The sequence below is a fragment of the Thunnus thynnus genome, chromosome 11 (assembly GCF_963924715.1).
Source record: "Thunnus thynnus chromosome 11, fThuThy2.1, whole genome shotgun sequence".
NCBI lineage: Eukaryota > Metazoa > Chordata > Actinopteri > Scombriformes > Scombridae > Thunnus > Thunnus thynnus.
Genome location: NC_089527.1, coordinates 6323559 through 6467737, shown reverse-complemented (window position 1 = coordinate 6467737; position 144179 = coordinate 6323559). Strand labels below are relative to the sequence as shown.

Here is a 144179-nt window from a genome sequence, read left to right as displayed (position 1 = left end):
TCATCATGTCGGTTTATATTTTGTACAAGACAGATTCCTGTTTATGTATTGATCCTGGCTATTAAAAGCAAGTTATTTATTATGTACAGTACTGTGCAAAAGTTTTAGGCACTTTAGACTCTTGCAGCAGCATCACGGAGGCGTCTGATCGTCCCGAATGTATTCTGCAGCACGACGACGACCCCGAACATCCAGCCGGAGTCATAAAGAACTATCTGCAGCAACTAGAGGAAGAAGGAGTCCTGCAACAGATGGTCTGATCCCCACAGACTCCTGATCTCAACATCACGGTCTCAGTCAGTCTGGGATTAACACGGAAGAGACAGAAGCAGCCGAGACGCCGAAATCCACAGAAGAAGAACCGACCCACCGAGTACCTGAAGCGCTGTGAGCGGGTGAACCGAGGAGAACTGCTGCTGATTTAAAGACGAAGCTGCTCGCAGCAAATATTGATTTCATTTAGGTTTCTGCTGTTTACTCAACTTTGTGTCAAGGTAACTGATCAATAAAAAATATTCTTTGCTTTATTTTTGAAAGCATCAATCACACTTTTAGTGCCTAAAAGCTTTTGCATACTACTGTATATATATATATATATATATATATATAATTGGTATATTCATTTTGATGTTTCATTTAAATATTTTAATGTTGTTTTATCAGACTTTTAATTTCAGAGGGTGTTGCTCAGATTATTATTTTTTTGCTCTTGTGGACAGAATTGTTCGATTTTCTCTGGAAAAAAAGAGAAACTGTTGCAATGAAGGCTGTAGATTTAAACCAGAATCAACTGCTAATGTAATAGAGTGACAGAACATATCATTTACTAACTCAAAAAAGGGAGGTTTAGTGTTAAGTTACTCCTTCAGCTTTTCATATCTGAAATTAAAAACCTCAGATTTAATTCGGTTTGATCTTTAACTGTTAATGTTGAATCCAGGTGTTGTCAGATATCACATCTGATACGCTTCATCTTTTAACCACCAAATGCCTTTTTTTTTTTTTTAATCAAGAGGCAGTGTAAGAAGAGAGAGGCTGAGCTGGATTACCCACGCTGTAAACACAAACACAGAGGTATCACATGGATGAGAAGAGAAACAGAATACCAGATAAGAGTCGATTCAAAAGACAGATTATCTTATTGGCCGGGAGTTCAAGATTCCCGTGGTGCTCGGCTTTATGTGGCTTTCAACAAGTCATTTTAACAAGTTAAAAGGCCAATAAGTTAAATTTTTTACTGGCCTAGAGCATGAAGTGACAGAACACACAGTTGACCTGTGGCTGCATTGATGTCTGTAGAAACGGAGCAGCTGTCAGTATCACATTACGTTTCAGCTCAGGCTGCTAAAAAGCTTCGTTTTGAAGCCGTATCGTTACTACGACGACACACAGGCCGAACATCTTTTACCTGCACGAACCAATGACAGTGCTTTTATCTTGAGAACAAACACACCGACAACCGTGGGATGTTTTTTGCTCACTACTGTCCTTAAAGGAGGAACACACTTGTCCCTTTGGAAGGAAAAAGTTAATGAACTAACAGGCCAAACAACAAAGAAAGTTTTATTGTTGTCCATCACTCACATGTCTAACTGAATAAATAGATACGCATTTATTTAATTAAATGTATCATTGAATTCAAGAGGGATCCCTGCTGTTTTTTATCCTCCGAGTCTATTTTTTTTCTCCTCTGTCATATTTAGTGAAGCGTAATCTGCACAGACAGCTGTTTAAATCACACAAATCTCCCGTTATATATATATATATATATATGTTTTGAACTTATTAACCGTATTTATATTGATTGATCTGCCTGTGAGCTTGTAACTTACAGTGTTGCTCTTGCAGCATCACTGCTAGTTTCAGTTACTTCAATTCAGTTTTTGGGAAATGACGTTTTGTCCGTCATTTTGCGGACGGTTAAGTATACTACAACACCCATGAGCCTCGGCCACCGTTGCTATGGAGAAGAAGCTAGTTAATGGTATGAATTTGGTCTGACTGTTGTTTATGGTGCCTCTTTCTGATTTGTAATCACCATCATTGAATTTGTGCTTCCAGTAAAAACCTCAAAGGCGACCCGCTGTCTTTGACCTTTTAGTGGAGGTTTAGCTCGCCTCATCGCTGTGCACCTACACGTATAGTGAGGGCAGAAGAGAAAGAGAGAACTTGAGCATACAAATAAGCCTTTTTGGGTGTACATTGAGAGAAAGAGAGAGAGAGAGAACAATGGGGTAAAGGTTCCCGTCACGGAAGGCTTGAAGGGGAGGAAAAAAGGCCGGCCGGTCGGGTCAGGTCGGCTCTGTTATCATAACAGCAGCTAAAGCAGCCGCTAATGTGGGAAACAAAGCAGAGATGTGACTGGAAACAGCTCAATACTCAGACAGCAGCTGGAAGAGAGTACAGCAGCAGCAAAATGACTGGGATTGTTGCTCCCAGCAGGCTCCATTGCTCATTTTAAATGTGCTGTTTTCTATTTTAGTACTTCAGTGCAGATGTTTTGTTTTTTTGTTACAGGTTTTTTTACTCATCGTCTCTGTGAACGTCTCCTTTAAACCTATTTGTTAGTAACCTTAAAGCTATGTTTGGGCCAATAACCCTTCCACCTGAACCCAGCCCGTACCTGCATCTTCTAGAGCCAACAGGGCTGAACGTAACAGGTAGCTTGTGCAAAAATTTAACACCCAAGGCTAAATTTTTGCTCTCTCATGAGGCAACTGGCATAGTCGCAGAACCCTAATTTATCTGAGTAATTCTGTTGATGTTATGTTTTGTTGAATAAAATCAAACAAAGATAAATAATAATTTTCATCAGCTAAACTAGTATGAGAGGATGATGATTAATAAACAAAAGGATTGTATAAAGGTGTTTTTTACAAGAACAAAATGTATACATCCCAGTATTGCTCAGTACTAACATACATAGATAGTAAAAGCTCCTATTGATGCTGAAATCATCATTTTTTCACGTATCTTTTGTAATAAATTAAATGCATTTTTGTTATCCTTATCTACTGTATACCCATTAACAACTGTGTGTACATCTGTCTTTTGTCCATTCTGTTGTTTAAAGTGACACACCAGTGATTTAGTGAACTTCCATACTGTTTGGTGAAGTGTGATTGAGAATTTTACCTAAGAATAATCAAAGTTGGAGCAGTAGAGACGACATTAGTCTACTGCTGTATCTTACATTTCCCTTTACAATTTTAAAAAATCTTTCAAACTCCATACCCCCAGTTTGTACAGCAGGCTTTCTGTTTAAAATGTGTAAATGTGTGTCTACACTGATGACATAACTATGACATCATCACAGTTATTTGTTGAGTTAACCTTTAAAAATGAGAAAGAATAATTTAAAAAAACACAATCCAAGGAAGACTGTATCTTGTGTCCACTTATTAATGTAGATGATTCAAATAAAATAAAACAATGATTACACCTGCTGTTGGCCGTATCTCAAAACGAATAACACTCATGTATCAGGTTTCCGAACCAGTTAGCCATTTCTCATTTGTCAGCTGATGTGAAACTCAGTGAAATACTCTAAGACCAATTGACAACAGGCGTTATTAGCTCTTATTGAAAGGCTGCATCACAGTGGCAAATGTTAATCCCTCTAACTAATGCTACTACATGCACACCAGCTATCCTTCACTGCTGCATTATCATTATATCAATAACTGCACCAGCTGCATGGTATGGGCCTTGTGGGGGAATAATTCATGATCACTAAACTTAAATTGATGTCGGCTACAGCAACAACAACAGCAGAGAATGGTCTCTGACTGTCTATATTCAGATTATGACGCTGATAACGATGGTAATTCCTGTTGAATCCATGGTTATAGCGTTTAGTTATGCAACAATGAAAATGTAAAGATGGATGTAGTGAGGTGTGATGTCACCCGTTGGCTTCATTGGAGCCGATTAGAAGCTCAGAGTTTATCATTTCTGTTTGGAGCCAGAAGCTTCCAAATAAGGAACCGCTACCTCGGACCCAAGCTAACGCTAGCTTACTGGGAACACCGAGCCCTGCAGACGTAGGCTAACGTTAGCTACTTTAGCTGAACTGTGCTAACAGGGCGGGTATCATAATCAATTAACATTTAACTTAGTGAAATATTGTGACGGTACTCCAACACAGTGTGAGTCCAGGAGTCGTGGAGAGCAGCAGGTGAGCCAACTGTCAATCAACACCCACACAGCAGACATCAAAGCTCCTCAGATCTTATTAACGGAGCAATAATTTCCAAAATAACCACCAGCACACTTATTAGAGGGTCTGAATTTAGCGACTGAGACCATAATGACTCATTGGAAAAAATGATTGACTCGTTATTTCTAGAGAGATATTGAGGCTTTTTGAATGGAAGTCAGTTGGAGGCAGGGTTTTTTGGACCCAGCATCTAACAGCAGTCGGTGGCGTGGCACTTTAGGAGACTTCAGCACTGGTTTCAGCCTCAATCAGTGGTAGTTGCCACTTGAGTAAAACCCGTACCGTGTGATCGGATGTTCTGACTGGTGATTATAGAGATTGAGCTTACAGTGGCTTCGTAACATTAATGACAACACATAAAACAGATGTTTATCCCAGCTGTAAATAAAAATATATGTCCATATGGATGACAAGGGTCAATATGCAAGTGAACACATTAACATTTCTGGAAGCCACAGAGTAGGCTGTAGTTACTGAGGTGGACGAAATCCAGGGAGAAACGCAGGAGGCTCTGAACACGGTAACAAAAGAGGATTACAGGAAATGTTTCCAGGAATGAGAGAAGCGCTGGGAGAAGTGTGTATCGCATCTCAGGGAGAGTACTTTGAAAGGTATTTGAAAGGTACGACTGAAGGATTTATAATGACAGTTTTTTTTTTTAACAATCCAGGGAATTTTTTTGGGTACCCATCAGAGGCATGAAAGTGGCTTAGGGTGCCAAACTTAAGGCTTATTATAACCAAGTCAAGTCAAATTGTGTTTATACAGCCCAATATAGAGAGGAAAAAAACTAATTTGGCTGAAGGGGCTTTACAATCTGTACAACATACAACACCCTATGTGTACAAAATAAAAATACAATAGAACACAAAATGATGGAAAATAGATGCATTGATAACAAATATGAAGAACATGACTGGGAAACCAAAACAGCGCTCAGCAGTTTATAAAAAGCATTTATGTTAACTGTGTTTGTGACTGTAGAATAAATGCACACATTTCATTGGTCAATGCAGTGTGTTGACAGATTACTTCCTGCCCCCTGTATGTTTTTTATGTGAGCCCTACTGTACCAATGCAGTGGTCTCATTGAAATGAATGAGGAGGCTGTGTGGTTTTTTTGGGGAAATGTTGGTGTTAATGTCGATCTGGTAGCGTGTAGGGTAAAACTTCTCACTGGGAGGTAAAAAGAAGTGGCAGCTTTGTGTGTAACAGAGGAGAACTTGTCCGAAACAGATAAGACAAGTTGGATATAAAATAGTGTTTTAGCAGTTAATGAAGGCTGTCTAAGGTAAGTTTTGACTCTGCAAACAGTAATATTTTACTTATATCTGGTGTGTTAATTTGTAGGCAGCAGCCACCCAGATCAACACACACACACACACACAGAGTTGATAGAAAAGAAAGAAAAAACAAATGTTAATCACAAAGTTAAAAACAATGAAAGGCAAAAAACTTCTTTGGAACTGTTAATAAGTGCAATAAAAGGCTTAAAGCTTTAAAACAGTAAAAGCTTAAAAGGGTTTAGACACCGACCACAAACCGAAACATCTCTAATATTTCTCTCCTCTCATTTCCTGTCATCTTGCTACTGCAGCTATCCAATAAAGATATAAAAAATACCTAAAAAATACACAAAAAAGAGGCTCGTTTGTACTCTCTGTATAGAAGATCACATGTGTAATATGTGTGTCTGTCTGCTTCATGCACCAACGTATGTCCTTCTCATCTGTCTGCCACACTGTAACCACATCATCACTCCGTCAGTGAACAAAATGGTTAAAAAGTGTATTTGTTGAGTGTTTGTGTGCGGTTGCCTGGGACCACAGTGCTCTCATTACTCGGGTCATGTGGATCAGTGTGTATACATGTGGGCGCAGAAGGAGAAACCTTTCTAATTGATCGACCTCACACAGAGCAGCTTGTGAAAATACATTTATTGATTCAGAGAGTGTATACTTCAGTGTCTCGCCATGTTGTCTCTGTTTTTCTTTGACAAGCTGAACCACACTTTTCCTTTTTCCTCTCTGCTCAATCACCCCTCTCTACCTTTTTCCTCCAAATCTGTCTTTCCATTAGCCTCTCTTGTTACTGGTGCACTTCCCTTTCTAATTCCCTTCTCTCTGTTTCAATCTGGCAAGCTTTAACCATAAAAAAAAAAAAAAAAAGAAAAAGTTATGATTAACCTTGAGAGAGGTTGAGATTGAGCGGGGTGGAGTGTGAAGTGTAAATGGGGGGCTGAGACGGAGCATTTAGTGCCGATCCTGGCTGAGAACTGGAACAGATGTTCTGATGCAATAGTTAGAATTTTATGGAGGCGAGAAAAAGTGTGAGGAATAAATAATATAAAAGAGCTTTAACAGAAGGATTCTTGACAGCAATTCAAATCAAACGAAAGAGGGAAAAATGGAAGGTTTTAGTCTGTTGGATTTAGTTGAAATAAAGTTTCACACTCAAGGTTTTGATGAGATATTACCCTCTAAAAAAAAGAGTGTAATATTATTCCACATCATTTCACTTCTACCAGTCATCGAGGAATTCAGAATTCCTCAAAAACCTCCTGAAATTAATGCTCCTTTCTGAAATAAATACTATCTTTCAGCTCAAATAGCTCTCTCTCTGTGTGTGGGTAAAAACTATTATTCAAAGTATTTTTCTTAATCCTTTATGAGTGCAGTATTGCTTCTAACAATGAACAGCGTGTACTGAGGGAAATAACGATGGAAAGCAAAAAAAGGGGGCCGAATATTGGCAAGAGTATCAGTTGGCTGGTGTTGCTGTGCATGACCAGGCATGAGAGAACGAGCTCAGAATGAGACTGAGAGGATTAGTGGCTGCGATGAACGTCCAACGTCAGGGTCAAAGTTCATGTCACAGATACAGGACAGGCAGAGGACAACGGAGGACAGTGGTGTTTAATATGCGTCTGTTTTAGACGTTTGTGTTGTCTAAAGACACTGATGTACTCACTTTGGGCTATGCGTGCACGTCCTCAGCGATTAACACTGTGCGTCCATGAGATGCAGTCCAGCATCGATGGGGCAGCATCACAAAACGAGGTCAGAAGCAGTGAGCGGTCACAACAACAACGATGGAAAGTTATGAAGAGTATTTATAGAAATCTGCTTGGAAAAAACACAAATTATTATTCAAGAAGATGGTTAAACTTTTCCCCCCTTAAGACCTAAACTAGACCATTTGCATAAATAAGCATACAGTGGCCTTAAATTTGAGACTAAATCTATGTTAAGCCGGCTAAAAAACAACATGCGTCCATAGAAGGAGGAAAAAACCTCCATCCACATTAACACGCCAAAACAGGTGATTCTCCCTCCTACATGTGCGGAGGACAGACGAGCAAGTCACCCTCAGAAAACCAGCGAAGAAGAAACGGTATAATATCTCTGTTTCCACAGCGGTTTCCTGAGATTTAGTTTATTGCGAGCAGATGACTTAACTACTTAGTTAACTCTAAACTAGCTGTCAAACTAGACAATAAAGAGAACAACACTCGCCGTCGATGGCATCGTTGTGTGTCTTCTTCTTCCTCGTCCAGTGAAACACCGCGCTGCTGCTGCCCCACCATCTGACATTACAGCGCCAAGCTGGTGTTTTCACATTTACACACTTGGAAAAGCTCAGGTTTTCAGGGAGGAGAAAAAAAAACACCATTTTAGTCTGGACGGAGGGCCAAAAAGAAAAAGATGCATTTACAAAATTTATCTGGCTTAGTGTGGACGTGGTCTGAGCTGCAGATAGAAAGAAGTGGCTCTGAAGTGCGGCAACACATATGATTTCGGTCAAGGCTGGAAAAAGGCGGGTGTCCTATTAAGCAGGTGTATGAAGGACTTTTGAGGGCTTGAATTCATCTAATCAAATTCCAGACATTTGAGGACTCTCTCGAGGACGTGCAGACAACCTGGCATGCACATGACGTCTACAGCAGGCGTTCTGAAGGAGGCAATCATATGTTTCCTTCTCATCTCTTTTAAGCGTCTGAGCGAAGCCGTACATCAGACAAAACTGTTACTTCCCCTTCCATCTTTACAGTCGTGACCGTGTCCTCCCTGTGATGCTCTTCCAGAAGTCTGATGGCTCCACATGACGTTATAATCACGTCGTCCAAATCGAAGCCCCGTTTTTTTTTTAATGAGCTATGCGTGACATCGTGAAACGCTTAACCGCAGCGCTCGACAAGAAAATCCACTTCGCCTATCATCAGCTATCTGGACATCAGATTTGTCTCTCTAATCAACATTCAAGGGCCTAATGGACATTCCTCGGTTTCTGCAAGACTATCAAATGAGAAAAGGAGGAGGTTTTAATCTCCTCAATTACTCTGTATCTCCTGGTAATACAATCAACCCGCGAAGGCACAATGGCAAGCCTTCAATGACTGCAAATCAAAAACAAATGCATGAGAATCGTGTATTGTCTGCTGTTCTGCACTCTCAGCTCTTTGTTAAAAACACTGAGGGGAGAGAGAGAGGGTGAGAGAGGGTGAGAGAGGAAGACGGAGAGTAGAAAAGAGAGAGATAGATTAGAGAAAAAAAAATCCCTCAGCGAGGCCGATGAGGGAGCCGATAAAAAGTTTTTTTGGAGCGGAATTCCACACCACCATGAAATAGGATTTTCTGCCCCGAATCAAGAAAACGCCGGGGCTCCGATCACCATTTTTTTCTCTCTCCACCTCCTCCTCCTCCTCCTCCTCCTTCTTTCCTTTAATCTAATTTGAAGGTTTCAATGGGAGTAAGGAAACAATTTGGGGTTGCTGGATCTCGCTCATCTCTCGCTGCCTCACTGCTCATAGATGTAACTGCGATCCTGCATTTATGAAAAGTGCTCTCTTAGCTGGCTCCTCGGTTGGTGAAACAGTGGTTTTGGATGCGGGCCTCTCCTGGCGCTATCCTGTACAGACCAAACCCTTCGCCCTTTACACCCCATCGACTGACTCACCTCACACCAGAGCCAGAACCACAGAGGCGATTAGAAGAGTGCAATGTGAACGCGAGGGTGTAGAAAGATGGAAAGGAGATGAAAATGGTAAGAGAAGAGGGAAAAACAGACTGGCGGGGAGTCAGATTATAGCTTGAGTTGCTCTCTCTGCCTTTCCAAGTGTTGCTCTCCTTTCCTGGAAATCAGATCCTCTCTGTATCACCCTCTCAATGCTGCAGCTTTCGCCTCTGGATTCAGTTGGATCCAGTCTGCAAGGCCAGCAAATAAATCAAGCCATCTCCCTTTCTTTTCTTTCCCCTCCTCCCTCGCTTCCTTTCATCTCTCCATCTTTACACCACTGTCCCTGTAACCTCTCTCTGGCTCTACTTCAAACTCAAGAGTGGCAACATAAACCAAGATTATGGGCAGACAGATCTGACGGAGGCGGCCGCAACGACCTGGAGAGAATAGGAGATGAGGTGAGAAAAGGAGGTGGAGGAAGAGCGAGAGAGAGTCGGGAGTAGAGAGAGAAAAACTGGTAGCATTAGAGCAGAAGAAAAAAGAAGGAAAAATCAATCTACTGAGAGAAAAAGGCAAAGAGAGACAAGTAGGGTGACCTTTTGGGCAAAAAGGAAAGTTGCTGACAACAGACACACCTCACCGCTTTCCTCTATTCCTAATTTTGGATTTGATGATCAGGCAGTAAAAAAAAAAAAAAAAAAAGTGTCACCTTTAAGCCGAGGTATTCTTGAAACTAACTAGTTTGCACACAGTCTCCCTCAAGACTCTCCCTCTCAGAGGTTGCACACATGCTAGTATGTAGCATTCAGTGTGTTGGTTTAGCGTGTTAGCATGCAAACATTTGCTAAATTCGCACAACACAGAAAGTGCAAAAACCAAAGTATCAGACAAACTGATGGTGGCGCTACAGGAAAAGCCAGAGGGATTACCGACATCATTAGAAAACATCATCTGGGAGCCGTGAATGTCTGCACCAGATTTTGCGCTAATCCGTCATGTAGATGTTGAGATATATATCGCAGCGCAGTGAAAACTTCGAGCTGCTGGAAAAGTCAAGAGGATCACCGAAGTCTTTGAATCGAATATCAGTTGTAAATTTTCATGACGGTCCATCAAACAGTTGTTGAGATACTTCAGTTTGGAGCAAAGTGGTGAACTGACATCTGTATATTCATATGTTTCTATTCATATGTTTTGTAAAAATTTAGTAACTACAGATGTCAAATAAATGTAGCGTAGTAAAAAGGACAATATTTCCCTCTGACCTGTAGAGGAGTAGAAGTATAAAATACCAGAAAATGGAAATAAAAGAACCTCAAAATCTTACAGTACAGTAATGTACTGTAGAAAATGGAAATAAAAGAACCTCAAAATCTTACAGTACAGTAATGTACTTAGTCTCGTTCCACCTCTGTCACAGGGAGAATAAAAGATAGTTGCAGCTGCAAACTAAACTGAGAAAAAAGCTGTGAAGAAGAGTGAAACAAGGAGGTGAGTTATCAGGAAAAAGAAGAATCTGCAATACAAGAGAGAGGCAGAAAAAAAATCACAAGACGTTCTGGTAGATTAGTCTAAAAGACAGCAGAAAATATAAAAAATAGTAAAAGTACAAAAGAAAAAAGATCAAAAAGAGATGAACAGTGATGGTTAGGAAGACAAATGAAACTGTTAAAAAAAGAGAGAAAAGATGAAGGAAAAGATAAATAAAACTATGAATGTTTCAATCAATAAAAGAAAAATACACCAGAGGAGTAAACTGACAGAAAGTGATTAAAAATCTAAAAACTCAGGAAAACTCAGGTCAAGTCAGAGAATATGACATTAAATATAAAGAAGAAAAAAAAGGATACAAACCTGAAGAGTAAAGGATATAAAGGCAGGCAGTGAGAGGAAGCGAACAGAGTAAACTTTGAGAAAAGTTGAGAAAAGGATGATGGAGAGGAGTAGGTGAGAGATACTGGTTGTACATGTCTGCCAATGGCGGGGATAATTCACTGGTAACCGTGGCGACAGTGGCAGAGCTCTAGGTGATGCTAATCACTCCCATCCGTCTTCTTTAGCTCTACCGCTAAAGCACGTTAGCGAAGGCCTTGGAGCAAATCACACAGAGTACAGCTAGATAAATAAATAAATGCTCGATTCAGAGGATAAATCTTCCTCTTCTTCCTCTTCTTCTTCTTCTTCTGAGCAGCGAGGTGGCAACGCTGAAACTCCAGCTCTGCTTTACAGCTGTGTGAAGCCACTACTTTTATATGTGTTTCCTCAGTAATGCATGAATTAGCACAAATTAATGCATAATTTAGAGCTGCAGAAGGCAATATTTTTGTGTAAAAATATATATATTTTAACAGGCTGAATCACAAAGTAGGCTGCATCCCCACTAACTGAGATTTACACACAGGAAGTGATGGATTACAAAACAAAGGCTTTCTCCAAAAGCAGCAGAGAGTGAGTGCTCCGTCCACAGAGACTCACAAATGCAAATGTTTTTCATCTCTCGTCGCTTTGGCTTCCTCGAGTGTAAAACAGCACCGACTGGTCGGGTTAGTAAATAGATTGTATTGCTTTGTGTAGTTTGCTGACGTCGCTTTACAGGATTTCTTAAATTAGTTAGCGGTGAGTTTTCACTTTCATAAACTTGTTGGACTTGTGAGAGACACGTACAGTATAAAGAGGATGATTGATGATCCCTATAGTATGAGTCAAACACTGGATCCTACACTTCCCATGATGCAACTTGATGAGTTTTTCCTGCATGATGTATTATCCTCAATATTCCTGAACAAACACAGGACTCTCCCAGATGATGTCATGGTGCGTTCACACATACAGATACAAAGCAGTTGTCAGTTTCTCTGGCCTCTTATGCATCTGTAGTTCTCTAGTCATACATACTCCGCTCTGATTGGACAGTTGTTTTCTGTCGTAGCCGCTACATGTCATTCTTTTAATGGTCCTTGTAGCTTGTTAAATACATGTTGTGAAACCGGAGACTGCAACTTCTTTTCCTCTGCTTTTGTTTAAAGGGGCCATTTGATGCTTTTTGTGATTTTACTGTTATTTATATCCTGTTGTGATGTCGGATATCTATGCTAAACATGGTCAAAGTTCCCAAACTTGAGGTGAACGTATGTAGAAATGCATAGTTTTTTTCTACTTTGTCGACAAGCTAACATCAACTCGTCATGCATGCCCTTCTCATAGCTTTGGTTGCTAAGGTTGTTACTAAGGTTTTTCCATGTTTTCTTTGCATTGTCCACTCATATTTCAGATCAGATTTCGTCTCGAACGTGTACGTATGTAAAGAAACAGGAGCTAAGCTGAACTGAGGGGCTGCATAAAGGACCAGTATAAGATAAATAAGGAGTTTTTAACTGGAAATCATGCAAAGATATTCCAGTAAAGCCCCAGAATATAAATATAGAGCTTGAAATGTGCAGAATACTTCCCCTTTAAAGTTATTCCATGTTGCAGAGTGGAGAAGTAAACAACTCTGTGCTTCAGTTTCTACAGGAATCAAAAGGAAAATGATTGGCTCTCGCTGGTTGTTGTTTGCACTGCATCACAGGACATCAAGCCTTTCTCAACTTTCCCCCTGTAGTGTAGCCTGGAACTGTTTGAATCTGGTGCATTCACAATGAACTGGGACTCCCCATCACCTGTTGTTCCCCTTCTCCTTTCCACAAAGTTAGGTTGTAAAAAAATAGGCAATAAATGAAAAGTGCAAAGCAATAATCACCTTTGAAGTTCTTCTACATGTTACATGACATTACATTCAATTATTTCAACTTTGTTTCTGAGAAATCACGTTTAGTCTGTCATTTTAACCGACAGCTAAAAAATACTGCAATACCCATGAGCCTCAGTCGCTTCTGAAAGTTACATTTTTGACACACTTGTTGTTTTAACCCACAAACACTCGTTGCATTTTCAGGCTCCGCATCCAAAAAACACATTCCGCTACATCCCGTCAGGTGTTCCACGTTATATTGATATATATATATATATATATATATATATATATATATATATATCCACCAACACATTAACTCTCATTACTGCTCTAGTGAACCGCCTGGCATTTACAATGACAAATTCCTCTCCAGCACAGACCCACCACGACCTGAAATAGATCTCAGTGCCCCTACACACATACATCAACAACCCCCCCTGAGCAACCTGCAGATATTACAGGGACTTTAATACAGTATTTCCATTTTTTGAAACGCGGGGAAAAAAAAAAAAAAAACATTTCTCAAATGTCACTAATTTGCAAAACCAGGAAATTGCTTAAAACTCCTGATGCCGTCGCTGGAATCTGTAAATGGTATTTTCTAGCCAGCAATCAGGTTATTAGACTGGATGTTCAATTTGTCAAATGGTTAATAGCCTAGATCACATTTGGAATGATCATTCAACCTTTAATAGAATAGTGCTGTTACGTAATGTTAAGGTGTTTTATATTGCCAGAATGTGCTGTGAGGATTACAGTTTGATTAATGTTTCCAAGTAATAATGGGGAGTGGGATCTGGAAATGAAAGAATTTTTTTTTTTTTTTTTTGTTATGCTTCCCTTTTGTGTTTTCAAGTCCCTACTTCAGACTGTCTGTGGACAAATTGAATTGTCTTCTCACAGAAAAAGCTCCAGAATCCACTTCATGCTGATTGATGTCGCTCAAGTATGTGAAGGAGGAAGAGCTCTATTAATGTGTGTGTGTGTGTATGTGTGTGTGTGTGTGTAGGAGGGGGGGGGGGTGGGGGGGGGGTGGGGGGGGGGGTGAAGAGTGTAATTGAGTTAAAGTCTCCCCAGGCCAGAACTGAATTAAGAGCAGATTAGAGGCCAAGTGCTGAGTGTGTGCGAGTTCCCTCTGCACCTTCGTATATGTGGATGTGAATTGCTCCCCTGTGTGTGAGCATTATAGTATTGAAAGATGATATTAAATGTGGTTTGAATTTAAAGGTTTTAGTGGCTGTTTTATTTTTTTTATTTATTTTTTATTGCTATTCGCAAGTACCCACGGAAAAATGGTATTTGTGGAAGTGTGAAATAACAAATGGATATTTAAGATATGAGAAGATGAAACTTTAAAGGATCCAGAGGAGATATTTGATCAATGCATTAGCACAAAATAGGATACACTAGTTAAACACATACAAATATAGTAGAAATAGTATAATTACTTAACCCTTTTATGCATGAATTATGATAACCTCAGTCAGAAGTGTTTTTATTCCTCTTTAAGCACCAAAAAAAAAAAAATTTGAACATCTTTTTTTCAAACACACATTTTTCAACTTAGTGGTCAGATGATTAATTGTCATTTTCTCCCAACATAAAATCAATACTTGGAAATTTTGACAGTTGTATTACTTTTTAGTTGTTACTTGATATTTACCTGCAAGGGTCTGTTACTATAGAAGGATCGGCAAGATGTTCCCGAGCTGTGGAGCATTTCCGGCCGGCAGGCAGCCATCTTGGTTTTGAGAAATTTGTATTGCACTAACAAAGGCTGGCCAATGAATGGCAGCGTATGGGATGATACACTAGAGTCCACAGTGTTGGCTGATGTGCAACTATACCATTAAAACCCCATGCATATATAAGAAAACGGCTTTTGAATAAGCTGTCTGCTGTAGTGACCACTATGCATGAAAGGGTTAAGTAAAAGTATCAATACAATAATGTAAAACTGCACCATTACAAGTTAAAGTCTTGGATTCAAAATATGACTTAAACCTACAATAACTATCTTTTAATAAAGGTTGAAGACAGTTGGTTGCCTTTTTTTAACTGGAAGCAACAGTGAAACGGTGAAAACAGTATTGGACAACAACCAATCAGACAAAACCGATAACATAAACAAGAGTCAGACCAAAGTTATTGTAAAAGTGCAACAGTTGAGAACAGCTGTGATAAAAAAAAGAGAAGAACACTTACAGATAACGCTCCAACGAGAGCGTTTGGGGAGCAGATAAAAGATGTCGGTCAATATTTGCTGAGTCATAGATCTGATAAAACGGTGGATGTAACGATGTCAGTTAAACAGCAGCTTAAGGATGTAGAGATGTGTCTGTGGTGGTTGCTACTAGCAACAGAAGCATCAACTGAAACCAACTGAAACCTGCTGCTGGAGGAACAAACTGACATCTTTTAAGATGATATGTTGAACTTGTTAGCAAACAGTTGTTTATTTCCACATCCAGCAGTTACGGAGCAACATTATCATTCATGTGGAGTCGTGTTTCTGTCCACCTGGTGAATGTAAGTCCAATATTCACTCTCTTTTAGCTCTGTTTTTGTTCTCTACCAACTCCTGAGGGAAATATCTGGCTCTTTAGCTGCTAAATGCTCCACTATGTTCACCAGCTAGTCTACAGCTAACTGTGTCTGTTTGCTGTTTAGTGCTGAGTGTACAGTGAGTTTTTAGAGCTTTTTTTTTCCTGAAAAGTGAGCGTAGCAGCGAACTAGACGGTTTTCTATTACTCATTTTTTCTGTTTAAGTCACATGAAGTGAAGCAAAATTGACCTACTTTATATACAGCTGTCCAGTTTAATGTTGTTTTATTTATTTATTGAATGGGACAGTGTGCAGTTTGAAACATTAAAGATGCACTGCACCAGAGTTAGCTTGAAGCTAATTTGCATCTGTAGTCCCAGACAAAAAAACATACAACAGCACAACAACAAACAGTAAAAAGCAAAAAACAAAACAAAACAAAAAAAAACCCCCACACAGAACACACCAGACAAAATACAAAGCTACACACAACAGCACATCACATACACACACAATGTCTATTAGAAATAATGTAAACTAAACTCAGCTGTGTGACTCAATGGTCATGAATGCCACATAAAGACCTCACATCACTGAAATATTAAGTCAATCAATCAGTTTATCAAAAACACCCGCCTCAATAAATGGATAATCAAAGCAACACTAATGAAATAAAATCAGTGCAAAGTCACCTAAAATAGGCCGCTGTGACTTACACGCTTGTCCGCCGCATCGCTACATTAGAGGCAATTTAAACAAGTGACGTAATGTAATGGACCATAAAGCACATTTGATCCAAACAGGATCATTAATCACATGTGTCGACTAACCGGGTGTCGCTGATGTCACTCGACTGGTAAACCAACTGTGTCCTTTTTTTTTTTTTTTTACATCTTATTAAAAAAACCTGTCAGTTTTTCAAAAAGGTCAGGTTGTGTTATCGTTAACTCACTTTGCAAAGGACTTGAATTAATGTGCACTTGTTTAAAGTGAATTCTCCGAGACCCAATTATGAGTCAGACAGGTTAATGTTTTATGCTGTTTTTTCTTTTTTTTTTATTGCTTTAATGCATTATGTGAAGCACCTTGAATTACCCTTGTGTATGAAATGGGCTACACAAATAAAATGGCATCGCCTTGTCTTGTATAATGACACTTTTGATCACTGTATGAAATGACTGAGTGGTAAAAACCTACAGGGTGCTGTTGGACAGCACCGGGAAAGTTTAATATATGAATGGGCACATTTTTAGCTCACCGTTACAGTAAAACTCACTGCTTTGACACCAGGTTCACCTCTCCTGAGCTCCCACTGAATGTATGCCTATATAACTACTGACTATAGCTGTTAAAATACATTTAGTTGAGTAAAACTGTAAAATAGTGCTGAATAAATACTGATTTAAGTACCTCGTTCTAGTTCTTAGTTACATTCCACCACTGCTTAACTTAGTTGTTGTAAAGACTTGCGTCTGTGCATCTCTGGGTGTGTGTGTGTGTTTGACTGAATACCTTCTTTGAAGTATGACCCAGCTGTCCCATTCATGTCTTAAGTGCCCCGCCAGGTGCCTCGGATGAAAAAAAAAAAAACACTCTTTTTCAGAGAGGACTGCTGCCTCACAAAAGCTTTACATTCACGTCAGAAATCTCCCAGCAACCACAAGTCTACTGCTGCGATCAAGGAGGTCAAGTGGAGAATTATGTGTGTAAATAAAGGCTAAAAGTCTGAACAACTGAGGGGAGATGTAGGACCTGAATTGTTGTTGTTTGTAAAATCACTAATTTCAACGTAATTCAAATTGTCTGACAAGGAAAAAGTGTCTCCTTGTAGGTGAGTGACCTGGTTTAACCCTGTTTATTCTAAAAAAAATCACCCATAGCAACACAAACAGCCTGACTGGCCAGCAGCCTGCAGGATAAAACTGCAAAACAACTAATTTTATACTGCAGCCACTAGTGATGTTGACCTCTTACTGGAGAGAAGACAGCAATAAACTGTTCAGATTGTTGTGTGAGGTTGACAACAAGCTACATATAAAACCGTAGTTGATCAGAGACATTGCAGTGAACACATCAATTTAAAAGTCTCGTACAATAACTACGCAACTCGTTCCTGAGGCAACTTGTCAAATACTCATCACAGCTATAGAGATGCAAAGTGGGACTGCTTACAGAAGAATGTTCTACTGCTGTTAATTATATCCTCAGTGATCCTCAACACAGAAACAGAAGCCTCCTGAATGGATGGAAAACAAAAACAAAATTCCAGTTGCAATGTTTTAAAGTGATGATGGTTTTAGTACAAAACTGTCAGTGCTGGTCACATGACTGGATCTGTCTTCTAGGTAAACTATTTACAATAAGTACAAAATACTGTAAAATATATATATATATATGATTAGCAAATGAATTAAAAGGAAAAACATGAGATAAATAAATCAACCTGAGAGGTAAATGTGCAGATTTACAAAAACTGTGGCTAATATGGATTGTGCAGATAAGATCTATGTATAAGTATTATAATAACAATAATTATTATTATTATTAATTGCACACTGCATATACTTTTGACTCCATTTCATCTCATTCTCTTCAATTTAAAATTTAAACCTGTTGCAGCTCTTCTCACTTAGAATATATTTTACATATTTTTATTGCAAATTCTTTCTTTCTTTTTCATATTATTTAGGGTCACTTAATTTTGTGTATATTTTTGACTATTATGCATCACAACACCAAGGAAAATTTCTTGTATGTGCATAGAATATATAGACAGAAGAACGAAATTCAACAGATTTAACAGAAATTCACAGAGCGCAATACTAAAGGTTTGTGTTATGATCGACACTTTTAATTATTTAAACTTTGTCTCTCAGATTTCTAGTTTTTTACACCAGGTCGGGATGTTTAATGACACTTAAGGCGTCAGTATACTTCAGCCAGAGTGCTTGTCAGACAGCCGAATAGCGTCTGAACACCCTCCCACCCCCCCATACCTTTCTGAAATCAACATTTTAACAATTTTATGACTTCCTCAAACTGACAATCGTGACAAGTGAGACTATTTCACACAGTGAACGACCATAGTTTAGCCTTCAGATGATGTCAGATGATCTGTTGAACAAACCCATGAGCCTCAGCTGTCTTTGCCTTTGAGAGGAAGTCAAAACAGAGCTGTAGCTAATTCACAACGCTGTTATGTCGGGAACAAAACATTCTGCCATAGTTGTCGAATTCATTGACCCGGAATCTGATATTGAGTTTATTTAAACTGCAGAATGTTTTCTTGGGAGCTCCAACTGTCAGTCACCAAACATTATCTATGCAAAAAAAAAAAAAAACTCAGTGAACCCTGGACGTCTGAAGCAACTACTCCTACTTTGCAAACTCCATATTTGCTCATAAGCTAAAGATATAAATATGGCTGCCAGAGGTTGGGTTGCATCACCTGAAAACACAGTTTTTCCGCAGCGATGAAGTAATTCAGTGACTCACAGTTACTGCATGTTGTGGGCGTTTGCAGCCTCGCTGGGTTTCTTGGTTTTTTACTTGTGTCAGTCATACATATAATATCATGAGAGGACTGTCTGTCATCGTCCATCAAGTGACAGTTCAATCATAAACGATTAATTCATAAATCAAGTTAAAGTTGAGATCCTTTTGCATTTGATCCATGCAGGCTGTTTAGAAGCTGTGGGAATCTGACCCTGCAGTTCCTGGAGACCAACACCATTACTGAGATCTTTGCCTTGATTAGGGGCATTGTATTAGTATTCCTAAACCCCACATGCTAGGGGGCTAACCCATGAATATTGGGGGGTGTAAACCTCATAGAGAAAGGTGCACCCTCTCTGAAACCACTCACATATGTTAAAAACATTTTTAAAAACAACCTCTTCTGACTTCCTGCTCTGACGTACCGTCTACAATGCTGAAAATATGGATGTCGCACAAGTACAAATAAGGCGTCAGGCATGGCTGCTTTGCATTAATGATGTCATTGTCCCACCCTGTATTTTTGGCAGAATCTGGGCCAGATTAGAAGTATTATGAATTCACCAGTCACTAAAATCTGTTAGTCTCATTCGCTTTGTTCAGGCCAGTACTGTGAGTCGGTGCCTAGCTTGTTGCTGAATAGACTCACACACATGTTCTTCCTCTCTTTGTCTCTGTGCTGTGTGACTGACGGTGTACCACGTCCACATCACCTGGCATGTGTGTGCCTGAATGCGACTGTAAAAATGTCCGACACTGAATCGACAAGGGAGCCTGTGCGTTAACTGTGTGTGGGTGCGTTTGATTTGTTGTGCGTCAGCAGCATGTGTCACTGAAAAGAGTGCGGTGGGAAGGCTGCTTTGGGGTCATTGTCCCCTCCAGATGTTTCCCTGAGCCACCCAAAGTGCTGCAGCCAGAGAGGAGAAAGAGGCCAAAACCACTATACGCCGTAAAGCCAGGCTGTAAATTTGCTGCATGCCACGGCCTCTATTTGCACCTGAATGGGGCCAGGCGGTTAGGCTCAAGTAGGGGGAGGGAACTGTTGAGGCCTACCACACACACACACACACACATGTATGTTCACATACAATGCAACACAGGCCTTGAGTGAGTGAAAATGCATGCAACCTCCCCCTCACTTGTTGACAAGACTGTGCGAAAGAAAGTGCTTTTAAATGGTAATGAAAAACAATTGTCAGTGTGCAATTCCTCAACGAGATGAGCCAAGGATGAGCTAACGGGGGGGCAGCACCGGTGTGAGGAGAACTATTATCTTCATGTAATGACTGATTCGGCCAGCTGCTCACTGAAGCACATAAGTGTGGAGATCAAGATGGCGGCGCGTGCACAACACGAGGTTCTGCGTCTCCCCAGTCTTTGCAACCTAATAGTAATCTGTTTAATAGTTTTTTTCTCCTCAGTACAGTCGTGTGAATACGTGCAGCCGACAAGAACTTGCATTGCATCAGACAGCTTTAAACTACCGCTGGTGATAGCCACAACACCACGGTCTAGTGAACTAGCTCCCCCGACAGGAAGAGCCCGGTGGCAAGACCGTAAACAAAGGCGGGGCTAGGCTAAAGCTAACACACCAACAGCTATCTCAGCCTAGCATTTTCCCTGCCAACATTCAGTCTCTGGTGAACAAATTGGACGTAGTACGACTTCAGATGACCTCACACAAACAGATGACACTGTTATATCATGATTTTCACAGAAAACATGGCTGAATAACAGCATCCTGGACAACCTCACCGCCTCCCCCACCTGTTTTGTTATTTATTAACAAAAACAATTGCCTGCACTTATTCCCATATATTCCTTTTATTTCATCTGTATGTAACTCATATATGCCTTATCCCTTCACCCTATCTGTAAATATTGCTTTGTCAGCACCTTATTTGTATTATCTGTATATATTTCATGTTTATATAACCATTTATCACATATACACCTGTAAATATTGCCTCATCAGCACCTTATTCTACTATTTGCACTTTGTGGTTGGGATGCAAAACTGCATTTTTGTTGTATTTGTACTATGAACAATAAAGTTTAATCTAATCTGTCTGAGTGTCCTTGTTGATGAAGTTGGATTTAAAGCAGATGAACAGTTTTACGTCATAATTAAAGTTTAGTTAGTTATTTTGTTTGTTTGTTTTAAAGGGACAGTTAATCCAAATTACAAATATATATTTATTTTCTCACTGAAGTTTCTCAGCATGTAGATAAATTATCTTTAATCTGCTGAGGTTTTGAGATACTTGTCTTGTAGATTTGTTCTGCCGCCCCGACACAACGGAGGTTAATGGAATTATGTTTGTTGTGGTGTAGAGGATTAAAAAAAAGCCTGATTTAGGCATTTAGCAAACCGGGGGAGATTTTCTCATTCTACAATTAAAAATGTACACATGGTGGGTATTTTATAAGATGATATTTCTGACTACTTGTAAGCCAACAAAATAATAAATATACAAGAGCTTCGGCATTTCCTCCTGCAGACTTTTATACCAGGCAATATGAGGGAAGGCTTTGAAACAGCACAACATTTACAGAAAATATAATTGAACTGTGCATGACAAAGACGTCGGACAGAGAAAGTATCATGACAGAAAGGTGGCAGAATGAAATGAGAGTGACCAAAAACTGGCACCATGTAGCTTCTATAAATCTACATCAGTTAGTTTCTGCAGCTGAACATCTGACAATTTGTAAACTTCAGTAAAGATTACTGACCTGCTGTATGTGTACAGTACCTGGATTTACAATAACCAGGTCACAGAGCACATGAACATGTTGTCCAAGTAGCAGCATAACCTGATTTGTAATCTGGTTTCTTAATTTAGTGAAATATTGCGCCAATAGTTCGACTCAGCGTGAGTCCCGGTGCCGAGGAGAGCAGCAGGTGAGCCAACTGTCAATCACAGCTGTCAATCAACGTCCACGCAGCAGACATCAAAGCTACTATAAGTCTTCAAATCTTATTAAAATGACTTATCAGAGGGTCTAAATTTAGAGATTGAGACCAGAATGATGCTCAGTGAGATGGTCGAGGAGATTCTTTGGAAGTCAAATCGGTGTTTTCTTTTAATCAGACTCTGTAGTGTTTTCATCTCCTCCCTTTCTCTGCCCCATATTTCCTCCACCACTTTGTTTTTGGCTCACACACACACACACAGCCCCACACACATCTGCACGTACATATGTTTACTTTGCGAGTCGTGCACCCTGAACGCCACATTAACTCCCTTTTGTCACTCCTCAGCGAGTAGTGTTAACGTTGTGACCTTTCAGCGCGCAGACTGACTGTATCATTACCGATACCCTGCCAGAGCCTGGGACTCCACACACCATGGCTCCCGGCTACAGCCCATTAGAAAGTCCTCTAATGGCCTTCACGTAATGACCAAATCACTCCCTGACAGTGTAATACAGGCAGTTAATGGAACTGATTCACATCAACTGAGTGCAAAAGTCTGATCTAAGTTTACATCAGTTGACATAAGATCTGAGGAATGCCATGTGTACACGCCACAATACACGAGGAAGGGAATGTTTTTAGTAGATTAGGGGGCTTGTGCTCGTGTCAAACGGGATGAACGATGAGCTCATTTCATCAGACGACTCAAGGTGGTTTTATGATCGCAGGCTCGGTCGTGTGTATTGACAGTATAGCACTAAATCCATTATATTTGAGTTTAATCAGCTTGAACGCTGGACTTTGACTGATGTGAGGCATCTATATGTGTTTGTATCATCAGGCATTTGTCACTGCTGTTGTAGAGATTCAGGAAACATGGACTAGCAGCTACCCACATGGGTCTCTACTTCTGGAGTGACCTTTTTATTTAACCAGGAAAACTTTATTGACACTAAAAAACCTATTTTTCAGCAGTTTCCTGGCCAAGATTTGCAGCCACAACAACGAATGCAAACAACAGAAACATGGATTGAATTTTCATACAGTCATACAAAATACAGCATCCTGAAGACGACGTGAGATTCCTTTAAAAAAAACAATAACTATGTGGATGCAAGAAAAAGTTTAATAATCTAAAGCAGTGACTCAATGAGACGAACACATCAGGTCCTTAAATTACCCCTAAAAACATCCACAGCTGGTTAAGAAAACAGGCAGATTATACAACAGTGATGTCAATTTCTGAAGAAAAACCAACTTTTGTTATTTTAAATCAAGTTGCAGAAGGTGCAGCACAAATAAAAGCTCTTTTATCTAAATCAAAGCAAACTTTGGGAACCACAAGGGAGTGAATACCATCTATTTACACAGTTTTGTTCTTATGTACTTACATAAATAAAGTGTCTGTAACGCAGGATTGGCTTTATAGATGAATATAATCCAGTGCTTTAATCTATGGGAGGTTAATTTGTTGATTTGTTGGAGAATTATTAGCAAACGAGAGAAGTTTGTTTATGTTACTGTAGTCTAACGTGCAGATCCGAGGCTGAAAAATACCATCGTTCTCATTTTAAGCGCCAATTTGGATTCATCTGAGCCTTCATAAAAAATGTTTCCCAGTCCTAATTACAACTTGGATGGTGACATGAACAGTGTTTACAAGTCAGAAAGTTGTAATTATAGTAACATGAACATTGCATAAAGTCAACAAAAATGACTTGTCATCTCGGACTGAAACGAGAGCGCGCACGGTCTGCAGGAAATTAAAATCCTAATGTTTACTTGACTCAAAAGAAAAGAAAACTGCTATTATCATCCTTTTTTTTTTACTCTCTCTCTCTCTCTAAGAGAAGTTGATTTTAGAGGGATAATTTAAGGGATAAAAAGGGCCAGAAATTATTTCACGGAGGAAATGGAGAGACCCATTAGACCTTCCTTAAGAAAATGTCGAGACAGAGCAGTAAGTAAGTCATTTTTCTTAAACCCTTACATCTGGGCGGACTGAGCGCAAACTGGACGAAAAAGGACAACAGTTTTTTAAGGCCTTTGAGGAGCTAAAGATGAGGTCGACCCTTGAGATGTTCTCTCTGGTCCAGAGCTGCCTAAGCCTGGTTTTATTATGGGTAGCACACACTTAAAGAATGGGAGTGGATTTACAGAGGTGGCGTGTACTGCTCAGTGAGGCAGAGGTTTGTGAATCTTAGCTCCCATTTTTGAGGACATGCAAGGCTGAGCACGTACATGCTCGCTAATTAATGTTTGCAATTAAAGTTAGTCTGTGCTGCTGCTGCTGCTGCCCACTACAACCAACACCACGGTCACTACAGCATTCTCAACTGTTCATCTGTTCAAATGTTGTCAGGGGAACTGTTACATGTGTAAACATTACAACGGTGCAAAGTCTTCTTCTTTTTTTTTTTCACGGTGGCCTTTGCAGTGTTTTGAAAGACTCAGAGAGTAACCGATCTGGAACGTGACTAATTAAAAAGCAGACAGGCTTTCTCTTGAACCCCCCCCCCCCCTCATGAGAAACACCTTCACATTTTGTTGTTTATCTCTGATGTGTCACTAAACTCGACTTAGCACCTTTGGCCTCAAAAGGGAATTCACGTTAGCATAGCGATGGGGGTGGTGGTGGGGGGGGGGGTTGCCCTGAAGCAGCCCACTGAACAACACACACACAACATGTTTTCCATTTAGTTTTCCATCTCAAGTCCTGAACGTAATGCAGCTCATTTATCAGTGATGGCAAAAACAGACAAGCTCTCTAAAGTACTCCTGAAGTGTTCGGTAACAGTATCGCCTAAAACATAAATCAGGTGCTCTCAGCTCAACTCAAATGCAAAAGCATAAAGCTGCTGGTTCCTAATTCAAATCACTCAGCACTTTGAGAGGAGGAGGAGGAGGAGGAGGGGAGTTTTTTGGTGACTCGTGAGTACCTTTTGCAGAGGCAGCAATATCCCCTCATAATTTAAAATCAACAGGCTTGGGGCACTGCAGGCCAGACGTGGATTACGTAGTAAAACAAATGCTTTAGCCGCTGTCCATGGCTATGAAAACAGCCATTAGCATTTCCGCAGCTGGTAATCGCTGGCGTAGAGAAAACAGGGAGGAAGCCCTCGCGGCTGGCTTCCCACACATCGCTACAAAGTGGGCTTAAGCGCGCCTGCCACTCATGTCGGGAGGAGACGTGAACACACTGACTCACACATAAACAACACACACACACATTCTTACATGCACCACACACATATATATATACACACACACACACACACGTTTTTGTCGCACAAATCCGTTCACAAACAGACGTCTTCTTGCAGACATTCACACAATCACACGAGCTGTGTCACCGGATTCCATGCCCTCAGGCTAATGGTGGTTATGGCGGGTTCCCAGGGGCAGATCGTGTTGGGGCAGTTTGAAACCAGTAAGAAAACAATTAAGTCATCAGCATTAGCTCTGTGCAGAAGGAAAGGGAAATTGCCAGTAATAATTTAGAAGGGGAAATAGGATTACAGTCAGAACAATAGGAGCTTCTAAGATATTGAATTAGTAAGTCTTGTGGGTGATTCTACATGGGACAAATGTCTCCAGTCTTGGTATGTAATGATGGTAAGTTGGCTGTAATGTAACGTGACCCTGAGCTTCGCTACACCCGTGCAGGAACGGAGGGAAAACTTGAGAGGTCGCTGGTGGGTGATGATGCCTGGAAGTGGCTGCAATATGAAAAGTTTTAATTTTTACATACACTTGATACAAGACAACGGCAGCAACTCCTCACCGTGCAAAGTCTATTAGACGGTGATTATTTTCTTAATTAATTGATATTTATTTTGTCTATGAAATGTCGGAACATCATGAATATTCAGTTGTATGACAAATACAATCATTGTAATCATAATATTTGGTATCTTTGCTACATTATAACTGTACTTCTACTTCAGCAAAGAGAGAAAATACACAACACTCCCTGTTTCTGTTGGACATTGGTCATGCGTAGTATAACAGTGATCAAAAACTTGCACCATGAAGAAGGAATTAACACACTGGTCACAACTGCAGTAAAGTTTTTTCTATTACAAATGCATGAACTCAGTTTTTAATGCGTATTAGGTTAATATGTGCTTTTAAGTCTTTTCCTGACGCCTTCAAGTTGTTCTAAGAAAAGTCAACAGTGAAATATACAACAGCGGCTTGTGGATCGGCACTTCAGTTGAGCATTTAGCTTTTGAACGAGGGCGTTAAAACACACACCGTCACTCACTCTACAAGTACACAAGTTGGAGTTGGTCTGCTGTCACCTATCACCTACTCTTTGAACTACTAATTGTTAATTACTTCAACATTTCTCAAACAGCTGAAAGGCTCAGAGACCATCTGTGATTGATTGTGCTGGGGGGCCGGGTGGGGGGCCGCGTGTGTCCTTTGATTTATTTCCTGATACCCAGAAATCAGAGTCAAGGAAAGGCTAAGCCTGGTATCTGCAGATCACTGTTTTGTGTTCAAGTGAAGGTAATTTCCTTATCAAAATAGTTGTTAAACAACGAGCGGTATCGGGGGTTTGTTTCCTCTGCAGTTGGGGGGAATAAGTGATCTAGTATTTCAGACACACATGATGGGAGTTAAGCGTGTGAATGCTGACAATACAAAATGCCTCTAAATTCTCATTTTGATAAGGAGTAAATAAACAATTCAAGCAGGATCTTGATAAATTTGCACAACTTTTCAGGGGAAAAAAAGTGTTTTTTCTGTGTTAGTTTCAGTAAATTGAGTTTAAATGTTAAAAAAATGGAATAATGGAATAATTTTGGTTGTTAAAGGAACTTAATTATAAGGAGTCAGTGGTGGAAGAGGTACTCAGATCCTTTACTTAAGTAAAAGTAAAATGTAATTTAATGTTTATAGCATTTTATTGTTCTTGCTAGTTGAGGTGGAACCAGTTTTAACTGAATATCACAAGATGAATCTGAAGGGTTGTGAGATGATATTCAGACAAAGTTCTGCTATGGGGGGGAAATAATTGAGAGTTTTTTTCCTCTTTGAGCCTCATTTATTTGAAACCATGTGAGAGTTTAGGGGGGGGGGGTGTAAGCTAACAGCTCATAGACACGTGAGAGGGAGACACAACTACACACCGTAGAGGTTATTTCATGTAAAATTTCATTTCAGTGACTGGAGGTAAACAAGCTTGAGAACTACAGTATGTCTCACTGATACATGTGTCCTCTGAGTGTGCTTTGCCAAGCTATGTGTGTGTGTGTGTGTTCTCAGGTGTGCATGGATAGATTGGTGTGTGTGTGTGTGTGTGTGTGTGTGTTTACAGTGAGTCCAGGGAGATGGTTGAGCCATCTGTCCTCACCACAGTGGAACTGATGAAGCTGTCAGACCAGCTCCGTGTGAATCCATCCCCCTCATCATCACCTCTATGTCACTAATTACAACCTGAGTGTGTGTGTGTGTGTGTGTGTGTGTGTGTGTGCGTGCGTGTGTGAGAATAAGATTATTGCTTTATCATAGTTTTACAGACCTTTGCGGTATTACATTGACTGTTAATTATTTGTTAATTAATTGGCACTTTAGTTGTTGTCATTTTCTATTTTGAACCTCTGGATAGTTTGTGGATGTTGCTGTAATGTTTTATGTATCATAACATTGTAATATTCATGATTAAATTGACATTTTTGTCCTTGTGTCATTGTCTAATCTTGAGCAGGATGTTTTCACTTATGAACCTGGATGTCGATGTGTTTGCTCAACGTGTTTCATTCACCAGTTAAACTAAACTGATGAGTTGCAGCTTCTATAAATAGACCTGCTGGGTGTGTGGGGCCGTTAGACACTTCCTTCTCCATTCTGTATTCCCATTTCATTTTTTTCTTTATATAATATCCTCAATATTACAGATATTACAGAACATAGAAACTCAGGACTCTCCTGGATAATGTAACAATCCTATAAGTTTATATTATGACCACAAGTTTCAATTATTTCAACTTTGTTTCTGAAAAATCACAATTTGTCCGTGACTTTGCTGTGGCGGACAGCTTAGAATACTACAGTACCCATGAGCCTCAGCTGCTGTTACGATGGAGAATTCGAGCGTTAATGAATTCAAAACACTTTGCTGTTGAAGTTGTAAACAAAACGCGGCGTCATAGTTGCTGAATTCACTCAAAAGTGACACAAGACTGAATTATAAGTTTGGTGATTGGCTGTTTCTTGCTGAAATGCACCCTGGGAGTCGTAGTTAATTTACTCACTACCCCAAAATATGTATTTACACAGTTTTGTGCCTTCAACTTTTTTTTATCAAAGAACCAAATATTTTCTAATGCAGTTGTTCATCTTTTGTGCTGATGATTTTAACCGGGAGAGTTTCATATTGATCCAACTGTGAGTCATGTTGTCTTTGGGAAAAATGAATTAATTACTTCTGGAACTAGATGCGCCTGAAATAGCCTCTCCCACCTCACACCTCTATACATATACTGTATGAAATGTTGTGATGCTTGCACACATAGCTGATGGTCAAACAGACTGAAATGTGGTAAACTAATAAATACTCCAGCAGTGAGAGTGTGCAGAAGTTTTTCTCATTTGTACTCGAGTTGTGCTTTCGTCTGATACATCTGTCACATCTTCAGACGTTATCAGTGTTGTCATTATAATGAGCCCATCACTGCGCTTTAATCACATTAAAATACATTCAGCCAAACACATTTTATTATTTTTGTTATTTTCAAGGAAAGCAACAAAGCAAATAAAAACAAAATAGATTTCAGATCATTTCAGTTTAGAGCAGTTTGTATGTTTCATCATAGAGATGCCTTACAGAAAAACATCGAAACTTTCAGCTCAACTTCAGAGTGAAAATCTGCTTCGTAGATTCTGTAATACGTTCTTTCTGTGATTAATGCATGAATTTGTCAAATCTTGCAGCTCTGTCTCGCTCTGTGTGTGTGTGTGTGTGTGTGTGTGTGTGTGTGTGTGTGTGTGTGTGTGCGTGCTGACAGGTAAATGCATCACAGATGGTGACATCACAGCAGGTGGCTGCTCTCCAAAGCTGGTAACATGGTGGGGGAGGCGGCGTCGGCGAGGGAACGGTGACATTGCTGTCGCTACGGGAGACAGATATACCCTGACAACGTCCTGGATATGAACACACCCACTTCCTTCCCACCACAAACACACACAGATACACACACACACACACACACACACACACACACACACTTGCAGTACACACCTGAGAGGGAGAGAAGGTGACACTTTCACATTGCCTAACAGATCCAGTGATGCTTTTGAGCGTGTTCAGCACTGATATCATGACTTCAGCAGTTGTAACTTTTGTGATTATTTTGTAGTCGACTTTCAGGATAACATGACATGTTGAACTTGCAGCCAGCAGCTTTGGAGTCCCACAGGTTTGTTGAAGAGAGCCAGCTTATGTATCTGGTTCCTCTGGTTTTGGATTTCATCCAAGATGAGCTTGTAGTCATAAACTGAAGGAAAAAAAAAAAGATGCTTAGAGGCAAAGTTCCAACGAGCTCAAGGAAAGAAGATCTAAACTTTTAGCTTTGCACTGGAAATATAATTATTTGAATCATCTGTTGGAGAATGAAATGGACATCTTTATTCCACCTGCGTCTTTGTTGACAGAAAAACCCAAGACAAAATATGAGGAAAGTTTTACTGTTTTATATCTTAAAAATCTTAAAAACCTCAGAGGTTTAGATGCATTTCAAGCATCTTAAAGATAACAAAGCAGACGTTTTCCCAAGACAGAGGAAAGGATGGATTCACAGTTTTTCAAGTGTGTCTTAAAACAACAGTCAGGAGCCCAAATAAACATTGAGACATGTTTTTCTTGCTGTAATCATTCCTCCTGTTCATACTTTCTATTAAAAGATCCTTCAAATATGCTTTCAATGTAAGTGATGGAGGCCAAAATCCACAGTGTGTCCACACAGTCATTTAAAAGTTGATGTGAAGCTTATATTCAGCTTCAGCAGTCTGAGTTAGTCATATCAAGTGGATATCTGACACATTTACAGTCTTTTTAGCATCAAATTCCCTCTTTGTGTTTCCTCGGACAGTGTTTCCCTGTTAGTATAGTAACAAAAAGAAGAACTTTGGCACTAAAAAGACTTTGAAAGATATCTACTTGATTTGACTCATTTGGACGCTGAAGCTTCATATTAGCTTCAGATAAACTTTTAAATACATTTTTGCACAGAAGGAGGACTGTGGGTTTTGACCTCCATCACTTACATTGTAAGGTCATTATGAAGGGATCTTCTAATGGTCAGTATGAACAGGAGGAATGATTACAGCAAGAAAAACATGTTTCAATGTTCATTTGGGCTCCTGACTGTTGTTTTAAGACACACTTGAAAAACTGTGAACTCGTCCTTTAATGTATGTTTTGTCAGCCTTTATGAAGACATACATTTTTCTTCCTGTTTAAAAATCTACTTACCATTTTTCTCACATCAACATCCAAGTGGTAAACTAGGAAAATCAGACTTTTCAGAAAGACCTGATCTAGTCCAATAGACTTACAGCCTAAAACCACGACCTACCTACTACCTAACAAGTAGTGTAAGGGATTACATTTCATATTGAGTAAATACTTTGATATTTGTCAGTTGGCTTCTTCACTGTCTAACCAGCACGTTGATGAAAGGTCCTTCCGGGACAGACTAGTCCAGGAAGGAAGGATGGATGCAACTTCATTGTCCACACGGTGGGAAACTATATATATACTATGTTTCATCACGTAGCGTCAAAAATAACACAAAACAGAACAATTGACAACACATCAAGAACTGACATCATTTAAAATACACAAAATTAACAAATACAGTACAGTAAAATAAAATAAAAGAAGGGCTGGGTTTTCAGGGTCGCCTATACATTCAGCTTCCAAACTGCATTTGGCAACATTATTGGGGTTATTGGGGTTCTGGCAACAATTACATATACTTCCAGTTCTGAATATGTCCAGAACTACCTTAACAAAATACACAAACAGCAGGAGTCACTACTTTACAAACATGATACGAAACAAAAGCAGGCCGACATAATTACATTTAATTACTAAGGTATGCTGCAGTCAGTTCCAATGTTGTTAATTAGGTAAGTTCAGTCCAGCAGGGTCCAGCGGGGTCCACTGTGTCCGAGACCGGTCGCCATATCTTTATAAATCTCTCAATATTGTCATGAAGGGATGCAGAGGATTTTTAAACCCTCAACTGAACCAGCTCTGCAATCAAACAACCGTCTGAAGACGTGTGAGGACATGAAAGCTTGTGACTCATAAACATGGAAACCTTTCACACAATAATCCTGCATCCCACATGATTTGAAGACCTTGCTAAACACGGCCTTGGTGTCCACGTAAAGACTTCCTGACCTCTTCAAGTTCAGCATTCAGGGTTTATAAATAAAGTCTTTGATTCAGGTGTTTTTCAGGTCAGGTAAATAAATGAAGGTCATGTGAAAGGAAGGTGAGAAGAATGCTATTCCTACAAATTGCTGGTGTTAGTAGAGAATATTGTGCATGTTTCTCAGTCTTAGCGGTGTGCTTTGAAAGCTGGCAGGCTGCCCTCCGACGGTTGATTTTATCTGAGGGCAGGATTTTGCAATATTTGGGTCAAATCGCTCTGTGAGTTAATATAATAATGACGAGAAGATAAATCTGAAACCTAAATGTTTTGGTGACAAAACAATGTTTGTGTATCAATGTTTTTCTTCTGGTCAGTGGGATGACCTGTACACATCTAGTCTTTGTGTGTGTGTGTGTGTGTCATTCTGTGTTTCCTGCTGTGTGTGGGCCAGTGGGAACATGAGTGTGTGATGGTCTCCAAGGTCATTTCTCCTCCTCATGACCTCACTCTTTTCTCAGCCCCCTTCACCACAATATCACTTCCTCCTCATGCAACAAAGGGACTATTTTAGACCACAATGATCTTCCTCTGACAGAGACACAGAGGGACAGAGACTGAAAGTCAAACAGGGTGGGAAAAAAAAAAAAAGAAGAGGTCGAGCCAGAGTTAAGTTTCTTCAGGTTGGCTTAGAAAAGGTACACACGCATGTGAATGTACGTGCACGTACAAACACACACCGATCTGTACTTTCCTGTTCATGTAAACATGCACAAAGTTCAGACAATAAGTTGTAGTAAACAAGATCAAAAATAGAGCCGACTCAGAAGGACTGACAAAGGCTTTTTGATCTATTTGACCTATCTATTTTAAATTACACCTTTGGCTGCGTTCACACTGCAGCTGCAACAGGTCTTCAAGTCAAGTTCTGATTATTTCCCTTCTCATATAGCACGTGATCTGATTTCACTCTTAACCACCCGCTGCTCCACCAACAGGACGCTAGCAAACTATACATTGCTAGTACCATGAAAAGCTACATGAATGTGCATCCACTGCTGCCCAAAAACATCAAAAATGTAGATATTCTTGGTCACTTGGAAACAGCACAACAAACTGTAAACTCAATATTGACTTAAAATACTTTTATATTGACTCTGCAGTTCCTGTTAGCTCTACAGAGTGCTTTAGCATCTTTTAGCTCATTCTTTTGGCTTAAACTACAGAGCGCCGTCGCCAGAATAAAGTTTACTGTAATCAGTCTTCAGTCTGTTCCTGTTTTCTGACCTTCATCACGCTCACTCAGACAGCTGAAAGCGATCGGTTGCATCAAGCTTTTTTTTAGCTAATCTTGCTAACACTGTCAACATTTCTTGTGGTTGTACACAATAAAGTCAACCATGTACTGCCTTCATATTAACACATTTGAATGGAACCAATGAAGTGATTTGATAGAAAAGAAATGAACGAATGTAACTGAAACTATGAATCTTATTATCCACAAGTAGATGACTACATCTCACAGCACTGGCTAACGGTGTTAGCGCTAGTCAAGTAAAAGTTGTTTTTTGCACATTACTGAGCCTTTTTTAAAATATATTTGTGATCAGTTTTTAAAGATTTACATCCTCAATGAATATTGTATTAAAGCCATGTGTCCTTGGATAATAATCTTAAAGTGAATCCTTCATCACACTTTCTCGGTTTCATCAAGCTTTTGTTAGCTAATCTTGCTAGCACTGTCAACATTTCTTGTGGTTGTACACAATAAAGTCAACCACTGCCTTCAAATTAAAACACATTTTTGATGGAGCCAATAGTGATAACGTGTTAGCATTAGTCAAGTAAATGTTGAAATCTCTTGTGCCAAGTTGTTTTTGCACATTTACAATATATTTATGATCCGTTTTTAAAGATTTATATCCTCAATGAATATCGGCTATAAAACTGTATTAAAGCCACATGTCCTTGGATAATAATCTTGAAGTGAATCTTATATCAAAGTAAATCTTACATCATCTGTGAGACAAATATCTTGCACTCAGAGCAGCTTGGCTGAGCAGTTAAGCATGAGACACAACGATGTCAAGAAAGCCAAGAACCTGATTGGTATTTGGGTCGATACCTCGGTAGAAACACATACCATAAACAAAGTTTCTTCTAAGCAAATACGTGATATCTTTGACCATGGGGCTTGACGATTGCACACGTCCGCTGGAGTGTGTTGTTCAGCTCCACCTGGGCTTTGAACCTGTGACCTGCTGAGGCAAAGGTTACAGCCCACAGGGCCTATTGCCACCCCCGCAGATCCGCTCAGCCTGCTGCCAACTCAATCCCCCTCACCCCACCAACATCCTGGCTGCCTCCTAAATACACCCAAGACCACAGTTCAACATCCGAAGGGTGCTTCATATTCCTCTGGTTTCCCCTGACAGCTTTCACAGTGTGTGGTAGTGTTTGTGTTTTTTGTTTCTTTCTTTCTTTCTTGTGCATTTCCTCAGACAAGTCACAAGCGATGAGTCAGAAGACTGTATGCACACGAAGCATGCACACACCGTTGCAGATCACTGGGTGTGTGAGAATTGCTCGTTTGTTTCTTGGAAAGGGAGGGTCACACAAAGTTCCAATGATCTAACTGTGGGAATTAAAACAGTTTAGCCAGTTAGACATTCTGAGATCTCTGTGTTGATCAAACAAGCAGATGTTACAATGGCTACTGGAAAAACAGCAAAATACTGCATATGCTTATGTGATAATCCTGTACTTTATGTGAATAATGTGCAGCTGTACAATGGAAACAACAGTACAGCAGTGGGGTTGCAGGATTCCCTTTTCTCTGGAAAAATACCTGAGGGAACCCTGGATTTTGGCATGTGTCTGTGTGCCTGTCTGTGTTTTCATCCTGAAGACTATATCATATTCTCCGAAACAAAGACGCCTTCTCAAATCCTCATCAACACTCACAACTGTCACAGCTGTCATAGCCAAACACAAAAAGCAGTTATTACAGAAATATATCTGTATCATATTCTCAGCTGCAGCAGTTTCTTGCAGTTACTCTTGATGATAAATTGGAGGTTAACAGTCAAACTGTGTTTTGCTAAATAAATGCATGATATGCAGTACTGTGCAAAAGTTTTAGACACTTCTTTTCCATAATGTGACACCATCAAGGAGGCGTCTGATCGTCCCAAATGTATTCTGCAGCACGACATCGAACATCCAGCCAGAGTCATAAAGAACTATCTGCAGCTACAAGATGAACAAAGGGTCCTGCAACAGATGGTTTGGCCCCCACAGAGTCCTGATCTCAACATCACGGAGTCAGTCTGAGATTAACATGAAGAGATAGAAGCAGCTGAGACGCCGAAATCCACAGAAGAAGAACTGTGGCAACTTCTCCAAGATTCAGGAATTGATTGATAAATAAAAAACTATTCATGGAAATCATCCTCACTTGACTTTTAGTGCCTAAAACCTTTGCACAGTAACTGTATAATGTCAGAGTGCAGAGAAACATTCACTGGGTGGAGCCTTGACAACTAAACATCCAAGAACAAAACTACCAAAACACGAAACCAACATAACAGCATGTGATTAATTTTCCTCTCCTGTCGCTGCACACAGTGAAAACATCAGGTCAGCACTATAAAGATGTTCTCATGCCATGCTCCCATAGAGCCACTCAGACATGTTGAAACTGGTCACTGGAGGCTGAAATGATCCTGTATAGTTGGCATTATGCTTTTTTTCTCTACCTTGTACCTTTAAGAGGAATTGTTGTACTTCAAATATGACCGCATAATCTAACTACACATTAAGAAAAGAATCATGAGAGATCATAAAACTGTTATTATAATTATCTACAGTTCTGTATTCAACATCAGACTTCATTTATGGTAAGAAATACCGGTTTTTCCGAGAAGTAATAATTTTAAAATCACAAGGAAAAACCTTCAACCCTAAACAGCAAGACTTCAAAGGAGGAGAGTCGGCCAAAATTCTACTATTTCGGTGTCCTAATTGGTCCAAACCTGCGCCCAAACTGCCCAAACCAACATATAAAAAGGTTCTGTATGATTAACAACTACTCACATGATATTGTTAACTACATACATGGGATGGTGTATTGTGGATTGGTGAACTTTCAACCAGTTCAGTCTGGAGGCCTGTTGGCTCACACTGCAGCTGTTAGAGCCCAGTATAGGGTTTTTTTTTTCTTTCTGGTCATAAAGCCTGCATGTGTACTGCCAATTTTACTCTAAGCCCCAAAATACATGTGTGAAAACAGGTTAAGCTAGCCCCAGGCTTTCTGTAGCCAAGGGTTTTGGTAGGAAAAAGTGCACACACACACACACACACACACACACACACACACACACACACACATACACACAAACAAACACAGAGGCCTGAAAATGTTCCTGTGCCCTTAGAGCAGAGGACCAGAGGGAGAGTTGGAAGGGGGGGAGACGTGAGGCAAAGATGCTGCCTGAGGTGAAAGAGAGCAATTCATGCTTGTGTTCTGAAAAACAACAGGGAAGTTAGTTATTGTAGTTTTCTTTGATTTGGTCGCTTATCAACACAGTCAGTTGCAGCAGTGGCTGTGACACGCCGCTCATTCCTACTCCTCAGAGTCATAACCCAGTTAAAAATCTGTACAAACAGACATGATAAACACATTTTTTTAGATTCACTGTGACCTACACTTTCTGAGGAAATTATTATCTCAGATGCCCATCACAAATAAACATCCATAAATCCACTCAGAGGTCACAGAACTTGCTTGTGAATCATCACATTTGTACGTTTTCTTCAGTATCAAAGTAATCCAGTGATAGTTGCCTGTATGTCCATGTTTACACTGCAAACAGGAAGTGCTAATGGCTAATTCGGCATACTTTTAATGGTGCTAATTTGCCAAAAATATACACAAATATAAGCTAAAAGACTGAGGGGATCTCACAGTGTCAGACTTGCCTTAAGACTTATTAAACTAAGAGAGTTTTATTGTGAAAGGAACAAGAAGGCATGTGATCTAAAGATCTGTCAGGTGAGTCTGAGGGTGAGGGGTGACTGACTTGTGTCTCAGCTGGTGAAGAGGGTGAGGGAGGGGGCGGGGGGGAGGAGGGGGTCCACTCTCCTTCTTCTCTGCATGGGGTTCAGAGAACAGGAAACGCAGGACTGGGCGTTGCTCCTTGTTGCAGGGATGGACACAGCGTTTGTATTCTTTTTCCCAGAGGCTGCTATATTTATGTCTATTGTTTTGGAGCAGGGAGCCCCCCCACGTCTCTGCGCGTGTAGTCCAGTGTTCTCTCTCTCTGTGTGTGTGTGTGTGTGTGTGTCCACTGTCTCTGGCTGGCCAGCTGGCCTAATTCCAGTAATGAAAATAACATGTTGACCAAAGGATGACCGCAGCGGCCGAAGATGACAACTGCGACTTTCTTGGGAGTGAGACTCTGAGATTCCCACCGTAGGTCACTAAATAGATTCATAAACAATGGCAGACAGGCAACACAACAATGGCTGGGAAGATGCATGCAGAAGTTTGCACGCGTGTCTGTGTGTATGTCTGCACTCTGCATGTCTTCATTTCACTGTGAAATGAGTATTAGTGCAAATGCAATGTCTTGATTTGTTAGGAATTCATGTTTTTTTTGATATTGTTGCACATATCTGAACATGCAGGTTGCATTTTAAATCCAGAACCAGAGGCCAATGTCAGTGACAAGGGAACAATGGAGGTTTTAGGTTTGCAGGCTACAAATTCACCCTCGATTATGTGTCTGTGCACACGCACATACTCCCATATGTTGTGATGCAATGCAACATGGAGCCTGCAGCCCTCCCAGCAGCCATGTGAGTCAGAGAAGAAGCAGAGGAGGTGAGGAAAGAGGAAGCATAGAGAATGGAGAAGTTACACCAGCAGGTGAAAGAGGAACAATAAAGAATGAAATGCGGAGGAGGGAAAGGAGAGAGAGAGAGAGAGTGTGAAGCCAGTAACAAGGGGAAAGAGAAAAAGAATTGAGAAGGAAAACTGAAGGTGGACAGTCAGAGATGGAGAGCTAGATAAACAGATGGACTATGAGAGGCAGGGAAGAAGAAGAGCTTTGACCTTTGACCTGCCATAATGGTACAACGTGAGAGAAAGAGACGGCTGGGGTGCGGAGCAGATAATGACGAGGGTATGAGAATGATGGGAGGATAAAAAGAGAGACGATGCCTTTGAGGATGCAAAAAAAGGACATGTGACTTTAACTTTAACTAATAACTATAACTGCTGCATGATGTAATACCACCTCAGTATTTGCACAATGCACAGGCAGTGTAAGGGGAAGTATTGTATTGAATATTATAATATAATACTGGTGCTTCTCATGATGAGTAAACTGACCTTCACGTGTAAAATTTGCAGAATGCTCCTTTTAATAGCAGATTAGGTAAAATTAGATCTATTTGTACAATTAGATCTTTTTCCATTTTGATAAATTATTCCACTACACAGGCATGCATTTGAGGTATCATTAATACACATGTGCCAATATTTGATTTAAACAATACATAGATATATTTCAGGACTACGCGCCGCCTGTCTCACCGTACCTGCCTGTTGTAAACAACTCCATTCTTCCCAGTGTTCTTTCCGTAGCAAACTCACATCAGCTATGACTCTGACCAGACTATTGTCTGCTGGCTACAGTAATCTCCTGTCTGCTCTTTGTCCGCCATATGGAAATGATACATTCCACCATCAGATATTATTGTCGCTACAATATAACACAATGTAGGGCGCCAGTATATGAAGGACCCATGTGAGACTTTCACACTCTTCGCACCCGCTGCAGCAGTTTCACATTATCAGAGTTATACACGCATAAGGCGTTTTGCCAAAACATTCAAACAGCATCTTTTAATAGTATCAGTGGTGGGAGAAAAAAAAACACATTTATGGGTTCTGAATACATTTTCTACATCCAGGGCTTTTAAAAAAAAAAGCAGAAAAGATACTTGCATCACCCACAAAGAATCAGCAGAAGGCTCACGTGGAAAATATGTCCTTGACTGTGGTTTGTGAATAGTTGCATGAGTTCGTTTCAAAAATGCTGTAGTACCATTTTGGGAAAACTTATATACTTGAATGCAAAGTTGTTGTAGAGATTGTAGAGATATTGAATGATGAAATGTAGGGAAACTTTTCACTTGTTCCATAGTATAAACTGAAAACTAGAGGATACGAGTGAGTCATTTTGTTCAGCATTGATTTTAATGACTCATTAAACTCTTAGTGCCATAATTTGCTTGATTATTACAATTTTTCAGCAAAGTAAACACCGCTCAGTAAGTTAAAGCAAAAACAGTGAAAACACCTGAATCTGCAGAGTATTGTTATGTATTGACAATCTAACATGAGATAAGAGGAGTGAGAGGATGAGGTAAACAGTGGGCAAGGCGCCATGCGAGCGGCTATAATTAGACATCGGCTGTGACTACGGCAGCCGACGGGGAGGAAATACCGTCAGACGGCAATAAACATGGACAAGGAGGGAGCTGGGAACTGGCCAAACAAGGCCAAAAGCCTTCGTCCTCTGGAAACACTGCCAAGAACTGCACTGGTTGGAAACAGGGACTGAAATGGGACTGAATATGATGTGTGTTAGAACATTTTTTGCAGAGTCTCGTTTTAACTGATTAACACAGAATGAAAGAAAAAATAAATGGTGCTTTTGAAAGGAATAAATGATTGACATACTTATGATATTCTAGATATTTTAGATATATGAAATAATAAATGTCATAATGCTATTTAAACAGGGAGTGGATTTGACATATTAAATGATTATTTATATTTTCAGGTGCTCAGGAGGACAGTGTTATGCAGTATCTCGTGTGTGAATAAACTCCTGAATCACTTCTGTGTGTCCAACTGAACTGTCATAGATCGACTCAGGTTGCATTGTGGGTAATGTAGGCACCAGTTTCTGGCAAGAAAGACAAATAAAAAGACAATAGGTCGTGTCTCTGGTCCTGCTGCATTGATTTAGATGCTTTTTCTCAAACTGTCTGACAGTTCTAGTTATCCAACCACTTTCCCTCCTCTAGATATTCCCTCCAGGAATCTGAGGAGGTTTTTTGTGATTGCTGTGATCAAAAATGCTTGATTTTGCAGCAGCTTTTCTCAAAAATTGTGATGCAATTTGCAAAGTTTATGTGATTTTTTTGTGGTAAAATTGTGGGAATTGGCAAAAAGTCAAGGAAAAAAAAACATTAAAAAAAAACCAAAACTACTTCCTAATGAGGAAAGAGTCATATGTAATCACTTCCTGTGATAATAAGCATACTGCACATCACAGAAATAGCTCAAATATTTAAGTTAGTATCTTTTTTTTAATTTTCTGAACTCTGAAGAACCATGGGCTCAAAGTTACAAAACATTTCCTAAGTCATAAAAGTGATGTAGCTTTAGAAAACAGACAGTCTGTGACTGCAGTATGAATACATAGGCTAGATCTTCTGTAAAAAAATAAGTGCTTTAAATGCTTTTTAAATAATAAAAATTCAACACGTACTGGATGCACAGAAACGAAGTGCAATCTTACAACTGTAAGGGTGTGTAAACTCATGTATGAAACTACAACTCATCCTCCATCTCCTCTCTCTCGTCTTCCATCTCTTCCCTCTCAAATGCTCCACTGCAGACTGGTTGGTTGTGGTATAAGTAGATCAAGGCTCGGAGGATTTGGTTAGTAATTGATCTCCTTCGGCTAGACAACACCAGCTGAGTTTGAGACAGCATCTTTGTATCGTTTGGCCAAGGTGCTCAGCACAGGAAGTCTCTCCTGTAGGCCATCCCAGAACACATCCAAATCCACCGCTCCACACCATGCAGCTAGTAGTGCTGCAGGACCCGGGCTTAGAAGTAAGAATCAAATTCATTGTTAGGTACATCAGTGAAACCTGGATACAGTGGAATGATCACACTGCTCAAGGAAAACAGTGTCTGTAAGTTACCAAGATCCTCCCAGTTTCATGAAACCTGGAAAGGTTTCACTGATACCTCAAACACCCTGACCTCCTCAAGAAACCTTATGGCTGGTTGCCTGTCCGTCATGTACTTGGTGAGTTTGTCCTCTGTGTTGTTGCACGTCTGGCCAACTGTGTGGAGGATCTGTGTCTTCGTGGTAAACGGTAGGTTAAGCTCCTCAAAGTATCGGGCACACGCCTCACACTGCAGCTCTTTATTGGCAGCCAAATTGACCCTCAGATCCTCCAGATAATTAAAGATCTTTGTGGTCGTTGGGTGTTTGCTCTTGAAGATGTCGAGAATGCCAGGAGAATGACTTTGCACTTGTCAGCCATGATGTTGATCTGGACATTCAGGGACCGATCTAGGTTTGGGTCTTGAAGTGTCTTATGGAGTCTCTCCACAGATGCAGGTGCACTTCTGCTACACACCTGCTGACGAAAAACACATAGAAAAAGAAAGAATTAGGCCAAGGGTACAATTCAGAAAAAAGTATACACTTAGGTTGTGGTATTTGTTTGATCTAATTAAAATTGTGAAGTGTCTGCATTGTTAAGTGAAGGAAGGTACACATAGATATATCCCCATTTCCATCTCTAGGAACTCCTTGTACAGTCCAAAGTTCTCCGAGTTGTACTACACTGCAGAGAAACATCAGTTCCAGCATGTTGCACATGGATTTGGAGCCATAGTTTCCCTTTTTTCCTGCTGGCAGCTTGTTTGTCATGAAACAAAGTTCTCTTCTTTTGCGTGATCCAGCTTGGTAGAACATCTGGGAGAAACTCAGCATGAAGCTGTTGAACGGATCAAATGGTTTGTGGAAGGCCCTGCTGCTGAGGTTCATTATGTATATTATATGCAGCGAGTTGGGGAATAATAAACTTTGAATGTTTTCTTCATGTACACTGCATTATCGGTGTCAAACACAACGTCATTGTTATTGCTGTATTCTTGTAGACACTTTACAGCAGCCATGGATACAGTGGAACGATCACACCGCTCAAGGAAAACAGTGTCTGTAAGATCCTCCCAGTTTCATCCTTCTCAAGTGGTGCAAGGAGCATGTTCAGCATGCATCTCCCCTCATATCTGGAGTCTCATCAAATACAACAGCAACAGGTTTTCCTGCAAGGTGTGTCTTCAGCTGTTCTGTTTCCTTCTTGTAAACTGCTCTCAAGTACTTCTCATGAAGCTGGTAAAAAACCTGATATGGTTCCTGTATCGACTACTTTCATTTTTTTCCATTTTCCACAAATCTAAAAACAAAAATCACACACACACAGACTCTCTTCTCTGTCTCAGTCTGTTTTTACTAAACTATCAACTCTTTCATGATCTGACCAGCCTCTATCTTGTAGTCTATTCACCTCGATTCTTTCAGCACTCAACACTGATGTTTGATTGTTGCTATGGTGACGGTGATTTGTTTATGTCGATTTCGGGGCATTGAAACCATTTTCAAATGCTTCCCGTTAGAGAAGTGGCGGTCCAGTGACAATTTGTGTTTATGTTCCACCACAGTGGAGTTCAAAATACTTTGCCTCCACTTTCATATAAAACATTTGGAAACTGTTTTGTCTTTGCAGTTATTTTCATTGGCAAATGAGAGGGGTTCACTTTCTTCATTGTGTAATTTCACCTGTCACACTGGTTTTGATTATACTGACATAGGGAAGCGTGACGACTGGTAGCCTAATTCTCATGATAAGACCACGTCTCCCATAAGCCCTTTCACTTCCTGTTTTGACATTTTTTCTGGTCAACTGGTATGGGGTTTGTTTTGATGATGAGAGGAGAGGTTAGAGAGCCTCACTAACTGTAAATGAGGAGTTATTTTGTTGGGAAAGGTTTACTTTGTTCCATAATGCCTTCACCAGGACTCGTGTAATATCAATGGACTCGTTGCAGTTGTCTTTCATCGTCATCACAAGGTATGGACGTTAAATTTACGATGATATATTGATGTCAAAATCTTCCTAGTAGCACCTTTAATGCAGACATATCATGGGAATTTTGCAAAATTGCAAGCCCCCCGCGAATATTGCAGAGATTGGTTGAATTTGCATTAATTATTGTGATTGCAAGATTGCGATTTCCTGGAAGGACTATCTAGAGGGTCATTGGGCGAGAGACGGGGTACACCCTGGACAGGTCAGCAGTCAGTCACAGTGCTGACACATAGAGACAGACAACCATTCACACTCACATGCACACCTAAAGGCAATTTAGAGTTGCCAGCTAAGTTAACCTGCATGCAAACTCCACACACAAAGGCCAAAAGGTTTGAACCCAGAACCTTATTGCTAGCAGCCCACATCAACATGGACAGATGACAAAATACATGTCACCAGGACCCTCACCGCTATGCAGATGTGGGGAAATATACATACAGGCCTCTCTGGCTACAGCTGAGGGTCTAAAATGCAAATGTACAGTGTCAGCATGTCTTGGTGGCCCAGCAGCAGTAAACATGGCCACCCACTTTGATCAAGAGCCCTGTGTCTGCACTATGAGCCACCGAGGAGACTGGACACAGATGTGAACTACAAGCCCTCATTGCTAAAATGTTATCTCAGGACCCTCCCATGCTGTGACAGTGGACAGTGTCTGTCTCAAGCAGCTCTAGCAGGGATGGGACATACCATTGCGGGAGGTGCGGGGGTGTGCTCACAGAGAGGTCAAAGCAGGGGATGTTGTGATTGGGGAGCACTTGTTCGTGTTTATCTAAATTTGGCTGGTTAATTGTTTCTGAGGAGGTCGCTGTCAGGTCGTGAAAACAAGAGTTTGTTGGAGGAAACTACAGCTGCTGATGAGACAACACAAAATAGAGGCTTCAGGAGATTTGAGAGGCGTTGTGGTAGGTCTGCTGTTTATGTGTGTGTGTGTGTGTGTGTGTGTGTATCAGGAATGTGTCATGATGAATGCTCCCTTTATCCTGATCAGTCTTCCTCTCCGGACAGCAGATTGATCCCCCTCTTTATCGATTGCAGCTCCCTCTCCTCTGCTCGTCCTCCATTACCCACAAATCCCTCCTTCTTGCATCATCCGTCACCTGTTCTCACTCCCCCCCCCCCCACTCTGTCTCACAATTACTTCTTCTGTCTCTCTTTATCTTCCACTCTTTATCCTGTTAGTGTATCTATGTTTTCCTCCTTCAGTTTTCTTTCCCTCTTCATTATCTCCTCTTTTATTCCCCTCGTTTCTGTCTTTCCTCTCCTCTCCTTTCCTCGTCTTCCTTTATCTACTTTCCCTCGATCTCTGCCCACTCTGGTTTTCTCAGTGCAGCCCAAAGTCAGAGAATTGATGATCTTGCAGAAAAAACTCCATCGCCAACACTAAGGAAATCGATAATGTGACTTAATGCCAGTTAATGTGAGTAAAGGCAGCTTTGTGTGCAACACTGCTTCAAGCCCTGAGAGGAAGATTCAAACTTGGGTTACCTTATTTTACTATCTCATCAGTTTCCTGTGATGACTTGGTCTAATGTGAATTATATTATGAAACAACAGCTGCATGATGATTTAATGCACCCACTATTTTGCAGTCTTGACAAAGTCTCAGCCTGTCCTAAAGTTCACAATCCATCATTGGTGATGTTGTCAGAAATGAGTGATCATCAGTATTGTGACAGTATAAACTGATGAGTTAATTGAAGTATCAGGGAAGCTGCTTTAAGGTTTAATTTTTCAAATGTGACTTTATATGCATTACAGAATTTGGGTTCTGATCAAACATGATTATTGGAGAGATGAGAACTCCAGCAACACTTGTAGTATGAAGAACAACTTTATTAGTTGACCGACGCATTTTGGCTTGTTTTGGCCTTCTCCGTGCACCTTGAAGTAGGTGAAGTTGTGCCAGAGACCCTTACTCTGCATCTGCAAACATGATTATTGGTCAGGAAGTGGCACAGTCCTAACTAAGGGGCATTGATAGACGCTTGATAGCATAGTGACTACATACAGGGCTAATTGGTGAACTACTGTAGCTTTCTTGCTAGCAGTTAACATGCTAGCCAGCCTCAAACATTGTAGTGCTATTCAGACAGCAGACTCGAGTATGACGCACGTTCAACCCACGTTGGATCCACTCATATCGGACTGTTGGATGCTGCCCAACTGGGCATTACATCACATCATCAATAAAAGTGGATGTTTATGAGGAATGAACATGGCGGGAACAGTCGACAATGTGGAGCTGCTCCAGGCAATCATCCATTTATTAGGATTTATGTCCTTTGTGCAACCACCTCATGAAACATCACTGCCACAAGTAATGCTTTACAATCAGCCTCAATCAAAGATCAAAGATGAAATTGAGAAGAGCAGCATTTTTGGCATCATTCTCGCGAGCCTCACAATACAACCAACCAGATTCCTGAATGGTAACCAAGCAGCAACCTCTGGGTCTGTAAAATGAAGCCAATGCGGAAGTGCCAAAAACTGCAGTTTCTTGAACGGCCACTTGAGGCTCCAAAAGCGAGTCAATCCCCATAGACCCCCATGTTAAAATGTCCAACTTTACAGCAGAAATAAACATGTTTACAGCCTGGTACAAACAACAGTTTTGGTCTCTGTAGCTAATTTCCTCTCTCATGACAACTGTACAGGGGGTGAATTTTTTTATAACTCACCCGTTTAAATTTTATTAAACCGTAAAGTTATGCATAATAAGGGATATGGCTGCTTTGAGTGACTGGTCCTCCAGCTGCTAGGTGGTTTGTTTCAGCCATTCGGCCCGCCTCTTTGCCCATTTTTGACTGGCTGGGAGTTAGGCAGCACCACACACTGCCAAGATGGCGACGGCCGGAGCGGCTCGCTTTGAGCTTCAAAACCGCTCTTCAGAAACCAACAGGTGACGTCGCGGTGACTATGTAGACTGTTATACAGTCTATGATAGTAACCCACAACAAGGACCCCATTCATGTGAAAATCAACCCGTGTTAGACCCACGCCCAATCCAAGTTCACACAATTTATTCAAGACATGTATTTGTGTCATCACTTCCTGTATCATAACTGTCTAAAAGTGGATGGTACAACACTAGCAACAGTATCTTCCTCCATTTTGGACTCTCCGACCCTCCATTCCGTCCAAGGTCAGCAAGATTCACACAAATGTTCTTATTTGCAGCAATTCCATTTAAAAGAATTGATTTTGCCTCATAATTTTGTTATTTGCAATGTTTGTGTGACTGTAAGAAACTGCCGCCAGCAACTGTTCATCCAACAGCTCACTGTGGCTGCTGCTTCTCATGTGATCACGGATTGGCAAGTCATGGTGCAGCTAAAATGTGCTTTACCAGGTCCATGAAAAAAACCACATATTATAAGATAAGCCCTGTAAAAGCAACCAAACAGCCAGCTGGATTTGCATTTTCAGTACGTTCTGTATCCTGTTCAGCCACAATGACGGACCGATGATTAGATATTTTGTGATGTAATCTGATTCTCGGCTCGCATGCATGATTCATCCCATCCACTCTTTTACGACCTACTGTTAAATATCAGAGACAAACTACATGCATATTCCTCTAGTTTATCCTCCACATGATCGTGTTTTGATGTGCAAAACACAATTTCAAGACAGGCTGAGTAGTAATGAAACACCTTCCATACAGTTGAAATAGAGTTCATACATGTTTGATGACAGACATCACAGGAATAAAAAGTTTGGGAGTGATTCTATTATGCAACTGGCATTACTGTCAAATGTTACCGTCGCTCTCTGAAAGGCTGGTTGCGAAGGTGTATAAAGCAAACATGCAAAGTGGGCAGTGCCAGCTGGTGGGGGGATTATGCGTTTTCACCAGGGGTGCTGGATCTTCCATAACACCTCACAGGCTAAATCACAGTCACCTTCTGTTGTGGCAGAACATGTCAACTGGTATATTAAAAGATCACTCCCTTCACAAACAACTGGGAGTAGAGGTGAGGAGGTGTGAAAGTCAGATGAGATACAGTGCATGCATTCATTCTCTGTGAGTGTTTTGTGTGATTGACAGGAACAGATGGCGGTATGACCGAGGCGAACCCCCGCAGAGATGAGTGTGGGGGTGTCCGTTGACCCCCCTGGTGGTCGCCATCACCACTGGACACAATTAGTTCAGTTCAAAGAAACAGAAAAAAAAAAAACTCACACTCACAAATGCACACAAAAAATAGGACCTACAATTCCCTGCAGCCGCATGATTCTCTCCTCAGTCATTAGTAAAAAGGTGATCTAAAAATATCAGTTGGTTCAGTAAGAGGTGACTGTGAATAAGGCTGTGGGGTGTTATGTCAGGTTCTGTTCCTGCTTGAATATACATGATCTCATGGCCAGATGGCACTACCCAAAAAACAGGAGATTCACTGCTGCGGGGTGTGACGACAATGCATGTTTCTCATGATGGATAATAATGCTAATGCTGTGATGTTGAAACTGTGTGACATCTCCACTGCATCGCTAATTCGACACATTTCCCAGTACAGCCAGCGCTGGACTGTGAGACTGTGACAGCAAGGTAAGGACATTCAGGAGCGTCAGATTGTGAATCACATTCTTTAATGTTAAGTCTTTACTTTATTTGAGTCGAGTCCTAAATATCTACAAATATTTAACAAGGATTTATTTCCACCCCTAAAAGTAACAATATTCAACTGGCTTTTATTGGTTATTTTGGGGCTTTACTGGAGCGAATGCTGCATCATTTTTTATATTTCATATCATGTAGACCATAAATACGAGCAAACCAGTAATAAAAAGTTTTCACATTAGCCTGCAGTTATGAGTGGAAAATATGGGGAATGTTTGACTGCGTCTCCCAGTTGGCAGAAAGAACCACAGAACAGAACTACAAAAGTGTCCAAAAGCTGTTGACAAAATAACTGCAAAGCCATCAACTTAAATAAAATCTAATTTTAACACACACACACACACAATCAGTGCAAGTAATTTAAAAGTTGCAGTAAAGCAGTTTGTTTGTAGGTAAGTTAGTGTACCAGTGTGACCTGAATTAGCATCTTGCTAATTAGCTTTAATTAGCTTTAGCTGTACATTAGGCTTTTGGTGATAAGTGACTTTTGGCTAATTTAGGCGACACTTCTGTTTATCTGCTCTGATTACACAGCTAGCAGTGAGTGTAGCCATCATGAGACATTTAAATGCTCCCAAGTAAAAATGGGACATTTTGAAACCTGTTTTTCTTGCTGTAATCATTCCTCCTGTTCATACTGACCATTAGAAGATCCCTTCATAATGCACTTACAATGGAAGTGATGGGGGACAAAATCCACAGTCCTCCTTCTGTGCAAAAAATGTATTTAAAAAGTTTATCTGAAGCTAATATGAAGCTTCAGCATCCAAATGAGTCAAATCAAGTAGATATCTTTCAACGTTACAGTCTTTTTAGTGCCAAAGTTCCTCTTTTTGTTACTATACTTCCACCTGCAGCTCAACAGGGAAACACTGTCCGAGGAAACACAAAGAGGGAATTTGATGCTAAAAAGACTGTAAATGTGTCAGATATCCACTTGATATGACTAACTCAGACTGCTGAGGCCTCATATAAGCTTCACACAGACTTTTAAATGACTGTGTGGACACACTGTGGACTTTAGCCTCCATCACTTACATTGAAAGCACATTTGAAGGATCTTTTAATATCCAGTATGAACAGGAGGAATGATTACAGCGGGCAAAACCTCTTTCACTGCTCATATGGACACCTGACTGCTGGTTTAAGACACACTGGAAATACTGTGAACTTGTCCTTTAAGTGGTTGAAAGTCCTAACTATGTAATGTAGCTGATAATCACTTCATAGTTCAGTCTGTACATGTTAGCTAATTTTTGTTTGGGAGCGGTTGTTATTATGCCATAACTAATCAGAATCATCAGCAGATCATGGTGGCGGTTTCCAGTAGCAGCTAACTTGACATTTTTCATGTCGATTGGATTAATATGCTAATTTAAGTCTTGTAATTTCTACTCCAACTCATACAGCTGCGTCATTTTTCTGGCACCGGATTTCTGGCTCTTGCAGAGGAAGATGACGTTCCCGTTCTCAGAGCTCTGGTTTGCTCTGTTGTTTTTCCAACCAGGAAAACAGCTGTCAATGAGCACAACACCATGACCTAATTGAATAACTGACGATACTGGAGATGTGTACAGCAAATTCAGAAGTGTAGAAGCAGCTGCTAAATATGTTCATGTATTTGAAACATGTGTTTGATCCATTCCAGGGATCATACAGTAGCCTGCAACCTGACTGAGGAAGCTGCTGTGATGTGTGAAGGTTTGCTGCTCCAAGGCTTTTCAAGGGAATAAGTGATTCTATGTTGATATTAACTCTGACCTGATGCCGACTGTATTCTCAAAAATCTTATTTTCCACCATAAATCGAAGTTATTGCCTTTGACCTTCGCGGGGCAGAGACTGTCTCTCTATATCCTGCCTCATCTCATCTCATATACTGCACACAAAGGTAGGAAGATGAAGTCGGCCTGGTCGTCTTCACTTTATAACAGCCATTATTATCACGCTGTCAGAGTGTTAATGACACAGCGCTTGTTAACTCCTGATTTAACACCTGGGGAATGTGCCGTTATCTGCCTGGAGGCTGTGGGAGAGCTGGACAGTGCACATTCCCCAGAGGCTGAGCAGCTAACCTGGGATGCAAAAGTGTCTCAGGGGTCAGCAGAAGGTCACATACTGGAGTACACAACCAGAATTCATGTTACAGTAGCAAGAACGCTGCAACTTGGGTGGGTGGAAGAGGAGAAGAAGAAGAGAAGCTGGTTGCAAGAACTGTACAACAAAGATGGCAGCACAGTGGTTGTTTTCACAGTTTCATGTAAAATAACTTCTTTACGACTTGCTGATTACAAGGTATGGTATGAGAGGGAAATGAGAGACAGAGACAGCTGTCTGATGCTTAGCATGCTGTTGCCACCTAGCAAGAGGCTATCTCAGGTCACAGAGAGACGCACACACTCCAGATGGTGAAGAGAATACAACAAGAAGTGGCCAAATATGCATTTTTGATCAAGGGCATGTAGTTATATATGATATATGAAGTCTTAAAGTGATAAATGGCCAAATTTGTTGTGCAGACAATTGGCATTTTTCAAAATTACGCTTTCGTGTGGGCGAAATAATTGAGGGACTCTCAGTGTGCTGATTGCATTAGAGTACTGAGTTTGTACACTGGTGTGTATGTAGAGTGTGTCTAGTTTAATTGGAGGTTTGAGGATCACTGATTTGTGTGCATGTGTGTGTTTGGTGACAGCGTTAAACAGCTCTGCGTCACCCGGGAGGCGTCACAGTCATTTCGTCGGGTGTCATGAGGCCATCGGGTGTGTCCAAACCAGGCTCGTCCATTTAAAGAGCCAGTGTCACGCCACTCATCCTGCTCAATACAGCTGTCACTCACAGCAGCCCCGTCTAAAAAAAGGCAGGGATGGGAGTGGGAGGGATGGGGGTGTCTCTGGTCACCGTTTGTGTGAGTGTGTGTGTGTGTGTGTGTGTGTGAGATGAAGAAAATGTGATGTGAGGTCTTTGGGAAACACTGACTAATCAAATTCCAGTGCCAAGCTCTGGGACTTGGGACCTCGTCCTGAGGGAGGGAGGGGGGGGGGGGGGTCCAAATATGTCAAGAGAGGTAGAGACCTCAGAGGAATCAAGGCAAAGGAATGATGAGTGTGTGGGAAAAGGATGCGGGATATTAAGTCTTAGGCACAAGAATTGATTAGTCAATCATTCCTAATCTCCGGGGTCTGGAGTTCCTTTTTGGAGGAGTTTGAAATATGTTTAGGACGAACTAGACTGAAAACCTGACAGCAGCTGTTTGTTGGCTGAACCGCAACAGCAGAGCCAGAACTATAAACGTGAATGTCTGACGGTCGACTGACTCAGAGAGTGAATGAGTGACTGAGTGATGAAGTTATACCACTGGTATCTTAAGTATCCCAGAATGTATTTCACACCAACCAGCAGCGATGGTGGAGATTAAGCTGTAGGACTGTTAATATGTCACTTTTTTAAGTTTTAATATTTTTTCAGGTGAGAAAGTAACCATTTAGATTCCCAGTATGTGGTCAGTTTAACTAAATAATGCCTGTTTTGGAAGTTTGCTGCGATGTTTTTGGAGATGTTTTGGAGCCGTTGAATCTCAGCTGCTAGCAGTTCGACTCCTGAGATGATCGACCAGTCAACATGTCATCATCCCGATGAGAACATGATCTGATGAACTGATCTGTGTGCAGCTGTTTGGTAATTTATCGCTGCCTCTAATGTTTCCTGTAATATTTTGATATATGATATAATTCCTTTTGGAAGATAAATGTTGGTCTCACAGATGAAATCTAACAATTGTAGCTGCCAGATTAGTTTGTCAGAATATCAAGTGAAGTGCATCCTCCCGTCCTCAGGAGTTTGTACTTCCAGAGTTGAACTTGCCAAGTCTGAACTTGGCGTACTTGGTTTTTTAGAAAGGACTGATGTCAGATTGGTTTCAGTCAACACCTGGTGCACTTTCTAGAGGCTTGGTCACCATGTGCCGCCACTTCCTGTATCCATTGTTTCAAATTTGAAAGCCCTCTAGAGTTTCTTCCATGGTTCAGTCATATACTAGGATTTGACCTAATTTTGATTCTTACTACTCAGCTTTCAATGCAGTATTCTCAATAGTTTCTAAGGTGTCTTCAACCCTTTTTGGACATGGAATATGTAACATTTCTGGCTTCATCTACCTGTTAGTCATGGCTTTTTGTCACTGAGACATTATGTATGTTTATTCAGACATGACAGGACTCTTAAGAGAAACAGCTACAATGGTTGCATCTTATTTGGCGCCTGGTGTGTGAGAGGTCATCACTGCTGAGTTGGAGAGTAATAATATCCAGGAACCAGAGTTTTCTGTTCTCTCGCAGGCTGCATCACCGATTTTAAAACTTTTGGCCGTTGAAGTTTTAATTAACGACCATCATGACTGCGAGGGACACCCGCCTCCCCCCCTCCTCTTCTCACAAATAAATCCCCTGATAAATTATAATAAACTTCTGCTTATTTTATAGCATCTGACAGCACTACTAAATTATCATCTGTATGTAAAGCGTTTTGCTGGATATTCATAATTTCATCCATGCAGTCGGGCATTAATGAAATATAAAAATACATGGAGTGAGACTGCTGATCTGATTATTATTGAAGTTTTATACACTGATCTGATATGAGAAGAATCTCCTCGGTTATTTAAATGGACTCATTCATTTTTCCTGATTCATTATTTCATTTTCTTTGTGCATAAGAGATGATTGTGAAGTGATAAATCTGTTACAGTTCTCTTAAAAGAGGTGGAATAAGTTCTACATTTAATCTCTCTTTTAATGTTACTGAATCCGACCTTGTAAGATATACAAAAGTGACTCAGACGCTTCTTCAAACATGAGTCTGACGAATAGCGATTATATGCATGTAGTGAAATGCCTGTCTGAAAGAAATCTCCTTCGTTCTCCTTCAAGAGTGATGACAATGGTGCAACTGGTAAAAATTTCACTGAAAAGACTGAAAATCTACTTAAAGGTAGTTTTACACATCTGAGAAAAGCATCTGTAGATCTGAGGAAGATAATTGTTGGATTTAAAGGTTTAATAAAATGTTCTACATGCAACATTCAGACAGGCAGGCAGGTGGGACTTTTTCTTTTTGTCCCGAGAGCGACTTTTTCCCGACGCATCCGTCCCACAAGACCTTTATATGAGCGTTCACAAGGACAACTTTGAAGTTCTGCAAACACAAGAACTAATTTAATGTCCCCCAAACATCAACATCTTTTGCTGACAACCCTCCAGAGTAATATTTTTTTTTGTTACAGATCTTCACATTTCCTTCGCTCCTCCAATTAACAAGCCTTTTACAAGACCAGGATGGGCCACATATATGATACGTCCAGGGGGGGTTGAGAAAGGGTTTTACGCTCCGAGTCAAGGGTCAGCTAAGTTTAGCTGCGCCCTGGAGAGGGAGCGAGTGTTTCACCAGAGAGTTTGACAACAGAAGCCACCTTTTCTGCAGGCCCAGCTAGCTCCATATTGAATGTGAATTAGGGTGTGGGCCCGTCCACTGCTATTGTCTGGATAAAAGAATAGGTTGTCTTTCATGTCCTGACGTTAGCAGCCCTCTGGGTCTCCTAGTATCAACCCTGCTGATCTCTCTCCTGCTGCTGTAGTGGTGGGAGACTTTGAAAATAAAAATGCTTTAGCTGCATTCAACTGATATGATAATTAAACATCAAACTGCGATCTGTCCGAGCGAAAGAAACTTTGAGCTGCGTCTTTCATTGTGCACTTTGATTATCACACGTTCTTAAAGACAAACCTTGTTAAATCTGGAAGTGTCTTCACATGTTTGCAGCCTCCTTTAAGGAGTGCTTGCAAAGCTCCTTTTTTTTCTCCATTTGTCCTTGTCCTCCTGCTCCTCACTCTCACTCTTCCTACAGAACTCATTGCTCAGTTTATAACATTTTTTTTTTCCACCTGCTGGGAGACCAGATGACTGAAAATATACTGCATTTGAGACAGTTTGTGTGTGGTCATTGCAAAAACTGCCAAAATGATTTTCAATTGCTTTCCTGTGATTGTCTTATTGCTAGGCACTAGCATTGTCCTCTTTTTTTTTTTTTTTTTTCCACAAACCCACTGTTCTGTCACAGCAGACAGGTTAATACAAACAGCCACAATGATGCAAACATTATTTGACCCAAGTTTGCTCCCAGGTCTCTTTTTATTTGCTCTTTCCTGCTTCTCTTCATTCTGTGTCCTCCACTAAATCAGTGACTGTGGCCCAGTTTACTTTTAGAGTTTTATTCAGATGTAAAGGAAGCTGTAAAGAAAAAAATAACATCAAATTTGATACAATTTGTATAATTTTCTTGAGAGGAATCAGTCATTAAACACTAGTTTGTAATTAGAAATAATGTCCGACTTCCAAAGTACATACATGAAAGTGCTGCCTCAGTCTGCATTAGTTTACCATACAATTATGAAGCATTTAATTTACAATCCTTGATTTTTGGATTGTCATGTACACAAACAAAGGATAAATTACAAATGAATTAATGTGGCTGCAATAATAACTGATGGGCCCTTTCAAACCAATCATGTAAAAACCAACAAAAGAAACAATCAATGGCCGACAGATGCAACAGGGTACAAGCTTAGCACGAGCACATTCATCATCTAATATTGGCGAGCAGTTAATGCCATCGTGTGAAATCAGAATGTGCGACGCACAAATGATCGTTTCTGCATCTGCCACGAAGGTCTGCATGACGTAAGTTTTTTGTCATGTGACCGTGTGACCGTGTGCCCGTGCGAGGATCTGCAAATTCGAAATTTATGACACATCAACCAACAGATGTGAAATGTGAGCTCTTTCGTGTATGCAGATGCACCATTAACACAACAGCTTGTACATCTGTTGTCCGTGTTCATTTTGAAATATATCCCGACTCCCCCCCCCCCCGAGCCTCACTTCTAACACTTTGCAGTGCAGTTAATTTGCAGGTTTTGTATTATTTTAAAATCTACACTAATATATGACATTTTTACATAAAATAAATACAACTGTATGAGAAAAAACTGAGGAAAAAAAAGATATTGTTTGTCATTGATTTTGACATAGTGTGTACACATGTAGACATTAATAACATAAAGTAGAAGGGTAATTTCATATGTCATTGTGACTTCAACAGCTCATACAGGGGATGATTTTGTCAGACTATTTGTATTAGTATCATTTACAGCTCTGACGAAAGGTTAAAGGCCACTGATAGGTATCAAAATATCCACTAGACAAATGGGTTTGGGACCTGGCAGCTCAATTCAGGTCCATATAAAGGTCAACCCAGTGACGGCGGGGTGTCTTCAACAAGTTAACCCGACTGTGAACAGTCTTTCTCTGGCGGACAAGGCCTCCATACATGCAGGCGGGGGCCTCCTACTGTTATCTGAGGGCCCTGTAGGAGCGCTCGGGGAGGCTACTGTTTCTGCCACTGTCAGTGAGATGGATGAGCGGCGAAACACAGGAAGAGGGAGAGTCTATTTAGGCCTGGTGACATCTTAGACTGTGTTTGAACACAAAATCTCACATCCCCAACCACCCCCCAACTTTACTTACGCTGGCACAATGAACATATGGTGTCCCCGAACACTTTAACACACATGCAAAAGAAATTAGTTTACCACTGACGATGATGACCAAATTAGATTTGTCACAGTCTCACATGGGAACGGAGAGTGCTTTACACACACACAGGAGGCGGGGGGAACACACACACATGTATGCGCACACGTGTGCAGTACAAAGGTTGGAATTCTGCACAAAAGAGTAAAGGGGATGACACCATACTGTGCCCCAGACAGGCAGAGTGATGGATATGATGGATCAATCACCCTCTCAGTTTAATCAGGACATCAGTCACTGAAACTGACCGGGGGGTGATGGGTAAGGTGGAGAGGAGAGGGGATGGGAGGGCGGGGGGGGAGAGCTAGAGGCTCTTTATTGCCGCATTTAACCCCTGATGGGAATCTTTATGGGTTGATGGAATGAGGAAGCCGTATATTTAAATTGTCAAGAAGCACACGCAGGTCTTGCAGAGTGATAATGAGGATAAGTGACAAGAGGCAGGAAGACGGTTCACTCGTAGCAACTAATAACAGCACGTGAAACTCTAGCTGGTGTGTTTTTTTGTGTGATTTTGAAAATCCACAGTACAGAAATGAACATTTACAACAGCTGGCAACTAACAGCAGTTTTGAACTCTTTTAGTGTTAATCAACGAGCACATAGATTTAATCATCGACTTAACCTGTGGTTTAATCACTTGATCGGTGGCTTAATGAGTAATTCAGCTGAAGCTCGACACAAGAGAGTTTCAGTTATTTGCGAACTGGAACATAAAGACTCCTCATACAAGAACAAGATGAAGAGTCTGCAGTCATGCCAGCGGCTCTGTGAGGCTGTAGACACAGTTGTGTTTTGAGCTAACAAGCTAACAATGATGGTGTGAATATGCTGATGGTTTGAAGGTAATGTTTCCATGGTTACCATAGATTAGGGTGTTAGCATGCTAACGTTTACTAATTAGCACTAAAGTGCAAACAAAGTGAAGCTGAGGCTGATGGATAAAATGAAAATTTGACTCATTGATCACTAAAGTCAGTAGGATTCATCCTCTGAGCATCATTTCATCACAATCATCTAGTAGTTACTGAAATACTTCAGTCTGAACCAAAATGTTGGAACGACTGATCGACATGTTGAGTCATGATGCTAAAAAGCATAATTCCAGATTGATTTTTGAAAGATTTTTATCAAACTTAAACTGAGCATGAAGCTTATTAATCTAACTGTTTAGACGTGGGAACCACGTTGCACTGCAGGTCTTCTCCTCTGACTGACTGAAGAACCGACGCCAAACTGACCTCAAGAAACCCGTTGCATCACCTGACACACATTGTGATCATCGTTGGACTTTAACACACCAGAAAAGTTTGCAGAGAGACGAAGAAAACAAACTTGAAAGTCATTTCTCACATCAATCTGAATATGTTTAACCTTTAACACCATCCATCTTTTGGAAGTGGTCCATATAAATTAAAAGAGATGGGCTACTTTTAACGTTATACTCTTGCAATCAATTTGGACATAAAGTCCTTCATTAAGATTATGACACTGTTGGACTGCCAGGCTGCTGTGAAGTTATAGTCATTATATTTTGGTACACTTTGCTGTGCATTGTGATGGATAATTTTTTTTTTACAACAGAATGTTTGCATAGCACAATACATACACTGTGTATATGTTCCTATGCATGCAACCTTTCATAGTATGAGCAGTCTGTTCTCTGCTAGCATCTCACAGGCAGGAGAGTGGGCGGTGAAGGTGAAACAGCTTTATGCTAAGAGCATGAAAATATCAGATAAAAGCTGCAACTTCCTCTCTTAAAGTTTTGCATTGTGTTGCACTGGTGTTGTCAGCTTGTGAAAGTAAGAAAAAGAAAATGCAGAGCTGAAAATAAACCAAACTAAATGAGTAAAGTCCCTGATTAGTGAGGCTGAATGGTCTCTCTCTCTCTCTCTCTCTCTCTTCTGCCACCACCACCAGTCCCACCCAATCCCCCGAACAGCCACCAAGAAGCACCGAACAACCTCGCCCCGACATTTTACCGCAGTCACCCGGGCCTGACGTGTTTCTGTGGAAATGCCAAAGCTAAGAGAAGAGAGAGATGCGGTAATACAGGGACAGGAAAGCATTGATTACTTCTGGCAGTACGTGAAGCGTCTTGGTAAAAAGTCTCGGTCTCTAATCACCATCAGCACTGATTCTTCTCAACAACGAAGCCAAACAAACACACTGAAGCCCTGGATCCCCGTCACACCCTCGATCCCTCTTCCTCCACACACACACACACACACACACACACACACACACACACACACACACACACACACAGGTCATTTCTGTACAGATCTGCCTGAACAATAGCAGAAAGGATACGTCTCCTTTTCTCCGTCCCCTTTCGATTGGTAGACAGGAAATTGCATCACATGTGTTTAGAACAAACAGTCTGGTTACTCTGTTGAGTCGCAGCTAGTTAATCCTGTCCCACAGACTCACCCTCTACTCTGTTTCTCTCTCGTTAGACAGTTAAAGAAGCATAAAACATTGTGGCTGTTAAATATTACTTACCTGTGCTGCAGTGCTGAGACATCAATCCAATTACTATTTTATTTTCAGGACATAAATACAGGTTAATGGTTGTAGCCTACTTTATGATATCAGCTATACTGACAGTTAAAATGAGTGATCACAGACAAAAATTCAATGTGACAAAATGTTCTTAAAAGTCTCCCTTCCTCTCAAAAACATCTTTTTTCTTCTTGTTGCTTCGCTGTGATGTCGGAGCTTCGCTGTGCAGAATGATTTATGTGCAGAGTTTGACTGAAAGTGGAAAGTTTCTCTGAGCTCATTGAAGATCAGATTTTTAAAGGGAAAAGGGCCTGCAAGTATGATTTATGACATCACAACTAGTTTTGAGCCAATCGTGGTCCAGCACAAAGGTGTGATGCGGAAACTTGAAGCCTCCAGTGCAAAAACACTGATAACAGACTTTACAGTGAAGGAGGAAACATCTTGTATCCAAAACGTAGTATTTGTATATTCAGAGGCACAAGATGCCATTTCAAGTATTTTAATTATACTTTTTTTGTGGAAAAATCATATCAGAGACACATTATTGTTCCAAGCAGAGTACTTTTTATATGTCTGGAGGGGATCTTTAACTTTACTGCTGCACACCCCCGGACCGTCCCTGAGCTGCCGTCTTTTTCCAACAAAAAAACTTGGATCCTCTCATCTACAAAAAACAATGCAAGGTTGACTGTTTCGGATTTTCAGAGCTGCAGACGCCGTCGAGGAAACGGAAATCATATCCGCAGTAAATTTCAGATGAGTGAACTGATTGATTTGCAGCCTTTAATGGTACAAACAGACCGACGTTTCAACACTACTGTGTCTTCATCAGAGTCAAAGGACAAGGACAGGTGTAGGATGTGCAGAGAGTCCAGTATTTGTATCTGTATTTTTTGAGGCAGCAAAATTATTTGTATTTGTATTTGTATTCGAATAAAAGTGGAAAGAGGCTTACAAATTTTTGCTTTTATTACGCTTTTAATTTTAGAAAATTAAAGTGTTACAATAAGTGTTTATGAATAAACTGGAGTCTCTCAGATCATAGACGACTGCGCTGACTACTGAGCTAAAACTTTACTCTTCACCTCTTTGCAGACTGACCTCTAACTAACAAATATTTGTATAAAAAACCCAACTATTTGTGCTTTGCCGAATAATATATTTGTATTCGGGCACACCCCTAATTGATATAGGGGCGATGATTGCCTGAGCCAATATCCATACATTAAAAACAAGACAGAAAAACAATACATATATCTTAGAGGTACATGAAATCAAACACAAAAGGCAGCAACCGTATCATAAATTAGAGGAAGCAGCATGACAGCTTTAGCTCTTTATTGAGGCCAGAGGCTAAGAGTGTGGAGAGAAATGCCTCTCTGTGAAGTTCATTGTATCACCACCTCTTGGTAAAAGGGAAATTCTTTTCTATTCTCCAGAACTTTAATTAGGCTGCAGAGCCATAACGAGCATACTGTCGTGCCATAGCATATTCCATCATTATATAGCAGTTTTGTGTTCAGCTCTTCAGAGGCTCTTTTGTTTGTCCAAAATACACCAAACCACAGGGACACATGTGTGTGTGTGTGTCTGCCGCAGTTTATGAAAGACTTTCATACTTTGTCATGTCCATTTTTCTGGGAATTGAGGTGGTTTCAGCAACATAGTGCAACATATTCCAAAATCAAATAAATTTACACATGCTGGGAATTTTAAAGGTTGATTCCAGTTAGAGCCAAAATATTTTATTTAGATGACTTTTAGGCCAGCAAATATTATATTATCCCTAAAGGCTTGTATTCCTGGCAGTATGAGGAAGGCTTTTAAACTACATTTGGGGGTCACATGAGAAGAAAAGCATTCACAAAAACATCTTTTTTTTTTCTTTCTCGGTGTCTGCATTAGGATACATTGTTGGCACATGAACTTATATGACCTCAGTATTCAAAAAATCCTGGCTACAGCCTTGACTCTGAAGGCTGCGCTCAAAAAGCTCCTCTTTCAGATGAGACCATCTTAGTGTAGGTGGAGGCCCCAAACAGTCAGAAAAAGATGTGTTTGTTAGATTTAACTGCGTATTCAGACTGCATTTAAAAAAGATGAGGCTGCATTAATGAGGAAGGATTTAAGTTAGCATAATTATTTTCTCCTCCATCTGTAGGATCAAGATAAGATATAATTTATTGTGTCACGTCATACCGGGACTTCTTCTGTGGTTTTTGGACTCTTTGTGTATTTTGTTCTCTTGAGTTTTCAGTGCATTTATGTTGCCTGGTTTTGCTTTTTTGTTTCCCTTGTGTGTTTCCTCTTGTGTTTATGTGCACCTCCTCTGGTTAGCCCAGTCCTGCTCCTATAGTGTCTTCCCCAGTTTATCTGCTCCCAGTCCGCCCGTGTGTTGTGTGTCACCTGTTGTCTGTTTACTTTAATTCCTGTTTTATTTTGAAATATTTTCTCCTTGTGTCTTGTTACCTTTACTTCCTGTGTTTGATCACCTCGTGTGTTTCACTTGTGTCTCGTGTATTTATAGTCCAGTTTTCAGTTCGGTCTTTGTCGAGTTGTCTGCTTTTGTTCTATGTTTATTCCGTGTTCCTGTATCTGTGTCTCCTGTGACTTTTTGCATTTTTTGCATTAAATATTTCTGCATCGGATCTTGCTTGCTTGCTTGCCGTCTCTGCATTCGGGTCCACCTGCTCCACTCACCCACCTTTTGTGACATATTGACCCAGAGGAGAAATCTGTCTCGGGCTCAGGTGTTGCACAGAGCTACATATAGAAAAATACACACAATAGAAGCACATAATCTCAAAATGTACAAAATACACTGTTGTGCCCCTGATATTCCTGCAATAACAGAACACAATGACCAGTAATCAGTGAAGTGGTAGAGCATATTTAAAAGAATAATAATAAAAAAGCCTAAAAATTAGAAATCCAATTCAATAAACCAAGTGATGCTCTTCATGTTCTGCAGTCATCTACCAGTAATGTGCACCTGCTTGTTTTGATTGGCGAGACAGGAGAGTGTGACGCCGCATGTTGCAAAAACATGAGCCAGGTTTTTGCCAGATGACCGAGCGTTTCGTTGCGGGAGGGTTCTGTGTCGACACCTGGTCTCGTTGAAATGAATGAGGGTGCAGGGTTTTTTTTTTTTCATGCAGTACTGTCTGAACACGACTTTATGGACCGTCTAACTTCTGAGCTCCAGATTACACCTTTCTCACAGCGTCAAGGTGAGAGCGCAAACACATCTGCTGCCCTGAACTCTTGCACTCCCTCCACAACAATCACATCTAAAAGCCTGGAGGCAGCGGATGGGTGTGGGCGGATCAACGTGAGGTGGCAAACTCATCTATTCATGCAAACCATCGGGGCTGTCAATGACAGAGCTTCTTCTCACTGAAAACTGAAAGTTGAGGCACGAACCCGACAAAGCACGAGCACCTCGTTCCCTCTGATGCACTCGGTGTTGCTCTAAAGGTATCAAACTAATAGAAGGTGTCTGAAGCCTTCAGTGTTTCCTGCTTTCATCTCGCTATGAATGATTATCCCTCCTCCAACCTGAGAGTGAATGTACTACCCCGTGCCAGTCGAGATGAAGTGATTTCTGAACGGCAGCCAGAAAGTCCATATCTCAGAGGTTGAAGCTGTTCCGGCCTGTGAATAGATAGAAATCACTGCTGCGCGTTTTGTGCCGCGCTGATTAAACTGAGTCATGCTGTATTCAGGAGCAGCAAACCAGTGAGCTGCACCTTCCCTTGCGAAATGTTTGCGTCATGCTAAGATGAAGAGTGATGAGTGAGGAAGCCAATGTATAATATGAAAAAAAACAGTCCCCCTTGTCTGAGTGATGGTTGCATGTTGAGTAAGATCTTGGCTCCTTCCTATTTCGCCGGTTCTTGAGCTTTCACACACACATCGGCGGGCTGGTTGCTCACAACGTCACCATGACCCCAGCCTTCAGGAAACAGCTATTGTTACAGCAGGGGAACAGTGGCAAGCAAGGAGAGTGAATTGTCAACTGTGTGTGTGTGTGTGTGTGTGTGTGTGTGTTTGGCGGCGGGAGGAGGAGGGTGTGTGTGTGTGTGTGTGTGTGTGCGTTCTTGTGATGGATGTGTCTCTCTTCCTGTTTGTAGTTTCTCAGGAGTGCTCTTTTTCCCATGCTGTGAATCTCACACACACTTTCACACGCACACGCCGCCACGCTCTCCTCCGAGCACGCCGCTGTGGGAGAAAAGCCAGCCGAAGAAAGAAAAGAGAGGAGGGAGATGAAAGAGTCGCAGGAGTAAATCTCATTCCCCTCGGACCAAAGGATATGCCAAAGACACACTTAAGAGGGCTGCAGAGTCTTTTAAGTCAAATTCTTTATTCGCCCCTGTTTTGACATAAAACTGCAGCCTCCACAGTCGACGTGGTGCGCTGGCACACAGCGCGGCTCATGTTCCCATCAATCCTTTGCCCTTTCATATGTCTTTTCAGTTGAGCAAACAACCGACCTAACCCCCTACCGCGCTCACTCACAGTTTTTAATTTCGACTGATAATTGCTGCGATACCTTAACCTTTAGCTTATTTTCACATTTGAATGGCAGGGGAAGGGAGAGACCTCCGGGGTGCAGAAGAAGAGAAGCAGACAGTTCGTCTCAGATGAAAATAGAGACAAGAGCTTAACCAGATCAGCTTCCCCGCCGGCCAATACTTCAAACCCGACCCTTGACCTCTCCGCTTTGGCCTGTCAGAATCACCTGTCCTCCTCTCTCTCTTTACTCATCCAGCCCTCTCGTGAAAGATGATCCCCCCTCCTCACGCTGACCAACGCTTGTCACATATATACGTGGTGGTGACAGCCAAGTTTCCTCGCAGTCTTTTGTCGCAGAGGTCATCTCTGAAGCTCCTCTAACACTTAATTACATCTCTTAAGAGGAAGGGGGACGTGGCTGTCACATGTGAGACGGACTCCGTCTCTTCACCGGCCTCGATGCAAACAAATCATGGGGAGGAAGACGTTAGGCATATGGTGCTCGTAGTAGTGAATGGGGAGCTCTTTTAAGGGTTAGTGATTTTGAATCGGGTGATTCGCTGCGATGGCTGATCTTGAGTAATGGTCAGCGACAGGACGGACATCTGGTCAGCGGAGGTTGTCAAGGTCACACGGTAGCAGATAGCAGAGGAGTAAGATGTTTAAAAGCAAGCATCATACTTTTTTATATATAATATCTTTAAACTTTTCTCATTCAAGCTTTATTAGAGGAAGAGTTGATCTTTAAGGAGCCTGACAGAACAAATGGTGGCTTTTCCTGTAGACGTGGGAAACTTTAATGAGCGTCTTGGGAAAGTACGGTCTGATTTGGTTTTTAACTTCCTCTCTGATTGTAGCCGAGCAGAAATATATTGAAGGACTCTGGTCACTTTTATGAAAAGGTCACGAAGGCAATCTGATGGGGTCAAACCTCTTCCACGTCACTTTCAATATGACACAAGTCTGAACTGAAAGCTGTCAGATTAACAAAAAATCTGAAGCAACACAAGGTCAAACATGCAGAGATGTGAGAAACGTCTTGTTCTGCCTTCTAACATCACTGTAATGACTTTAATATCTGTCTTTATCTCTAAAATAAAGGCTGTGAATGAGCCAAAAAGCCCTCTTTCCCTCCTTATATCTTACATCTTCATTCATTCCAGCTACACGGATGAATAAATGAATATTCAGGGAAATGATTTACATCCAGCATGTGAGTCCCGAGTTAACGTCGTTCAGTGCTTCCGCACGTCAGAAAACAGGCAGCGGAGTTCGTTCTTTGATCTAAAAGTTAAATAATTAAATTGAAGCAAAAATGTTTTAGTGTGAGATTCGCTGTGAGGAGCAGCAGCGGCGGCGGCGAGCGAGCGTCCCCGGAGCTCACCGCCGTCTTTAATTAAGGCACCGACAGCAAAATTAGTTTTTAAAGTGATGCAGCTCGTTGAACGAACGAAAATCAGTCTTCATCCTCCTTTTATCAGAACGTTTTTAAACTACATCTGCACCTCTGTGTGAACGACAGAAAGACATCACTCTGTCTCCATGTCTGGGAAGAGATATAAGCTCAGTTTCTGTCCAGATTTAGTGCAAATATTTGGAGTTGGTTCATCGAGATAAACAGTAATTCTCCAGTCGCTGCCATTAAACCGTTTCAGAGGAAATGGGCATAACAACATGATGTCATTAAACAACCCAGTCGCCAGAACAAAACATTGGCATTCAACGTTTCTGCAAACCACAGAAACGTTGAATATCTACGTTTCAACACGTGTAATATGTATCATATCAACATTTCTACAAATGTAGCTTATTAACATCTCTACCTGTTGAATGATGATGTTTTATGATGTGACAACGCTGCGGTTAAGGTCTGGTTAGGTTTAGGCACAAAGACCACTTGGTTAGGGTTAGGGGAAAGATCATGGTTTGGGTTCAAATAAAAATAAAAAATAAAATAAAAATGGCCGATGTCTGACTAAAAAAAAGCCGGCCAGAAAAATGGCTGCAAATGTCCTGATGTCTCGCTAAGAACACCCACTTTTGTCGGTTGACACAGGAAGTGGACATTGGTTTCAGTTTCGAGGTGGTCTTGAACCGTTCTCTGCTGATTTCCAACTTAAAGAAACTTACTAACCGTCCACCTGCCCCTCCTCCTCCTAATAAACTCATATAGATCACATGTGAACTACGTCACTTTAGAAATGTTAATATGCTTATATGTATTTCATGTGTTGAAACGTAGATTTCTGTGGTTTGCAGAAACGTACACTGCCAACGTTTTATTCTGGCGACCAGGCTGCATTAAAAGAGCAGCAGTCAAAGCTGAAATGATGGAAAACGTGATGGAAATATGACATTTCTGTTTGTTTCATGTATTCATTTGATGAAGGTTACAGTCTCCTCATCGCTCCTCACAGATCTGATGTTTTTGTTTGCTGTTATTTTTCATCTCTTCATGTACGTCATGACTAAATCACTGAATCTGTTTCCGTTGTCACATTTTGCTTTTATCGACACACCAACTTTTCCACTTCAGTCAAGCGTAAAAACTTATTTTTTGCAATATTTTTTCTCATTTTCAGTGTTTCCACTCAGGTTTTTTACGCACAAATTGAAAATGCAACTAAATCCAGGTGGATGAAACACTGTAAAATACATTAATAAGTCGTAGATAATTACTTTAACTTCAGACAGTAAATAAATCATCTGTATACAATTAAATCTATTGAAATAATGAGGAATAGTTCCATCCAGTGATTTATATCTTTAGTCTCCGGTATGTAAAATAGAAGTCAGACTGCTCCGGTCTTTACTGCTGACTAAAGATGACTCCAGGAATGTAATAAGAAGCTCTAATGATTGAATATTGATCGGTACATTTCCTGCTATCACTGTTCAAGCGCTGCAGTTCATGCAAGACTCTTCACTCCACTGACCTCCTAAACTACCTCCTCCCCTCTTCTCCTCCACATCCTCAATCTCTTCACTCTCCTAAAAAAAAAATCTCCACCTCCACCATCCTCCCCCCTTTGTCTCCCTCTCTTCCTCACCTCTCTCATACCGAGCCCCGGGGTGAAAGAACTGTTCTCATTCAGAGCAGCGGTGGTGGTGGTGGTGGTGGAAGGGGGCGGGGGGGTTGATGGTGGCGGAAAAGCATGCTTTCAGGTTCCCCTCCTCAATGGCTCTTTATGCCAGGACCCCTGGGCCATCAACATGACAATGTGACAATGTGGCGGGGCTTTTTAAAAGAGATCCTGTGTTTGTTAAGTGTTTTTCCCCCTGAAGAGCAACCACGGGGCAGGGTCAGGGGACCTGAAAGTACCCGTGAAAGAAGAGGGCCAACTTTGATCACACAATGTGAAAGGGATGGACTTTTTGATTAACTTGAACTGGGAGAGCTGGGTTGTGTTTCTTTGGGTTTAAGGGTGAAGTGATGGTGAATCTGAGCTATAAGGAGATTTTGTGCGGAAAGTAGAAATTTCAAGGAACTTTTACATTTTACGAGTTTGACATTTTTAGAGTCTTACCAAGAATGTGCACAGTATACAGAAAAAAGCTTTAAAGGAATTTGGTTATTGGGGAAAATACATAAATGCTCTTTGAGTCTCTGGTGAAGTTACTGAAATTCAGCTCAACTCATGGAGATCAGTTAAATCGTCTCTCAAAGTAGAGAATGACTGTTTCTACCGTTGTAGCGGTGGATGCATGTTAACAGGAAGTGATATAATTCCATTTTATTGTTAAAAAATGAATTCAGCGGCATTATAAATACCTAGATTACATCATGTAGTTTAGTTAGACCAGCTGTTTAACCCTTTACCTCCCACTGCTCTGCCAGTGGGACGCTGGTACTCTGAAGCACTTTCACAGACTGCGATGACTTTTCCTCTGTGCCACAGAGCTCCATTGTTGTCCAACAACTATTAAACACACACAGCAATGAGCCATACCACACTGGGTGACATGTTGCTTCATTACCATCAACACACACACACAGACATGCTGTGGTTTAGTTTGACTCACTTCCACACACACACACCATCCTGCTGCTGGAGACGTTCACCAGAGCACCAAATGTAGATTAAGTTTTAATCACAACTCAAGAGTGAAGAGTTTCACACTTGAATCTGAGCAGTCGGTACTCATGTTATTGTGCTGTGACTGATGTCACCTGGCAGCAAACCAAATTTCTCCCTCGTGAACAATAAAGAAGAGACTGTGTCATCACAGCTGACTGTGTCAAGTCGTACAGTATATATAGGACAGAAATACAGACCAGAATGTACTGTTGATATTTATTAAATTGATCATAAGTACTGACAGTGTGCAGGATTTTTGTTTTGAATAGAAACATTTCATATATTAAGCTCTTTTCCTTTTCATTTTGTAGATATGAGTTGTGAACATGAATTGAGCTGCCACTAAAAGATGTCGTGTTTCTGTCAACAAAAGGTGATCAGACATCTTTGAGTTGTAGTGATTTTAGCCTTAAGTTACTTGCAGATGTTGAAAAGTGAACCTACTAAGATTTGCATCGAGTTAAATTAAATTAAACAACCTATTCTATCGTTTTTCTTGGGAGTCTCAAGATTTAAAAAGGGATTTAAGGGATTTAAAAAGATTCAGATTGGATAAATGTGACCTACACTATGAGTGAGTGTAGGTCATAGAGGCTCAATGTGAACATCTCTTTATGAGTTGTGCATCAAATGATCTCATTGCTTGATCGAGCTCTTGTCAGTAGGCAGGTTAGAAACAGAAACTGAAAAAGAAAAACAACATAAATATCATACAGAAAGTCTGTACTTGTGTAAAAGAAACAACTACATGAACATCTCTGAATGACCTCGGTGCATGTTCAGCTACGTGAAGCCCAGCAGCCTGTTCTGTGTGGTTAAAGGGACGTGAGAGTCATCGACATAGAGATGGATGACGGAGGATGTTTCCCTGCACAACAACCTGCATAAAGACCCTGCTGCAGCTGCTGGAGTAAAATACCAAATACCAGTAAAATCTGAAAACAAAAACTCTGCTGTCAAACCTCTCAGCTGACACATTGACACAGTGACCACAGTATGAATTTTACAAAGTTTTTCTTTCAAATATATTTTAGCTGATTTGAACCATTTAGCTCAAACTTGCAGCCTTGTAGTCGGATCAGATGGAGGTCAGATCACCACCAACAAACCAAACCAAGACCGCTTCCTCTTATTAAGGGTCTTGTTGTGGTTGTTTTGGTCCACAGCCGAGTACGACTGCTGCGCTCAGATCTGCCCAAAGAATCGCACCAAGGAGGAAAAATGATACGAATAGATGAATACGATCACTCTTAAATCACTCATATGTGCAACTTTAAGAACCAATCTGTTCATGAGGAGAAATGTGTTGATTACTGCTGCTGTGCTAGAAAAAGAAATAAGAGTTAAGGAAGGTGTAAAGACATCCAGCATGCTGTTACACTGAGAGAAAATCATTTGGGTTTCATCTCCTAGTCATTTTATTAACTCAGATTTTCACCGCTACATTTACGCTGATTAACACTGCCAATCAGCGAGTCATTATGTAACCAAGTGAATCATCATTTAGGCTAAAACTTCTCCCACCAAAGCAAGAGGAGGTGGTGCTCCTGTGACATATACACCTTTAAGCCTTGACTGACGTGTCATTATTAGTGACACATCCAAATTGTTTCTCCTGAGATTACCTCCTCATGGCATCCTTTCAAATACGGATTAGAGAAATACGAAACCTGCTCTTTGGGTTCTTTGAAACCCCTTCTAACAACCTCAGCTTCCTCGTTCATGTAATAACAAGCATCTCCTTCGACATTCACCCCAAACCACCCAGGAGCGAAAGCAGACAAACTCTGCAAATTCTTTTCACTTACAAATCCACTTCTTCTTCTCCAATTCGGCTCCTTTTTTTTTATTTCTCTCCCATCGGAACCACACTGGAAACCTTTTCCTCTCCACCTCCATGAAACATTTTCTATTATTCATCAAAAGGGGCTTTAAGCACCTCTCCTTTCCCCCGTTACACGAGCGAAAAAACAAGACATCTCAGGCTCTTTAATGCCGATTCCTCTCATCTCCTGGAAGAGAATTCGCAGATCATTAAAATAAAACACAACCACAAGTTGCAGAAAATCGATTCTTTGGCTTCAAGCAGAGACATAAGCAGAAAGAAGAAAGAGGGAGGGCGGGCAGGGGGGGAAGCAGTTCCTGGATAGATGAACCGAGACTTGCCCTCAATTTCTGGAACTAAAATCACATAATTTTCTTTAATTCTAGGGAAATATGTATTGTTTGTGTGCTCACACTCAAAGCTGACAGTGCCTTGTACCGTAGAAGAGCACAGGCTCATGGATGAACGCACCGTTACTTAATACAAAGGCCTTTTTCATCTGTGTGGGTATGAAAGTGACTCATCTGACAACTGTTATCAGTTCATAACGACTAAAAGTATTCTTGATCTACAATCGAAGCTCCACACAGCTCAACCGCATGTGAACAAATGATCTCTTTCTACTAAAATTAGACTCTGAGATGCTGAACGCTGCAGGTAATTAGAAAAAAAAAAAAAAACCAAATGACAGAAAAATAAAAAATCCCACTGAAGATGGAGCACTTTCATTTTTAGCTTGAGTGGTATGACCTTTTATAAAGCTGATTCACTGGGCTTTTGAGTTATATGTTTTTAAATATAGTAATGGCCGTTTATTTTGAGCGCGGCACTCCAGGGAGAGTTATCACAATGGCCTCATTTTGCCAGAGTGGGATGGCAATCTTTTCTGTGCAGGATTGTGTCATTGTCAAGTTGTGTGTGTGTTTTTTTTTTTTTTTTGCTCCCTCATTCTGTCTGTTGGTTTGGTTATCTGATGTTCTTGTAGCTATATTTACAAGCTGCAGATAAAAGCGTCATTTTAGCCCCCTGATAGTGCATGAAAACAACACTTAAAAATGGACACAAGCAAAGTTAAATATGGGTCAAACAGGAACAGAAATTGAAATCAGTGTAAAGTTTTGGGCTGTTTGCTGTCAAAGACGACAGCAGAGCAACACATGTAACTAACCGTCACAGCTGACACCTACTGAACAGCTCTGATGGTAAACTGGTTGGAAAATAAAGAGGATTGGCAGCTTTTCGCTCTCAGAACTCAGGTGTTTTTCATTTTTAAGGCATTAGTGTTTCCTATTAACGTGTATCTCTTGTGCATTTCTGGCAATATTGGCAGATTTAAACCTCAGAGCTGGCACTGACACGATCCCAGAGCCGAGGGACTTCTTCAAAGACAACATTCCCAGCAGTTATTGATTTGTATTATTGATATAAGGAGGCAGGGGTGTGCCTGAATACAAATATGTTATTCGGCAAAGCACAAATAGTGGGTTTTTTAACGAATATTTGTTTCATACAAATATTTTTAAAAATTATTTGTTTTCAGGATGAAAAAAAATCATGTTAAATACCAGCGCACAGGTCAGTTACATCACTATCTCAGTGTCTCTCCTCTGCTCCGCTGTTACGTCTATCAGCAGGTCTCAACGAGGGGAGTCACATCCACCTGCTACATGACACACATTTCCTAATTTGGACATCAGTCCCGGAGTCGGGGGTGTTCCCCAGAGATAAAGCTGAACTACTGATACAAATGAAGTGCTCCCAAGGGAACACTTCATGAACACTTATTGTAACACTTTAATTTTCTAAAATTAAAAGCGTAATAAAAACAAAAACAAAAACAGGATTTTTAAACCTCTTTCCACTTTTATTTGAATACAAATACAAATAATTTTGATGCCTCAACAAATACAGATACAAATACAAATACTGGACTTTGCACATCCCTAATAGAAAGGCCTTGATACAGTAAACTACTGACTACTAATTCAAGTGGCCACAGTTGAGTAACAGAATTTTGTATATTTTTATAGTATAATCATAATAATAATAATGATACCAGTATAAAGCATTTAGCAATTCATTCCGTGTGTTACAATGAAACATTAGAAATTACACGTTTTTGTGCCATGTGACTTACTTTACCTTTATTTAAAAGATGAGAGGAAACAGGAGGATTTTATGGAGCCCGCTGTGCTCTTGAATGACGTAACTCAGCTGTAACTTCAGTTCCTGCTGCTACAGAACTGACAGTGAGCGTCGTGGACAAAGAGACACTTTGATTTTCATGCAGTATTATTTTGATTTTGGACAGAGATATTTGGATATACATCGGTTTATGTGTGCATGTAAAACAATATGGTGTTCTATTTATGACTTCTTTGACACCACACTGTTTTATTTCCAACATGTCTTATCTGTTTTATTACTGCTGCTGTTTTATTGTTTTTATTATGATTTTTAATTCCATATCTTATATATATTTTATTGTTTTATTTTATTTGCCAGATTTTACTGCTTAATTGCAGTACTTAAATGTTTTAATCACTTTTAACCACCAGTGCTGTATAAATAAAGTTTTTTATTACTTTTGTTTAATGTTGAAGGATAAGGCTGCGATTTTCTATATTTTTCTTATTGTCAACAAATCTTGTGCAGAGCAAAACCAACAATGAACTGTGCACACAAATTATTGATTAGAGAGTGCAAATCATTAAGATGCACAAATGTATAATTTGTGTGTACAGTTTGTTAATAGGAGAGCACAAAGTTTTCTCCATGATAGTGTCTTCGCTCATTAGGATTTAGATAAAGGCTTATTCTGTTGAGCTAAAAGGAAGTGTAACCTTGACTTTGCTCCCATGGATCATCTCACGACCCCTCAGATTTATCCGGTGACCCTTTGGAGGGGCCCGACCCCTAGGTTGGGAACCACTGGACTAAACTAGCTAACTGTATATAAAGTAGTTGAAACTAGCTCCACCTCCAGCAGCTACAACAGTAACATGCTGCTCTAACACTGATTCTTCACTATTAATAATCTAATGATGTCATATATAATAATATATCAGTCAGAGGAACCAAACCACTACTTTTACTGCAATACTTTAACTACATCAAGCTCATAATACTTATGTACTTTTACTGCAATACTTTAACTACATCAAGCTCATAATACTTATGTACTTTTACTGCAATACTTTAACTACATCAAGCTCATAATACTTGTGTACTTTTACTTCAGTAGGATTCTTCATGCAGGACATTTACTTGTAATGTAGTATTTCTAGATTGCTGTATTGGTACTTTTACTTAACTAAAGGATCTAAATACTTCATTCACTTGTACCATTTGTTGACTACTGTCTGGGTTTCCAGACGGTTCATTCGGATTTCGACTGGCCAATCCCGAAGACCGCCGGAAAACACCGAGTCCCGCGGTGCATGCTGGGAAACTAGAAACTCGACACACCGCCATCTTTCTTTATATCGAGTTAGTAGGGCAACATAACAACCACTTTCGCATGATTATTTCTACAAAATACAACCGTTGAAGCAAGTACACTTGGTCAGTTATAGTCAACAACAAGTTTAAAGAGGAGCGGGTGGAGCGGGATTTCAGATATTAGCCATATATCAGCCATAAGACAGCAGTTTGGTGTAAGCGGTTAACATGGGCCGCTCCCGGAGCCGCAGCTCGTCCAGGTCCAAACACTCCAAAAGCAGCAAGCACAGCAAGAAACGGAGCCGGTCTCGGTCGCGGTCCAGAGACAGGGAAAGGTCTAAGAAGCGGTCCAAGTCCCGAGAATCGAAGAGGAACCGACGCAGAGAGTCTCGTTCCCGCTCCCGGTCTACCACTGCCTCGTCCCGCAGAGACAGAGCTGCCTCGCCGCCGGAGCGCATCGACATCTTCGGCCGGACTCTGAGCAAAAGAAATGCGCTGGACGAGAAGCAGAGGAAGGAGGAGGAAGAGAGGAAGCTCGAGATGGAGAGACAAAGGAAGATGTGAGTGTATATTTTAATGAGAGACTCAATAACAGTGATGTTATGTAACGGTACCAGGTCTAAACTGCAGTGTGTGCTAAGCTAACATGCTAGGTAGCTGTATTCAGTTGTACACATCACGTTAGCTCGACTTTGCAGGCTGCAGGCTCTGCAGGATTGCAGGCCCTGACTGCACGGGGACAATCATCATCATCATCATCATCATCATCATCATCATCATACCGGTGCAGTCGGGGGGGCAGCTCACCTTTCTATCTGGGGCACAGCTCAGGGTTGAACTTAATTAAGAGGAAGTTTGGATTTGAAGATAATTGACATTATGAAAAATACAGTTTTGCTTGAATTTTGATTTAGAGCTTCTACAAATGATATGATTGTATTGGCTGTGTAATTAATGACTTGTTTTCAGACCTTCAAACTTAAAGTCCCCCTCCACACAAAAAAACATTTTTCTTCTTGTTCATACAGTTGAATGTTTGAGCTTCACTGTGCAGAATGATGTATGTGCAGAGTTTGATACTTGAAGGCTGTTTTCACATTTATCCGCCAATGGAGGAAAGTTTCTATGTGCTCATTGAGAATCTGAGTTTAAGGGGCGGGTCTACAGTCATGATTTATGACATCAAAACAAGTTGGGAGCCAATCCTGGACCAATAGATATTTATATATGTCCAACAGACAGAAGTGTGATATGGAAACTTGAAGCCTCCAGTGCACGTACACCGAGAATGAACTTTACAGTGAAGCAGGAGGCATCTTGTATCCAGCAGTTCAGCTTTTAAAAATGTACATATTTTAAATAATATATTTTAAGAATTTCTGTTTAGGTAATTGATTTTTTGTGGAAAAGGCATATCAGATACAAACTATTATTCAAAGGACAATGTTTTTATATTTCTTGAAACATGAACATGTATTAGTAATGTGTGACTGATATGGTTTTTCCACAAAAAAAAAGTATAATTACCACTTTAAAATCCAACCTGCTCCTTTTCCCTCATTAAAAATTCCAGAATCTATGAAAATGTAAATATATTTTTATTTCAGAAGTTAAACTGCTGGATACAAGATGCCTCGTACTTCACTGTAAAGTCCATTCACTGGAGGCTTCAAGTTTCCACATCACACTTCTGTCTGTTGGATATATATATATATATCTATTGGTCCAGGATTGGCTTACAAACTTGTTTTGATGTCATAAATCACGACTGTAGACCCCCCCCCATAAAATCAGATTTTCAGTGAGCACAGAGAAACTTTCCTCCTTCAGCGGATAAATGTGAAAACAGCCTTCAAGTATCAAACTCTGCACTGACATTATTCTGCACAGTGAAGCTCAAACATCCACAACTGTAGGAATGAGTAAGAAAAACATATTTCTGAGTGGAGAGTGGGGACTTTATAAATAACAAAGTAATAATAAGCTATTCACGCTGACCCATGACTCAAGTTTTTCCATTACACAGCAGAGCAAAGTAAAATAAGTAGTTTACCTGTTGGGAGTATACTAGTCATCTGCAGCTTTTCATCAAACATCATCATCATCACTGTGGCTGTTTCTGCTCGTACTCTTCCTCCCTGCATTATTTCCGATAACTGATTCGCTGAACAAAAAGTTCCAAATATCTCTATCTTATTGTGTCGACAGGTTGTTAGCACCGCTAATGGAGCGCCGCTAATTCAGTGAGAAACAAGTTTCTTTTCCTGTAAATTCTTCATAATAAAAGTCTCCTGTTTAGTCATTTAAAAACTTTTAATATAAAGCAGGAAATGTTAGGTTTTCATTAACGGTAACTCAACACGACTGATACCGCTGCCCCTTGGCGGGCTTCCAGAAAGCTGGCCAATCAGAACAGAGTGGGAACATTGGGAGGGGGGCCGTAAAGAGACAGGAGATCATTGCATATTTTCTGCTGCTATGTAAATATAAGCATCTGATTGACTTGGGATCAGCAGGTGCCCAATATGAAAGGACTTTGAACGAGACTGCGGCCAAAAAAAACTTGATTGGAGAAACACTAGCTGATAACGTCGGTTAATTTGTTAACCAACAGCTCAGTGGTCAGAAAAAAATTCATAACAGTTTTGATAGTTTTTTCTATTGTGTAAGTCATTTTTGACCAAATCTACCAAACATTTGTTAGTTACAACCTCAGAAAAACAATTTAATGCCATAAATTTTAAAGGTTTTCCGTAGGATATATAGTAGATATTGGAGATTAATTGAAAAATTGAAATAAGTGTATAAATCAGTATGTAGATAATAGTTGGTAGCAGCCTTTCAGCAATGTACTTTTACTGACATTTAAAGATGTGACTATACAACAACGGTTGGATCAGCTGCTGCAGACATATATTTCCTACTTCAGGAGGGACTTATATAAGTGCAACGCCGTCACAGCTCTGCATCCTAAAACACTTCAGTGGTTGCCACACACATAATGACCGTGGCCCGTTTATTGTCTGCTGGCAGGTTGTGTCTGTCAGACAGGGACGCTGCTATTGTGAAGGTGTGTGTGTGGTAGCCAGAGGCACACAAGCACCTGAGAATCTGAGCCACAGTCCCACACCTGCTGGCCTCCTGAGTGCCTCTTTTTTCTACTGCTTAATAGCCACAGGGCCACTTAACCAGGCATACAAATGTAAATATCAAGACACAGACACTGTTAGATAAGGAAGGACTCGGGCCTGGGTTGGGTTAGGGTCTCTGGTTTCTCAGTGGCTGACAGAATGAAATCAAATCCGGGGGGGTTATGTTGTGTGTTTACAGCGGTGCCAGAAGCGATGTGACAACACACTTCCCAAATCTTAATGGCTTCCTGTTAAGAGTACAATTGGATAAAAAAAGGTCAATTTAACAAGCGTTTTCAACAGGTAAACAGGAAGACAGGTGACCTCCATTTACATTAAGGCTTAAGTGCTGCTGAATGGGACAGGCTTATTTTAACTACCTGCACTGGGCTCTGCAGTAAGCAGCTGTAATGATACGGGCACGACGGGAGTGTTTTTCCATATAACACAAATGGCTTGATAAAAGGTTAGAGCTTCGCCCAGAATGCAGTACGCACTTGTCACCTGCAGCTCTGCAGTTCACTGTTGCTCTTTTACCATCTGTCCTTTCATTTAAATGTGTTGTACTGACAAAAAACAGATACTAATTGTTGGGGGGGGGCGGGAGACGATTCTGCATCGATTCACAAATCAATTTTCTTAAATGTTAGTTAATAACATGACCAAATGAAAAAGGTGGAACTCAACTGTGAGGGCAGCCTACAGCTTGCACATGCTATCTTCAGCTGTCTTCAAAAAAGGCAGCGGTTAGAAGCATGTTTTGTAGTATATTGTTAACTTTCTACGCCGTCACCCAGAGACTTAAGTTAATGGAGAAGAGCAGCAAACAAGACCAGCTGACCAACACACACACTGCAGCATTAAACAACTTAAACCAACTCCGAGGTGAAGAAAGTAACTGAGTCTGCAGAAACCCTGCGGCCGCTCAGCGCCCTGGACGGCGACGTCTTTCCCCAGAGCGAACAGAGCAGCAGAGAGGCTGCTCTCCTCCGCCACGACGTGACGTTAATACTAACACAGCGGAGCAGTCGACCTCCCCTCTCGTTTTGTTATTCTCATACAGGCAGGAGACTGTAAGATGCTTTCAAATTAATTAAGTTCTTCATTAATTAATGCGGTTAACTTTTTAAAATAATAAAGAGGCTGCGGACCATTTATCTTATCTGTCAGTTATCTTTCATATTGTATTTCAGTGGAATAAGGACACCAGTGATTGGTTTGGCACACGGTATACTGGAGCAACACACTGGAAATTGTGTCCCTTGGCTATTCATTCAATTGGTTGAGTTGGTTTTGAATCAAGAATGCACTTTCCAGAAATCAGTGTAATCAAATATTTTCATTCTAATATGAAACGATGCAACGGATGTGTTGATGGATCTTAATCAAACTGTAAATTTGGAATCCCGTTACCAGTTAAACTTCACAAAGAGAAAGAAAAATGTTTATTTAAAGCTCAGTTTCTTCCTGCAACTCTTTGCTGTTGGATGAAAGTAAAAATTCACAGTGAAACAAAACTTTCTGGAAAGCCGTGTTTCACAGGATCTATAACTACTGACAGTTTAATATAGCAAAGGTTTAAAAAATGGCTCTTTCCCTGCAGTTTCCTGCATGATACACACATATTGAACCAATCAGTTTTGTCTTGAAGACAAATTTGCTTGGCTTTACTCTTACAAAGGGCCCAACCATGAGGTCTTGCACTCAACGGGGAGTGACCGCAGTGACCCAGGATGTTACGGCCCTGTGGTCGGCCCTGCTGAGGGCACAGTGGAAATTTGTACGAAGTGAGCCCGCTATAGACCGAAGTCAAAAATGTTAAGAGCTGTGACACCACATGTAATTTAAAGGTCTGGCAGAGATCACGATCAGAGCGACATGATGACGACACAACGCTGTTCTGTTCTTGTTCTAGTTTTGTGTTATATGTGTCTTTACTTTGTTTCGTTTCCCTCCCTTCATCTGTTCTCCGCTGTCCTCCAGCCGCCAGCAGGAGATAGAGGAGAAGCTGATCGAGGAGGAGACGGCGCGGCGAGTGGAGGAGCTTGTGGCCAAGCGGGTAGAGGAGGAGCTGGAGAAACGGAAGGACGAGATTGAGCGGGAGGTGCTGCGGCGCGTCGAGGAGGCGAAGCGCATCATGGAGCGGCAGCTGCTGGAGGAGCTGGAGAGGCAACGGCAGGCCGAGTTGGCGGCGCAGAAGGCCAGAGAGGTAACGCTCGGTCGTTTGGAACGCAGCCCCTCCCTTCCCTCCATATCTCCCCGACCCCTTACCCCCTCTGTCCTCATCTCCCCTCCCAGTCACCCACTCTGACTGGTGCCTTTCTACGGGGACACGTGGGGACGGTGGAGGTGGAGGGGACCCCCCTTTCCCTTTTTACCTTTTCAGAACGTAACTCAGCCATGGTACAAGTTTCACTGCAGTGAGGGGAGACGCAGTACCTGGAAGTGGCCGTCCTGCTGGGAAATAATGTATTTAATGCTAACAAAGTGCACACAGCATAAAAAAACATAATATAGAGCCAGAGGAACCAATCTGAGAGTCTCTTGACTAATCAAGCGCTCCATGTAGTTTGTTAAAAATAGTCTGTGCATCACTTCTAATTAAGATTATGTATGCGTGTAGCTGCGTTCATGTTTATATGATCGTTTCTTACTATTGCAAGTCCACGTTACTCACTCGGGAGGGAGGAGGGGGGGGGGGACATGTGAGAACCAGGCTGCAAATTATACAAATGAAAGAAACTTTTGTCTCCAAGCCTCCAAAATATACAAACTTTATTTATTTTCTCACATCCACCTCCAGGTATTGCAAAGAGAAGCTGGAACTATGGGAATATCAGGGGCTTTATGTATAAATATTCCCTGATTCATACTTCAAGTCATTGAAACAACAGTTACATTTTTGGCGTCTAGAGGGGAGGGGGGGGGGGGATTTCCTAACTGGTCAGTGAGAGTTTTACCATGGCGGGGTTAAAACAATTAACTGACTCCATTTTTTTTTTTTTTTTGTAACCACCGGTTCATTTTGATCTTTTACTTACAAATATGTAATAATCTCCGTTTTTATGTATGTAATAAAGAGCTCTCCTCTCAACATGACACTTCTGTTTTACAGTCACCATCTGTCCATCACTGACCTTTTTTTTTTTTTTTTTACCCCCAAAGGCCTAAAATCGAGCTTACACATCTTCACATAGTCAGAGATTTTTCTTTAACATTATACAGTTCTTAAAGGAACTTTTTTTTATAGTTTATGGTAGACAGCTGTGTGACAAACCCTGTGCCCCCCCCCCCCCCCCCCATGCCCCCTCTCGTCCCCGGGCTTCATTATGAAAAGCGGGTTTGTTTACACTACAGTAATAATGTATTGTGAATGAGTGGAGCAGATAAAGCCTAGTGACCCTCACTTGCACAGGGAGCAGCCAGTGACTCGGTACTAATAGGGTGAGAAATGTAGTCCGAGCGCGCCTCCTTTGCCTACTTGGACTTATTCAGCCCCCCCCCCCCACTACCTCCCCCCTCTCCCTCCTCTCCTGCCTTATGCTCTGTCGCTACCACTCTGCTCTTTCTAAATCCTCCTCTCTCTCAGGCCTTAGACTCTGTTTTTTTACCGAGCGGGACCGGCAGGGGTGAAAGGGCCAGCCTCTTTTAAGTATTTAGCTGGATAAGCGTATAATGTCACCCACTCCTCCAGTCCAGTCCTTTTTCTGAAACACACGAGTAGAGATCTCCTGTCTCTCCTGTTAACTCTCACACACACACACACACACAAAAAAGAAATCTGATGTGCAGAAATGTTCTATACAATTGTTTTGAACTCACAGACGGTTTGTCCTGTACAGGTTTTTTTCTTTAACCTTCCCTTTAACAATCCTTGTTTTGAGCATCTTTTTATTAGACGTCATCAGCTCTGGGATACATAATGACGGACCTCTACATTTCCTGTTTCCTGTATGACAAGGTTAACTATCTCTGGTCTAACCTTTTTTTTATCTGTTATATAATATTTATTTTATACAGTTTTTCTTCCCAAGAAAAACAAATGTACTGTGTTTTTTATTCTCATGACCTGCTTCTCCTATAGGGCTGCTGCTACGTTTTTTTTTTTTTTTTTAATATTGTTATTTGTTGAATACATTTGTGTTGTTTTTTTTTTATTTTTTTGGAAACACAACTCACCACCTTCCTAACTAGCACTTGAACCCCCCCTCGAGCTGGCCTGCAGCCTGTCAGCTCAGCCGTGACTTGTGTCCTGTACTGTAAGTGTACCGTGATCCGGTCCTCCTCGAACACACGCAGACACAACTCCTTTGTACTGTACTCGCCTCCTTCGCTCTGCTATCGTCTCAGTGGGGACTCATCCACTGTAAAGAAAAAGGAAAAAAAAAACAAAAACAACAACAACACACACACAAAAAAAAAAGAAATGAATTGTGAGCTGTGGCTGCAGGCGCAGGCTAAGCAAGTACAGTGATCAGTTATAAAGAGGAATGCCGCGGGCGCAGTACGGCAGAGTCCCCCCATACCTACCTACCTACCCACCCACCCAACCCCAGGAGCGCTTCTCTGTCTCTGCAGGGGCCACACAGTCCGGACGAGACAGTAAATATTCAACCGTTTAATGCCGAATGCTTTCACCAGTTGTGTAGGTACACAGGCAAGGAAAATGCGTAGGTATACGTGCATTGGTGAGCCAAAACTATTCCCTCCTTTATTTGTATCCTTTTTTTCCTCTTGCTTATAATGATGTTAAAAAAAAAAAACCCAGCCATTGTATTTTCTTCTAGATTGTATTGTCTGTCATTTTTAATATATCTGTCTTCTATTTATGAGTGTGATGAGTGGGTTTTTTTTTTTTTTTTTTTTTTTGGAAACTCTTTTGTGTTTAAATCTTAATTCCTTCACAATAATGGCAGCGAGCGCCCCTAGGTGTGGCTTCGCTTTTTTTTAAAAATTTCTCTAGGAGGGTATTAACAGCAGTAGAGGGAGGGGGAAAAAATAAAAAAAATAATAGAGGGTTCATTTTTTTCCCCCCACAGTTTCTTTATGCTTTGTGCCCCCACTATGTATTTTTAAAACAATTCAGGCTGACTGCAAAGAATGCCACAGTGTGGTCATGTGCAAGAGGCTAAACAAACTTCTCTGTGGTGTAATGAGTTAGTTGTGTGTGTGTGTGTGTTGGTGGCGAGTGCGTGTGTGTATGTGTGTGTGTGTGTGTGTGTGACAATTAGAGGCCAAGCGTGTGTATGTATGTACATAAAGTGCTTTGTGGCTGTAGCCTGTTCGTGCGCTAACATGGCACCGTGTCACCCGTCTAGGAGGAAGAAAAATCTAAGCGGGAGGAGCTGGAAAAAATCCTGGAGGAGAATAACCGCAAGATCGCCGAAGCTCAGGCCAAACTGGTACGCCCTGCTCTGTGAACAGCACACACACACACACACACACACACACACACACACACAAAAACCCTTTCTGCCTCTTTTTTGGATACATTTCTGTCAGATTCATAACCCTCAATTTACATGTTTTTCGCATGCTGTCTCTACATCACATACAAAACGACTAACACCATTCGTCCCCATGTTAACACGACACTTAAATGTTGTTAGAAAACCCCTAAAAACAAGGACGGAGTTCCTAATTTTTGCACCATCCTGATTCTCTAAAGGAACTTCTAACTGCAGTCAGGAAAAGCGTCGCACATCACGTCCAGTTTATACGCTTTTAACGTCAGTTATCTGTCTTTTTAATCACAAATCTCCGTCCTTCCACTGATTGAGACCTTAAGGCTTTCACTCGCTGCACAACATGACTGAATAACTTAATAGCGTTTTGGCAAGAATCTGCTTCTATTAAGTGGCTTTGAATTGATGGTTATCAGTCGTGGTTAACAATCCTCTGTGTGTTTTTTTTTTTTCCTGTTGGCTATATAAGCTTAAGTCTGACTAATATATAAAGCGGTGTTTATTTGATTCAGGCTTGATTCGGACAAGCTGAGGCTTTAGTAAACAGCTGCACACACGCACAAGAAAAAAAAAGAAAAGCAGACGTTGTAATGTGCGTCTAAAGCGGAGGGATAAAGAAAATGCCAGTAATTTGTGGTCACTTGGCTTTTAAAGGGCATTGTCTCCTTGTGTCCTTGTCTGACCTCTCTTATTGTTTCTGCTCTGTGTGTTTGCTTTTTTTTTTTTCTCCCTCCTCCTCCTCCCCCCCCCTTGACGAACAGGCCGAGGATCAGTTGCGTATTGTGGAGGAGCAGAGAAAGATTCACGAGGAGCGCATGAAGCTGGAGCAGGACCGTCAAAAGCAGCAGAAGGAAGAGCAGAAAATCATCCTCGGCAAGGGCAAGTCCAGGCCCAAGCTCTCCTTCTCCCTCAAGGCCACCGAATGAGAGACTTTTGCTCCCCCCCCCTCCCCCCAACCCCCTTTTCGTCCACATATCACGCCCTGCCTTCATCACCCCCCCTACCCCTTTCCATCGACCCCTATTCCTCCTCCTCCTCCTCTGTGGAACGCTCGCTTCGTTTTGGAAGTGCCGAAGAAGGATGGAAAAAAAAAAAAAAAGCGGGGGGGGGGGCGCAACCCGGTGTGAAAACTTTGCTCGTCCATGTGAAGGCCCCCGCCTGGTCTTGAAGAGGAGGACGCTCTTCATCCCCCCCCCCTCCCCCTCCCCTCCTCTTCGAAGGACCTGACTGCTCCCTCCACATCCTTCCTCATCCTCACCGCACAGATGACTCTTATTTGTGCTTTTTTGTTTTTTTTTTTTCTTTTTCTTCTCAGTTTTATTTTCATTTTTAGGGAACTTGAACTTTTGATGTAGAATGCTATAACATGTCCCTCGCCCCCCCCTCCCCCTTTAAAAGTCTTAACTCTGGTGTAACAGCGAGTCACTGTGCACCTCCTCTGCTCTTCATCTTCTCATGTCTACACAGCCAGCAACTACGATAGAACGCCGTCAGTCCCTGATATAGAAGAATAAGTGTGACTTTGTCTAGTTCAGCTTTCTGTAAAAAAAAAACAAAACAAAACAAAAAAACACAACCTTATGTGCAGTTTGGGAGTTGGCTTGTGGTTTTCCTGTTTTCACTTTTTTTTTTTTTTTTTTTTTTTTTTAAATAAGATTCCTAAAGCGGGCTGACACGGCGGTGACAAATCACAGCGCAGCCCCCTTTTTTAAAAAAGCACAGTTAACTTCCCGTCCAGTCGACAGGTTTGTGTCTTCCTCACTTCCTCTTCCTCCCACCAATGAGCTCTGTTCATACATATATATATATATATATATATATTCAACGTCTTTTCCTCGTGCCCTCACCTCGCGTTGGATTTCTTTCATAACATAACCAGCATGTCGTTCTGAAAGGAAACAATAAAGTTTAGATTTTGAAGCTTCTGCGTGTACAGGTGAACTCAAAAGCTCAACTCCCAAACTGCCCATGACTGAACCACAAACCCACCGCAGGATGTCTCATCTGTGATAAAGGGGGGGGGGGGGGACTTGTGGGTAATGGAGGAAAAAGAGAGAGAGAGAGGACATTTCCTGTATGATGTAATGTTATTAGCCCTTGCTGTGATGTGTGCTGACTTCCACTCCCACTCCTCAAAAAGTTTGATTGTGTTTATGAAACTGATCCACACTTAGAAGAGTCACAGTAATGCTAAATACTTGAGCTTTTATTTTATTATTTTTTTGTCTTGGGTGGGTGGGGTGGGGTCAGGTGGGGGAAGGGGGGCGGAAAAACAGTGAATTGTACAAAAACAAACAAAAAAACACCCCCCAACCATACAAACCATGTTGTGTCTCAGAGTTCTGTAGTAGTAAGTTAACTTGGCGAGCCGCCTCACTTGGTAAGTCTTTGATTCGTAGAGGATGGACAAGTTCAGGTAAGATAAGGTTTGAGGTCAGCTGTGTGTGTGTGTTTATGTGTGTGAGTGTGTGTGTGTGTGTGTGTGTGTGAGTGAATGAGGAAGTGTGTGTGTGACCGACAGGCTGACCTCAGGTGGGTATAATGACTTTTTTTGTTATGTTGAGGGATTTTTGAATTTGTCATGTAATCCCCCCTCCCCCCCCCCTCCCAATTGTCAAGGGACTGAACAGTTCAATAAATGCATCGAATGCCTCCACTGATGTTTATGTGTATGTGTGTGTGATATTCATATTTTATTATATTATTGGGTTTAACTACAAATAACAGAGGGAAGAGATGAAGAGTGAACCCACCTGGTAAAAAGGCGGGTTTTTACTCTGAACTGGTTTCATTAAGAAGGTTCAGTCGCTGCTCCGCGTGGCCTTAATTCAAATTGAAGTCACTCTACACAGTCCTTTTAAATTAGTAGTCATCTGACCTGGTCAATGACGAATTTCAATGGCATTACTGGCACCGTTTTGAGGTTTTTTTTTTGTCAGCACCACCACAATACATTTCTCTACCCAGAAAGCCGTGCGGGGAGCAATACATCAACGTCAAGTTAAACGAAATCCCCCTGTAATAACAGCGCATAATTAGCTGGCAGCTCCGGGTTTGAGACTCTTCTCCTGCTTTGCAGCCGCTGCTTTTTGTTTTTCCAGAGAGTGAATGCTGATGTGACAAAAGAGTGAGATCACCGCAAACAGACCGTGAGTCGAGCACGTCGCCTTCCTATTGTGCACAAGAGGTCGATGACAGATGAGTTCACACACACACACACACACGGATGTGAGTTGTGTGTGAAGCAGTTTTGATTTAACAGGCAAAAAAACATGCAAGCAGAATGAGTCTGACTGCAGCTGACAGCTACGTTTAAAGGATGCAAGTGAAGCAGTGATGGATGAAGATTTGAATGTTTGATTATGTGATGAATTATTAAAGGACTGTCATGCACCGCAGATTGCTGATAATTATCTTTCCTATTAAGACTTTTCCTTCTAAAAAAAAAAAAAAAAAAATGTCAACACATATGACCCGCTTGTCAAGTTATGTTCGGATTAAAGTGTTGCTGCACAACCACAGCACATAAAAGTGAAGAGGTCAACACGGGCTCCGGTGCCCGGCGGGCCGCGGCTCCACCGGCGGCCTGTCTGCCCCGCTGCCTGCCCCGCTGCTGCTGCTGCTGCAGCCTCCAGCCCCGCACAGCTGAGCGGAGTCCGGTCATTAAAACACGCAGGATTCAGTGGGTGAAAACAAAGCTGCCTTTCACTTTATTCTCTACACACAAACTACATTTTAAAGAAAAATGAAGTCAAGTTGGGAAATAGTTTTAATTTTTTCCTATTTTAAGTAAATGAGAATGAATTCTTGCAGCATAGTTTGAGCTGTTATTATTATTATTACTAGTATTATTATTAAAGTTATTTTTTTAGGTTTTAGTTTGTTAGTTTTTCAAACTAAAATACTTTCTTGCAAATATTTTCCACTACTTTTTTGTTGCCATTAAATTAAATGAACAAAGTGTCATCAGGAGAATTTCCCTTTGCTTCATCTTTTCACATTAAAGGAACAACAGTAGAATAAAGTCCAAATTCTGTCTTGTTTGTAATTGTCAAGCTCAAAGATTCACAGTTAAATGTGTGTGTTTAAGTGTGTGAGAGTGTGTGTGTGTTTCCCATCTCTTTTGTCAGCCGGGCTGATCTACAGGAAAGACGCTCCGCAGCAATCACAGCGCCGACGGGTTGAAGACTTGTTTGTTTTTTAGCCACGAAGAAGCAGGAAGGAAGTTTTTTTTTATAAATAAAGAGCCTGTGTGATTATCTTTAAAATACACTTTAGAGCCACAACAAAACTACACAACATGACATGAAATTAAAATATAAACCTAGTGACGCTGAGTTGACGATAGTTTCACTCACACTTAACTGTCAAAGACACTTTAAATGACCACAAGAAAAAAAAAAAACGGTGCGTTATAGGAACATTTAGCCGATTAAACAACTGTTTAAAGACATTATTACACTATTTATACCACATATGAACAGACAGACAATGTGGAGACAACAAAAAGTCAACTTACAAGCCCCAAAAACATCACATTAAATACCATTAAAAGATCTCAGGAAACTTATTAGACACATTCTATAGAAATATTTTAAAGATTTCTCCTTCATCTGCAGCCAGAATAAACTTAAATATTTAGAGAAGGTTCCGTAGGGGCCCACATGTCAGTCTTGTTAATCGAATACATCCCCCCCCCCTCCTCCTGCCTTTCCTTTAACCCTCCTTTTTGAATTAAATTAATGAAATGTCCACGCAGCTGCAATAAACATCCAGTCTGCGGTGAGTGAAGCCTCTTGTGTGTGTGCAACCCCCCCCTTCTTCTTCTTCTTCTCCTCCTCCGTGTTTATTCCAGGTCAGGAAAAGAAGAAGAGGAATCGGGACTCGTCAATTATCTTCCCGGTGTTACAGGCTATCAGCTTGATTATCAAGCTTAAAAGCAAACAGGCTCAATCCACAGCGACTGCCTTTTAAAAAACAACAGCCTGATCGAATTAAGTCGTTAAAAAGTGTCAAAACTTCACACGTTCAAACCTCGGAGCTGTAATCTATCAGAGGTGTGTGTGTGTAAGTGTGTGAGCTCGTTAAATTAGAGGCCATTGACTAAAACTGAGTGTTTGCACTGAGTGTGACTGTGTGTGCTATTTCAACGAGGCTTTGAAGGAACTTTAATGTAATTGTAAAAAAAAAAGTTTAACCAGCTCGAGGAGCGATTATAAAGCAATATAATTTAATAATGTCAATAATCATGTCGATACAGTTCGATAGAAGGAGAATTAAGGGAAAAAGTGAAAAAGCAAAGTCTTGTTTTTTAACTACTAAAAAGTTTAAAGAACATGTGAATTTCCTCTTTAAAACTACATCTGTGCTTGAAAACAACATCTGATATAAATACTACAATGTTCCTTTTTATTTGTAGTAAATTAAAAAGTAGTATTTTGTGATTTTTTCCAGTTTTTTAACATGTAAAATAAAACATAATTCGATTGTTTCTGACTTTCCTCGGCTGTCTATGAAGCGGATTTTTTATTCCGCTAGTGGGCGCTCTTGCCTTTTGGAAGAAAAGAAAAAGCTGAGGTGCTTTTTGCAGCGCAGTGAATGGAGACATGCAGCTCTGTGGATCCTCTCTATGAGCTCATTATGGCTCCAAATGTCTCCTCGGGTTTTTTTTTTTTTCATAACGGGACCATCTACAGAAACTACAAAACGCGCGAGAAGTGCACGATATATGTTGTTTGAAAGCTATGATGCTTTTATGATGAATAAAATATTTAATATACATAAAGTCTGGTTTGATGAAGTAACAGGACGCACCGATATGTATTCTTTTCACTCATCTTTTTATATATTACTGGACTATAATTATAAATAATGATATAGTTGTGTAATATCACTTCAGGTACTATTGTGTATTATAATTTCTGACACTGTTATTATGTTATAATATACTCAGGTTGAAGTCTTATTCGTGCACCTGCCTTTTCACCAAAAAAAAAAAAGTGGGATTCAACTATAATCTCCACATTTTGCTCACCACTAGTGACCGTACTGAACCAGTTGCCCTGTTTGACTGACAGCAGAGCTCCTGTTGACTTCTCCGCCGAGGGACCAATCAGAGGCGTTGTGGGGCGGGGCCTGGGTAAAACCAGCTCCACCAAATATTCCCAGTCGCGGTCCCTTGCAGTTACTTTCCATCCAGGTTTCGGAGCAGAGCTGAGGCTTCATCCCTGCGTTGTCTGCGGGCGTTTTAAGGGGGGAACGGATCTGCAGGATTCAGCCGCAGCACTTGTTTTTTTTTTTGAGGAGGGGGACCTCTTAGTATGAGAACTTCCATTCCAGCTCCTTTGATTTATTTCATTCTCATATTTGATCATTTTCTTAATTTTGACCATCCGACCTCATTGTTTCGCCCTTCTCATTTTGCTGCTGCTGCTGCTGCTGCTGCTGCTGTCACCCACAGTTTGTTGCTCACCACCACCAGCACCAGCTGAAAGGGGAATATCTCACCATTCCACCACCAGCCATCACTGTCCTCTCTGCTGCTGCTGCTGCTGCTGCTGCTGCTGCTGTGGATTTTGGCGAGCACTGCTGGACTATAACGCAGAGGGATTTATATTTGTAGGTATTGATTTCCATCTGCCGCCCGGTTCACAGTGGACAACACCACTTTTCTTTCCTTTCCTGTGAGGAATGTAGCCTATTGCAGCGGGGTTGAAGTCTGCGCTCTAAACAGGGGAGAATACTAACGCACTGTCTGCTGAATGAACTACTGCCGTGCGCCTTTTTTGGCTTTTTGGAGCAGGTCTCTCATCTGGAGATGCTCTAGTACGTGTCTGGGTTTGTGCGCATCCCCCCCCCCCCCCATCTGGATCGGGATATAAGGTGAAGAAATTGCCGCGGTCAGCCCTTTTCTGGAGCGTTTGTCCTCTCTGATTTTTTTTTTCTTTTTGTGGGACATACATATCTGGTTATTTTTTTTCTGAGACGGGGATTGTGCAGCCAACCGGAGGCGCGCAGGCTAACCATGGGGGACTCGATGTGGAGATATTATTTTGGAGTTTTGTTTATTGCCTTCAAAGTGGACTTGTGCCGGGCGCTCATCTTGGAGTCCATCTACTGGAACACAACAAACATCAAGTAAGTGGAACACAAACCGCGTTGATTACTGGCTCCCGTAGTGCCGTATACGCTCCGCCGTGTGTGGAGAGACGATTTCATGCCAGACTCCGTAGAAAAATCAGGCAATTTAATGTCGCCCGCCCGCCCGTAGCTCATATGCGTAAAATAACACAACTCTTCAATCCAGCACACATCCACTAGAACAAAGAGCTCTCAGAGTCATTTAAAATTTGAATATTATTCAGTTTTTTATAACAACACGCAGAGGCGATGTGTTGGAATCGCGTCTGGAAAGTAGAGATTTTGTCAGAATAAATACAGCTCGGTTTCACACAGAACCTAAATGATACGTAAATATCCCGAATCATTCTCTACCCGCTGCTGCAGCTTAACTCCCACACTGTTTGAACTGAGTTTGAGGGTTTTATTACGGAGAAGTATCGAGGTTAAACACACTGGATAAGAGAAAAATAACGCTTAAAATCCATCCGAGCCTTCCTAGTCATCCAAAAAAAAAAAAAAAAAACACCTGTCAGAATCATAGAAAGTGTATTTAGCTCTCGTCTCGTCGCTTTGGCTGCTTAACTGATAGAAGTGCTGTTTGTGTGTTTTGTCGCCGTTGGGGAATATTTACGCGCAGTGGACGGCGAGGGCCCGGTCGGCCGTGCGTTATGGTGGCACTCAACATTATACAAAGCCGCTTCAGATGGAAACACAGCTCAGTAGTTTGTGTGATTAATGTATTATATGTTGTTTGTGGACATATTATATATGGAATTAATGAGATGTGTGGCACGTTTTTTTTTTGGAGAGGGGGGAGGGGGGGGGGGGGGGGGGGGGTTGTTTGAAGTGAAATGAATTTTGGAGGCAATTTTACGCTTCGCTTCTTCGGTCAATACTAATAACTTCGGTTAGACGTGTTATTATTCATATTTGACTGTAACAGGTTCGGAATCAATTAAAAACAGTAGATCTTTGAAGGTGTGTTGAGCTCATTAGCAGGCCCACGTACCCCCCCCCCCCCCCCCCCCCCCCCCTCCACCCCCCTAACCCACCCCAGCAGATGTATTTGCACAGTATTTGGATGTTATTTTATCCTCTATAATGAACATAATGTAGAGAAATGGGTGAGGAATGAATGGTGGTTGTGCTGAACATGACGAGGCAGAGGCTTGGTGGAGCTGCTGGGACGCTCCACCGGGGCCTCTGATGCTCTGTTGCTGTTTCCAACACTTTGTGCGGAAAGAATGAAATAATTAACTGAACAAAGAGCTACATTTTAGAGGGATTTACGATGGAAATATGGTTTATGAGATAAAAAAAAGAACTTTTAATAGAGCGTTCGTGCGCCTCCCGACCCGCTGCTCTCCCAATCATTTACAGCCATTTCTAGCTCCTGTCAGAAGCCAGAACATAGAACCGTCTCAGCAGCAGCGGTTCTGGAGAGGGAGGGGGGGGCAGGGGGTTTAGATTGTTGATTGCAGGATGTCCCATACTGTTGTGTGTGTGTTAAAAATAGTTCATTTTCTCTGACTCCTTATGGGCGATCTTAAGGAAATAAGGCAAACAACCACAGGGCCTAAAGAACAACATGCTCGTTTTCCTGCCTTTGTTTTTCATATCACATCCACCAATCTAAAATAATCTAGACTACATTTGCCTCCCAAACATTCCTCTTGGCCAAGAAAGGCGGTTAAACTCTTTTTTTTTTTCTGCAAATAAAAAAAAAAAGGTGTCTTTCTCCTCCTCTACACCCCTGGTTTCAGCCCGGCGGGGGGCGCCCCTCTTTGTGGCCGTTTCGTCACGGCCAAACTCCAAACTCCGCTCAATAATTCAGCTTTTCCTTCCCTCCAGTACAGCCAGAAAGCTCTTCTTTTCTACCTCCCCCCTCTTAAAACACGCTCAGTGGAGAGAGAGAGAGATAGAGAGAGGTTAAGATGGCATAACAGGTGTCTATTGTTGCTTTGCTGTGCAGGTTTTTTTCTTGTAACTGCTGTAAATGAGCGTTAACTTGTGGCGTGTGTGCGCGCATTTCAGCAGATGTGTAGACGGGATTTGCTGCGTCGTCTGCGGGACTGAGTTTCGGGTTTTTTTTTATTCTATATGCGGCACACTCGGCCTTCTAGCCTCTTGACTGCCACGGCCATCTGTGTCCGTTTGTATCCAGACTGTGCACCAAATGACGCAGCAATTCATACTTATAACTTGGTAGGAGAGAGAAGAGCTGCAGGAAAACGCATTTTAAAGGTTAATATGGGTTGTTGTTGCACATATATGAGCCCTAAACGGCGCTGTGCTCTATACTCTGATTAAAAAAAGGCATGATGTAGTGAGTTGTTGTGTGTGGAGGCCGCTGCATATATGGTGCCATTTGAGTTTGAGAGACAGTGACGACAAAAACGCCACATAATGGTTTTAGCAGGAGACATTCGCTTTCTGAGTATGATGTAGAAGCCAACAGCTATGTATAGACGGTACTTTCACTGTAAGCCTGTTTTCTATACAGAGAGCACCCAACAAGTCATTTAGTGCTTTTTTTAAAATACCTTTCTCCACAGAGCCAGAACATGAAACCCTCTCCATTTTGGATCTGCAGCCCTTGAAAAATATGAGTCTGTCATTTCACTTGGCGCGTCAGTTTTGATTTTGAAAAAGAAAAAAGAGGAGAATGAGAGAGAGAAAGAGAGAGAAAATGCGTCCACCCCTCTGCTGCTGGAGCAAGTATAGGCCTCTGGCCGCCACAAATGCGGGCGGACGGGCGGGCATTCCGCTGAATTAGCGTGTGCATGTGCGCATTCTTTGCGTTCTGTCTGGGTGAGGAGTTCAGAGGTAAAAGGCCAGAGAGTGATATCATTGTGTGACCCCCCCTCCTCCCTCCCCACCCAGACCTGTTTTTCTTTCTTTTTTTTTTTTTTTTTTAAGGTAAATGTCCCTTTGTTAGTCAGATGGAGGCAGGAACAGAGCGAGAACAATAAGTTTGTAGTTCAAGTTCTCTGCTTCTCTCAGACAGACACTGTGCAAAAAAAAAGTGTGACCTTTTCTCCTGTTGAATTCAATTACCGCTGATAACCGAGGAGGAGATGCAGACACCTTAGAGAATCATTACTAAACTTCCAAGACCAGGATGGAGGAGGGCAGGAGGAGGGAGGAGGGGGGGTCTAGCTGTATGTATGAGATAAATATTCTTCCTTTTCCTTTTCACAGGTTGTTGAAAGTCGTCATGCCTGTGCGTTAGTTATTCCTCCACGGTAACAGAGAACCCCCCCAAAAAAGCGTGAATATCTTTATTCAGCAGGTCAGCAATATGCTCGACAGACCCGAGTTGTCCCTGCCTCCGCGTCTCTCTCTCTCTCTCTCTTTTAGTTTGTGTTAGTCGTCCTCTTTGACTATTCAGGAAGGATGAATGTTAGAAATGTGAAGGCTCCGGGCCAGTCTAATGCCTTTGTGTGTAGGCTGGGGAGAGGATAAAGAAACAGCTAGGCTCTCTCTCTCTCTCTCTCTCTCTATGTGTGTGTGTGTGTGCATCTATCTAAAAAAAAAAAAAAACCCTCCACAGGGCCCACGGCTGTGTCGATTAAACCTCATTGTTGTTTGCGCTTTACTACTTTACTGCCCTTATGCATGAACCTCCCAAGAAAAAAAAAAAAGAGAGAGAGAGAGAATGACCCCACCTCCTCCTTCTCCTCACCCCAGTCTCTCCAACACACACACATATATAGACACATCACATCACACACCACACACACACACACACACCTCCTTCTTCTGGTAATCCATTTTGTAGTTGGGAGGGAGAAACAAAAGAGAGGCCTGCTTTACATGGTTTATGTAAAAGGAGCGCTCCCTCTCCTCCACTGCAGTTCATTAAGAGATTACATAGAAGCCCAAAGGCCCTTTGTGACCGGGCAGTGACGGGGGCACCTCTGTGGGTCCTTTTTTTGTGAATGTAAGGGGTGAGGGGGGGGTTTCAGAGAGGGAGGGCATAGAGAGATGCAGGTCCATCATGAATGACTGATGAGGCCTTGCGCTGAATGTCGTAACGATGCCCTCCCTCTTCTTCTTCCACAAAAAAAAAAAACCCTGGAGTGCCTCTAATTTTGCCTCTCCCTTCTCTCTCACACAGAGAGAGAGAGAGAGATCAGTTGTTTTAATTTAGCTACATCGACCGACCGGCGGCGAGGGTGAGAGGACGACAGAGGACTCGCTGTAGGAAAAATATGGAAGGCGAAGAAGTTAAATCCCGCCGTGTTCGACACAAGCCTGCCAGGGAGGGGGGGGGGTTATGGAGGTTGACGTGTCTTTTTTTTTTTTTTTATATGATTACTGCCAAGAGAAAAGTTGATGATTAAGATTGTGTAATAAAAGAAAAAAAAAAAGGGTGAAAGAGTGGGAAAATTGAGAGAAAGAGAGAAGAAAGCATCAGGGCCCCTTGAGGCGAGGAGGGTAATTATGTCTAGGCCTGCTCAGATCCCAAAGGCCTGGATTACTGGATGAAAGGTAGAGGCTGAAGGCACGGAGCGCAGACACAGAGAACCGGAGAGGACGAAGAAGAAGAAGAAGAAGAAGAAGTGGTGGTGGGGTTGAGGGAGGGGGAGGATAGGGTGACAGTCAGCATAAAGACCTCTGTCCCCTCGGCCGACAGAGGGCGAAAGCCGGGGCGTTGTGAAGAATCGGCGGGTGGATTAACCCCTCGCTACGCTCCGGCTTGGCCTCTTTGTCTGCCGCCTTAATGAATCCTTGCATTGCAGCCGGGATCCAGAGTCAAACAGTTGCTCTTGATCCGCAGTAAATATTCACCCTCCTCCTCCTCCTCCTCCTCCTCCTCCTCCTCTTTTCACTTTGTTTTTTTCTCATAACTTCAGGGCCACAGGAAGAGAACGGAGGGGATATTTGGACGGACGGACGGACGGGTGGTGGTGGTGGTGTGGGGGGGGGATTACACCGCTGCTGTGGCTCTGTTTTGTCACACTCAGATCCAACAATCCAGTGGTTTAAATAGAAAGTCTGAAAGAGAGAAAGAGAGAGAGAGAGAGAGAGAGAGAGAGAGAGGGGGGGGGGGGATCAAGGGGTCATATAGAGATGTGCAGTGACAGGAGGACACCAGGAAAAGAGGAGAACAGGTTTATAGATCTCACTTGTTGTTGTTTCATTACTGGTGACAGATGCAGTGGTCATAACCTCAGGAAGTAGGTCTACAATCCTCCTCCTCCTCCTTCTCCTCCTCCTCGTTTCTTTTTTTTTCCTCTCCCTTTGCTCCTTTTGCCCCAAACACTTCCTCTCTCCTCCTCCCTCCCCAACCCCCCCCCACACACACACACACACACACTAAAAAAAGGACACCAAACTTAAAAGGTGAAGAAGACAAACGAGAAAAACAGACGTCACCCCCCGAGTGTCACCCACCTGTGCGGCCGAGTCAGCGCTTGTTTGTCACGTCACGGCGGAGAGATCCGTCTTAATTTCACTTCCACTCGGCAGATGAAGGTTATAAAAACCTCCTGAAACCGGAATGAACAACGCCCACCAAGCTAATTTCATCCACTTGTGTGTTACCGTTTCATACGCTTGACTTTAAACTCCCTCTTTTTCTTTTTTTTTTTTTCTTTTTTGTTCGGTTTCTGTATTATTAAAAGTTCCACTCCATCTGTCAAAAGCGAGCGGACGTGGACGGACTATGAAGAGCAATCATGAGCAGAAGCCATTGCTTTAAAATCCTTTTTTTTTTTTTTTTCTTCCCAACAAAAGCTGTGAGGGCTTTTTTTTTGTTAGTTGAAAATTGCAGCTGTCTGATTTTTCCCCCCGTTCTATTATGAAAACCTTCTTAGTATTATAAAAGCATTTTTTTTTTCCTTAGCGAGAAGATTGTGAAGAAAGAGAGAGAGAGAGAGAGAGAGAGAGAGAGAGAGTTCAGGCACCTGTGGCTGTTTTCACCTTCCCAACAAATGGCCTGACAGCGTAGTTAGAGATGAGAGAAATGAGGCCGGCTGATAGAGCCGACAGCACTGTTCAGCTTCTCTGTTAACTTTCTCTCAGAGCAGTTGGTGTGTGTGTGTGATTGTGAGGAGGAGGAGGAGGAGAAGGAGGAGGAGGGCTGAGAGGAGGATAAACTGTGATGAGAGAGAGAGAGAGGGGATGAAGAGAGGTCTTTCTTTCTTTCCCCCTTTTTTTTTTTCGTGCTCTCTTCACCTCCAGTGATTATACAGCGGGACACTTTTTCCAGTGAGTGTTGCCCTCATTGTGGGGAAGCACAAATGGTGCGTGACATGACAGAAAACTGGGGGAAAAAAAAGAAAAACACCTAAGAGAGTCGTTGGAGATGACACACAGGCGTTACATTAGCAACTTTTCATGATTGATTAATGTAGCGCTCATGTTTTCAAGTAGTCCACTGATAGTTTAGTCTATAAAATAGTCAAAAACGTCCGTCACAAGTTCACAAAGCATGAAGTTATGTCTTCAAATGTCTTTTTTTTATTATTTGTCTGATTCAAAACACAGAAAAGCAGCAAATCTTCACACTTAAGGAGCCAAAAACAGCAAATGTTTACCGTTTTTCAACCTGATAATTGACTTAAAAGATTAATGTATCGTTTAAATCGACTTAATCAACTAATCAATTAATCTACTAATCGCTTCGCGTGAAGTTTTCCAGCTTTAATGCTCTGAGACTTTACTTTTGTCACCTGACTGACTGACGTAAGGCGTCTCCCAGTGAGTCAGAAAGTTACACATGATTATCTCACTTTCTTTATTCTGTTTACTATGATGTCATACAGCACATTCACACATCATTAAATACACATTCACATTATTTACTTTCATATTTATTACCGTGTATATTGATATTGTAAAGCTGCTTTTGAACGGATGTTTCAGTTTATAACTCTGCGAAAGTTACGACATTCTTTTTGAAAACAACCACAATAATTAAAAAAGAGGAGAGTAGAACCTATCGATACACACGTGTTTATCCTCCTGTTACTTTTAATAAGACTTTAAAGAGTTCATAAAAATTCTGGAGTCCCGCTGGTAGAACAGTGGGAGGTAAAAGGTATTTAATTAAGGAATCAACACAGAGTCTAAGTAAACCTCTTTCATGGCTGTTATCCGTATTTTTTTTTATCACTCGCTTTATAGATCATCAGCAACTGTTTACATTCTTCTTTAACCTCCTTTAATGTTTTTGAATGTCTAAACTTGAGGACAAGCAGCAGACTCTTCGGTGATAAAGCGCTCTGGGTTCCTTTTAGCTCAGGAATATTTATGGTGCGGGGGAGTCTTACTAAAGAAAAGGGTTGATAGTTGCAAAACAGGAGGGGTGAAGGGCCAAGTGTGCCTGAAAGCAGGGTGGAGGGGGGGTCAAATGCATTTATAATCATGAGATGGTGGTGTGGCGAGCTTTTATTTGTTATCTGCCCCTCCCTTCTTCTCTCTGGCCCTTCCATCCTTTTCTCTCTATCTATGCGGTAGGCTCTGGGTGACCTTGTGTACCTGGTGTTTTGTTCTAATGGCTGCCATTAGACCAGGTGTCTGCTGCCCGACACACACATTTTCCCCGGCGACGGAGTGCAGGAGGGAGGCGCAGAACAGATGAATGAGTGTCTAACTTGACAATCTCTTGTTTTCATCTCTTTCTCTTGTTTCCTCGCCATTTTTTTCTTTTCTCTTTAGGCCCCCCCCTTTTGTGTTTTTCGCCGCAAGACGATCCAGAACTGCTCATATTTGCCCTTAATATCAGTCTCTTGGCAGTTTATCTTTAAACCAACACTCAAACTGTTTTATTCCTCTTTGTCAGCATTTATTGAATTGCTCTTATTATTCAGCACTTTGCTGTAAATCAGCTGGCTAAAATACAAGCGTGTAATAGAGAGGATAGAGAGGATGGTGTGTGTGTGTGTGTGTGTGTTTCTTTTTGTGCCCCCGGCTAAGGCAGATCTCAATTCTGAATTGTAAAGACAGTGAAAGAGCAGGATACAGTCATTATGATACCTTATCTCATATTCAGTACTGGAAAACACACACAAATACACACCCAGAGTGTTTGTGTGTGAGATGAGATGAGGACAATATTTCCTTTAGCTCTTACATATCTGTCTCTGTGTGTGTGTGTGTGTGTGTGTGTGTTTTAGCTCTGGAAATGTTTGATCTCCTGCTAGTTGCCCACTTCCTGTACAGATAGCTTTCATGCTAGCAGAGCATGAGTTCCGACGCCCTGATTGATAATATTGTCAGAAAATGTTTGATGGAGTTTGTCATCAGACAGAAATAATTCACCGATGTGTTCACCGATGTGTGCGTGCGTACAGTGGGTGTGGGCCTGTGTGTGTGTGTGTGTGTGTGTGGGTTGTGTCGTGACATTTTTGGTTTCATAATTGCCTCAAATTAGACCGTAAGACTAATTTTTAGCGACATTAATTATCTGAAAGCTAAACCTAATTCTAGCTGTTGTGAATTATGAAAGAATAGTCGATCATTTTGGTGAAATTTGAGCGAGATGAGAAGATTGATGTCTGTGAGTTAATTACAGAGTTGAAGTCAGGACGTGGTCGTGTCAGCTTAACTTAGCATAAAAACAGGCTCTGCACAGTAACCATCACCTCTACAGCAAGTCTTTTTGTTTAACGTTTAACCCGTACATGGATAGAAACTTAAAAAGGGGACGTTATGTGCTAAAACTAACAGTTTAGGTAGCATCTCCGGCTATTTCCTGGGTCGTTCCAGCACATAACTACCCCTAAAACTACTTTCTGTTTGTGTGCAGGCTAACAAACAATTCACAACATGCTAATTAATGAGCTTTAAAGGCTCTGGCAGGTGTATTTTTTGCCACAGGTTAATTGTTTCTACATGTATTTATGCTAAACTAGCTTAAACCTGTCCTGACTTACTTTACACACACACACATGATAAAGATTTTCTCATCTCAGCCTCTGAGCGAATTTCCTGAAATGACAAATTATTCCTTTAAATGTCAAATATCTAATTAAATCCTAACTCTAACACTTTAGGACTTAAGAGCCCATTTCTTAAGAGGACAGAAGTACCTGAACACACACACACACACACACACACACACACACACACGTATCCCAACTAGCTGAGCATGATGGGACGGAGCGATAAGCACGTGGAGCTGTAGGATAGAGATCTGGTCTTCACCTCTTTGTGATGTCATTATGGAAGCACATCTAGATCAACCTCTTTAGATAAATAATGGCCACCATGAGCTACGCCACACACACACACACACACACACACACACACACACACACGCACACACTAACACACACACAAACACGCGCTCGCATGTCTGCACACATTTAAAATGAGCACATGCATGTACGCTTTCAGTCCTGTATAAACACACATGCACACTTACACGCATGAATGAATGAACGCTTCCAGCCACACACACGTGCACACGAGGTTAATGCACACACATACAACTCCACAGCATTTGTGTAGAAGTGAAGACCCCCCCAAGGCTTTTCTAAGGACCTTTCCCCCTCCTCCACACAAACACAAATACACACACACACACACACACACACAAATACACACACACACACACACAAATACACACACACACAGATGAGATGATGCCAGATGGCACTGCAATACATAGACATACATATCCTTCCTGTCTCTCTCTCTCTCTCTCTCTCTCTCTCTCTCTCTGTGTCCGTCACTGGACACACTGTACCACCGCTGAATGTGTCCTCAGGGGGGGAAGAAAAAATATTCACCCGCCCTAGTTAGCCGTTGTGCACGAGCTCGTGTTTATGTGTGTGTGTGTGTGTATATATAGTGCGTGTGCATCCGTGCGGTGCTCACTTGTGCACATGCTAACGCCGGAAGCCAAAAGAAAGAAGAAGATGATGCATGCTCTCGGAGAAATAACGCGTATCGTTTGAAAGAATGTGTGACAGAGATAGAAGAGGAAGAGGAGGAGAGAATGTGTTTCTGTGAGAGAGCGAGCAGCCAGAATGTATGTATGTAAAACTGATTATGCTTTGAATTTTTTTTTTCCCCCTGCACCCTCCACCCCACTATTTCATTTAGCGCTTGTTGTTAATTATGAATCGTCTGTGCCTCGCCACCGGTCCCCTGCGTGAAGGCTCCCCTGCCGCCCTGCGGTGCCTGTCTTTGTAGTCAGAGGAAAAAAAAAAAAAAACAGTAAAAGCCTCTCGCTGGTGTTCGGTCGTCCCTGGGAGAGCAGGATAGTGTTTCCGGTCTCATTGCTTTTGAAATGAGACGATCGGATGCTTTCTTGTACTTTCTTTCCAGGAAGAGGGGTCAAAGGTCACTGAGAGATGCTGGGCCTGCCCATCTCATCTCCTGCCCAACGCCACTCTGGAGAATCATGATTAGCATTTTCACTATTTTCTTACATTTTATCGACTAAATGATTTATCGATTACTCAAAGAAAATAACATTTTTATTCAGTAATGCAAGTTTTTCTTGAATGCGGTCCAAAAAATTGTCATTTTTCAAGCAAAAACGCCTAAAAATTCCTGGTTCCAGTTTGTCAGTTGTTGAGTATTTGCTGCTTTTCTTTGTCTTTAGATTTTAGACTGTTGGATCTGAGAAAATAAGCATCAACATGGGCTTAAGGAAAGTTTGACAGGCATTTTCACTACATTTTCAAGGCCAAACAACTAATTAATCAAGAAAATACTGAGAATAACTGTTAGTCGCAGCCCTCCATTGCTAGAAATCCAATCCCCAGTCACCAGACACACGCTACCACGAGTGCATAAGATCAACATGTTAAACCTAAATGTTCCCGCTACATATTTTCATCATTTTCATTAATCAGTATTTGCAGTGCATTCCTGTGTATCTTTGCTTGTACCAGTTTTGTCAGCATGCCATAAAAAGCCTCCTGGGCGTTCATGGTTAACATTTCAAATTGTATTCAAGCGTGGGGCAAATTCATTTAGCAGATAAATACAAGGTTTCACCTACAACTCAAACTCCAACTGGGAGTGTGTGTATGTGTGTGTGTGTGTGAGAGAGAGTGTGTGTGTGTGTGTGCGATCACAGGAATGCTGCAGGGTCTCTCTGTACTGGGAGACTAAATGGCAACATTATTTTACTTTTGGGAAGAATTTAGGGAAATTCAACTACACTCCCAGACAAACCCCTCCAGGCTCTCTGTCTTTCTGTGTGTGTGTGTGTGTGTGTGTGTGTTTCAGGGTGCTGTTCTTTTTTGTTGTGAATTCGTCTCACCGAGCTGCTGAGTTTTTTATCGTTTTTTAATTTTCTGTTTTATATGCCGGCGCCGTTCTGCCATTTCCCCCCACTCGCATCCGGGAAGCGCGCCGCCTTCTTCTCCTCATTTATCCGGTTAATTATTCGCTCTTTCCGTCTCCGCCGCGACGCTGAAGAAAAGCTCTGTGATTTTATCTTCAGATATGGGGTCACTTTGCACCGTACGGGTACGCACACATACACCATTCCCGCTATTATCCGTCATCATCTAAAATTAATGGACACAATCAGTAATTACCACATCAATAATATGATACGGAGAGGCTCGATGGCAAACACTCCAATGCGCGATGCATAATAAATGACTTATCACTAGTTTTTCTGCAGCTAACTAATATCCTTTCTCTCTCTCTGCCCTTGTCCCTGCGTCTCCTTTCAGATTCGTGCCAGGCCAAGGCGTGGTATTGTACCCCCAGATCGGGGATAAGTTGGACATTGTGTGCCCCCGCGTGGACGGCGGGATAACCGATGGCGTGGAGTATTACAAGGTGTACATGGTGCCCAGGGAGCAGCTGGAGAGCTGCACCATCACCAAGGCCGACACGCCGCTCCTCAACTGTGTCAAACCCGACCAGGACGTCAAGTTCACCCTCAAGTTTCAGGAGTTCAGCCCTAATCTATGGGGCCTGGAGTTCTTCAGGGGGAAAGACTACTACATCATCTGTAAGTACTAACTGCTCTGTCCCTAAAGGGGAAAAACAGCCTTTAATAGTTCGACAAGGTTGAAGAACCAGCTGTTGGTTTCATACCTTGAATTTCTTGGTTCTAGCTTGTTGTGTGATTGTATCAAAAACTGGTCAGTTAGAGATGGTGAATTTTTAAGCTGAGATCTTCCCACAACCTGGCAAACATTAATTTGAGTCATTCTTACAAGATGTACTGTTGTTGCAAGTTCATACATCTTCTCTAAAGGTATTGATGAAACTGAGGTTGAGAGGGAAAGTAGACGACGTGTCATCGCCAGATAACCGAGAGTTCCTTGTACATCACAGATCCAAAGGATGATTTTTATTTTTTTTCCTGGAGATCCTAGAGATATAAGCAAGTAAACAACACTACACACAAGTAAACATTTTAGGTCCATTTGAAGTTATGTTAAAATACCTTTCAAAGAAGGGGGTTTTTCAAAGATTCTCTCTCCGGGGGGATTTGCTTGTTGTATAAATCAAGCCTCTAGCAAGATCTAACGTCAGAATCTTAAAGCCAAACTATTCAAAGCTGGAGGAAAAGTGCAAGTAAGTAGCTGCTTCAGTGAAAGTGCTTGTTAGATCGTCGAGCAGCGTCTGAAGCTTCCACACCTTTCTGATGTTGGGAATTTTTGGGGCGCTGCCTCAGACGATTTTTATGAAACCGACAGTCCGACAAGCGCTGCATGCTGTGATCGTCCAGCACGCGTTGTGTGCAAATGTCAAAGGATGCAAGGTTGTATCTCTCTAGCTCTCTCTTCAGTCTTTACACAATTAGTTCACTTTACATGCGAGTGTGCGCTGCTTAAATCTTTCAGGCGGTGCAGCCGTACTGAACATGTGAGACACTTTGTACACACTAGTGAATTTTAAAGCATATTGAACCCTTCAGCTATGAGTCCCTCAGCAGCTTGTGCTCGTCACAGCCCCCCCTTTGTGTTTTTTTTGCTTAGAAATGACTCTCTATCCAGTCCTGTGCGGTACAGGTGTGGCCACTCCGCTTTGCTGATTGCCTGTGATGTACTAACGCCATCCTGGGAGGAAGTTTTGATGGGGTTTAGCGACGGCCCCCTGGTTTGAAACATGGGAGGTGGACTGAACCATCTGTGTGACGCTGAGGGGGGTGCGCCGCAGATAGGACCATCTGTGAGGCTCTGCCACAGCCATCTGTGAGCTGTCACAGGAGAGGAAGGGCCATATTTCTGACTGAGTAGAAGGAAGAGGAAGAAAGGAGAGTGAAAGAGGGAAGGAAAGAAGAGCAGGAAATACTGCATCTTATCCAAACAGCCTACTATGGTAGAGGAAGTTCAGCTTTGCAAAACAAATGCGCAAGGTAGCAACTAGTCATAACGTCCTGTATAAATCTCTCTTTTTCGCAGTAGCCAACTCCTTCATTTTCTTCTGAGCTCCACGGCGCTCAGAAGTTCTGCCGAGAGAATCTGTGAAGCAGCTGTTTCAGAAAAAAACAGGCCGACACAATATGCTCATCCAGTTTGACTTAACTTAGTTTAAAAGCAAACAGGCAACAGTAGCTGCTCTGCCACTAATGTGTCATAGCTGCAGGATACTTTGCATGGCGGGGCATGCCTTGTAGTGTTAAGAGTCTAACAGGTGCTGTTGTCGTCTGACAGGTCAGACATGTATTCGAGGCAAATATGTTGGAGCAAATAAAGCAGGTTAAATTTGTGACAGTGTGAGCTTTTCCAGTTAATAAACCGGCGCACACACAAATACAATCTGTGTGCATGTACACCCACATAAGCTGAACAAACCATTAGATGTGGTCTGTGTGTGTGTGTGTGTGTGTGTGTGTGTGCTGAAGGACTACAAAGGCTTCTGACTGAAGAGGCGCAGACGTGATCACCCTCCTCTCGTCTCCTCCTCGGCTCCCTCCACCCAAGCGCTGCAGTTAATTATTGATGAGCCGATGCTGGTGTTTACTTACCCTGGTTCTCCTCGGTGCTCTGCCTGTGCTCCTGCCGCTGAATGTGATCACATAGTCGGTGGATGAGAGTCTGCAAGACAGGATTAAGTCCAGGTTAATTAAGGACATGAATGAGAAGGAGCAACAGGGGTACATGTAGGGGGTGCATACATGTGTGTGAGATACTGCGCACACACACACGCTAAGGAGTCCCTAAGGAGACACACACAGCTGCACAGGTACATAACAACTGTCCCCCTCGCTCCATCTATCTATAACATGTGTTTCAATCGGCTCTCCATCACGACCTCAGCAGATGAGAATATTCAATTTCCCACCGTCTCTCCTTCATCCGCCTGCCAGAGTTGACAAGTTGGAACAGAAAAGAGTGGTGGGAAAGTTCAATTTGGAACTTTTTTAAAAAAAAAAAGAGGGTTTGGAAAATCCAATTTTGCAGTTCTTGCAAATTCCCCTCCACCAACACCAACTCCAGTCCACCTCCCTCCTCCTCCTCCTCCCTCCACATTCACCCAAAATGCTAATGTGTAGCCTAAAGAGGGGAAAGAAGGAGCCGTTTCTCCATTGGAGTGTGTCACGTTTTCGCTGTTAATTGCCTCTTCTTGGCTAACTCTTGCCCCAGTTCTACAGCTTTAACGGCCCACTGCAGTTGCATTGTGGCACTATGTTGTGTATTTAGTGGTATTCCTGTTTTTGTTTTGTTTTTTTGACGAATTTGTCGCTTGGAGAATCTCTCAAGCTTTGCATGGGTAAACACCAGGAGTAAAGCACAAGCAAACAGTAAAAAAAAAAAAAAAAAAGAGAGAGAGAGAGAGAGAGACGAATACACAGAGGTGCACGTAGGTGGAGTCATGGTTGTTTTTACCTTGCAGTGTCGGAGCGAGTGCAATGTGTGAATCTTTGCTTGTAGGCATCAATGTGTGTGTGCTGGGTGAAGGAGGTAAAGGTATTGATGGATGCACTTGCCCTGTGTACATCTACGTGGAAGCATCTCCATCTTATTATATGTGTGTGAGGTTGTGTGTGTGTGTGTGTGTGAGTGTGTGTTTATCCCCGAACCCCCCCCTCCTCCCCCCAGCCCCTCCGCCTTCCCACCACAAGTGTTGTCCAAGATCCATCAGAGTGTGACACCGACTCAGAAAGTTCACCACGAGGATTTCATTAGTCTTTTTGGAGTGAGCACTCGATACGTAATTAATTAACCAGCGTTTAATCCTCCATTTCTTCTCACAATTGCCAAGGCCCCTACATCAATGCTACGGATCTGAGTCTCAACCAATTGGATTAGCGCTGCCTTGTGTTGAGTATTGTGCCAAGGCTAGACCTAGATTACATGGGAGTGCTCGCACTACCCCCCCCCATCCCCTGCACTCCAACACCCAAACCTCCCCTTTTAGATTCAAACAACTGTAACATCAGGCCTCAGCGTTCTGTCTGTCTCTTCCTGTACGACCCTGCAGCAAAGACTGACAGGCGGTCAGATTTTTTTTTTTTCCGCTGCACCAATGACAAAAAACTTGTGTAAGTCAGCGTTAGTGTGTGTTATATGGCCTGCTTGTACGTATATGTGTGTGTGTGTGTGTGTGTAGCTTTCCATGTGGTTGTGAATATGCAAACTGTGTATCCTGTGCTGCTGCTGTATATCTGCAGAGATTTCTGCCGCTGCTCATACATGTGTGCACGTTTGTGTATTTGTGCATGCACATGTGTATGTGTATGTGTGTGTGTGTGTGTGTGCTTTTAAAGAGGCAGCGCGCAGTGTTGCTCCAGTTGAGAGCAGATGAGTTTGATGTGATTGTTTGCGGCAGCATGGCCCGAAGCCGAGAACCTAGTGAGCTAGATGATTACATGAGCTAAAGAGGGAGAGAGAGAGAGATAGAGAGGGATAGAGAGAGAGAGGGAGTGGGGAGGGGGGGCAGAAAGCGGAGAGGAGAGTGACGAAAGCGAAAGAGAGCTGAAGAGGAAGGGACGGGTAAAGGAGGGAGAAACAGGAAAGAGAGCTAAAGAGAGAGAAGGAGGGAATATAGAGAGAGAGAGAGAGATGAGAAGTAGAGCTGAAGGGAATGGGGGCATAGCGAGAGGCGGTATGAGAGAGATGAGCTAAAGAGGGCAGAAGAAGGACATGGCATGAATTTACAGTCAGAGCAGACATGCACAGGGAAATTTCATCAAGAATTTAATCACCTTTTTTGCTTCACTCACAACAGAAAATAGTCACCATCACCTCCCCCCCCCGCTACTCTGACTGTTTGTGTGAATCTACTGTGAGCTCTTTTAGACAGAAAATTCCCTCTCATTAAATTAGACGTGAATTTAAAATGCACTTTCAGGTTTTTTTCGACTGATTCAAACTATCCAGATTCACAGTATTAGATTGGTGCTGGCGTTATTATCACATTATGAAAACGGGAGGCAGGATTAATCAGCAGCAGTCGATGCTACTCTACTGTCTGTCTGCACGGAGAGAGAAAAAAGGCTAAAAAACAAGTGGATTCCTGCTTCAACTCGCAGTCAAACTCTGCTTTTTTGTAATTGTAATTTTACCACTTCTCACTGCTGTAATAATTGAGTGAATGTAATGTAAAATGGTCATAAATACAGATTTAAATAATTGATTTTGAATGTTTGTGTGTGTGTTTGAGCGAGCAGTGCTGACCGGTAGCAGTTGGTTATTATAGGCAGCTTTGGTATTTGGGGTAACCCGGCTTTGACCCGACCTGTTTCTGAGGTCAGTGGGGTCCCTGAATGCAAAGGCGCCCACTGTCACGGGCGATTAGGCCACACGGCGGTGACGGGCATTAACCAGCCCACAAACCCCGGCGCTGAGATGATGGCTTCACGCTCCACAGCTACCCGACGGATGGCAATTATACTCAGTGTTTAGATCATAGCTGCCTTTGTCTCTCTTCTTCTTCCTCTTCTTCTTCTCTTTCAGTCTTTCCGGGACACATCCTCATTCTGTCCATCCGTTCATTCTCTCTCTATCTCTCTCTCTCTCTCTCTCTCTGTCTGTGTGCAATACAGTCCGTCTCTCTTCCTATCTGTTCTTTCTGAGACGCCTCATGTTGCCATGCATTTGCTCTGATTCACTATTTATGAGCGGCACAGCATTGTCTCTCGGCGGTGCATTGTGTATTAATTATACCCACAGAATTTTGGCAAAAGTGTAGTTTTTCAAAGCTTTAAAAGGCTCTTTAAGCTCAGAGTTATGTCACATATTTGTGAGAATGCTCAAATATACAATCTGAAATATATATTTGTATAAACTAGCTCAGCTTTATGAAGCATTTGAGGTTTTCTTTTTTGCTATTTGCTAGTTGCATTAGCAGACAGAAGGAAATGGAGTTAAGAGCCCGCGCCCGTCTTTATCTCGACTGCAGCTCACAATTGACTGTCTCGTTAAACACGCCGTGATTTTCCACTCTGTTGATTTGATAAACACGAGAAAATTAAGTTAAAGAGGGTAAATTAAGTTAAGGAGGTTGAGGATGGGGGTGGGGGGAGATTGAGTGACTTGTGGTGTGTGTTTTTTATGGCGTAGGGTGGGATTGTGGTTGGAGAGCTGTGTGTGCTCTCGCGCTAATTTCACAGGTGGCTGTAACACATAGAGACACTTGAGGACACTTTCTTTGACACACTTGTACCATTTGTTTGAGACTACATGCGACATGTAGGTGTGTGTAGGTGTGTGTGTAGGTGTGTGTGTGCTGGCACGTTTTTTTACAGACTCACTCAAGCTGTCACTTTGGTCTCAAGCGGTACCTTGTCACAGCTGGTGAGTGATTTTTCCTGATGGTCTTTTTTTCCCCTGTTGCGGAGCCTGTTTTTGGATTCATGAGTATATATATGTGAGTGCATGTGTGTATGGGACCAGTCTATTTCAACCCCCAAAACCCCATTGAAACCACACGCTCCAGAGTCCACAGTCATAATGGAGTGAAGGAAAATCAGACTTTTTCCTTCTTCTTCTTCTTCTTCTTCTTCTCTGTGTGCCTGCAGAAGGTCACACACAAGCTGAATCGAGGGTTAATCTTTCTCACCGTTTTTTCTTCTGGTATTCTTCCACCTCTCTCTCTCTCTCTCTCTCTCACCTTTTTCCCTCCGCTGTCTGCGAGTCTTATCCGAATAGCTGTAATGCCAGCTGTAGTTTGTGACTAAATCCATTTGTGAGGGCCTTATATGTACCGGGTCTATCCCACCCTTCCTCCTCCAACCATGTTCCCCTAGTATTACGGATTATCTGGTTACCTCTAGCCAGTTAGTCTGCTCTCCCAGTCCGGCCTGACCTGGCCTCGTCTGGCTGAGCCGAGGACGGCCAAGTCATTCAGCGAGCCTCAGCCAATTCAACAATCGCATTCTGTTTAAATCCAAGTCAGGCTTGCCTGGACTGCAGCCTTGGCATGGCGGGTGTGTGTGTGTTTTACTCCGCATTTAAAGGGGAAGAAGAAGTTTAAAACGACTCCAAATTGGGAGTTTTTCAGATTTCTTTTAAATGTCAATGAAATGTTGCAGCCCAGTTTGAAAAGGAGGTGTTTTTTTGGAAACTTTTAAAGGAGGATGTTTGTGTTTTTTTTTATCTTCAGTGTTAAATAGAACTGAGATAAGGAAGGAAAGAAGAAGGCATGGCAGATGAGCCCTAAATACACCTTCTGTGCGGTTCACCACCCTTCACATCCTGTGAACTCTGACCCCTCAGGCACATTTGCTTTTGAGCGTGCCCACGTCAACATCCCGTGTAACACTACCGCGCATACACACCCTCGTCGTGCCGATCGCTCATCAAAGTAAAACTGTTAGAAAGGTTAATGACATCCTGCAAGATATAAAATGTGTTGTGCTAACAGGTTTATGCAACAGACACACACACACACACACACACACACACACACACACACACACACGGTCACAGGAGCACAAGCCTTTAAGGAGCTTTGTCTGTAATGTGCTTTTCGGTCTCCACTGGAAAGCCATAGGTCAGCTAGAGCGGGAGACGGGGGGGAGAGAGAGAGGAGGCAAGATGGAAGGGAGGGAGGGAGGGAGGGAGGGAGGGAGTCCTTGTTAACATGCTCTTTGTGTCCGCTCCCATCACCGTCTTATTGAGGCAAGGGGATTCGGATCAAAATGATTGGTAGCTGGGAGGGAGGGAAAGGAAGAGAGAGAGAGAGAAAAAAAAAAAAAAAACGGAAAGGGATGACGGTGAGGAGGAGGAGGAGAAAGAGAAAGTAGAGCTTAATTTTTCAAAGCAATTTCAATCGGGATCTCGATGAAGCACCTGCCTTTCAATTCCCTTGCAGTTGATGGAAAAGCTTTGGGGAAAAAAAAAAAAAAAAAGGCAGCAGGATGAACGGGAGGTGGAACATGTTGAGGTGGCAACGAGGGAGGAGGAGGAGGAGGAGGAGGAGGAGGAGGAGGAGGAGGCGGCGAATGTGTGTTAAGGGAGTTTAGGGAAGAAGGTAAGGTGGCCACCCTAGAGAGGAGGAAACTGGGGATGATGGGGTGTTGTTGGAAGGAGTTGGGAGAGAAGGAGAGGCTGGAGAGGAAGGAGGGGGGGTGGGGTGGGGTGGGGGGGCAGCAGTCGTAGTGAATGCGGGCCACTGCGCGCTGGCGGGACGCCAAGCCGCTAAGCCCTGGCAGCTCGTTAGCCTCTGTGTTACTGACCTGATAGACCACAAGCCCAACTCCCTCCACCTCCTCCCCCCCCCCCCCCCCCTCTCCCCCACCTTCCCCTCCCTCCTCGCCAGCTCTCTGTCCCACTCACATCCCGATTTAGCTGCAGTTCCGTCCTGCAGCCTCCGGAGGCAGCACAGATAAAAAGCAGATACATGCAGAGAGGTGGCAGCTAATGGCCCTCCAGCTGATTGAGCTTTGGCAGCTCGCTCCTCTGGATCTTGTCCATGTGTGTGGGCCACATCTGCACTAAAAGTCTGACACTAGAAATTCAAAAGTGCAGTTTCCATTTTTTGTAAAAAAAAAAAAAGCCTTCATAGCATCTGCTTACAGGGCCTGTTTTGTTCCTCCTCGTCACACGTGGGACGTCTTGCACCGCCCCACCAGATTCCTCTCCCAACATCTGCCGCTGTCCCTTAAACACAGTGTTTAGCGGTTAGCACTTCTGTTTTCTCCTGTGTTTAAACAAGTTTTTAAGATCCTTTAAGTTCTTTTCATCTCAGGGCCATTGAGGTATTTATCACCTCCCTCTGTTACCCTTAATTTCACTGCCTCTCCTGAAAAAGTGCCCTTCCTATTTTCATCTTTTTTCTGTTGTCAGCAGATCCTTCTTCTTCTTCTTCTTCTTCTTTAAGCCTGGTAGCAGGTTTTGGCTTTTAGATCTGAGTATTTGAGGGCTTTTAAAAAATCCAAAAAGTGTGTTCTTTAATAACTGGCTACCGCTCTCTGGAGTGTCGTTAGCGTTAATGCACAATAAGCAGCCAAATTTCCCGCGGCTTGCCAAGATGGCCGCTGTCATTGCAGCCGTAGCCGTCGTAGTCGTCTCCCTCTCTCTCTGTCTCTCCCCCTCTCTCTGTCTCTCCCTCTCTCTCTGTCTCTCCCTCTCTCTCCTCACCTCCTTTAACTGCCTCCTTCATGAGGCCCATCAGCACAGTTAGAGATATTACAGTCACAATTACTCAAGCTAATTGACTTTGGGGATGTGAAATATTCTGCCGGTGCGGAGCAACTGAGGTGATGAACGGGTGAATTGTGATTTTATTAAAGGGGGGGGTATGACTCATATCCTTCCTCAGCGGAAAGCTTTCAGCGTCTCTGTTGTCTTTGGGAACTGGCTGTTTTTCTGAGATAGGCTTAAGGCATATATGGCAACACAATTACCCCCCGACACATCTTTTTTTCTGTAGCAGATGCTCACAGTGACAGCTAATTCTAACCTTGTTCTTCTCTCTCTCTCTTTCTCTTGTCTGATGTAGCTACATCTAACGGCACCATGGAGGGCATCGACAACCAGGAGGGGGGAGTGTGCAAGACCAAGTCCATGAAGATAATCATGAAAGTGGGACAAAGTGAGTATTGTATTATTGAATTACGGTGGTGAGCGCCTGCAGGCATGAGCAGGCAGCGACGACGCAGCAGCAGCAGCAGCACCGCTTGTACATTGTGCAAAATTGTGTGAGACTCTGAAAATGCCCGAATAAGGTCATAGGAGGCTGTGCAGCATACAGCTCCATCGTCTCCATGACACCTGGGGGCTGCGAGGGGGGCAGGAAATGTAATCTAGCGGAAGCCTAATGCACTGAAACATACACACACATATTCACACGCAATTGCGTATGCTTGCATGCACACATGCACTGGAAGCATCTGCTGTTATGAGCTCTTTCAACCGGAAGGCTTTCTACACATGCAAATTTAGTTTAGACGCACACAAACACAATCAATGCTCATGATCTTTGACTTTGCATGTGTGACACCTTCACACCCCCCTCTGAAGCGTGCACACGTGGTCACACCAGACAGACCGAAACCTAATCTTAATTATGGCAATAATTATTCATAAGTCAGTTGCCCGACTGCCACCCGGTGTGATAATTTCCAGAGGTCCACCCTCTCTCGTCGGCGCCGGCTTCAGAGCTATTGAGAATCGCTGAAGGTCAGGGAATTAATTGAAGCTGCTGCACTTTGAGGAGGGGAAGAACAGGTGCCGAACAAGCCCTGGAAATTGGTTCTGGTGCTTAATAGTATTGAAAATCAGCGGATGCGTTTGATGAAATGTACTATTAAGTGTGGTTCTGGTACGGTTAAGCGGAGTTTAACCTGAGAACACTAGTGATTATAACAACAGATGCTCAGAGAATCGCCTCATGACTGTTTTGTAGTCTGCTCAGCTTCAGAACCACAACAGATATATACTGACGGCCGTTTTTAGCAGCATTTCAAACCATATGGACCCATCGCAGAACCCAAAAACAACCATTAACCACTCTTTATGGCTGATTACAGTATTATCTGGATCATGAGGGGGCCGTATCTACGGAAACACTTTGCTTTTATGTGGATCCAAATTGAGGAAGTCAAGGAAATTTGGCTGCGTGAGCAAGGCTTTAAATTTGCTTTTGAGAAGCGTTATCGGTGCTTAAAGAGGAGGAGATGACTTTTTTTTTTTTTTAAGATCATCAGTGATTAGTTAAAGGATGGGTTTGAATTCTGTGAAGTCTATCCAACGAAACACCTGCAGTTAACCTCCACACGACAACCAGGATGAAGATACTCACCTGATTGACTTGACAAATGCTAAACGTTAGTTAATCCCTGTGCATCTTATCTGTGTTTTTTTTGCAGATCCCTCTGACCCTATTTCACCCAAATACAACCCCACCAGAGTACCCTACTCTCCCAAGCACCCAGACAGCAAGGACGACAAAACTAACGACGTGCTGGAAAAACCAGGTGAGCTCACCTATTCTTGGCTTAAATCCTGGGAAAGTGGTAATTGAGTGTAGGATTTATTGAAACAGTTTGGCATTTGGGGCGCATGATTGTTGAGCTAAGAGTAGATAGCAAGCATGTGTGTGTGTGTGTGTGTGTGTGTGTGAAAGCGCAGGAAAGAAAGGTCAGCGATTCATCAGCCAGTAATTGAATGTTGCCCATAAAACTGATAGGCATCTCCGGCCTCTCAAGGACTTATAAGGTATCTCCACGCTGGCTCCATTCCAGCCTTAACCCGCCGCTTAAGTGACATTTTCAGGAAAATGATCCGATCGCTGTCTGCCATCTTTTTTTTTAACGACCCGTTCTTAGCACAGACACACACTTGTTTCTGCACCGAATCACGACTCAGACGAGACGTGCAGCTCCGTGCAGACCGCTCTTATCTCGGCTATTATATTGCAGTTAAAAATCTGCCTAGAAGAAAATCAGGCTGGCAATTTCCGCAGCGAGCTGTGCTCAGAAAAAAAAAAAAAAAAAAAAAAAAAAAAAAAAAAAAGAAACAGGAAGGGGCCAAGAACAAAAACAAGCTGACCTATATAAACAGTCCTCCAGTCCTTCCCCATGTGTCCCGGTTCACCCAGGGCGTGGCCTCACCCGACACTTTCTGTTTTCATTCCCAAATCCGTTGCGATGACAAGCTCGCCGACCTGCCATCCTGCCCGTTAAATCCACGCTGGCACCGTCTTCTGCAGACATCAGCATCTTGTCTCTGCGTTTTCCTGTCCTCCCTCATGCTTTTTTTTTTTTTTATGTCTCATCCCTCCGTTCCCGGCTGCTAGCGGGAGCATATGGGCGTCAGAGTGCTATGGGCAGAGCGTCTGAGGCAGCATAATCCCTTTGTAAAACAACGTAAGGGTCCTTGCTTTTGGGCTGCCTGCCATCTCCTATCCACTCCCCCCCCCCCCCCCATACCACAGCAAAAAAAGCACTGTTAGGCCTTCAGGAAAACAGCAGCAGACAGGGTTGTGGGGGGGGGACGCAGTAATCCACCTGTGCCGGGTGGAAGTACAGAACGCATCCACCCTTCAGTGTTGGATGTGAACCAGAGTGTCCATCGCTGGGAGTCAGAGCACAGCTTGGCTTTCATAATTGATGTCACATGATGCCATCAAATATCTTACAAATGTCTTATTTTCTTCCTGCCGGGGCTGTTAGTTAGAAAATGAAGTTACTTTTTTTATGTCTTTCAAAATGTAATTTATCTAAGTGCCGTTTGCCTCTGTACCCCCCCCCCCCTCCCCGCCCCCCCAGCCCGTTGTATCATCTACTATCAGGGCTTTTGATTGCCCTAGTTTCAAGGTTGCCGTCTTCACCGGCTGAATTTGAATAGCCACCGATCGAATGTGACCTTTATACAAAAAAGCCCGTCTGTGAGCAGGCTTCACTCTCAGCCACCGTGCTGCTGCCGCCGCCGCCGGCTCGCTTCACTATACCTTTATTATTGTGACATGATGGAATGAGTGTGAACAATAAAAGGTAAAGGCAGAGAAAAGACTTGAAAGGGGTCAGTTATCTTCAACCAAAGTGCTTTTCAGATCCTTGAACAGCATCAGAAACCTCCTCTCTCCCTCCCTTCCTCCACATCTCTCTCTGATGTCAGGATTGCAGGGACTACATCCGCAAATGTTTCCAACAACTTTCCAACAATCAAACGCTTTTACTCTACCCCGTTTTCTTTTAATCAAATGTGTGCTGTTATCACTAGTTCCCTCCTTTCTGACAACACCACGTCATCTTTGGACGACACCATGTATGGACTAGTTTATTTCAAGCATACCTCGACCTTAAAAGTTCAGTCTGTGTTTCCTCGGTGAAGAGATTTCACATTTATACTCAGAGTTTGAACGACGAGCCGCTGAACAAACAGCTCATTCTGTCATTTTACTCACTTCTTCCTCTCGTCTTTCCGTCTTCCAGGTGTAGCGCCTAGAGAAAGCGACGCGAACAACACCGGGAAATCCTCCAGCGTCATCGGCTCGGAGGTGGCCATCTTCGTCGGCATCGCCTCGGGCAGCGTCATCTTCATCATCATCATCATCATGCTGGTCCTGCTGTTGCTCAAATACCGGCGGCGGCACCGCAAGCACTCGCCTCAGCACGCGGCCACGCTGTCGCTAAGCACCCTGGCCACGCCTAAACGGAGCGGAGGCGGCGGGAACAATAACGGCTCGGAGCCCAGCGACATCATCATCCCGCTTAGGACTGCTGACAGCGTCTTCTGCCCGCACTACGAGAAGGTCAGCGGCGACTACGGCCACCCGGTCTACATAGTTCAAGAGATGCCGCCGCAGAGCCCCGCCAACATCTATTACAAAGTCTGAGGTGGAACTTTTTTTAAAAGCAAGAAACAAACTGGAACAATCCCTGGGCAGAGCGGGTTTTTTTTTTGGTTCCGGCTGGCGCCGCCGGCACGCCTGCAAACGAACACTCTCGCTCTTTCTCTCTCTTTATCTCTCTATCTCTCTCTCTCTCTCTCTCACTCTGTCAACTCCTCCTCCTCTCCTCTGATGTTTTGTCACTATTTTTTTTCTTTATCAAAAGTTTTGCTGATACCTTGTCGCTCTGGTTTGTTCATAGTCGGTGCGGACGGGACGGGACGGGTGGTGGTGGTGGTGGTGGTCGAGGGGGGGGGGCCTGAGAGAAGGCTGCTGCTGCCACTGCTGCTGCTCTCTGGGGCTCTTTTTTGGGAAACATAGAGGAGAATGATCTCTATCTTCTTCTTCTTCTTTCCCCGATGTTGCTCCATGTATTGTTTTGTGCACTGCAGCATTTTTTTTGTGGGGGGGCAGGGGGGGGAACTGAGTGTTGTGGGATCAGAAAGTTAGACAGATGCACACAGCATGTTTTTTTTTTTTCTTTTTTCTCGGATGGGACAGACAGATGGATGTACGGACGTTGAAGTGTTTTTTTTTTCCTGGGAAAAAAAAAACAGAGGAGGGGAAAAGTAATTCGGCCTCACCTTAAGAGAGACTTCTGCTTGGAATAAGAGAGAGAAGGGAACTTAAACACGAGCGAGGAGAGGTGATACAGGACGTGGGCTTGACCATGAACTCACAAAAATTGCTGCCCTCCCTCCCCCCCCCCCCCACTTTGATGCTCACTAGCCAGAGAGACTCTGTGGATTTATCCAGCCGGACACGAGGAAAAAAAAAAAGAGGAGAGAGATTCTTGCACCAATCCTCTCTGGGACTTTTCCTGACTGATTCGCAGAGATCACCCATTCACCCTGCATTCACCCACATTCTCACCATCACATGTACACACACACACACACACACACACACACACACACACACACACAGACAGACAGACACACACACGGTCTCACCGGTCGATGTGAACTGTTTGGGTTTCAGTGTGGATTTACACCATTTCTCCTTATGTTTTCAGCAAAACACCTCTTTCAGATGTTACTTGAAGGTTTTAAGGAAAAAAAATAGATTCTCTTTTTTTTTTTGTACTGTCAACATTTACTGGTCTTGTTTTTTTGTTTTTTTTTTTGGTCGTATCTGGTTTTCATATCCTGGTGTAGTTCAAGTGCAGATAGAGGTTTTCTTATCCTTTAGTGACACGTCATGTCGTACGTGACATTCAAACACAAAAGTGACCCAAACAACAGTTGCTAGGAGAGAGGGGGGGGCGAGAGAGAGCGCAAAAAAAAAGGAGTGAGGGAGGAGTCTGCCCAGGTGGCTTCTGGGAAGAGTGGAGGACTTTCATATACATAGAGCAGCACTTTTAACCCCCCCCCCCAACCCCCCCAAACCCGCCCCCCCTTTTTTTGGTACCTCCACTCTTCGCAGCCGTCCACAGTAAAGAGACACAGTGATAGCTAGAGATATGGGAGAGCAGCTGTATCCCGTCAGATTTAAGTAGCGACGGCTCGACTCAGCTTCTCTGGGAAAGTTTTAGGGGCAATAAGAAAAATTTCAATTCGCCTTACTGCCGTTTTTCGCATCAGGTGAAGAAGAGGCCCGAGATCTAGTTGAGGTTAGCATAGCTGGCTGAAACAGCTCTAGGTACTGTAATGTTTATGTCCAAGGATGATTAAGGGTGCCCTGAGGGCCCAAATCAGTGTGACCGGTGCTCTCCTATTCTTGTTTTCAAAAAAAAAAAAAAAGCACAGGGACATTTACTTACATTGTCACTGTTTCTCAATCTCCATTAGCATTTCCATATTGTGAGTTTTTAATTTACTTCTTTTTTTTTTCTTACAAAATAGATGTACATTTAAAAAAAAAGGACATTACAAAGATTAAAAAAATGAAAAAAATAAAAATAAAAAGCAGAATTTATTTATGATAGACACATAGAGCACAGGTGTTGTCAGGCGGCATGGAGAAGAAGAAGAAGAAGAAGAAGAAGAAGTAACGCTAATATATTATGGTATAAGTGCACATTATGCAATCTAGGTTTTTGATTATTTGATATCTCTCGACCCACTGAGTCCCATATTTTCATGAGCTCTCCTGGGAAGGAGGACCAGGGGAGGGCGGCCCCGGGCCCCCGGCTCCGAGGGGAGTAGAGTTATCTGACCCAAAATAGCTCACATTGGTGTACACAAGGGCAGAGTAGCTGTGTCTCCCACACTCACTCAGTGTAGCATCTCCCAAAGGATAATTCCCATGAACACCCATCGCCCCCCCCCACCCCCCTCACTTTATTCTCCTCATACACACCCTTCATGTTTTCTGTGCATGTGTGTATGTGTGTGTGTGTGTGCGTGAGCGTGTGTTGAGCAAGTCTATATTTCAGTAACTTCACATTCATCGATATCGTCGGCTTACGATCATAATCGTGACTTTAGGCCGTGAACCCGAGCATATATCAGCCCATCATCGACATCATTGTCATTTTGTTCATAAAGAACATCAAAATTTCACCGAAAAGCCAAGCCTTGTATGATCTGAGGTTTGTGCCTCTAAGAGGCTACAAAATCTGCAAATATGCAATTCTTATTTATTTTTTTAATCAATTCAGAGAAAAAAAAAAAACCACCTATGGAAAGTGTTCTTAACCACTGAAAGATGTAACAACAAACAAATGACACAAAACTAGCAAAGTACGTCACACAAGCCTGCTGTTAGTTTTTATTTCCTGCATTATTTGTAGTATTATTTGAACCTTTTTTTTTTTCCTGTTTTTTTTGACTGTGTGCCGTAGTACAAAGGTAAACTGTGAAAAATGAAACCATTAAAAAAGCATATATATCACACCTGAACAGGTATTTAAAGAAAAAGGTGAAAAAAAAACACACATACAACAAACAAATGGCTGTTTAGTTGCTGTCTGTCTGCGGCAGAATATGACAATCTTATTAGTTTCTTTGAATCTGGCGTCCTTTTCTTAGCTGCCACCCGACTAACACTCTCCCAACATCGACCGGGTTACGATCGACCTGTTATGAAACGTCGTAGCGATGCTGTGAGAGTCTTAGCACGCGGGCTAGGAGAAGCACCTCAGGCTAATGTAAAATGCCTTGCTCGTATGGTCAGCCCTTGGTCACTTGACTCAGTAATTTTGCACCGTACTTCTGTAGGTAAGAAACTGTAAATACATTAATGTTTGTATTGTATATGGATCCTGGGTTGTTACAATAGCCTTATTCACCTTTTTAGGAAAGTAAATGGAAAAAAAAAGTACAGAAAAAATGGAATACACTTCAGTAAAACAGAGCATACTACTTTTTTGGTAAATAGCTTATGTAAATATTGACCAGAACCCAATAAAAAACATTTTTTTATAAACTCTTAAAGTAAGATGTTTTGTATAAAATTTGAATTTTTTGCTATGTATTTTAGCTAGCGCTCGATGGAAAGCCCGTGTCCTCCCCACTCCCTCCCCTTTTGCACTGTTTCCATGGTAATTTGGTTTTAAAAAAAAAAAAAAAAATGAGAGAAAAGTTGCCAAACCGACTGCTGCATATTTGTGCCATAAGTGTGTACCATAAATATTTATTGAATTAGTTTCTTTTTTTTTTTTTTGTTTTTTTTTGTTTTGGTCTGTTTATGATTTAATTTCAGTCCAGTTTGTAGGTGACACAGTATTATATTTGCATTGTTTTTTTTGTTTTTTTTTTTCGTCTACCCCCCTCCCTGGTTTTTCTTTCGTCATGTCATGGTTGGTTGTCATGGTTACCGGGTGTGGCTGTTTACCCTCTTCTCCCCCCCCCAGCCCTCCCCCCCCACTTTCCTTGCAGTATGAGATGGCCAGGCTGTGAAAAAAAAAATGGTTTTAACATTCAAAAATTTAAAGAAGTTCAAAGTGAGGATAAATGACACACATTCCACCAGTCTGTTACAAACTGAAAATGTTTTTCAATAAAATGTTTTTCCTATGGACGTGCTGTCTGCTCGTGATGCTTTGTTGTTCACGCTGCATGAATAAATAATGTCTTTATTTATTTATTTTTATTGTTTCACACAACTTGAAAGTAAAAAAAAAGTTCATATGACAGTTTTTATTTACTTATTTCAACTTCTGGGGAACAAACTTCAGTTGTGTAAATGACATATTTTGTGTTTTTAGAAAAAAACCATTTAAAAGCACATTTTCTTATTGAAAGTGATGCTTTTATAATAACTGAAATAACATGTGTAGTATATATTATATGGTCAAATATATTTAGAGCCGTCAAATATTACAGCTGAAAATGTCATTTCAAAAACGATTAATCAGATTAATCTGCTGCTATAACAACCATATATTTCAATCCTTGGCTGCAAGTTCAACACTGATGTTGAGTCAAGTTTCTTCCACTCCAAACTGGGAAAACTGTGTCTTTATGGAGCTGGCTGTGAGCAGGAAAAGGCCTCCTAAAAACTGTTGGAAGCACACAGTTGTTTAAAATATCATTGTAGCATTGAAAGGATGTTTATTTAGTATCCGTATAGATTGAGGAATTGTGAGTAGCAGATTAAAAAAGAAGATCAAAGTAGAAGCAGCACAAACTGAGTTTTATTCCCTATTATGGGATTTTTCCTGTCTCTAATAACTCCCCGAACTCCCAGTTTGTAATAGAGTCATCCAACTCAAACCTGACAGGTCCTGACAAAGTATTCATGTTTTGGTTAAGGCGGTTGTGTTCTGTAAAGCTTCTGGCTCTGGTCGAGTTTGGGTTTGGTTATTTTCAAATGTAGTTTGTCAAGAAACTTCTCTGTTTCTCTCTGTCTGACTGTGCCAATATTGTCTGAATCCAGATGTGTAATGTGTTGCATGCAACGCTCAGTGGAAAGAGGAGACACGCAGCGTATCCAATGCTTTCATTAGCTGACAGTCAACTATAGAGGAAATAAAGCAGAATATACGTAGCTACGGGTACGTGTACGTTCAGGCAGTTATTTTTTTCATTTGAAACCAAAAGCAAAAAAAAGGAAATATCATGGTTTTCACATTTTTTTTTATTAAAAAAAAGGAAAAAAGAAGCCATTTTTGTTTTATTGTTGTCAAAATCAAAAACTGAAATATAACAGGGTAACCTTAGAAGATAAATAAATATATTCAATCTTAAATGTTATTTCTCTTCCACCACTGTCCCTGTCCCATCTAGGGGCTGTAACATAGACACAGCTCTTAAAATGGAGTTTCTCCATTTACAGGTAATATTCTACTTAGTTCATTTAGACCAAGACTGCGTCCAAAACTCTATACTAACATGCTATTTAGTAGTATGCAACCAATAGTACATGAAGTGCATACTATTTCTGGAAAATCTGTAAAGTTACAGACTTTAAAAGCATTTATTCCAGATGTAGAAAGTCAGGGAATTTTACAAACTTATTGATTTATTCTGGAATATCAGGGAATTTCACATTTTCATAACTTTTGTGTATTTTAATGTGCAGTAAAATATGACTTTTTTTGCATTCATCACCTAACCAATACAAATTAGAAATGGAATATTTGGCTAGCTACATTGCACTGTATACTCTACTATACTATACTCTACCCTTCTATAAACTCCACCGTAGAGGCCACTAATGCAGAAAAATACCTACATTATATGTAGTTATGATTATTTTGCTGTTATTGATAAAATAAATGGCCTAAAAAGGCTGCCTACTGAAAATCAATATGATCAATACTGCTTTGGCAGATTGATTTGTCCATTATGTGACATGTCACAGCTCAGGACGGATACGTAACGTAGCCATCAACAAACAATAGCTATAAAAAGTGAACATCAGCTTGATCAATAATTTGGTAACACGCTGCAGACGACACTATTCAGGAAGAACCACACAGGATATTTCCACATATCAGACTATTAATTCACACTATGCAACTAATCAATATATCACACACTTAAAGACAGATACATAAAAGATACTTCATGTCTAAATGAAAAGGGCAAAACAAAGAAGATCTTTATTTATGTAGCCTATGTATGCATTTATTTATTTATTTGGTACAGATCCTGTGCTTTCATAATGTTATAAAAAGGCCATTTTATCATCTTGGCTTTTATTTTGATCTCTTTACTTTTACATCCGTGTCACCTGTCTGCTTTTCTTCATTCTTCAATTCTTTAAAAGAAAAAATGCAAAAAAGGAATTTGCAAAAACCAAAATTGGACCGTTTTATGAATTTGGTTTTTTCATCCATTTCTCACTTTTTTCAAAAAAAAAAGAAAAAAAACAACAACAACAAAAATCCATTTTTTTAAAAATTTGGTTTCAAACAAAAAAACGAACTGCCTGAATACACACACACTGTTTCATATCTCATTTCAGGTTCAGTCTCAGGCAGCAGCACCGGTCAGGTTCAGTTGGATCTATTTAGAAGCTTAAAGTCAGTTTACGGTCAATCAGAGCTCAATAATCTCTCCTGGAAGATGTTCATAGTGCACTTAATTGCTCACATGAGAAGTGGCAGAAATATTTGTGTCAAGAATGTAAAATGAGAGACAGAGAGAACTTCAAACCCACGTCTGAAGCCCCTTTAAGAGGTCTAAAGAGATGCAGGTTTTTGGCAGTTTAGAAAGCTCCTCCAGAACCACAGAAGACAATATAGGCAGGAGCGTCCACATACTTTTGTCAACAGAGTGTACAAACCATATGAATGTCAGTCTTGCAGCACAACGAGTATCGAGGACGTAGAGTAGTGAAGGTGTGTCAGCTGCGTGTAGAGTCACCCACTCTTTGTTGGTGTAATATGGAGACGGTGATTAAGGGATCCTGTTTCCTATCAGTGGGATGATGGCTGCTCTCTGAAACAGAACCAGCACAGGGCCAACTTGTCACTAAGCCGGTGAGTCAGTCTTGTTGTTTTGTGGGCCAATATATCCAGGCAACTAGCCTGTATAACCAGCCATGCTGCCAGTGAGTCAGGACAGGAACCTGCCAAAGTATTACCAGGCAGAGATTCAACCACAGCGAGCCAGACATCCCTTCTACTATAGCTGGCTAATACCAATCAGCCCGCCACCAAATCAGCTCATATAGCCTATCAACTATAGCCACCGTAGCTTTCTGCTCAGCCAAAAAGTCTGCAAGCCAGAATATCAAGCAACAGGCAAGATTATAGCTATGACAGCCAATCATCCAGCATGCCAGCATTTTTAGCCAAGTCTAGATTAAAGTCTTGGCTTTATTTTAGCATCAACCCAAGGTCTTTGGGTCTATATTTGCTTTCTGAAAAAGACTGAACTGCCGAATTTGCGATTAAAACCTTGCAACAAGGTTGGAGGTATCAAGCTATCAAACGAGGTTCCTTTTTATTTATTTATTTATTTATGTTGTAGGAAAAAAAAGATTTTTTTTTTTGGCCATACCAATCATGGTCACATTGCTGTAATCAGTGTTGGTTGATTATGATGGGAGTGCTGTCATTCCCATGTTTTCATGGATTAGTAAATTAACCTTGCACTTTGTGCCATCCAAAAACAGCCACAGAGAGCCAAAAAAACAACAGAAACACACTGTAACGCAATCCTGCACAACAGTCCTGTATTTACCTGTGTAAAACGGCGAGTATGCTTCAAATTACTGTACTGTAGGTGCTTGTCAAATTGTCAAACAGCGCCTGAAACTCCCAACACTTTTCTGACTTAAGAGAACTCATCATACAAAATAATTCATTTCAAACATACTCTGACCATAAAGGAATAGTATTAAATTATATGAAATGTGCTTTTTTGGAGATGAGAAAATATACCACTGTCATGTATGATAAATGTTACAGCCAGCAGCTGGTCCGCTTAGCTTAGCACAAAAACCAGTAGCAGGGGGAAACAACTAGCCTTTCCATAATTTGATTTTTGTATGGATTAAACAAAGGCTAGTTGTTTCTCCATTTTCAGTCCTTGTGCTTGTGCTAAGCTAAGATGGTCACACTGAGCCTGATTGCATCCTGCTACACAACACAACAACCCACATTTACCTTTCTGCTAAAGTATTACAAACATAAACACATCTTGTCCTGCACCTTAGCTTGTTGAATGAGTCTCCAAACAAACATTCACCAGGGAAAGTGCACCGCTAACGTCAATTGGCAGCCAAGATAGCTAATTAGCTGCTCAGCTGCAGCACATTAAACAGCATGTAAACATACCTGCAAATGTCACTTCTGACCTGTTAGATGCTGGTTTGGTCGTTGCTCTTCCTGTTAGCGACACGCTGTCTGTCCATGACTTGTAGCTACAGCAGTTTGTTGATTTTGTCTCTGTACCGTAATGTTTGTCTTCTGTTCACTGTAACACCGGTAGTCTGCCAGCTGTGGTCAATCAAACACAAACACAGACACCAGCTGAGACAAAAAGGAGCATTTCTGATATTTTTCCAAAGACCTTTTTTCTTCATTTTAATAATATCAAAGTATTAACAATACATTTAAAAACACAGTGACATTATTTTTGACAGCAAAGAAGGATGATGTGTAATTTCAGTTGGACTTTTAAGGTTTATGGTGTTTACTCAACACCCACATTGCATCAGTGGTGTTAAGGATGGCCGCTTAGCGGCTAGACTTTAAAGCAGGAGACTTGAGACAGAGGTTACCAACCAGATGTTCATATCACCCACAATGAAGACATAGTACAATAACAGTCATAATTCTGACCACAGGCAGTATGTGATCCTGACAGCAGCTGTGCTTGACAGAAACTGGCTGCCTTATATAACCTGCCAGTGGCAACGACCTTGATCCCTACCACACCATACGGAAACTACACAAAACACAACAAACACATTAAAATACATTTATACTACACTAATGTCAAATAGTCTACATGATCTTAATTTATGTTACACATTACAATAGAATCATAGGAAACATGTACAGCATATCAAAATACACTAACATCCCTACGATAATTACTACTTGGTATCACCCAGAATCTTTAAATTGGTGCTCAGACACCCTGGGGACACTTTTAGCCTGAGCATCCTGCAGAGGAGACACAACATTACACATTATCTAATTGCACAATCAAGCCACAGTTAACACTGCATTCAATCTGCCATCAGTTTGGCAAACGTTATACTATAATGAGCTCTTTATGTTGAGGTAACCAAACTAGCCACACTGAGTGCATTTTGCTACAAAATACTAGTAATGAAGAGGACCTTCAGTACAGGTGGACTACCAGATTGCAGGTGTTCCTGTTGTTTTGTCCACACCAGCATTTAACACTCAGTGCCTTGAAACTGTGAGGCTATAACCGTAAAAAAAAAAAAAAAAAGTTGTCTTGTTAGCCCTGAGTGAAGCATTACGGCTACCATCTGCAGTAAAAAATCCTAATGGAACACAAAACCTCAGAGTTGAAAAGAGCTCACCATCTTTTTTCCTCTTTTTCATCATTATCTAATACACTGTTCCATTCTCCGCCACGTCCACAGAGAGTATTAAAGATATTAAAGCCACTGGCTATATATTCATCATTTCTAACCACATTGTCTTCACAGCTTTCTGTTTATGAGGCAGCAGCTAGAAAATGAAAATATCTTCTCTGCACTGTAGCTCAGCTCTTGACTGTTTATCAAAAAGAAAGAAAAAAAAAAAAGTCTGCCTGAGAAGCCAAGATGAAAAAAAAAAAAAAAAAAAGCAGGAAACAAAAAGAGAAAACAAATTGTGAGCCTCCCATCGCTCGCTCTCTCATGGTGGTCCGTCATCTCCTTGCATCTCGCTCACATACTTTGAAAGGGGAGGGGGGGGGGGGGGAGGAGAAAACTTTCTGATGTTTTTTTCCTATTTAACGTTTCCGTTTTATCTCCTTCGCTTTCATGCCTCGGACCGCGGAGCGCTGTTGAGAAGCGACGAGGCGTTGCGGGTGTTTAATGGGTTTTTCATTTTGAGGAGGCTGAGGAGTTTATCACGGGCGAGTAGTAGTCAGGTTTTTTTGGCCCTTAACCTCACTCCACATGTCTGTAATTTAACATTGTTCAGAACCGGAGGGCCAGTGTCTTAAATACTCAGGAGGTTCCTGTGTCAATGTTGATTATGTCTCTGTGAAGACAGCTGCTGGGATTTTTGGTTGGAGTTGTTTGAGTTGGATGAAATCTCTCTGGAGGCTGCTTTGAATGCAGATCTGCGTGTGCTGGCATACTGTACATATCTTGTTCTGGGCATGTGAAATAAAAAAAAACAACAACTGTGATTGCTGCACTCATTTTGCATACTAACATAACTTTATTTTCAAAAATTGATGCACTCATGTCGACCACTGTGGAGAATTCCTGTGTGATTTGAAATGCATGTTGTGTTTGATCGTTTTTTGTTTTTTTTTCCACTGCAGAAGCATTCGTGGGCAGACACAAGCACAGATAAGCTCTGTTGAGTAAGTTTATTACTCAACCATGCATGCAGCTGCATCATGTGAAGGTGGAATTACCTCCCAGTTTCTGATATGTGAAGGGAGTAAACAAGTAAGTCACCGGGGTGCATCGATATTTTACAATAAGTAGATAATCCACACAGAAACTCATGACTCCTACTTTATGACTCATCCAGGAATATGAATGCTGCTCGTGGGTGTGTTTGCATAGGAGATATTCATCATATCACTGACTTAACATGAGGAAATAGACTCCTTGTGGTCATCAGACATCTGCATTCTTAAATGTCTCTATATCAGTTAATCTCCTCCTCCTCCATAAACAGGTGGAGAAACAGTTAACATACAAAGTCTAATAATATAGAAAACAATTACAAGAAGCCTGTAGAGAAACTTCAGATAACATTTTGCATCTTTAAAGCTGCATTTATTGAATTATTTTGGCCATTTGGAGGCAGAGGAACATGCTTAAAACACAATATTATCACCTTATATAACCTTATATATGTTATATATATGTTACAGCAGCAAACAGACACTAAGCAGGATTAGCTCGTCAACACTTGATGAATGAAAGTCTAATATTTGCTCTTCCTTTTAGCTCTGTTTTGTTTTCTACAAACTCTTGAGGGAAATATGTGAGTCTTCAGCTGCTAAATGCTGCACCCACTACATCCATCATGCTGCGTTACGTCAACACAATTCTGAACTTGTTAGTTTTTGCACATTTGCACATTCCTGGTCAATATATGTATATTAAACTCTAACAGCTCTTTTCAGTTTAGAATATATTTTACATATTTTAACTGTAATTTTCTGTTATCTATTATTAGTTGACTTGTGATACTATGTTATGCTTCACAACAAGAAGGCAAATTCCTTGTAAATCCTGCAAACCTGCTTGTCAATAAACCTGTTTCTGACTCACTTCGTAGAGATTCTCAGTGGATTTGTCGCTACAAGTGATTCCTTTCACATTACATGTAGTCATTTTTATTAATTGTTATAGTTTAAAATGGTTACATGGTTACATTTTTACATAAATAAACTATTGATTGAGAAGTGAATATTGAGCTTTTTGTTCAGAGAGTAAATGTAAAGTTGCTGTTTTTAGTCTTTAAAATGAATCATGTATAATTCAGTTGCCTTCTCTGAAAGGATAGGTCTGGTGTTATTCTATATTTTTGTTATTGTCAGCAAAACTCTGATAAAAAGACCAAATCTAACAATGTGTTGTCCGTCCCTCATCACTTCCCTGCCCGGTCTGTGAAACGTCACTCTAACAGGAGGAAATTTTTGGGGACTATTTTCTGCTGCGTATTAATCCACATTCGGTGCTCTAGTGAGTATTTCTAGCGGCGGGATGGTGTGTGTGGGATTGAGTCAAAATAAACTAAAAGTGTGTGTGTTCATGGGAATGGAGGAACAGTTTTTGGCCAAATGGAGCTTTATGGCACAAAGGAATAAGATATATGAGGCACAAACATCCCAGTTTTAACTCAGTAAATAAATACATTAGTTCATATTTTAGTGATGATTATGAAGCAGTATAATTCAGACACAACAAACAGAGAGTTTCAGTTTCAGTATGCGGTGTTGAACTCGTGATGAACCACACCGCTCTTAGTCATGGACATTTGGGTGTTGACCTTGTTGACTTAGCGTTGAGTTATTCAAATACAGCCGACACCTTCAGCTAATCAGACAGCAGGCTAACCGCACGTGTGCACACACTCCTTAAAAAAAAATGTGTCTCCATTCCCTGCGTGGAGAGCCTCCCTCACCTGTTGTTGCTCTGCTGGGATATCGCGTAGACACACTTCTCCTGTTGTGTGGATGAATGGAAGGCGTTAGCGTCGGTGGCCCTCGGCGTCACGTGTAGAAAAAGGAACAAAAGAAGCTTTCTCTTATCTCAATCTGTTCTGCAATTTCCTCTTAATTCCCTCACTTTTCCTGTAATTTTGATAAAATGTAATGACTCAGAATCATCGTCCTTCTTCTATTTTTGAACTGTTAGTCATGCCGTTTAAATGTCACATGTGTCTGACATAATGAAACTCTCAACAACACTCCCAGATTTCACAAGTGACAGGACAGTGATGTTGGTCTTTGCCCCTGTATGATGAAGCTTTATATGTGATTATCTGTTATTAGTATTAGCTACTAATCTGTGTGCTATGCTAACTGCTTTTGGTATTTTATCTTGTCTCTTTCAGGAACAACAGAGCAGCTACCACTACAACACTAATTCTAAACTTTTTTATTTGCACTTCCTGACAGACTTCAGCTAATTGTTCAGCTCAGTGTTAGATTTTACATCGGACTGGTGAGAGGAGTCACTCTGTTGTTAGACACCATTAATAGCACTAATAGTCACCCTGGTTTCTTTGGAGAGTGTCATTGGAAACCTTCAGATCTCCCTCAACTTAACTGAGAAACTTAAATGTATATTCAGACTTAAAGAAGACACTAAACACTGGATGTGAGTAGCTTTACTGTGCATCAAGAGCAACACAAAGCAAACTGAGGACTTGATCTCGGGACAAAGAACCTGAACCCAAATAAGAAACCATCATTTTATATATCGTTATACAAATTCTCCTATTGTGGCGTCTATATCGGGCTCCACTTACCTCGTTATCAGCTTCACCTGGCAGGAAACAATGGAGTGTCAACTGTCATCAAAATTAAAAACAGGCCGGTTGGATTTTAATCACACATTACATGCAAATAACTGACATATCATATCACTAATTAACCCTCTATGTGTGGTCCTTACAATGACCACACACACACACACTGCTGACTCTTTAACTAACCGTCGTTTGGTGATGTTCATGACATGACTTTTACTGAAGGGAAATTAGTATCCACAAGAGTTATGATAATAAAAAATCAGCATAAAACATGCATGAAGTAATAAAAAAATACATGTATTTTAAAAATATATTAAAAGAGGGTCAGTGCACCCAAATTATGAAAAAACATATTTTCTCTTTTCCCTCTAGGTGCAAAACAGATGACATTTAATTTAAAGTTAATTTAAAGATTAAAGTTATTGAAAGATCATAGTTTGGGCTAAAACAAGAATAAAGGTAACCTGTTTCTATTCACATTCACATTATCAATTTGTGTTCAATTTAAGTTTTTACGTTTGGCTGAGGTGGAAAAGTTGGTGCAACGGAAACAGATTTAGCAAATAAATGATGACATACATAAAGCATTTGATTTAAAAATCCACTAAAGCTTCACCAAAGAGACAAAAACATCAGATCTGTCTATGAAAACCAAGTTTAAGAGTCTCCAATCATACTAGCAGCTCTTTGAGGCTGCACTACAAAGCACCGCTGTACCTAAAATCAGCTTACTAACATGCTCACAATGACAACGCAGCAAGTTCACCGTCTTAATTTAGCATGTTAGCATGATAACATTTGATAATTAGCACTAAACATGAACTACAGCTGATGCTTTCAAATAGAAATACTATGACTTGGCAAAGGTTAGGGGAAGATGGAGGTCGTGGTTAACAGAAAACAGCGCTGACTGTTGTTACCAGCCCTCCTTCACTGAAAGGATTTTGCGAAATTTTGCAATTTCACACCACTTCCACCTTTGCTTCTGAGAAACAGCGATTAATATTTACATGGCCACTAGAGGAAGAGAACGTAAAACATGGTTTGCTTTGAAGAAAATGACAAACGCTGTTGTTTTTCTGGTGAAGACAGTCCTGTTCTTAACTGCTCCTTCAGTGGAAAGTAGTTCCAATAAAAAAAAGTGTTCATAGAGAGATGTGTGGATTATCCAGAGAAAACAAGTGATTGCTTCTTGAGATTCACCTCAAGCAAATTCAATTCATCTCTATTGTATTGCAGTAGATGCAGAAATCTTAAAAATGGAAATCTAAAAACCTAAACATATACATCTGCAAGGTCAGATACTACCAGAGGTAAGTGAGGAAGTATGTTTTGTCAGTGCACTGTGATGGTTTAACTTGTGTACTTATGGGATGTTGAAATGAGAGGAGCTGAAGCCATGTCACCATCACATGTCAATCAAGCTTGCCGACAACAAATCAAGGGATGCATCGGTGCAGGAATCCCTCCCTCCCGCTGTCCACGGCGACCCGGGAGCTGTCAGTCACTGTGTTGTCATGGGACCATCCTTCCCTTGAACTGCTCAGTCACCTTTATTGCCAGAATCACAACACCATCATTAGAACCATGTCAGTCCCACCATGATGGACCCCCGAGGAGTCGCTGCAGTGTTTGAAGTTCACCGTGCTGTCCCGGTGGTGGTGAGTCACATACATCCCTAAAACACACACAAACACTGTCACAGATACTAATGATCCACACTGTGGCTTCTTTACTTCCCAGGATACACAAAAACCAACCAGTACTCCTCTGCTGGACTTTCACCACCTGGCCAAAGGTTTTCTGTATGTCAACTACTCTGAAGCTATTTGATAAAACTTTATTTAGAAATATGCACAATGTGAGCACAATATAAAAGAAACTGTTCAAAATAGATGATTTTCTTTCTTGCTGAGACTTAGATGAGTCTGTCTGTTAAATATAAGGGTGGAGCAAGGAGACTTTAGCTTAGCTTAGCATAAAGACAGAGGGAAACTATTTCCATGGATTAAACAAACAAGATAAAACATGTTAATGAGAGAATTTAGAGGTGTTGGTAGGTGGAGTTTTTGTGTTTGGGACAGAGCGAGGCTAGCAGTTCCCCCTGTTTCCAGTCTTTATGCTAGGCTAGGCTAACCACCTCCTGGCTCTAGCTTCATTTTTTGTTTTCAAACATGAGAGTGGTATCAATCTTCAAATCTAATGCGGCGTACCATTCAAGTCGGAGGTTGTAAAACGGCTCACGACACCATAATGGCTGACCACAAGAAACTTGTCTTCTTATTGATTCTTATGCATCACTTTACATAGATAATCAGTCTTACTTTATTTACAGTGGTTTTAGGCAGGGGAAACTACTATATGGCCTTAAGTTGATTACTTACCATTCATGGTAAGTAATCAACTTAACTTAATCAACTCAACTTAATCAACTCAATGTCATGTTCACTTCTGTGGACGCTGCCATATTGAATGACGTCAGAGCGTCTGCTTGTCGATGCTGTGACCATCATACTTTCATTTCTACATATATATATAGATATATTTTTCTTTTTTGTTTTCTACCTTTTGCAATTGTCCTTAATGTTACTTATGTTTGAATTTCCTCACCTTGGAAATCTCTTTGTGCTTGTTGCCTGATAAGTGCTCTATTAGTAGATGGTTTTTCAGGTGGTCAGATATTTTTAAGTTTTGAGTTGTCTGGAACGCAGCATAACTAAAAAATGTCAAACTATTCCTATAAAACTTTATTTTGACACAAAGCAACATTAGGGTAGTTTCATGAAGGACATGTCTTAGATGATAATGTACTTAAATTGTGCAAATTCCTAAACAAATTTGCACTTGGGAACAATATGTACCCTTGATAATAAATGTACATTCACAGAAGTGGTTTAACTATTTTAAGCATGTCAAGTACTTGGTTGATTTTTTTTTTGTTGTTGTTCTCACATGAAGAACAATGTTACAAATGGCTGCTTGAAAAGTAGGAAATGTTTTTCAGAAAATGGTCTGCAGTAATTCAAAGTGTCTGATATTCAGTTAATGGCCTAAAACAGCTGGAATTAGGCTAAAACGCTGCATTTAAGTGTGGTGGCGCTAATGGAATGATTTTTACCATTCCTGTGACCATTATGTTAGAGTGAGTGGAGGAAAAATTGAAATATAATGGCGTTGAATGTGTGATGGCATTATTTGAAGAGTCTTTGTAAGCTGCTGCTTTGGCACTGGTGTATTTGAAATTGAATGTGACCACTGCATTGCGGTTTTGGAAAGGGGTAGAAAAATTGGATTGCAGCATTAAGTGTTTGAAATACCTTCTCACCACATCACCATTCCAAAACTAATCTCCATCACCTCGGACAGGAGCGGAGAGGATCATCTCACAGCGTGGAGAGAGAAGGAATGCTATTCCAGCGACGGTTGGCTACTTAGCTTTCACTTCCCTGCTTCTCCTCGCCTCCTCTCCTCCTCCTCATCACCAAGAGTGGATTGACCTTCTTACTCCAGTCAGCATCGCAGAGTCACTCCCCCATTCTTCCATCCGTCCAAGGGCTGAAAACTCATCTCCTCAAGAAGTACCTCATCCTATCCTTTCCACACATAATCATACCTCTACCTCTGATGTGATCGTGACAAAAGAGAAAATCTCTCCAACTTCCTCCTTACTTCTTTCCTTCTGACCAGTTGTTTTCTCATCAACTGTGTCTGAAAACATCAGTTTAGGGTGACAGTTAGCAATGACTTTGAAAGCTTTATTCCTAGTTATTGGGTGCTTGACATGTTGTACTTGGAAATAAACCTTATTATGATGTTTTTTATTTAATTAAGCTAATCACTTTCTTCATTCATTAAAAGCAAAAGTGTGTGTATCAATTGACAAACGTATCAATTAAACAAACAAGGAATGAAAACTGAGAGCAAAAGATGCGTTTATGAATTTAGCTGGCTTAGCTTAGTGTGGACATGGTCTTAGTTTCACTGTTGCCTTATTATTGCCAGCATACTAATATTAATCTAAATGAGAGCATGTATCAGAATGATTGATCTGTGGTTGGTCCATTAGTGCAGAGCAGTTTTTTTTCTTTTGTTTGTGTCAGAAACTCACAAATTATAGAGCGAGTGTGACACTCTGTATTAAGGCTTTAATAATATTTCCATTAAATTAACTGTATGTAGTTATTTTGCTAATGCACAGAGTGTACATCATGAGTAGGTGAGTTGCAGTCAGTCAGCAACTGGAAGGGTATGTGTACCATCTATACTACATTTTTACATAATGTTATACATTACCTTACAACCTTTCAGTTGCAAATTTAGGTTCAATCTCCCCATGGGCAAAGCTTTCGTTTGAACATTTGCCTGGACACATTAAGCAGGACGTTCTTGTGCATCAAACACTTCATTTCCTGCATTCTGGTGGATTTTATGCAGCAATATATGCCTTTTCTGCATCAATTTAGGGTGGAAATATATTTAGTTATGTAAAGGAAAACACAAAAGTCAGGCACCAGGTGACAATTCAAATTATAATGGAATATAATGCGGTAAGGCTCTCAGGCATTCTGTATTGCTTTCAAATATTTAATCTCCTGTACATCAACTTTTCTCATTTAATATTATCCCTGCTGAGTCAACACACATATAGGCATAATTTACTCTTCTGTCCTGTTTTGTGTCTTTTGTTTGGGGAAGTAACCTCTTGAAATGTGCATGTAGCCCCTATTCACGTCAATGATAAATGAATTAATCAATAAATCCCTGGTATTTAATAGCTCACACACACATATCTGTGTTTTGGGATGATTTTTTAGGAATAATGCACATCTCAACTATGTTATTGAAGCTGACTGAAAACAAGAATACATTTTGGCCATAACCGATTAAAATTGATCAAATCTATTAGTGAATGAGACTTTGTTAAACCCTTAAGATAACTCTGGAGAACAAAAACTTTAGGCTCCAAAGTTTAAATCTACACACAAACCGTGTCAGTCGAAATCACAAGAAACCACATCTTTAACATAAAGGATTATTCTTACAGGTCCCATATTGAGCAAAACTGTTTTATTCTTGTGCTTTTAAAAGTAGATCATAACTTTATGTTAACAGTTGAAAGGTACTGTCAGACAACGGCTGGAGAGAAGACAGTATTTTTGACTCACCAAGTCCTATTTTGTAAAACAGAACTTTCCTTTTCCTCTCTGTCTCCCAGCCCTCCACAGAATTCTGAGGGAACATAGTTGGCCATGGGGCGTTTAATAAAATGATCCAAAGGCCTTTTCGTGTCTGTCATTGTAAGAAATGAATTCTTCACAGATCTTCAAGGTCGACTTTAGCCTTATGAATATGACATAAAGCCACGCGGTTCAGTCGACCCCGTCCCATGATGGACCCTAGCCACGTCTTGAGCCTCCCGAGGGCTCTGAAACTTTGTTCAGCTTCTGCGGATGACGCAGGAATTTCACTAAAAGCGACCTGAAAAGACCTTCAACCTCTCGAAACGAACTACGAATCTCAACTTGCAGTAAAACGCTGGCAGCCTCCTCACAGGAGCTGTAAGTATGTTTTGCCCAAAACAAAGGCAACTCAACTTTAAGGGCATGTCTATTCAGCTCTGGGTGTCAGTCTACTACATTGGCAACGATTTGACCTGTAAGGAGAACGCCCTCAAGCTTCTGAAGATCAAACTGATTCCTCAACTGTGCCCAACGTGCTGTGGTACTCGGCTCTGTAGTACTTGATTGCTGTGTCTGGGACATGCAGGCAGTCCAACTCTGCCGTTACCTCTGATCCAAGGCCAACAACCCATTCATCTTGGTTGATGTATCTGCTGTACCTAAGGCCATCCATCTCCTCTTCACTGTCCAGTACAGAAGCGTATTGGTCAATGACTGATGCAATGGCCTTGTGCCTTACTGTCCACCTTGTTGGGCACAAAGGCCTGAGCATTTTGTGTTGTGCAGTTTTCTGATGATTTGCTATGTTTTCAAGTACTGTCTTGAATTTCCCTGACAGGTAGAAAAGATTCCTCAGTTCATGGACTTAGTGTATTAGTCACGAATCAGAGGCGATGATTTGCAGGCAGTTGCCAAGTTAACACGATGTGACCCACAGTGTACGTACAAAACCAATGGCTGTTGCTACTTGATAAGTGCCTGGGCCCCCCCGGTTTCTTGCCTGACATATTCGTGGCCCCAGCCTTTTGAGTACGTCTAAAGCAATGGCACAAATGTTTTCTCCATTGGTTGATGCTTCTTGATAGAGATCATGGTCTACATATCTAAAGCAGATGGACTCCTGGTCTTTTCCTGACACACCCTGTGTTCCATCAATTGTTGGGGAAACCTGCACTAATCGTTTAGCGTTAATAGCTGCAATAACGTCCCTTACAACTGCATTGCTAAGGAGCTGAAGAATTTCATTCTGCATTTGTGGGCTGAGATAATCGTGGCTGCGCTTCTCAAACTAATAACAGAAGAATGGGGTCCGGTTCTGATCTATGCTTAAACATTTGGTTGAGATTATCCTCCTCTTTCTTGTGCCCCCTGAGGGCTATCTCCTGCCTTGCCAAGAGTTTAACTGCACCAACTACTTCGTACAGACAGTGTCCTCCTGTTGCGTTTGCAATGCACTTGACAACTTTGTCTCTATGGACTTCCTTTTATGGAGACTCACTGAGACTGAGTGATAATGGGCATGGGTAAATGCAAGGGCTTTGAACTTTTCTATCGCCTTCTTCCAGATTCAAAATCCTGCACTAACAAATGCGGGATCTACCTTTGCATTTAAGGCTGCATTTTTGTCATTACAGGTCTTCATACAATGGAAACACAAAACCTCTCTAAGCAGTGGAGCATAATGTAACCACAGAAAGTCCTTAAACCACTTCTCCTGAGATTTTAAGACTCTGTTGGACAGCAATTGTGGCTCATTCTCCCTCGGATTTGGCTGGAAAGGCTCTGTTGGATCTTCACTCAGTGTTCTCTCTCTGCCTGTGCACTCAGTCTTCTCAAACAAGCAAACAAACAAACAAAAGAAAGATTTAGCTTTTAAAAAAATGAAAAATATCTATAAAATGTACCTACAGAGTCGGGACAAAATACCAGAACACCTCTAAATATGTCTTAAAACATTATAGTATCTAAACCACAACTGCAAAAAAGTATCTACACAGGTAATTCCCATTAATTTGGGGCTAATTTACAGCATGTTAAAAGAGGTCCAACCTGCAGCCCATTCCATAGTTATAGACCTAACTAACAAACTAATCTAATTGTAATTCTAATCCCCAAAATAGGGGGATTCATTTTATGTTTGTAAAAAAGCTATTTCAATGGAAAAAAATATTTTTTTATTATTGTGAGTTGATCCACTATGGACATATATGCCCTTTTCCATTTATACCATCTCCAGGCTTGGAAAACACTTTTTAAAATGTCAAGCTGTTTCCATGTCAATGTGAATCCTGACTATAGTATATTAACTTGTTTGTCTGTCTCTCTGCCTCAATGACTGGTACTTCCTGCATGAAGTTCACATTTTAGCAAGATGTAAACTGCTATTATTCATATGGTCATTTTATACCTGAATAGTTTAATTGTAACCCAGGCACAAATCAAATGAGAGAGAGAGAGAGAGAATTCTGTTAATTGTTTCACTCACTTTAACTGCACTCCCATTGCCTCCTGTTGTGTCCTGAAGGAAGGAATTATGAATCACCCAACAAATAACTACAATTAGATGACCGTTGTTTCATCACTGCGTGCGGTCAGACTGAATTGAATAAATGCACTCTATTGTTGGAGACCTAACTCACAAACTTTCCTTAATAACCTAAAAATGTTTTCTAATCTCAGATGGTACCACAATGACTCATGTTCATGTTGAAAACATCTATTATCTAGCACTGGCCTATGAATTTATAATATGTAAATAAATTCCAATTGTTGAAATTCAAATTCAGATGTCCCACGCTGTCTAAATTATCACATGCTGCTGTTCTTTTGACTGACTTTGGACAGCTGCTGTGCAGATAATGCTGCATTAGCTTGTATGCTGCTATCTTAGCTAGCTAGCAAGCTTTTATGAGCAGAAAACATTATTTTATTATTTTTATTTTTAGATAAGTTAGCAAACTAGCCAACAACAGTTTTAAAAGTAAACTCAAGAAGCTACTGGCTCACAACCTACATGGTTTTGAGACTTTTTGAGAAAAAAAGTCCTAATATCGGACCTCCTCCCTCTTTTCCCTTCTGACTCCTTCATGATTATCAACCACTGACTGTATATAAATATGGACGATGTGTCTCCACTTTGTACCGCTATTCAAAAGTGACGCCAAAATATCTCCTTTCCGGGAGCGGCCATCTTGCTTGTGTGTTGTCATTTGGAGCCACAGTCTGCACAGTAGAGTCAGGCGGCAGGATGACGGCCCGCAGGACACGCCCCCCTTAGCTGTCCCGCTGTCTGGCGGAGGTTTGAGAGTGGCTGTCACAGCTGTCAATCATGATGTCACACTCGCATTTCATATCGTCAAATAACTAATTAAAAACAAATTTATCAGAAAAATGAGCACTTGAACAAGCATAAGCATGACCTAAAATGACACAAACCAAAATTTGGCGTGTACTTTGATTTTTAGTTTGGCTCATGTCCCATCCGCTAACATGGAGGGGGCGGGATTTATGACCTATGCTGCAGCCAGCCACTAGGGAGCGATCCAGATGTTTTGGCTTGACTTTTGGGAGGCTGTCATGATGTCTATCTTTATATACAGTCAATGTTATGAACCTATTATGAACAGTGCCAGAGGAGAGGAGGAGACGCTGCGCCGCTGCTGACTGACATCACAACACTGTGTGTGTGTGTGTGTGTGTGTGTGTGGCAGGGATAATTATGTTTGCCACAAAAGACTCAGTGGTTGTATGAGCTCATAATTCATATTCATATTTTGGGAGTAAAAAAAGACCCAGAGCTGAAGAAAAAGAGCCCCCCTGTCGGAGGCATTGTTACGTCAATTACTAAAGTTACAGCAGTTTTTCAACATAAAAGCCCCCTGCTTCTTTCATATTCTAAATATTGAGGGGGACGTATCCCCTGCATCCCCCCCAAAATCTACGCCTATGAGTCTCACCTTGTTTTGTTTCTATGTCCATGATGCTGAGATCATTGACCTCTTTTGTCGGTCTTATCAGCTCACAGTGGTTCTGTTATTTCCTAATGTTTGGCGGCGCATGACTACAGCACAAAGGTTCAGATCCACATCTATCTGAGGGTTTTTGGGGAAATAGAAAAGGGGACAAATTAACAAAGCAACTCAATTTCATTTGCATTGTTTTAATGGCAGAGAGGAAGGGGTTTTGCATACATAAATATAAATGGACGAATTAGCTCTTTTGGCTCAACGAGTGAAAGCCTCAATGACAGGTTGGGTCCATTGTGGTGGAGACAGAGAAAGGAGGAGCGAGTCCAAAAACAATAGCTTGCTTTTCTTTCCTCACGCTCCAGCCGGATCATCGGCACTGATCCGTATGATTGGCTGATGATGAGGTGTCTCTAATGCGCGCACACACTCACGACGAGCTGGGATACAGTACTAATCACAAGCAGGGCGACAGACGATTGGATATTATGGTGGAATAATGAGAGGACGCAGGCAGACAAAGAAGAGTGGAGATGAGGTAGATTAGGGGAAGAAATCAGAAGAGAGATGAGATTGAGGATGGATATGTTGTGACGTGGAAAAATACCCCAACAGACAGTGTGACCTGATCAACCTGTTGCTCCAGGGTAAAGCTTCCCAACCCTTGTGTATGATGTATGTTGGGGTGGGCCAGAACCATTCTGAGCCATTTCCTGTGGGTTAACTGGTAACATTTTACTTTAAGCATCCATAGGAGGAGTTATAGTTGTTGATGAGTACAATACACACTTATATCTGCTTACAACTACTAATTAACTGTTTATATACTGCTTATAAATGCTAAGTGTTACCAGTTAACTCAACTGTAGACTGAGCTGATAGAGTTTTGCACTCGTCTCCTCACACAAACACACAAACAGACGTGCAAAACTTTGCATGACTGCAATTTTTCAGTTTAGCATGCCATGTTGTGTTGCTGAGCTCATATCCCTCCTAAAGTTAATTTATAATGCATCTTTTAATTTGCGCTTCTCTCTCACTCATCGCTCTCACCCGGCTAGTTTGCGTCATCTACCTTTCCCAGATGTTAAATTTCAGGCGCAACTTTCTCTAAATTAGGCCTTAAAATACATATTGCATGAGACCAAACATGCAATTTTCTGTGATTTAAGTTTTTCATCCATGTCACTGGTGCAAAAAACCTCAGTGTGGCCTTTTAGTGAATAAGACGGAACACAATTAGGCTGTTTAGCACCTAAAAAAGGGTTGCAAATCCTTAGTAAGTATCCCCCAATGTGACTTACCAACACATGTTTTAAGTTTCTATTTGTCAAGATTGTCTTGAGGTTAGAGCAGCATGTTACTGTTGTAGCTGCTGGAGGTGGAGCTAGTTTACACTACTTTATATACAGTTAGCTAGTTTAGTCCAGTGTTCCCAACCTAGGGGTCGGGCCCCTCCAAAGGGTCACCAGATAAATCTGAGGGGTGGTGAGATGATTAATGGGAGAGGAAAGAAGAAAAAACAAAGTTCTGATACACAAATCTGTTTTCAGTTTTTGGACTTTTTCTCTAATCTTTGATTTTTGGTGAAATATTGGATCATTTGAACATTTATTGAAATGAAAGCATGTGAGAAGTTTAGAGGGAAAAATCACTATTTGGTGGAGCTGTTAACAACTCATAGACATGTGAAATGTGACCCCGACTACACACTGCTTTTTGTAAGACGTCAAAAGCCAAAAAAGGTTGGAAACCACTGGTTTCATCTTTAACAATGTGTTGTATTTTAAAAGCTTGTTATATTATCCATTGTGTCAAATATTCATCTGAAAAGTAACTAAAGCTGTCAAATAAATGTAGTGGAGTAGAAAGTACAATATTTCCCTTTGAAATGTAGTGGAGTGGAAGTATAAAGTAGCATCACATGGAAATACTCGAGTAAAATTGTACCTAAATACAATATTTGAGTAATTTTACTCAGTTTCCACCACTGCAGAGGACTCTCTACAAAACAGGTAATAATACAGGACCCATATTAGTTGATAATGGAGCTACATGTTTCTCACCTAATTTGCAATAGATCAAATGACATGCAGCCGATCTATATTTAGTAAAACTGGGGCTTAACTGACAGAAAGAGAAACAAAGAAATAAAGAAATCCAACAAGCTGAACAAACAACGGACACAACAACACAAGAAATAAATGACTGCAAAGGAGAGGGGGGAGGCTGAAGTGGGAGATGGGGATTCATTATGTATGAATAACTTTACATACAGCTCAGCCCCCGGTGCTGGAGGCTGTGTCTCCTCCAACATGCGCTTGAAAAGGTGCAGCCATGATAATATATGATCATATATGTAGCTCACTATAAATATCATCCTCAATAAATGTAATCCTATGGAGTTATATGTCTAATATGGCAGAATCCCCAGAGCCTATGCAAGGAGAACTTCCTCATAACTGTGCTACATTAAAGAGAAAATAATCCAGGCTAAAAACTGGGTTTGCATATATTACTCGGTGCATATGAGTCTGTTTTGTTAAGTACATAAACAACTGCCCCTCTCTGAAGCTACAGATCACCCCCAAAGTTCATTTGTGATGTCACCCGTGAGATGAAATGTGGAGCTGCTCCACTGAGAGTAATTTGGAAGCTGACTGGAGAGTTATAGCGCGTTTACACCGTGGATGCTGGGGATTATTCAAACAAAGCAAACCAAAGCTCCTCCAAAATAACCGCACCCAGACGGCTGCGAATGTGGGTTTCTGTTGTCGTCCAGGAAAACTGTCAAAGCTTTATCCAAGCCAATCAGGGGAAACAACGCCAGACATATGATGGCTGGTGGGGAAAAAGGAGACAGATGATGGTGGGATGATGTTTACCAAAACTATCTAATAAACAAACTCTCCGTGACTCAGTGTGGATTGTGTTGTGTTGTATCTGGGCACTTTTCCATTGTGGAGTGTAAACAATAAAAAATGTGATATAATTTGAGATTTTACCTCAAAGGAAGTTGCAATTTTCATCAAATGTCATAAACAGATATTAGGCATAAAATGTGCCTTGATTAAAACCTCTCTGGGCAAATATTAGAGCAACTGGAGCAGTTTGAGGATGAATTCTTTAATGCCACCCTGCCAGAAACACTACTACCGCCGTCGCTACAAATGGTAACGAAACACAAGCAGTCAGACAATCCAACAGGTATTAAATAGAGGTGTGCCCGAATACAAATACGTTATTCGGCAAAGCACAAATAGTGGGTTTTTTTTTACAAATATTTATTTCATACAAATATTTTAAAAATGATTTGTTTTCAGGAGGAAAAATAAACCATGTCAAATACCAGAGTGCAGGTTGGTTACATCACTATCTCAGTCTCTCTCCTCCGCTCTGCAGTTATATCTATCAGCAAGTCTCAATGAGGGGAGTCACATCCACCTGCTACATGACGCACATTTCCTAATTTGGACATCACTCCCAGAGTTGGGGGTGTTCCCCAGAGATAAAGCTGAGCTACTGACACACACTTCATGAACAAGCTTCATGAACACTTTAATTTTCGAAAATTAAAAGCCTAATAAAAACAAAAACAGGATTTTTAAGCCTCTTTCCACTTTTATTCGAATATAAATACAAATAATTTTGCTGCCTCAACAAATACAGATACAAATACAAATACTGGGCCCTCTGCACATCCCTAGTATTAAACACACTGTTTAGCCAGATTAGCTACCACTTTATTCAGCGGTAAAACCAAGAGACAAGTGACACCTGTAGTATTGCAAATAATCCCTCATTGAACAGGAAAACCACTAGTGTACGTAACTATGGTAAGCGTGGTAGCTCAAAGTTGAACCAAAGTCTCGTCCAAACAACATGGATAACCTGGAAATTTGATTACTTACCAATTTTTTCACCATGGTCGGAGACCTCAGGAATGACTTTGTGAGTACAAAGTGTTCCTCTAAAGCAACGATGGCTTTTTTGGTCACTTGGAGGCAGCAAAACGAGCTGTAAGCTAGTTGTTATGGTTAAAATGTTAGCTAAGTTGCTTGTTTAGGCATCCAACAGACATAAGGCAACATTATCATTCATTTTGACTTGTGTGTCTGGCTACCTGTTGAATGTAAGTCCAAAATTCACTCTTCTTTTTGCTCTGTTTTGGTCTCCACTAACTCCTAAGAAAAATATACGACTCTGACCAGCTAGTCGCTAACTTTATCAGCAGTTTTGTGCTCCGCATGTAGAGTATTCTGGGTGTATTATAGCTTTCTTTGTGGGTTTTACGCTATGAGCAAAGCCTTTCACATTACACACAGTCACTTGGTTCATTATTAGTACAGAAGTATTGATAAGTGCTGCTCTGTTCAATAGTTCTGAAGACACAAGATAAATGCAACATGCTGCTGATATATAGAAATCAATCTGTCTTTTCTCACAGCAGCAATTCTTTTTTTTTCTCTGTGTGTTTCATTAGCAGCTGTGATAAATGTACTTCTCCATGTGGATACTGTGGGCAGACATGCATAAAAATGGGATTATACAACAGCCACTCTAGAGTATGTGGACTCCTATAATGTTCATAAAATGGTGTGCACTTACCATTTAGACTCACAGACTGTGGTCCTGCGTCACCACTGTTAATTGAGCATTTGCTTCTATTTATACTGCAAGTTAAAACAGCAGTGCAATGTCAGTTTGAGTTTAACCTAGTTTTGGGTTTATTTTGCACTGTGAGAAAAAAATGTAACTGGATTGTCAACAAAATAAGGACAAAAAAACCACACATACACACACACACGAGAGAGGGGAAGAGAAATAAGAAATTGGCTCAGGTTTGATTAAAATATCCCAGGGGATACTGACAACACTTTCAAATCAACAAACTGCACAACAAACAACAAGAACAAACATAAAATTAAGATGACAAATGTAGACAGAAAACAGCTCATTTAACTGTTTTTTTGTCCACCAGTTTTCGGCAAGTAGTGAACACAACACTGACATACTATCAGTTGCTTATTTCCACATCTAGCAGGCGACATTATTATTCATTTGGAGTCGTGTTTCTGTCCATCTGTAAATCCAATATTCACTCTCTCGGCTCTGTTTTTACTCTCTTCCATCTCCTGAGGGAAATATCTGGCTCTTTAGCTGCTAAATGCTCCACTATGTTCACCAGCCAGTTGCTAACTGGTGTCTGTTTGCCATTTGGTGTTGAGCAGGTAGTGTATAGTGGCTTTTTAGAGCTTTTTTCCTCAATGAGAGCGCTCTCGATAGCATTGACAGTGAACCAAAACAGTAAAGTTACAGCTGGACAGCTAAACAATGAGCTGAGACTCGCTATAAAGCTCTGTAAAGCCGAGAGGAGCTGCAGAGTTGCTGATAATTCTCTGTAGGTTCATCACTATGAGCCACACACAGCTTATTACACACTGTCAGCCCATACAGTGTCATTATAAAACATAGATTATAGCCACTTAAATGAAGAAAGTTCCTAATTTCAAGCAACATTCACAAATCTTCCAAAAACATCAGATGTTGCCTGGCAGAGAAATGCGTGGTTTCTGAAAAAGACCTGCATCTTTGTGAACCTGAAAATAGCTGCAAAGAAACTTTGTGTGTGTGTGTGTGTGTGTGTGTGTGTGTGTGTGTGTGTATGTGCGTGTTTGTGTGTGTGTAGAATAGCCGTCCCCACCTACTGATACACCAATCCATCCGTGGAGTGTCTGAAAGGTCGGTGTCTGACAGTCTGCGGCCATGGCTGACTGAGCTCCACCATTGATCCTCTCTCCACTCCTGACCAGCTCTGGCACATTCTAATCTATGCTAGGCACACACACACACACTTTCCAACCACGACCACGTACTGGGATGGACAAGTAATTGATGTGTGTAAGTGTATTTTCTATGTTGGTGTGTGTGTGTGGAGGACAGAGAGCTAGTAGTGAGTGAGTCGTCTGTCTAGGCTCACAGACAGCCCGCCATGATTACAGGACCTTCCTCACCTCTAATGACTTGACTTTGACTTTCCTCTTGTGGTATTGGATCAGACACCTGCCAGTCATCTTGCAGGAGCTAAAGCCCACTGGTCCTCCCACACGGCCTGCTGTTGGCTGATGTTCACAACCGTGCAAGACAAAGGCAAAGTAGCACATGTCTTACAGTACGCTCACTTACTATTCACTTCGTATTCACCTGCACTGAAGCCTGTACAACGTAGGAGTGTGTTTCCTGTTTCGGTGTGAGCTCCTGATGAGCTCTGGTGGACTCACAGCTCTGAGTACTGAGTACACTCTACTCAATATTTATATATTACCCCACATTGGAACCATGACATCACATCCTATTTCGATACGGAGTGGGAGGCAATCGTGTCAGGCAAAAGTCAATTTATATTTATATCGTCCAATATCACAAATTTGCCTCAGGGGGCTTTCCAATCTGTACAGCAATTCAACATCCTCTATCCTCGGACCCTCGATTTATATAAGGAACCTTCCCATTCCCCCCCAAAAAAAAAAAAAATGGAAGGAATCTCAGGAAGAGGAACAGAGGAGGAATTCTTTTCCTCTTCCAGGTCAGGCAGACAGGAAATAGGTGTTATGTGTACAGAATAGACCAAGATAGAAAAATTACAGGAAGACAAAATTATAGATACATTGATTACATAAAAATGCTAATGTGAATGTACCTTTATGCTCCTTTATGATGAGATGGTAGCAGGAACTATGGAGCAACATGAACTAAACGTAGGAACAAAATCAGGAGCTAAAAGTTAATTTTATGAGTTCATGTTTACATTTTGACCAAATATAAAGATTAGAGAAATAAGTCTGATTCAAAAGTATGAACAATCTGCTGAGTCATTTATGTTTTTTAAAAAATTCTCCTTTAGCACGTCACTATTAAGACAATTAGCAAATCAAGTTAAACATGTTTGTCTTGCTCACTCACTTCAATGACTGAAAACTCTGCCCTGATAGTTCCTGGACCATTAGAAAGCACTAACCCCAGATCAGAGAGTTGTTCAGGGCTCAGGGACTATAGCTGTGTCCAACATTGCTCCCTATTTGCTCCACTGTGCACCTGATTCATTTTCCGCCATTATATTTGAGCATCTGAATTCTCAGTGTGAAATGTTTGTACTGTATAGCGCCCTCAAAAATGTCAGTGGGATGAAAAACTGACTTTTGAGAGATGTAAGAATAACAATTATGTGAATATTATGTGTCTGTAAATTTAAATCAATTGGTTCATGATGGCATTTTTTTGCGTAATTGTTTTGTAATACCATTAATTATCCATCTATCTAGCTGGATACAGTAAATCAAATCTTGCATAAAGCTATAACGTTCTATCACAGAGCAGAGCAGACGGTCACACTGAGCCTGATTGCATCCTGCTACACGACACAAGAGCCACGACTCTGAACAACAACCCACATTAACTTTCCTGCCAAAGTCTAACTTACAAACATGAACACACGTCTTGTCCTGCATCTTAGCTTGTTGAACTCTTCAACGCCACTGCTGACAACACCCTGTCTGTCCACAACTTGTAGCTACAGATGAAGTTTGTTCACTGTGTCCCTCGTCCCCTTGCTGGGGCTCAGCCTACTAGCTGCTGTCAATCAAACACAGACACTGACGCTCCTCTCCAGATGCTGAGACAAAAAAGAGCATTTCTGATATTTCTCCAAAGATTCTATCTTCCTTTTGTAATGAAATAGTATTAATAAAAAAAAATATTATCTTGTAGTGAATAGTAAATCACTGATTTTGAGATACGGCAGAGTTCCCAAAAAGTTTTTCTGGGTTCCTGCGTACAAACTGGAAGTGTTCCTGCAGAGATCTGTGCTAATGATTATAGTTGATGGTTTTGGATCACTGTTTGCATAATTTTTATTGAGGGTGGAACCAAAACATGACAGATTTGAGCTGACAGTGATGCTGAAAAGATGTGTTTAACTTTCTCCTCGTTTATTGTTGCTAACGCTGGTTCAGCCAACCTGCTGTCAGTACAGAAGTTATGAGGATTAATGTGACAACAACATTTATTGTCCTTTTTGTATTTTTTGTTTCACTCTATCGTGATGGTAAACAATCTGCATTAACAATAATAATCGATATGTATATTTCATGCATTAACAAACTGGACATGAATTGAAACCGGGACTATAAGAGAATAACTCAAACAGAGAATAAAGATAAAACAGATCAAACAATTTCCATCATTAGAGTGTGTCTGTCAAAGTGTGTTTTAAGAAGTGATTTAAAAAATTACATCTCTTTGTTGATCTTGGCATTAAACACTGCGATTTTTTAATTCCCATTCAGATCTTGTTCCAGTAGAGACCATATTGATCATTTCATGAGCTGTAATGCAGTCCAGCATTAACATCTGCATTATGTTAATACTTTCAAGTGTAATGAGAACATTCCTGAAGTAATTTAGATATACACATGAGCATAACAAGCACGTATCTGGCAAAAACATGCAAATCCCAGAACGAAGTGTTCCTGTTGTTTTGTTTTTTTTTGTCTTTTTTTTTCTTTTAATAGATGTGTGTGAGGTCTAATAAGTAAGATCATTTCTCACTGTGACAGTTTCCGCAGATATTAGCCCAGTATAACCCAGTTTAACTGTGGATTTAAAAATGCTCTCTGGGAGGTGGCCTGGTTGTGTATACTCATACATATAGATAATCTACATCAAAGAGGAGGCGGGAGAGAGACACCTGGAGAGAAAAAGAGAGAGAGAGAGAGAGGGAGGGAGGGAGGATCTTATGGCTCGTAACTCAAATTACAATAGCTACTTATAGGTCAAAGCTTTCTGTTTGATAATAATGTATGCAGGATGTGAGAAGGAGCGTACAGACTAATCCGCCTGCTGATTTATGCGCTGAGGTGTCTCACAACACCGTCTTTAAAGGGGCACTCTGCCGACTTCACCTGTCAAAGTCAATTTGCTCGTCATGAGGATATCCTGGCTTGTAAATACACTTGTGCTATAATGTCCTTCTGTGGCTCCGGAGGGGCCAAGTCTGAGAAATAACATTCATGGTGTTATCATTATTATATCAGATTTGGCTGAAATATACAGATTTATAACAGAAGGTCTGCATTATAAATGGCGGGTGTGGAGTTTTAAAGATGTAGTTGTTATTGTTGCTCTGATCTTTACTGACAAGAGATTTGCAGTGTTTTTTAATAACAATAACAAAAACTGGGAGGTACATTTATAATGTTTTTATCTATTCATACGGATCTGTCAGTGAAGTCATTTTTCTTGGGGGGAAAAGCTGGAATTGATTTTGAATGAATTTTGGGAGAAAATGCAAGTTGCACATGACTTTTGTCCAACTGACACATAATTCAAGTCAAGTAATGAATGTGAAAGTGTTGTGTAGAAATCAAAGGGTGTTTATTGTTATCAATAAATCCCATAAAAGACCAAAACCAAACATGAACTGATCTACTAACAAGCATCGTGTCTGATATATCTTCTTCCTCTGTGCGGTAGACCTCCGCTGTTGTCCAGAAACTATTAAAAACACATCACTAAGCTACATCGCTGCACTGGGTGACATGTTCCCTTCATTATCATCCCACATACACCATCCTGCTGCCAGAAATACTCACTGCAGCACCAAATATGTATTAATCCATAGCTGAAAATAGTCCCCCCCAAAAATGCACTATTTCCGCCTGTTTAAGTAACTTTTGCTGAAAACTACAGTGTGCAGCTGTTTTAGGAAATGACTGAAGCTTTTTAAAGGCTGTTTTTTTTATGTCTGTCTCATAGGAACCAACATTCTTGGGGCCGGACTGATGCACAAACTAATGTATTGTTTGTTTTGGTCTTTTCATGTGATTTGTTGACATAAGAGTAAATATAGAATGATGTCTGCTGTACAGTTTACAAGTTTACATTTTCTCAAGTGAATCTTTAAACAATATTCACGTTACATTATTGGATGTTATTAGTTGTTATAATCCTGTTCATGGTCAATACACATTAATGTAAAATGAACATTTGTGATCATTCCACATCTGACATGATGTTTTATATTTGGGCAAATTCTGTATTAATATCATTTGCACATTGCATATACTCTTTATACTATGAACATTTGCACATTTCTGGTCAATATTGTGACCATTCTCTTAATTTTAAACTGTAAATGACTTTTGTGGGACTTGTATTTTCTCTTACTTTGTATGTTTTGATCGTTATGCACCACAACACCAAGTCAAATTCCTTGTATTTGCAAACCAACTTGGAGATAAACCTGATTCAGTCCTCATGTGAAGAGATTCTTTTCTAAGGCAATTTCAATGTAAGAAATCAGGAACGAACGCAAACTAAAGCTGCAGCTGAAGCTAATGACGTGGGGAGGTTTATAGTTGGAACACCTGAGATGAGGCGGTTAAGATGCATTGCAGGTGAAAAGATGTGAGCTAAAGGTGGTCCTAAAGTTACATCCTGTCTACACTGAACAGCACGTTCAGCAGAGGCAGCGATTGATCCGTTTGTGTGTTTACAGTGGAGCGTTCAGGTAGGTCACCTGAGTTTTGGAAGTGTGTAAAACTAGAAAAAGCTGACTTGAAGACTAAAAATAGGAACACAAGCTGTTACGCGGGCTGTGTGGACAGCTATATTTATTAAAACATAAGTGTATATCTTCT

The 144179-nt window shown here is 41.4% G+C and overlaps 2 protein-coding genes and 1 long non-coding RNA gene across 3 annotated transcripts; 2 read left to right on the top strand and 1 right to left on the bottom strand.

Annotated features, from left to right (window-relative positions):
- Nucleotides 1-70878: 70878 nt before the first annotated feature.
- arglu1a (arginine and glutamate rich 1a) lies at nucleotides 70879-81112 on the top strand. The gene is made up of 4 exons (XM_067602933.1): nucleotides 70879-71432; nucleotides 75987-76212; nucleotides 79322-79405; nucleotides 80230-81112. The coding sequence occupies exons 1-4, from the start codon at nucleotides 71101-71103 to the stop codon at nucleotides 80392-80394; spliced, it is 807 nt and encodes a 268-aa protein (XP_067459034.1). The 5' UTR covers nucleotides 70879-71100; the 3' UTR covers nucleotides 80395-81112.
- A 4538-nt stretch (nucleotides 81113-85650) lies between these two features.
- On the top strand, nucleotides 85651-114994 carry efnb2a (ephrin-B2a). Its single transcript, XM_067602932.1, has 5 exons — nucleotides 85651-86605; nucleotides 98242-98525; nucleotides 107414-107506; nucleotides 108783-108890; nucleotides 110850-114994. The coding sequence occupies exons 1-5, from the start codon at nucleotides 86493-86495 to the stop codon at nucleotides 111251-111253; spliced, it is 1002 nt and encodes a 333-aa protein (XP_067459033.1). The 5' UTR covers nucleotides 85651-86492; the 3' UTR covers nucleotides 111254-114994.
- Nucleotides 114995-115687: 693 nt separating this feature from the next.
- LOC137192340 (uncharacterized) lies at nucleotides 115688-120367 on the bottom strand. The gene is made up of 3 exons (XR_010930562.1): nucleotides 119501-120367; nucleotides 117983-118137; nucleotides 115688-115751 (listed from the first exon to the last, which is right to left on the bottom strand). It is a non-coding gene; the product is annotated as an uncharacterized lncRNA (long non-coding RNA).
- Between the last annotated feature and the right edge of the window lie 23812 nt (nucleotides 120368-144179).

Bases quoted from the DNA above. Each gene is read 5' to 3' on its own strand.
- arglu1a (XM_067602933.1), top strand. From the start codon at position 71,101: ATGGGCCGCTCCCGGAGCCGCAGCTCGTCCAGGTCCAAACACTCCAAA. The intron at 71,433-75,986 runs GTGAGTGTATAT...GCTGTCCTCCAG, and splicing joins ATGGAGAGACAAAGGAAGAT to CCGCCAGCAGGAGATAGAGG. The intron at 76,213-79,321 runs GTAACGCTCGGT...TCACCCGTCTAG, and splicing joins CGGCGCAGAAGGCCAGAGAG to GAGGAAGAAAAATCTAAGCG.
- efnb2a (XM_067602932.1), top strand. From the start codon at position 86,493: ATGGGGGACTCGATGTGGAGATATTATTTTGGAGTTTTGTTTATTGCC. The intron at 86,606-98,241 runs GTAAGTGGAACA...GTCTCCTTTCAG, and splicing joins TGGAACACAACAAACATCAA to ATTCGTGCCAGGCCAAGGCG. The intron at 108,891-110,849 runs GTGAGCTCACCT...TCCGTCTTCCAG, and splicing joins CGACGTGCTGGAAAAACCAG to GTGTAGCGCCTAGAGAAAGC.